The sequence below is a fragment of the Gossypium arboreum genome, chromosome 5 (assembly GCF_025698485.1).
Source record: "Gossypium arboreum isolate Shixiya-1 chromosome 5, ASM2569848v2, whole genome shotgun sequence".
In the NCBI taxonomy this organism is placed as follows: Eukaryota; Viridiplantae; Streptophyta; class Magnoliopsida; order Malvales; family Malvaceae; genus Gossypium; species Gossypium arboreum.
This window is the reverse complement of record NC_069074.1, coordinates 820,303-922,077: the sequence shown is the minus strand read 5'-3', so window position 1 is coordinate 922,077 and position 101,775 is coordinate 820,303. Positions and strand designations below refer to the sequence as shown.

The 101,775-nt window shown below is 33.3% G+C and overlaps 8 protein-coding genes and 1 long non-coding RNA gene across 11 annotated transcripts; 3 read left to right on the top strand and 6 right to left on the bottom strand.

Moving 5' to 3' along the window:
• Nucleotides 1–5,652: 5,652 nt before the first annotated feature.
• Nucleotides 5,653–7,444, bottom strand: LOC108485500 (protein IQ-domain 26-like). Its single transcript, XM_017789352.2, has 3 exons — nucleotides 6,876–7,444; nucleotides 6,576–6,779; nucleotides 5,653–6,497 (listed from the first exon to the last, which is right to left on the bottom strand). Exons 1-3 carry the CDS (start codon nucleotides 7,239–7,241, stop codon nucleotides 5,832–5,834), a joined length of 1,236 nt encoding a protein of 411 aa, XP_017644841.1. The 5' UTR covers nucleotides 7,242–7,444; the 3' UTR covers nucleotides 5,653–5,831.
• A 14,964-nt stretch (nucleotides 7,445–22,408) lies between these two features.
• Nucleotides 22,409–24,443, bottom strand: LOC108485461 (protein DETOXIFICATION 52-like). Its single transcript, XM_017789300.2, has one exon. The coding sequence runs from the start codon at nucleotides 24,150–24,152 to the stop codon at nucleotides 22,539–22,541; it is 1,614 nt and encodes a 537-aa protein (XP_017644789.1). The 5' UTR covers nucleotides 24,153–24,443; the 3' UTR covers nucleotides 22,409–22,538.
• A 4,756-nt stretch (nucleotides 24,444–29,199) lies between these two features.
• On the bottom strand, nucleotides 29,200–32,715 carry LOC108485010 (receptor-like protein kinase 5). Its single transcript, XM_017788880.2, has 2 exons — nucleotides 29,931–32,715; nucleotides 29,200–29,840 (listed from the first exon to the last, which is right to left on the bottom strand). Exons 1-2 carry the CDS (start codon nucleotides 32,527–32,529, stop codon nucleotides 29,422–29,424), a joined length of 3,018 nt encoding a protein of 1,005 aa, XP_017644369.1. The 5' UTR covers nucleotides 32,530–32,715; the 3' UTR covers nucleotides 29,200–29,421.
• Nucleotides 32,716–34,279: 1,564 nt separating this feature from the next.
• On the bottom strand, nucleotides 34,280–38,497 carry LOC108484215 (uncharacterized). Its single transcript, XR_001871213.2, has 2 exons — nucleotides 37,505–38,497; nucleotides 34,280–34,772 (listed from the first exon to the last, which is right to left on the bottom strand). It is a non-coding gene; the product is annotated as an uncharacterized LOC108484215 (long non-coding RNA).
• A 2,435-nt stretch (nucleotides 38,498–40,932) lies between these two features.
• On the top strand, nucleotides 40,933–46,950 carry LOC108484214 (uncharacterized). The gene is made up of 14 exons (XM_017787920.2): nucleotides 40,933–41,475; nucleotides 42,610–42,665; nucleotides 42,785–42,959; nucleotides 43,226–43,327; nucleotides 43,540–43,611; nucleotides 43,769–43,885; nucleotides 44,029–44,106; nucleotides 44,861–44,923; nucleotides 45,007–45,103; nucleotides 45,226–45,304; nucleotides 45,374–45,585; nucleotides 45,999–46,144; nucleotides 46,363–46,485; nucleotides 46,569–46,950. Exons 1-14 carry the CDS (start codon nucleotides 41,389–41,391, stop codon nucleotides 46,719–46,721), a joined length of 1,560 nt encoding a protein of 519 aa, XP_017643409.1. The 5' UTR covers nucleotides 40,933–41,388; the 3' UTR covers nucleotides 46,722–46,950.
• Nucleotides 46,951–48,112: 1,162 nt separating this feature from the next.
• On the top strand, nucleotides 48,113–50,930 carry LOC108484281 (uncharacterized protein C3F10.06c). 3 transcript variants are annotated; one of them, XM_017788013.2, is made up of 7 exons: nucleotides 48,113–48,584; nucleotides 48,682–48,837; nucleotides 48,959–49,604; nucleotides 49,864–49,967; nucleotides 50,053–50,161; nucleotides 50,257–50,316; nucleotides 50,551–50,930. In XM_017788013.2, the coding sequence occupies exons 1-7, from the start codon at nucleotides 48,519–48,521 to the stop codon at nucleotides 50,712–50,714; spliced, it is 1,305 nt and encodes a 434-aa protein (XP_017643502.1). In that variant the 5' UTR covers nucleotides 48,113–48,518; the 3' UTR covers nucleotides 50,715–50,930. The 3 variants fall into 3 exon arrangements, with proteins under 3 accessions (XP_017643502.1, XP_017643501.1, XP_052884386.1); XM_017788012.2 differs by having other exon boundaries at nucleotides 48,677–48,837; XM_053028426.1 differs by having other exon boundaries at nucleotides 48,677–48,837; nucleotides 50,048–50,161; nucleotides 50,551–50,687.
• An 89-nt stretch (nucleotides 50,931–51,019) lies between these two features.
• Nucleotides 51,020–57,338, bottom strand: LOC108484017 (cell division cycle protein 27 homolog B-like). Its single transcript, XM_017787620.2, has 16 exons — nucleotides 57,116–57,338; nucleotides 56,468–56,540; nucleotides 56,228–56,337; nucleotides 56,091–56,137; nucleotides 55,629–55,726; nucleotides 55,147–55,460; nucleotides 54,830–54,985; nucleotides 54,141–54,357; nucleotides 53,640–53,866; nucleotides 53,489–53,554; nucleotides 53,044–53,163; nucleotides 52,807–52,883; nucleotides 52,451–52,570; nucleotides 52,135–52,354; nucleotides 51,760–52,041; nucleotides 51,020–51,548 (listed from the first exon to the last, which is right to left on the bottom strand). The coding sequence occupies exons 1-16, from the start codon at nucleotides 57,218–57,220 to the stop codon at nucleotides 51,498–51,500; spliced, it is 2,283 nt and encodes a 760-aa protein (XP_017643109.1). The 5' UTR covers nucleotides 57,221–57,338; the 3' UTR covers nucleotides 51,020–51,497.
• Nucleotides 57,339–60,034: 2,696 nt separating this feature from the next.
• Nucleotides 60,035–64,801, bottom strand: LOC108485662 (protein unc-13 homolog). Its single transcript, XM_017789514.2, has 5 exons — nucleotides 63,928–64,801; nucleotides 62,656–63,522; nucleotides 61,923–62,378; nucleotides 61,549–61,738; nucleotides 60,035–61,435 (listed from the first exon to the last, which is right to left on the bottom strand). Exons 1-5 carry the CDS (start codon nucleotides 64,423–64,425, stop codon nucleotides 60,501–60,503), a joined length of 2,946 nt encoding a protein of 981 aa, XP_017645003.1. The 5' UTR covers nucleotides 64,426–64,801; the 3' UTR covers nucleotides 60,035–60,500.
• A 7,461-nt stretch (nucleotides 64,802–72,262) lies between these two features.
• LOC108485011 (uncharacterized) lies at nucleotides 72,263–73,009 on the top strand. The gene is made up of 2 exons (XM_017788881.1): nucleotides 72,263–72,406; nucleotides 72,497–73,009. Exons 1-2 carry the CDS (start codon nucleotides 72,263–72,265, stop codon nucleotides 73,007–73,009), a joined length of 657 nt encoding a protein of 218 aa, XP_017644370.1.
• Nucleotides 73,010–101,775: the final 28,766 nt, after the last annotated feature.

Here is a 101,775-nt window from a genome sequence, read left to right as displayed (position 1 = left end):
AGATAAGCAAAGCTAGAAGTGCTTGTTTGTAATTGAAAATAAAACCTTCATTCACAATTCATGTTAGTTCTCCATTGAAGACTTTGGAGGCATGCCTGACAGCTCTAGAAATTCTCCAGAATTATCATGTTGGACGTAGGGTTACAAATAAAGCTTTAATCCGAGACCTAGATTTGAACTTTAATGATATCTTATGATCTTAGCCATCGATCTATATGTCTAATAATTAATAAATGAGATTGAATTAATAAAATAACATAATAGTAGTAGCACCTGCATCAATTACACTTCCATTACATGTTCTACTGTCAATTATTACTTTTTCATTTGCAAACTTGATTTATGGAAACTATAGTGTTACCATTTTTCTAGTCATTTATCTTGGTGAATGGTGCCTGCTTCTGATGGCTCATCGATGGACTTGAACAAGGGAGAAAAGGTTTTGTCCTTATCTAAAATCTCATTTTCCAGAAAAATAAAACTTCGTTTAGTCATTTAATTGTGTGAGGTTCATTTTATTGAAGTTCTAGGATATTGAAATCTTTGACATTCAAATCCAATTTATCAAAGCTTTTATTGTAGTGTGAATATTAATCTGCAATGATGAGGAAAAAAGTTTTGATGCTACCGTGTATACAAGGAGAAGTGGATAAAGTTACGTTTAATTTATGTTCTGAGGCAGATAAAAAATCTAGTACTATGTGCATGTATGAATGCCTTGGTCTCTAGGTTGGATTAATGTCTAATGAGCAGCATGCATGGAGTATGAGTCACTCTTGATGATAAATTTGAATTTATTGGCAATCGTTTCAGGTTCTACCGTCTTTATCAGAATACCGGTTGTTCTATTTTCTTTTGTTATTAACCTTGTGGCATTGTCTTTTATCAACCTGGTGCGAATAGAATGAATTGTTTCTTTCAGTACAGTGAATGGAGACGCTACTTGGTTTGCAAGGTTTGATATTTTTTGTTCGTGTAGTTGCGAGATCTTCATATCTGCCTACATTAGTCTTAATTACTGATTTTTATGTATGCCTCGTTGAACATATTGGAAACTTTCTGCTGTTTATTTTAAATCTTCACTTGTTCTGTGCAGGATAATGGATATATTAACTTTGATGTAGACATATATAGGTTATCTAGTTTTGTTATGTTACACGAGAATGATCTATGGACCTATTGTAGATTGTTCCTGCTTGAACTCCGCTTGGTGGCATCTGTTTGTTGTCTGGAAACCACTTTACATCTCCTCCCCCGACTCGCCTTACTCCCATATCTTTCAATGTCTTGTAGTTCACTGATTAGCCCGTAGTCTACATAAATCACCATTGCTGTCACAGAACCTGCATGGTGTATTCATATAATGTAGGCAGCAAGGGATTACCCTTGTACTTTTTTTGTTTGCTTCAGATGAAAAGTTATAGGTTGCTTTGGAGAACCTGTCAGAGTGGATGAACGTGAAGCTGGGTAGGGTAGTAAAGTTTCATGGGAGGCATTGTGTCTCCATATTGCAGGAGAGTGTGGAAAGGGGCATAGGTTTCAGGGCAGGGTTAGCTTGAAAGCTAGCAACATGTGGCCAGCACGTGAGGGTATAGAGGTGGTGAGCTATTTTGGCTGGGAAGGAAATAAACACTTGAGAAAGTCAGAGAGAAAGGAAGTTCAAATAGATTTGTATTTATAGAAAACGATTGAATTAACAGCATTCCATGCCTTCTTTTTCATTTTTTAAAGTTCTTCTAATACCTGGACTGCTTTTTTTCCCTTCACGCGGCTGGCTTCCTTGCTATAAGTTGATGATTAAAAGAGAGAACCATTAAAAAAATTAATGTGCTTCATCACTTTATATTATTCGGAGCCTAAGTCTAATGAGGTAAACAAGCTGCTCAAGCAATATGATTATTATCATATGGCAAAAACAGGGAAATGGTTATCAATCTTTGATGATTCTTAACACATTCGCATAATGATTTTTTGGTCCTGCAATTTTATAAAAAAATATTTTAGCTTTTCATTTAATTTTTCATCTTTTAATTTTAAATTTATATTTCTTTATCAAATCACCTAAAATGGATGAAAATTTTAATATTTGTTAACTTTGTTGATGTGGCTTACATGTGAATTGTTGGGTGGATGGCATTTTAATATTTAATTAATTCTTTTAAAATATTAAAAATATAAAAATATATTTTATATTTTTTGAATTTTGAATTTTTAAAATTTAAAAATTAATTAAGTGATGACATGTTATTTATGTGACAGTCTTACATGTGGATTTTTTGGTGGATGGCATTTTAATATTTAATTAATTCTTTTAAAATATTAAAATATAAAAATATTTTTTGAATTTTTGAATTTTTAAAATTTAAAAATTAATTAAGTGATGACATGTTATCCATGTGACAATCTATGTGTATGTTATGGTAATTAAGTTAAAAGCATTAACTTTTTCATCCATTTTGAGTAATTTAACAAGAAAATAAATTTAAAAAATAAAAAAAAACATAAAATTAAATAAACAGCTAAAATAATTTTTTATAAAATTAAAAACTAAATAAATTATTATACCAAATATATCTAGTTTCCTTGAATGGGTCGATAAAGTGAAAATTGGATTGCTTCTTCTGATGGGTTCAATAACACAAAAGATCAGGCTCTTGTCCTTTTCCTTTTTTTACATTAAAGGTCTCTTACAAGAGCCTAGCCCAGCGACTGCTCTTAAGTCTTAATCTTAGATGTAAAATCATTATCATGGATGCAACAATCAGAAAGGTTGGAGTCATTTTTTTGGGTTCAATATCAAAATGGTTTTGAGTCATTAGTCGTTGTTGGCCAACTACGTATGGTTTTGTTTACTGATAGGCCGAAGTTGTCACCAGAGATTTTCAAAGCTTTTGGCAGACTTTTTTTTTTTTTGTCCAAAAAAAATCCCGGCAATGAACTGAAAAAATGTTAATCTACACCCAAAACTATCCCATCTTCAAATTCTTCTTACCAACGCGCTCTCCCAAATATACTCAAATATTCTTGACTCCATAAAACACTGCCCAACTATCTAAACTGTCCCCCCTTTTTTTTAATTTTATTTTTAAAATATTTTCATTTAATTTCCAACCCAACTACCCTAATCATTCATCGATTAAACCCAATTAAACTAACAAAAACCAACAAATTTCGATATTAATTAAAATTTAAGTAAGAACCATCTTTAATGGTAAAGTGTAAAGGCCAACAAAAAAACAGTTACTTTTTTTTTAAAATAAGAAAATCACTGATTGAAAAATTAAAAGTTATTAATTCTCTTTGCTTTTAAAAATGCTTAATTTTAAAAATATCCTCCAAATTATACCGGTTTTCTCGAAATGATAGTTAAACTTTTCTTTTATCTACTTAAACTTAATTTCTGTTTACTTCAAAAGTTAAGATCAGGGCTGCTTGTTTTTTTGAATTTGGAGAGAAAATTTAAAAATATTAAATGTAGTAAAAGAAGTAAAAGGTAAAATTTTTTACTTAACTCAAGAAAAAACTTTTGTATTTGACTAAACTAAAATAAAAATTAGGAATATATATAAAAAATTTTAAATAAATAATCAATATATAATTAAAAATATTATATTAGTATTAATTAAAATAATTATATTAATATTAAAATAATATTAATAGTAGATGATTGTTTACATAAAGTAGTGATGTTCCTTTATCACATCCAGTCTTTCACAAGCTCCAATTCTCCTATATTTAAAAAATACTAAATAATGGATGGTAAATTTGCAAGACGCAGGGTGGAATTTATCTCTCATCATCATCCATCGAAGAAAAAACAAAAATCGGTAGAATTAATGTTTGTTTCATACTCTTATGTCTTTGGATTTTTTTTATAATGTGTTTGGTTTTTTAGTTTGCATGGGATTGTTTTCACAGATTTTCAGAGGAGGGATGATGGGGGAGGGGAAGAGGGAGAGGGACGAGGGTGGCGTGAGGGAGGGAGTCAAGAGGGGACGGTGGAGGAGAAGGAGAGGGAGGGAAGAGGGTACGGGGGTGGGTGAAGGAAATTTTTTTCTTTATTTTTGGAATTGCTTGATATGAGTAATTATGTGATATTGCTTATGTGGCAATTGGTGATTGAGCTACGTTAACATTTTTTTTTTGTTGAATGAGGGAGTAGTGATATAGTTAAATGAGTCGGCAATTTTTTTTTTTACCTTTTACTTTTTTTTATTACATTTTTTTTTTCTTTTTCTTTTCAAATTCTAGTAGTGTTAATTTTCTGGGATAAAATGGATAAAAGGAAGCTAAGTTTGAGTACCACATTTGATAAAAAAAAAAAAAAACTAAGTATGATTTCGGGAACATGGTATAATTTAGGGGTATTTTTTTAATCAAGCCTTGGCCACGTGTAAAACAATGGTTGGATAGTTTAAACCATTTTAGCTTGACTTTTACTTGCTTCTTAATTTTATTATATGATTGACTCCTGAGTACAATTATTGCTTTAATTATTCAAATCCAGCACTGATAAATCTTTTCAACACATTGATTGAAGTACTTTTTCATTTAATTAAAATAACAGAGGATAAAAATGTGTAAATTAAATAATCTTGAATACTGTTATAAATGGGAAAATGGTGCATTAAAGTCGTTTCCATTTTCCTTTTACAATATTTATTTCATGTTGAAATGGAATTTTGTAGATGCTTGAAATTGGAATTTACTATATATTCATATAAAAGTTTAGAATATTTTTATAATTAAAATTTTGATTTTTTATTTCACAAGTGAATTATAATGTAATTATAAATTAAATTAATATGAGAAGTGACATAAAATTATATATCTACGTCTAAAAATTGAAGAACCCAAAATTTAAATATCTATAAAAGGAGAGTGGATTGCCATAAAATCAGCAATGAAAGGGAATCCAAACTATCTCATATATCATAAGCAAACAAAAAGCAAGAGCAAAATAGAGTTGCATTCTTACACATAATTCCAAAATGAAAAAAATAAGAAAGGAAGGAGCGAATATTGTACTGCAAATACCCATTTTTTTCAAATTGAAATCAACAATACCCCCAACATTTTTATTTAAAAAATTATTCTAACTTTTGAATTTTTTTTCAAATTCGAAATCCCTTGTTTTTTTCGGCATTAATATTCTACGTATCATTAGATTCAAGAAAAAAAAATTTTAAAAATAAAAAACATCCTTACATCAAATCGACCAGATAGTCCAAATTCTGTCCCCCTTATTCTTCTACGTTCTCGTCAAAGTTTGTACTCAATTTTTAAAAACAATAATGTTGAAATATGCCATTCCTCCTTCTATTATTAAGAAATTTTCTTTGTATTTTTATTTTATGGATTTTAAAATTTAAATTTAATTTTTAGTATTACTAATTTTTTAGTTAAAATTGTTAATATGATATTTTGAATTAATAAAAGAAAACTTCACTTAATAGTAATATAACTAAAAAATAATGCTATAATGAACCTGAATTTGATAAAATAATTTTAATATGAACCTGAATTTGATAAAATAATTTTAAGAGTGTTAACATTTAAAACCTGAAAAGTAGGACTAAATTCTAAAATTATCTAGAGTATAGGGCCTTATTTCATATTTTAACCAAAAAAATCATTACCTCCAACAATCAATTTAGTACATCAAAACCCAAATCATTTTATTTGTTTACAAAAAAAAAAAAAAAAAAACTGAGATTCCATTTCATTGACAGGAAAAGAAGGCAAAATTCCTTCACATATACCATTGACATTTTGAATGTAAATTCTACACCTTTTTTTTTCTAAATTTCTTGTTTCATTTTTTTTCATAATCACCACCTTCTAATCTGCAAATGGTTTCTCTCAGAATCTTTACCAAATTCTAAGGACCTATCAAGCTTCCCCATTACTGCATTCTTGAAATGAATAGCTTCTTGAGCTCGTGAACATGATCTCTGCATCTTTACCCCACTTAAACTACTTCTGGATTCCATCATTTCATTGAGGGAAAGCCGCTTTTTCGGGCCTGGTTCCGGTCTTTGTTTTGGAGCACTATGCGACCTCAATTTAGCCTTGAATGATTGTGTATTAGCCATATAATTAGGAGAATCCCCACAGGGTCTGAAAAAGTTGTGACCCGACACACTCTTGGCCGGTGTAGCCGGAGCGCAAGAATTGATGAACCGAGGCGTACTGTGAGCTGTGGAGAACCTGCATTCATCTCCACTAAATCCCCAGTCAATGTCCTGATAATGCCGACTATCTGGTATTGATAATCGGGCTGGACATCGACACGGAAGTGGTGAAGGCAGTGTTTGGTAGGTATGGTCATCGATGAAATCTGATATACTGGTGTTGGTTCTTCGAGATCTTGCTTTAGGCTTGATACCTGTATCGACTTCCACAATTTTGGGACTTTCATCGATGTCGAGAGAAGCCGATAATCGTCTGCTATGGATCGAAACGGTGTGTTCACTTCTTGTATCATCAAATCTCTCCTACAAGATGGGTTTTTGAATCAATTATGGAAATCAAAAGAAAATGGAAGTAGCCGAATTAAAAGGGGAATATTTTACCATGGATTTTCGTGCTCGGATGTCAAATCTAATAGCGTCATTGTTAATGATTGCACGAGCTTTCTGGGATTTAATTGTAGCTTGTGCTCTCATCAATGCCTGCATGCTATGAAATGTAGCTGAAGCTTGTTTCCTCACTAAATATCCTCTAACAAGTGCCTGAATTTTCACCAATCCTTTCAAAGCTCGTAATGCTTTTCGAGCCTGTTTTCAACCCAAAATTTCATGATTAAAAAAATGAAAGCTATGAATTTGACTCAAGTTTAAATAAATTAAGAAATAAAAACTCTACTTACTTACCAGATAACCTCTAAAAACTGTTTGAATCTTGACAGCAGCCCACTTCTCATGTACACCACCAAACATGGTCCCTCTACCATGACTAGTCAGTCTCACCACCGCCACTGCAGCCTGCGCGGCGGCTACTGCTGCATCCGCAGCAGCAGCAGTGGCGGCAGCCACAGCAATGGCGTGCTTGTTCTGCTCCCTCTCTGTTTCATTATAGCACGATCTTAACCACGCAACCTTTTCTGGGGAAATGCTTGAATCACCCACTGAATGTTCAATGCTGCCGTTTTTCTTGTCTTTCCCGTCTCTGGGATTGAAGCTGTTTTTGCTGTTCTTTATCCCAAACAAGCTCTTCAGCCACCTTGAAGCTCTCCCCATTTTTTTCCAGGCACTGCAACTCCGAGAGTAAGATTGTAAAAAGAGAGTTCAAAAGAGGTTTTAATTTAAAAGTGAAATCTGAAAATGCCCCATTTTTTATTTTATAGGAAAGCTAACAAACTAGAAAAGCTGATAAAGCTCACAATTATAGGAGCTTTTTCCATGTTGCAAAAAGTGTTGAATACTATTTAACTATGGTTTTTAAAGGAACGTCAATATTTGAGAAAGAAAGGAAAAAAAATTTGGAAATTTTGATAAGTAGAATTCATTTATTTATTTTATTCTAATTTGCTTTCCTTTAATCTTCAATTATTATATCAAAATTCACTAAGTTATGCAATTTTATGTTATTTATTTTGATACCTTTTAATTTTAAAATGATAATTATTAAATTCATTAATTAAAATATATAGTTTTTATGAGTGCTACGTGGAAATGGATAAATTTGATATATATATATTGTTTTTAGGAAATAATTAGGGTTTTAGATCGCATTTTAGATATTTACAAAAATAATTCGATTTTGAAGAGGCAAATAGAAAATGCGTTCGGCTAAACGCGCTTTCCTACCAATTCAAATGAAAACGCATACTGTAACGACCCAAAATCCGTGGGCACCAGAAAAGTTTGTTATCGGGCCTCCGTCTTAGTGAAATAAGTTCGAAAATAATTATTAAAAATATTTATGAGTCTAGTAGTGTGTTTAATTAGGTTTTAATTAAGTAAATTTAGCTTAATTTAGAATAATTAGTAAAAAGATTAAATTGAATAAGGGTAAAAGTTTAATTATAGATTAAAGAAAAATTAGAAGGACTTAAGAGGAAATTAAACCATTTCCTATAGCTGAGCGGTTTAACGTGGAAAATATCAAACATTTTATTGATTAAAAAAAAATATATATTTATTTAATAATTAAGTATATTATATTATATTATATTATATTATTATATATATAAAAGAAACAAATAAGTTAAAAGAAAAGGAAATGAAAACGAAAACAGAGAAGAAACAGAGGAGAAAGAAGAAAGAAAAGGGGAAATAGGGTTTATGAAGCTTGGAGTTAATTGGTAAGCTCAATCAAGTCCTTTTCTCATAATTTTGATATTTTAGAAGTCTTAAAACAAGTTTTTGATGAAATTAAGTTGTTAGTTTGGAAGTTCTTAGGTTTTTAAACAAAGTTCATGTTGAATAAAATGATGAAATAGGGGTTTAATTGAATGAAATTCAAGTTAGAATAGATATAAGGATTGAATTGCAAAGTAAGCTATAAGTTTTGTGTTTTAGGGACTAAATTGAGGAAAATTCGAAATTAAGAAAATATGTTGAAAATTTAATAGTTAAATTTGAGTTTAAATGAAATTTGAATAGGAATAAGGTGTGAATTGGTGTTATAAATTTGGTTATTAACATTTTACATCAAAACAGTTTTGGAAAGTAGCAATGGTCTGACTTTGAAAATTCACTAAAAATTTTATAAATTGAACTAGAGGATGAACAAAATATGGAATTAAAGCTTATTGAGTCTAGTTTCTTATAGTAGAAACAGTGTAAGCAATTAATTGATGAATCAAGAGATATTTGAAATTTTGTAATACTGGTTCGGGGTGATTTTGAGATGCCCTGTTTTAACTTTGGAAAATCATTAAAAATTGTACAAAAATTATTATGGAGTGTAATTTATATATGTGAACTCCTTAATGAATCTAGTTTCAAAATAAATAAACAAGAACCTTATTCGAGTTCTGTACAATGAGATAATTTATTTTTAGTAGAGAGAGGTCAGAACTGTCAAATGAAATAACAGGGGAGTACTTAACGAATAAACTGTACTAAATGGCTAGAGCAAAAATTCTGGAAATTTTATGTTAGAAGATATATGAGTCTAGTTTTAAGGAAAATTTACGGATATTAATTTGGAGTTTCGTAGCTCAAGATATAAACAATTTAGTAACAATGACTCAAGTAGACAGCTTAATGGTGAAATTATATATATATACATTAAAAATGGTTAAATTTGCATGTTTAGGCTCATGAATTAAATTGAATCATGTTGTATTGATGATTATAAATTATTATTTTCGTAGCCAACAAAGAACCTGAAGCATCAACATCGAAAGGAAAGGAGAAAGTCATCCAGGACTAAAACGGGAGAATTACGGTGTGTATTACTATAATTCGAATTTTAATTATTATTGATTGCTGAAATTTTAATTGTTATGTATGGTAAATAAGACTTGAGGTAAGTATGTGAAATTGAAATTAGAAAAAGTAAAATAATACCCTATTAACTCATCGGACTAGATTCGATACAAATGGCATGCCATTGGATTTGTGATGTGATGAAGAGATTGTAGTTCGCCGAGAAGATGTTTCATTATTATATACTTGGTTTATCTGAATAGGCATTTAATGCCTTATTGGTGTGTTTGAGAGGATATATTATACCGGTGTGTTATGGAGGATTTACAATATTCCGTGTGTTTGGGTTGGATATTCGGTGTGTTTGGGTGGAAATCCATGATCTGTCATAGTCCGAGCTTTGTTAATAGGGTAAATAATTGAAATGAAATTTTGAAAATGAGATTATTTGTTAATAGGGTAAATAATTGAAATGAAATTTTGAAAATGAGATTATTTGTTAATAGGGTAAATAATTGATGTTTGTAATTTATTAATGTTAAATAGTCTTGGATTATAGTAATACCACTGAGTATATCCATACTCAGCGTACGGTTGTTTCCGTGCGCAAGTTAGTAGAAGTCAAGTGTCCCGGCTCAGCATCCAGAACAATCCCGACTCCAACACAAACTTGGTGATGTATATTTTTCTTTTGGGTAAAGGTGGCATGTACATAGGTGTTATTTAGTCACTTGAATATGTATATTACTTTGGGTAGTGAAGGATGAATTATAAAATTTAGATGGTTAAATGAAATGGTAAGGAAAGTACATGATATTTTGATACATGAACATCAAGTTGTTAAATGAATGAAGTTTTTAATCAATTTTGAATGATGCTATAATAGTTATTAAATTAAAATTTTGTTAATAATATAAATATTAGTATATGAATGTGAAATATTGGTGTTGGTTGTTTTGGTTTGAATTTGCGGGAGGTTTAGGTAAAATAAGCGAAATCTTGCGAAATTTTTATAAAAATTTTGGAATACTCGAACAAGTCCCGTTCTACTTTTAATACGCGTTTGAACTTCGAGAGTTCAAGATAGGGACTTAATTATTATATTATACTATGAAAGTTATATTAATTGTAAATTATTCGTAAGTTGTCTGATATGTCCGGTAATGCCTCATAACCTCGTTCCGGTAACGGTTTGGGGTTAGGGGGTGTTACACATACTGCTGGAAGAGCTTTCGTTTAAGGGTAACTTTTCCCAATGGTAAAAAAGTCTAACAGCAAAAAGTTTTCCAATGGCTAATTTATTTGCTATATAAACCCAAACCAGTTTCCTCCTTTTGCATTCAAATCTCATTATCCTAATTCTCTCAATTCATTCATTCTCTAAATTCTCTCGACTTTCTAGTTTTCAATTTTTAATTCAATTTCTCTCAAAATCCTATTGCTTTAATTTTATATTTTGTAATTTCTTCATTTTTAATTGATTTTTATAATGATAATTTCGCTTATTCGTTTCGATGACAAACACATTCCGTCCAACTGTAAATGGTAAGAAAAATATTATTAATTTTTTAAATTTTAATTAAATTCATTATTAATTTTTTAACATTATTAATTTTATATTTTTTTAATGTTTTATATAATCAGGCTGAAGATCGGGTTTTAAAAATGTACATACACAATTTAACTGCAAGGGCACCACATGTTATTGAACAACAAATGCAAGAGGCTGGATTCTTACACATGTCTCGTGTGCTCAGGAGACTAAATTGGATCTCACACTTATCAGTGCTTTGGTAGAAAGATGGAGACTCGAGACACAGACATTCTATCTTTCATGCGGTGATTGTACAATAGCACTTGAGGGCATAGTTTTACAACTCGGTTTATTAGTGGATGGGCCAATCGTTATGGGGATCATGGTCGTTGGCAATTGAGTACAATTTGCGAGCAACCATTAGCCAATGTACCAGACAAGTTTTTTGGAACCCGGATAGAGATGAAATAGTAAGAAGACAATTTCAATTAAATCGACAATTCCGCGAGTGCCGTTGAAAGAGAATAATATGTCCGAGTAGTCATTCTGAGGTTAACCGAGAATCTTCTAATGCCCGATAAATCTTGAAATCTTGTACATTTAAGGCGGCTGTTACAACTTGTTGACTTGAAAGAAGCGGGGCGACTTAGTTGAGGATTAGCTGTGTTGACCACATTGTGTCGAGAGATGTGCCAAGTGATGCAACCACAAAAATTAAAATTGATGGTTGCATACTCCTTTTGCAATCATGGGCATGGTACCGACTACCATTTTTACATCCTCGAGTAAACGCCCCTTATTATTTCCCACTCGTAATAAAGTAAAATTCATTTGATAATATAGCTATCATAATATTTTTTTCATTATTTTATTTTTGAAATAACATGTTATTTAAATAGGTGGAATAATGATGTGAGTCATGTGGGTATAGTGGACGAGCTCGAAGATATTTGACTACTATTAGATCAAAGATCGGAAGTCGATGTTAGTTTTTGAATTTTTAATTATATAATGATAAAAAAATTTATAATTTTGTACTATAGATTGAATGGATATCATACACTAATCCGAGAATTTAAGAATACATCCTAACCAAATTTTTGACCAATCGCAATATTTGGCATATCAAGGTGCCATTAATAGTTTTCGTGATGGTGGAGATTTATGAATTCGATTGAGTGATGCGCCAGTTCAGATTTAGGCAAAGTATTCTGTCGTTACCCAGGATATCGAAGAATTGCATAAGGTTGACTTTTTGGGATAGAACTGACAAAGATTGAGTGAAATGCCACAACAAATATATCTACATTTGGGAGCATATGTATGATTTCATACCTATGCGCAAACAAATTCTCGCACTGAAATTGGCGACCTTTTTGAATTACATGACATGGTTTAGACATCATGGTAAGCCATATCTACTGCCAGAAGAGGAAACGATTAGACAACATTGTCATAGGAGGCCAAGACGACCTCACATGAGTCCTAGGTCGGGAGTACGTGCCTCTATGGAGCCATCATCAGCTCCAACTCTACACATGGCACCGATGGTTGAACCACCTTCCAGTCAGTATGGTTCATATTATTTTTGTACTTTCACTAACCCCGTTTTTTGTACACAAACACCAAATTATACACCACCGTACCATGTGTCAACATCTTCTATAGGTGTATTTTTTGCATCACCTCCATCCTCAGCACCATTTGAAGCGCCAATGCCACCAACAACATCGATGTATCCTCTATATCTGAAAATTCCAACATTTTATCCGCAATTGGGTTATATGACACCATACACTTATCCACCGGTAGTGTCACAAACACCTCTGCGTCATTGTTCTACGAATGTGGGTTATCTTTGCAACCACTTATTACTTGAACGGGTGATATACAATGACAACCTAGGACAGCATGGCAATCAAGCACGAAGAAATGAGGAGAAGATGAAGATGGAGGTCGAGGTCGAGGTAAAGATAAAGAAGATGAGGAATTGAAGCCCCGACTACAAAGAAATCCTCCTCGCAACTGGCACCCATTAAGTTGTTGTACACATTCGACCCGACGACACGGATGATTTTTTAAAAAAATTTCTGTCATGTAAATCACCATTTACTTATTTTTCTAAATATCACAAAAATTGACCTAAAACGTAATTATTTTTTCAAAACTGGCATATACTTCAAATTTACCTGTATGGAAATACCAAAATTTAACTTTAAAAGAATTAATAATTATCCATTGGATCACAAGTAAAATTTGAAAAAAAAATAAAATATGAGGACTAGATTCACAATTTATACATATAAAATGAAATAATATTAAATTTTAACCGCTTTGAAATGACGACGAAATGTGTTTGATGTTTCAAATTCAAAATAAGGTATTAAAGGGGAATAAAAAAAAAAAAAAAAAAGACTGATGGGCTCGTGAGAAACAGCATTAGATGACAAAAGCATGCCGCTGAAAGATTCAGAGCGTCTTAAAAAAAAAAAAAGTATTATATTATTATTTTTATTAAAAATATTACTTAATTAAGATTAATCAGAAATTTAAAAAGGAGTAATTGCAGTAACGATCAAAAGGACATATATGTAATAAAATAATCACCCGCTGTTGAGATCTCTGGTCATTTTAGATATAAAATAAAATTTGAATAAATGTAAACAGCTATAAATATAACAATAAATCGATAAAATCATATAAAAATAGTTATTGTTTTAAATTTATATAAATATCTCAAGTTTGGGCTGCATTGAATTTTAATATTTATATTAAATTGGTAAATCTTAAGATTTACAACATATTTGCAGGCCCGCTGTAAATATATGATAAATATTTAAAATGTTAGAGCTTTCCTAAATGAAATGAAAGAATAAAGGAAGCTTTATATATATTGTTATTGAAATATAGTAACATTAATTTTGTTGGTAATGCAAAATAGAATTACTATTTATTTATACTATTTTTGAATGAATAAAATAATAAAATAAAAAATGATAAAATGAAAAGAATGAGACTTTATTATAAATTTGTTTTATTTATTTTAAGTAAATATCAAGATTTGGATCATATAATAAACCGAAGAAGATAGGGTCATACATTGTGGTTATAAGGTGTATTGTTTTACTAGATCCCGATTCTGAGTTTCTCTTGGTCACAGGCTCAGAGTCACAGCACAATGTACATTACTTTGCTTCTTTTTGATATTGCAGTACGACGATGGTGTGTTGTTCAGAAAGAAAAGGAAACATCAGGCCGAGGCTCAGGTCTGAGTCAAGCTCAGCAGCTTGAAAAAGAATGATATCTCTCTCACCCTTAAAAAAGAAAGTATAGAAGAAGAATTTCCCAGCTGTGGCTCAATCACCCCTCTCAAAAATGCTTACCATCTATATGTCTGTATAGCCATAGCTATACCTGCCTATGGCCGGTCGTACAGCTCCCCTCCCTTCCCTTTTCTGAACACTCCACAAATGATATGTCACTGTATCCCCTTAAAGTACATCTCTCATTCTCTCTCACGCTCACCCACCGGTCATGTAATGTAATCAAGCGCACATCTTTCTATATTTACTTCTTTATTCTCCCTGTTACTTCCACTATCTCCTCACTTCTGTCCTTTCCCTCATCCTTTCCTTTCTTATTTATTTATTTATTTATTTCGGGTTTCGAGATTATCAACTCTCCCTCTCTCTCCGTATTGCTGCCGAAAGCAGGAAAAAAAACATATCAGAATGGAATTCTACAATTTCCATTTTTGAAGCTTAAAATATGAAAATTTCACCCAGCTTTTTTAATTTTATTTACAAATTGGTGAAATAAATTTTGGTTGTAAATTCAGAAAAATGGAAATAAAATATCTTTTATTAAATTAAATCACCCTTCCCATAATCTTAGTTTAATGGCAGTGGCAGAGCCTTTTTCAAAGTGGTCTGCACCAGACTGTGACCCCAGTAGCTTAAAGATGGTATAATAAAGTTCATTCTACTGTTTATGTACTTTTTAAACCACTGCTCTCTGTCATTCCAAAATTAATGAAAATGTATAAAAATATAAATATTATTTTCTCTTTATGAAATTGTAATTATAATCAAATAATTTTCACAGGTCCATGTTGTGAAAAGATTTCAGACACCACCAAATAGATTAGAAATTGCGGGATTTGAGAAAAAGTTCAACTTCAATTATTTTAGTTTAAAACCCAATAAATCTCGAAATCAATACTTAGATACAAGTTTATCAGTAAAAGTGGCTTTCAAATATAAATTATGACATATTTGCAAAAGTATAACACTTCTGGCATAATCTTTAATTTCTTTTGTTATTAGGCAAGAAATGAAAAGAATCCATAAGTTCTCAGAACTTTTAACAATCCATAAAATGCTTGATGAAAGTGATATTTGATTATTTTGTCTTTAATAAATGATGGGCTCAATCAATGGCAGATGCCATCTTTTTGGGAGAAATAAACTGGAAAATGGGCTTAGCCTAGAATTCAAGCTTAAACAGTTTGTCCATGGCTCGATGTGGGAGCAGACTTTGCAGTCCAAGTTGGGTCATTTTGGTCGACTATAAGGCCATCAACTTTAACCCATTTTTGCAAATTTTGGTATTTGCGTCTTTGTAACTTCGATTTTTAAAAATTTGGGTCTTTCTATAACTTTGGACCAGAATAGTATTGTTGTTAATTTCTCTTTTTTATTTTTAATGGTTGTTTTCCGATAACTAGATTCAACGGCTCTATTTATTCTCAGGTAATTTGATAAAACAATGAAACTTCGGGTGAAGGGAGAGGGCTACGCAAGGGCCCTGGCACTCCTAAATTTAAAAAAAAAAATCTCATAAATTTTATAAATTTATAAATTAATATATGATAAAATTATAGCTTAACTCTCAAAAAGTTAAAACTGTAAAAATATAAGCAAATGTAATGCTGAAATTTTATTTTAATTTCCAAAAAAGTATAGAATAAAATCCCGACCCACAAAAAATGAAGCTTAACAGTTTGAAAAAATTCTGAAAAGCAATTAATTACAAGTTTCAATGCTTTTCTTCTTCAAAATTTTAATCAGTCATTAAAGCTAAATTGAATTGTAGGAGATATTAGACAAGGATGAGAGTAAAATAAAATTGTTGTCTCTAAACGTGAGACTCTTTAATGGTTTTTAGGATGATACCAATAGTGTAGAATGAGTCCTAAATATCTTAAAAATAATATTACTCAGGTCCAAAGTTATACAAAAGACCCTGAGTTCTATTGCTTTCAGGGACACCCTAAACTAAACTGGTCCCTAATATATATATATATATATATCATCCCTCAAACACTGATTGTTGTGTCGCCCACAAGATCAGCAACAAGATTCCAATACATACCTTCCATTAATTCGACCTAACTAAAGAGCATATATCATACATGCTCTACATATCCCCTAGCTTTATCACCTTTTTTGATTTAACAATATATTCTTTATTCTAAATCCAAGTTGCACCCAAAATAAATACCATGATAAACACACAACACTGGCACATGTTTGCATGCTTCTGTTTGATGAACGTATACCAGCTGATAAATATATATATATATATATTTATAGTCATCCCATTTTAAAGTGGACCCAACTTGTAATGGAAGCCTGACATGCCGACTATGCTCTAGAAAACTTGAAAGCAATAGTGATAATACTAGAAAAGTTGGAGTACATATAATGTATCATGTGAGAAGGAGGTTTAGACTGATGGTGAAGGGGACATTTCATGGCAAGTTGTGGAATAAATATAACATTATAGTTGAACAAATCATGGAAAACCAAACCCTACTAAATGCAAAGCCAAATGCTGCTGCTGAGGAAGAATATTCATATGTGTTCTTTTTCTTTTTTTCTTGTGTGTTGTGTTGCCAATTGTTGCTTACAAGGAGGACAAAAGGCCAACCTCCTAACCCGCTTTTGCCCTAATATAGCTTAGCGCTGCAATGCTCTCGTTTCAAGTTTGTCCTAAATATAGCAGGTACAAAAATAAAGGTTCATACATATGGAGAGACAGCCATGATGGGTTTGGTTGGTAGGGGGTGATATTGGAGGGGCCTTTGGAGCCCTTGAAAGAGTATGGCATGAGAGAGAGAGAGAGAGAGAGAGAGAGATTTAGATAAGGCCAGGGGACAAAGAGAGAGATGTATGATATTGAAGGAAAAATGGAAAATGGAGTGGTTGCCAAAAAGAGTAGCCATGTGAGAAGCATGATGGTCTAGAATCATGTTGTCCCTCTTTCGAACACTTGATCTTTTATTTTACTACTAGAAAAGGAATGGCAACCATGACCCCCCCCCCTCACCCCCTTTTTTTTTCTCTCTTAATATAACTGATATATAGGCCATCAATGGTGGGACTTGACTGGACTGCTATATATGTAAATATCTACCTACGCCAACTGTTGCTTGTTGATCTAAAACCAAGAGAAGCTTAGCTATCTATATCTAGCTACTTTTGTTCAACTAGGAAAACATGATTTAATTCATTTGCCAATGGTTGCATACAAGCTAAATATGTCACTGTTATGAATGGTTCTATAAAATAGTAGTAGTACATTTTTTCCTTATAAAATACGTGTTGTACCGAGTAGTCCTTTGAAAGTGCTTCTTAAATGAGTGGTGTACGAGAACAAGCAAGAGTTGAAGTAGAAGGTACATATTTCTTAACATATGCTAAAAAAAAAGAGAACAGACAGTGGGGGGGGGGGTGACTTTGAGAAAGGCGAGACACTGAAATTGAGAGAAAAAAAAATCTTTTTTACTTTATGGAGATGACACATCCTTTTCATTTCGGCGTGTTGAACACTCCCTCCCTCCCTGCAGGCAAATGGCATGTAATAATATCATTTTTTTTTAAATGCTTTTGCACCAACCAAGATTCTAATCCCTGAAAAAGTTCACTTTCCCAGACAGGATCTCCTCAAATGCCAATTTCTTATCAGTCATTAGGACTACAGCAGCAATTTTGTTACAGATCTTAAACCATAATGAAGTTTGAAAGCATAAGCCTGATGATAAATAAACTAGAGTCTGTGGAGCTATATAGGACCATAAATAAACCTATTCTTCATGTTCATTATATTTTATATTGAAACAAATTTAAGGATATTCAGCTGCAGGAATTATGGTCATATATCTGGTGCAAAAGGCAGCAGCTAGCTTGTTGATTTGGACTGGAAGGTCGTGGTTTATGTTAAGGATATTTGGTTGGGCCAGCTAATTAAGCATACTCTATCTCTCACCTCACTCTCTCTATATATAGACTGAACAAAGTAAAAATGGCATATCCAGTACACAAATGGTAGTATTCGATTTTGAAGGGAGATATTGTATTTCTTAAATGACAGTCAAAGAAATAATAACTTTAAAAGATTAAGAGTAGAACATGCTTAGAAATTGGGGTTTTATTTTTGAGAAAGTTACAATAATTGATCCATTTTGAACTTTCTGCAAAAATGTCCTTTACATCTATTTTTTGGTCTTTGTTGTTATTCTTTTAATATATATAAACATTATACAACATCCATGTTTTAAACATTATACCATATGTATGTTATCTGTGCTTTTCAAAATTTCTTTTACATACTTGTACTCAATATATTTATCTAACACGTATTAGAATATAAATACAATATATCTATACTTAAACCAACCATTACATATTCTCATTAATAAAATGTTTAGTAGCATTGTAAATGAATTATCGTCCATTGTTGTTTTTAATAAATGTACAATTTTGGATTAGATAAAATTTAAAGGTTTCTCTTACTTAATCAAATTATGAAATAATTTTAAAATTACCTATAATTTAAGGTTCAACTTTTATCCCATACATTTTCCACCACAAATAGGAAGCTAAGTAGTGGAAATCAATATCCCATTAAAACATGCATGGCGCTGAGGAATTTGAATTAATGATAGTGGATTTGATGGGGATGGACCCCCATATCAAAGAAAACACAAACATTGTACTGCCCTAACCTTGCCCCTTCCTTTGGGGTTAATTATATCCAAACAAATGGATATCAAATATATCCATATAAAACATCTTTTGCTTTCACATGTAGAAGAGATGAAAAGACAGGGCCTGGGGGATGAGCTTTCTGCTCCTCATCCTAATGGCAACAGCAAAGAATGAAATAAAAAGTATAATATTAAATTTAGTTCTTAATATTTATATTTTTTCAATTTATATTTATATTTTTTATTTTAAATTTAACTTAAAAAGAGTTAAATAGTTTTTGTAATCAAACTTCGACTAAACCATAAATCTTTTAACAATATTGACGTACCAACCTATGTGATAATTTACGTATACTTCACACTAATATGAAACTTTTTGTCTTATATATGAGGGTAAAGTTAAAGAATTTTATTATGGAGTTAAATTTTAAAAAAATTATATAAATTAATGCATAATACTTAGATAAATCAATATATAATATGGTGAAATATACAAATATTATTACAAAACTATTAAAATAGTAATTAAATAAACCTAAGGTTTAATCACATAAAAATTGCATAAAGGGAACCATATAATTAATGTTAAATCAATAGCAATTTATACAAACTAAATGTTTTAATTGAAAGAAAAACCTTTAATTTAATTACTTTTGGCTATCGGTATATTTATTTTCCGTCAAAACTTGACTATAATCTTTTACATTATCTAAAATTATTGGATTTTTATGCATTGAATTGAAAACAAAAATGTGATTAAGGGATAAAATATAATTCTTTTTACAAAAATAAAAGTTATTTAAGTGTTTTTGTACTATGAGAATGTAATATGTAAAACACAAGATAACAATAATTTCATTGGGAACAATAAATTTGAAATAAAAATATTAATTTTAATATATGTATATATTTTCAAGAAATACAAAATTATGAGGACAAACAATTAAGGATTTGAATTAATGTTGTCTAAAAAATATTATTCAAACAAGATATTAGTATTCACATATAAAATTAATATTTCAAAATCATTTTATCAATAAAAACGTAATTTTGTATAAAAATCTTAACCTATCACAATTAAAGCTACAATCTTAATTTTAGAGATTAATTAACAAAACTCAAGGAAAAAGGTTATTATCAAACTAGAGAAGCTCACATGAAATTATTAAAATGTTAATTTCTTATTTTGTAAAAATGATGAAAAGTGTATGCGAGAGAATAAGAGAAAATTAAAGAAAAAATTAATGTTAAAAGAAAATTTTAAAAAGATTTTTAATTTTAATGAATATTTTAAATTATGAGGTCATTTAGTTAATTCACCACATAGATTATTCTTTTTATAAATTATTTGTTCTCTAAATTTTTTTAGTCAATTGACCACTTGACCTTATTTTTATGTTATGCCAAAATATTATATAACATAGTCAAAAATTATAAAAACAAAAAAATAAAAATAAATAAAGTACATGTGAATTATTATATTTAAAATTTTAACATTGTAATTAATATGTATTACAAAATTAATAGTTTAATTTTTATTAAAAAGTTAAATTTAATTATTTTAAAAAATAGATTCTAAATTTAACTAAAATTGAATTAATAACAATATAGAAATATTAATAGTTAAATTTGTCAAAAACAAAATAAATGGGGTGATTGATGTGAAATATTAAGAACTGATACCCCCTCGTGCAATCTCTGCATCCAGAAATTAAAAACAGCAGCTTTGATTTTAGCCCACTTCCAACTACCAGACAACCCTCTCTTTTGTTTTTCATTGGAATTTGGTGCTTCTTTTCTGAGGGAAAAAGGAACACTCTTTCTAAATTGTTGTAGTCATTTCTTTGTTCCCCAAATATTAAATTTAATAGTAATATAATTTTGCTTTTTCCCTTTTCTAATAAAAATTCAATAAAGTGGCATTGCAAGTTGACCCTTTAATCTCAAATCTGCTTTTGACATGAACTTGATTTGTTGATAATGATTACTAAATCATAATAATTTGTTTTTGATATGTGATTAAATTATAAATTACCTTTTTATGTCGGTGAGTAACTTAAATATTTTCGAATAAATTCTAAGTTTATTTAATTTAAATTTTATTATATTTTAAGCATTAAGTTATTAATAATATAATTATAAATTAAGGTGTTGTATTATATTATTATTTCAAACAAAAAAATTTAGATTGAATTGTATAGCTAACTCTTTACTTTTTCTTTTAATAGTTAAATTATTTTTGTTTTATTTTCTTTTTAATAGCTTTAGCTCTTAAACAAAACAAAATTATTATATAACACTAAATTAAACCCAATATCATTCAAATTAGTTACACAAATAAATGTCTATCATTGTCAACTTTGGTGAATCCATGATTAGGTATATAACAAATAATATCATAATTATTTAAAATTAAGTGATTAAAATATATTAAAGTGGTTAAAAGTATATCGAACTAAAAATGTCAAAAGATTGTATCTTTCAAATGACAAACATATTACATTGACGAGTCATTATATATACAGTAACCTCACCTTTTTGAAATAAATGCCATTTCTCTTTCACCCAACGGTCTTGCCCACCAAAAAGTTAAAGATCGAAATTGACGAGGCCAAATATAAAACTACAACACATACTCAATTCCTCTGACAAAAAGAAATCATATTTGATAGTGCATAAATTTGCACATTAACACCAATAAATTCGATTTTTTTCATTGACGGTCCATCACCGGCAGCCAGCACAGCACGGTGGTTTGGTTTGGAAAGCCTCCAAATTAAATGCATGATGAAACAGATGGTATTGGCTGCTAAGATAATGGACAAAACAAATGATGTTAGCATAGGGTTTCTGGAATAAAAACCCAAACTGAATTTTAACCCTTTCTTTGTTTTGGCATGCTTTATTTATTTGGGGGGGTTGTAATCCATGCATTCATCCTAACAAAAAAAACCTTGCCATGTGTCGTTTGTTGGGATGATTCTGTCGTCTGCTCTTACATGAGGCTCACCAAGCCCAAACCCCTATCTTTGTCTCAATCTTTGAGACATTTACAATGTATATTCATTCAGCTCACGAGTTGTTTGGTTTTTAACCCTTCCACACTTTCAAAATATCTATACACTATCTCAAATAAGAGACACCAACTAAAGCATTTTCTGGTCTCTACAGTACGTGTCATTCGAAACAAAAATTTCATTTTGTAGTCTTTAGTTTGCTTAATTCAACATCTACCCTAAATTTAGATTTAATTGTCTTATCCTATGATAAATTTACAATCCTTTTGCTTCACATTGGTTTTACGTCACGAAGGCAAGCATATTAAAATAGACAAATGAATTTTTTAGTATATGTTATCTTTAAAATAATTTGTAATATGTATTGCTTCTAATTATTTTTCATTTTTGAAATATTAAGAGGAGAAAATCCTTGGGAAATGTAAGCCACACAAAATACTGTATCCTTTTTTTTTTTAGGAAAAAAGAACTTTTTAACTCAATTAAGTTGTTCCACCTCCTCACAAAAATATATATAAAATAATTCTCAAAATAAACAAATGAAAGTGAAAAAGGAAAAAAAGAAGAAAAGGTTACATATTAGACTCTAATATTATTACTAATTAAACTTGGGTTATTTAAGCAGCCGAAGTCACCATAATGCATATCAACGGCTGATGTTCGTCGCCCTTATTATTATCATCACAATTATCAGGCAGCCTGGTATCTACACACGTCAGCATCTGGGCCCTCCTAGCTTGAAGGTCCCAGTCAGTGGATCCCACCACAAACAACATTAGCAAAGCACAACACACTTGCGCCGAAAATAGGCCTAACCAAAGCCCAGGGAACCCGACTCCGAGATAGAATCCGAGCCCAATTGCCACTGGCATACCCACCAGATAGAATGCACCCAGGTTCACATTGGCTGCGGTGGAAGGACGGGCACTCCCTCTTAGGACCCCACATCCTACCGTTTGCGGGCAATTCCCAAGCTCGCATAGCCCTAGGATGGGAAGGGCGATGGATGTGAGTCGTAGGATCTCGGAATCAGAGGTAAACATATGGGCCCACTTATCCCGCATCCCCGATGCAAATGTAGAAGCTGATAGGCCCATCATGGCGGATACAAGCACCGCCACCACAGCTGATAATCTCGCTTTGTAAGGACGGTTCGCACCTAGTTCGTTACCAACACGGGTCGAAACCGCGAAACCCAGTGAAGATGGGAAAACGTATATCAACGATGTCGTTTGGATCAATATCCCCATTGAAGCGACCGGTGCCTTTGGGTTCCCCAAAAGCCCACACAAAATGATCATAATCTCATACCACCACCACTCCAAACACACCGAGAAGCAGCTCGGCGCGGCTAGCTTGAGCAGCTGCTTCCAGCCTGTTAAACACTCCAAACTCGGCTTCTCCCATGTGGGCTCGTGGAGGCCCGAAGCCCAAATGTAAACAACCAAGCAGATGAGAACGAACAGGTTAGAGATGGAAGCGGAGGCAGCAACACCGGCGACACCGAAGTTGAAGCGGGAAACGAGTAACAAGTTGATGGGTAAATGGAAGACGGTGGCGATGAGGGTTGCTAAAGTAAGGGGGAAAGTGATACCTTGAGCACGAAGGTAAATGCGAATTGGGTGAATGAAAGAGTTGGTGAAAAGGTCGGGGAGGGAAAAAAGCAAGTATCTCTGGCCGATGTGGGTGATATCAGGATCTTGGTGAAAATAAACCAAAATGTTGAACATGTTTGTCCAAAGAAAGGATATTATTATGGAAGTGCATAAGAGGAAAATAACGTAGCTGTGAAGGGTTAAAGATAAAAGTTTAGGTCTTTGAGAACCAAAGGCTTGGGAACAGAGTGGTTCCATACCTAAAGCAAGTCCAGAAAGAACCGAGTAGCCCGTGATGTTTGCAAAAGCTATAGCTAAAGAGCCAGCAGCAAGTTGGATATCTCCGAGATGGCCAAGGAAGAACATGGAAATGATGGAGCGAGAATAGAGAATGAGACCGGTTAGAGCTATGGGGAAAGCCAGATTGAAAAGTGATTTAACTTCTGCACTGATCTCTGAGACTGAAGGGTATACATATCCATTTCCTTGATGTTGTTGCAGTTGTTGCTTTTCAGTATCTTTTATGGAGTTGGAGAGTGGTAGAACATTGAAATAAAGGTGGGCTTGAGATGATTTATCGGTTGATGAAGTAGATGATACGTTTGGGAGGGTAGCGGTGGTGGTTTGATTACACATGACGACGACGGCGCTGATGAGATAAGCAAGAAGAGGAAGAAAGGGGAATCAAAGATGAAGCAACTCCTGTTTGTTGTTTTTCGCTTTAACTCACTAAAGACACTCTCGTAGAAGCTCTCTATCTCTCTCTCTACTTTTCCTTTCGCTTTCTCTTAACTTTGTATGGATACTAAGCTTCGCTTCAAAGATAGGAAGATAGAATAGAATGGTTTGATTTTCAACTGAGATAGCTAGGTATATTAATAGATGAGCTGAGGTCGTGTTTTCTTTCTATTTTCTTTTCTCTTTTTTGTCCTCGAGGGTTATCACTCACTCACTTGTAATAAAATACAATAAATCACTTCAATTTTAAATTTGTTTATTTTTATTTTTCTTTGTAAATCATGGTATAATCCAACAGATTAAATTCCAAAGTTATGGTACATAAATAAGTTGCTAATAATTAAAAAAATATATTTATTAATCTCATTTCCAATAAAGAACGTTTTTAGTTGAATTTTTAATGGTTAAACAGTTCTAAATTTTTATTCATGGTAAGTTTTTAAAAAATACGTCAGAAGTTGTCAGATTGGCTCAATTTCCAAGAAGTAAATGGCGTTTTTACGAGAGTTTGTTGTTCTGGTTTTATTGTTGTTCGTATGAATGGCGTCATCCTCCAGCCGTCGGCAGTTCTCCGATCTGCTCTGTTTCACTTCCGGTAACATGGTAAAGATAATGTGTACGTAAAATTTTTTAGAATTACGCTGTTCTCGTCTTCTTAGTATTTACCCTTGCATGTTAATTCAACTCCCTGTTAACAGTCAAAATACCTATACTAAATATTTGTATTTCCCATGTAGCATTTATATCCATATGTTACCAAGAAGAAAACTAGAATCAAATTAATTAGAGTATTAATTACTTTGATCCACGAATTTAAACGCATCCCAGAGTCATTTACAGTGCGGTACGCTTGCATTTACAACTTGAATTTAATTTAAAAAAGATAAAAATTAAAGCAAGGAAAACAAAAACAACAGAAGGTGAGTAAATAAAACAATGGGAAAAAGAAGAGGAGTACAAAAAACAACAGAGAAGGTAATGACACGTGACAGGACACACGTGCAGTTAGAGACTTGGCAATGCTGGGTTTCTGGCAGAGTCCTTAAAAGGGGCCGTGGAACAGAGACAGACTGAGCAGGCTAAGCTACGAGAGACGACGAACAAAATGGAAGACCAAGACGAAAACTGAAACTAAAACAGAGCCGTGGGAAAAGGCTCTCTCAGTCTCAGTCTCAGGCTCTGTTAATTAATTACTTAGAGTTGGCATTTTCATTTATCCTTTTTATTATTATTATTGGACTACTGTAATCTATCTGCCAAAAATTTGGACCCAGCTCGCGTGCATGCATGCATGCATCAAAGCCGTTCCCCCTTCTATGCTCACCTAAAGACTTATCCCTAAACTAATCTCGGTTTTTTACTGCCAAAAAGCAGACCCAGAAATTTAAAAGATGTAATTATCATGTGTGGGGGAAGTTGGGGGTAACCTAACCTAAACTTTACTGTGAGTCACGTTTTTAATTAATGTAAGGGATAGGGGTTATAATCATGGGTGGCGGTAATAACAGGGTTTTCATTTCACATGTAAGATAAAAAAAGGCAAATGGGGTGGATAGATAGGTAAAGTACAGAGGCAATCATCGACATCGTTGGGATTTTACCAAACAGATGGTAGAAAGGAGACATATCTTTTATTTTTCAATTTTTTTTACAAATAAATTTTACTTCCTTAAATTTGTGTTTTCACATTCTCTCTCTTTCTTTGTCTATGTTGAGTTGGGCTTATAAATGAGTGTTGTTGTCGTTTTGTCTAGCGAAAAACAGGGGAACGGAGCCAGCCAGCCAAGCTTTGTAGTGAATATGACCCACAAAATTTTGGCAGCCTCCACCCTCAGTCTGAATCTGACACTCGCTGTCGACCCCCTGCACCACTGTTTGTGTTTCTATTACGGGAGCTAGCGTCTATGTGCTGTGTTGTGCTGTTGCCGTGCCGTTTTTGTGGGCTCCCTGCTCCCCTTCTCCGTATTAACGTTTTTAGTCTTTTTCTCCCAACTCTTGATGCTCTTTCTTTTGGACCATCTTCTCCACTTGAGTTAAAAGCTAACACCATTCCTACCTCAATGCTATTATTTAAATATGTAATCAATCGAATAATAAGGTTTATAAAATCAGACTTCAAGACATTAATTTATCAATAAAATCAATTAGTCCGTTGTAATTAAATAAATTATTAGAAAATAATTCAACTAGTTTATAGCGATTTTCAAATCAATCAATCTAATAACTTTCTTTGAATTAATATCCGGTTCAATCTATCCAATTCAAGCAAGGTTGCCAGACACCAACTTCAATTAACAAATTACCAAATGAATATAATTTTAACACAAAAAATCATATATTATAAGGGCTATATAAGTAAATTAATTTAACTTATAAATAAAATAAAAAGATGTTTTTATATAAAAAAAAATTAATATTTTTATTTCTTTCACCTATTATATCATTGTATACCATGAGACTAGCATATTATTAAACAAATGGTGCCACCATAAATATCAAACATTCAAGCAACTTGACTTTTAGTGTATATTTTATAATTAGATTTAAAAGACCCCCTAATATGCATGTGAAACTTTTGAAATAGTGAATTCTAATCACGGGAACAAATAACTTGAACCCTGTTTATATCCACAAATTATGTATTTGTTTGGCAGATTCAGTTTTATTTCTTTCAATAATAAATACACTAAATCATTGATCATCAGTTAACACGAAACGTAGTATTTTGCAATCATTGAATTAAGGGCTCCTTGGGAAAAAAAGAAAGAAGAAGATTAGGGTAATGATGGGGCATCGAGAGGTAGGCAAGATCGGCATTTAACTTCTATCCATGCAGTTGTTAACAAGTGGGCCGGGAAGGGCATCTTTCCAGGGCTAATGGGCTATTATATTATGAGATTGGAGATTGTTATATTCTTTTTAGGATTAACCGTTAAGGCCACTAAACTTTTTTCTTTTTGGTTCCTTAACTTTAAAAAAATCATAAAATAGTCATTAAATTATTAGAATCTTTTTATTCAAGTCACTAGATTATTAAAATATTTATTGTATGGCCTTTTTTGTTTGCACTACCTGTGCCAATTGAAAGTTCTCCTTCCCCTCTCTTCTACATTTTATTTTTTTTCATGAAATAGTTTTGAATGCTACAAATATACGAATTAAGATCCAAACAAATTTCTTTTTTGATTTTCGGCAATGACCGTCAAATTGATTTAGATCTAAGGTATGTTCTTCTACTTATCAATGAGTATTAATCTACTGTATTGATCTTCTACTTATCAATGACTATTAATCTACTATATTGATTGTCGAATTGTCGATTGGAGCTCGCTAGTTGAATTTAAAAAAAAAAATACATTCATCAACCTAGTAACTTAAATGAAAACTTTAGAATAGTTTAGTGGTTATTTTGTAACTTTTTAAAGTTAAATGATGAAAATATAAACTTACTAATAATTTAATGACATTGGACGTAATTTCTCCCGTTTTACTAAATTTAAGAGGAAAAAAATAATAATTACTTTTAAACACGCTATACCATGTAATATATATTTTTCAGTGTAGCATAATAATCTTCACTATTTAAGTATTTTACTAAAAGAGATTATGTTTTTTGGTGAGTTAAAATAACAGGGAAAAGCCCGAATAATCAACGCGACCAGCGTGACTCTAACCTAAACCACACAAGAGACGGTGAACATCTTTGACTCGTCAAGCCATCACATGAGTTCTAAATTGACTTTCGCTTAACCTTCCAACCTCTTATTTAGAATAAAAATCTAATTTAGATTCAATATTTTTATTTAATTATTTAATTTTCAATGTCTGTAATATTAATCACATCAGTAATTTTTATTTATTTATTTTATGAATGCTACCCAAATCAATTTAACAGAATTCAATTGGACTTCCTCAAAAGATTAGAGAAATTAGAATTTTAAAATTAAAAATAAAAAGAATTAAATTTCAGATGCACAATGAATTCAGCATTATTAAACCATATATTATATTGACCTGTTTCACTACATAGTTTCATGTAAAAATATCATTTAAAGTTGTATATATGATATTCGCATAATGATGTTTTTGGTACTTTATCATTATTGGACCTTTTGAGACAATTATAGATCTTGGGAAGAAATTTTGATTGGTCAATAAAATATATTTTACAAAAAAAGTTATTTTAATTTTTATTTATTTTTGGTCTCTTTTAGTATTTGAATTTATATTTTTATCAAATTACTCTAAAATGGATAGAAAAGTAAATGTTTACTAACTTTATTAAAATGTCATACACGTGGATTCTTATATGGATGACATACCAACATTTAATTAATTTTTAAAATTTTAAAATATAAAAAATAATTCTTATATTTTAATGATTTTAATTTTTAAAATATTTATTTTTATTTTTGAATATTTAAAAATAAAAATTAAATTAAATGTTAGCATGTTATTCAAGTGTGGTTAGAAAATATTAATTTTTCTATCTATTTTGAGGTGATTTGACAAGAAATATAAATTTAAAAATTTAAAAAAAATAAAGGACTAAAATGAATTTTTTATAAAATTAGAGGATGAGTACGTGATTTAATAAGTTAAATGTTACAAGTTTAACTTCACAGATTTTAATCTATCCAAAAGAAGTGATATAAAAAGGAAAAGAAAAAGGAAGAGTCCAAAAAAGACTTAGTCCGTGTGGTTATTTATTCTTATTCGGAGTGGACTAATGTATGGTTGTTGTCGCCCCAAAAAAGTGGGTCTTTGGTTTATGGTCAAGAAAGTTCTATCCAATTAATTGCCATACTAGAGCAAGTCGGGAAAACGAGGTGTCTGTTTTTCTTGGTAACAAATAGTGAAATGGCTAAGGCTAAGGCTAAGGCTAAGGCTGATATTGGGACCAGTGTTCATCTAAAATAGTTAATATTCTATAACTATTAGCAAATTTAGATGAAATATTTTCTTCAACTCAATTATACACATACCAAGACCAAGTTAATTTAAAATAGTTGAAGTCCTTATAACTATTAGTACAAATCAGACAAGTTTTATACAATTCCTACTGCTATTATTTATATTTCTAGAAATCTTTAAATTTAAAAAAATATGACTTTAAGCATATTTAAATTCTTGATTGTTGCAATAATAATAATGCCAATGGATAAAGTCATACTGAGTAAACATTATTGGGACAGAAGGTCGGTCCATCTTTCAACTTTTGAAGCAAAACAGCCTTATCAAACTCCTTTTCAGCGCTCTTACTTTGATAATCAAGAGGATGAGCGCTTTGGACTAAAATTTGCAGAACATCTCTCATGGAAGGTCTTAACGGAGGCAATGTTCTTGTACAACAGAGACCGAGTTTGAAGACATTGCACATTTGGTTCAAGTGACAAGCTTTTTTGATATCTTCAGCTAATGCATCAACTATCGAGTTGCCTTGTTCATAGTAACGTTGAGCCCATTCTGCAAGTGGTCTGTTTTCATCCCCGTGATCCGGTTTTCGTCCTGTTGTCAGCTCCAAAAGGATGACTCCGAAGCTATAAACATCGACCTTCTCGTTGATTCTCCGTGTATGAGCATATTCTACAGTTCAAGTCGAAATAAATGATAATGTATATTTAACTAGAAATCAAGCTAGTGGAATTGGATGCAATATTGAAGGCTAAAACTCACCAGGAGCAATGTAGCCAATCGAACCAGCCACCGCAGACATTGTTGTTGGTTTTCCTTTGATCAACATCTTAGCTAGACCAAAATCAGCAACTTTGGCATTGAATTCAGAATCTAACAGGATGTTGCTTGACTTCACATCTCGATGAATAATGGGTGGGGAGCAATCGTGGTGCATATAGCAGAGTCCTTGGGCAGCCCCGATCGCGATTCGGAATCGCTTAGGCCAATCCAAGATGATACCCGATGTTCGGTGCTTATTCAACCATAGGTCAAGGCTCCCGTTCTCCATGTACTCGTAAACAAGAAGTTTCGAGTCCTTACTTGACATGCAACACATCAGTTTCACTATGTTCAAATGCTTAATTCTGCTCAGTGTCATAACTTCAGCTTGAAATTCCTTCTCCAATTCCCTCTCAAGCTTTATCTTATTCCGAATCTTCTTAACGGCAACGAAATCACCATTGCCAGTTATATCAACACGGTATACTTCTCCTGATCCCCCATCTCCAATCTTGTTTTTTTGGCCTTCCAATCCTGACAAAATGCTTTTTATCGTGAAAGTCACCATTTGGAATGCGGTGAGCTCCCATTCCGGATCCAAGACGCGATTTCTCTTCCAACAGAATTTAGAGAGGAAGAATGAAACTGACAAACACAGTACAAGAACTGCTGTACTCGAAATCCAAATAAGAATTCGAGGATAACTCAAGTTCGGGTTTTTTTGTGAACCACAAATGCGGAGGTTTACATTTGCAGTACCTGCACAGAGACCAGGATTGTTTAGGAAGCTGTTGGAGTACGCACCATTTTCGAACTCTTTTGGGATGTTCCCCACGAGATGATTGGAAGAAAGGTTAATGAAACTAGACTTTAGTTGACCAAGTTGAGGAGGAATTTGGCCTGAAAATTCGTTTTTAGACAGATCCAATAAGTTTAGGCTCGGTAGAAAACCAATGGCCTCTGGAATTTGTCCCGAAAGTTGGTTTTGGCTAAGGTTTAGAGTAGCGAGTGAGTTCCATGAGATTATATCAGATGGAAGGGAACCATGAAGTTGGTTTCGGTCAAGCAAAAGAACTTGTACAGATGAAAGGGCAGTTAATTCTCCAGGAATTGTACCACTGAAGAAGTTGTTACTGGCATTAAATACGGAAAGGTTCCTCCACAGCTTCACATCAACAGGTATTTCTCCAAAAAACCGGTTGTTACTCATCTCGAGTCTGGAGAGATTATCCGACACTTTTCGGGGAAGCTCACCAGTGAACATGTTGTCACTTATCATTAACTTTGATAAGTTCAACGATGTCCATAGTCCACTGGGAATGCTCCCAGTAAGACCATTCCGGCGGACATCAACCATTACTAAGCTATCACAGTTACCGAGTGAGGTTGGCAATTGTCCCGTAAGATTGTTGTCAAACGCTACAACTCCCAGCAACTTACCTCCATCGCATAAATGCTTAGGCAACAGCCCTGTCAGCCTGTTAGAACAAACCTCAAATCTCTCAAGCATCGAGTATCGGCCGAGATCTTGAGGTAGAGTGCCTGACAATCTATTGCCAAACAATCTAACGTCTGTTAACGTGGAGATTTGGCCGAGGCCTTCAGGAATTTCGCCTGAAAGTTGATTGTAAAACAGAACTAAAATGGATAACTTTTCTAGCTTCCCGACATCACTCGGTATTCTTCCAGTCAGGCTGTTTTGAGAAAGATCAATTACTGTCAGATTGGAAGCTCGAATCACTTGAGGAATCTCTCCGAATAGCGTATTGTTGAAAAGGTATACCGCCTTCAAATTCTTCAACAAGAACAATGCTTTTGGGATTTCTCCCGTTAGTGCATTTTTAGATAAATCCAATACCTCGAGAGCTTTCATATCTCCAATTATCTCAGGGATTTCACCAATTAAATTTGTTCCAGACATCCATAAAGTCTTCAGCATCGTCAAGTTAGTGAAACTTGAAGGAAACTTAGACGGCATGAATTCTGAATTATCTGCTAATTCCAAAATTTCAAGCTTGGATAAGTTGCTAATTTCTAGCGGGAGAGGACCACTGAACTGGTTCTTAACAAGCAGAAGGGTCCTTAGCTCTTGCAACGATCCAATGGCGGCAGGAACTTCGCCTGAAAAATTATTTACCATAAGATTCAAGTACTGGAGCCGGCCTAGTGTGTTGATGTCATGAGGAATGGGGCCAACGAAATAGTTTTGAGAGAGGTCCAAATACTCAAGTTTGGAACAGTTGTAGAGAGTTTTTGGAAATTCACCTATGATGTAGTTATAATTGAGATCAAGGGATGCAAGGTTCTGAAGGCCACAAATGAGAGACGGGATTGCACCGTTGATGGTCTTGTTGGGAAGGCCTAACTCAGTGACTGAGTTGTTAATGCAAGTGATTTCAGGCCAGCTGCAATGGTTAGTGGAGTTTGCTGAGAGGGTCCAGTGGCTGATGGACGATGGGTTTTGCCAATATTGCTTTAGTTGGATTAAGATAGCTTGTTCTTGAGCAGCATGCAGCTGGGAACTTGCATGGCAGACAAGGAGAATAAGGACGAGGGCATTGAAATGAATTTTGAGGAAACCGGCTGTTGGCTTTGACATTTGGAACTTTGGGAAGTGTGAATGAGACCCACACTGTAAGGACTATGTTGTCAAAGGTTAAGTGAAATATGGGTAGTAATAATGATACATGTAAGAATGAATCTTTAAGGTCTATGCTTCCAAATATTCAGGGAATGAATATTTATATACTCATTGGAGTGATCAAAGGGGTTAAGCATTATGGCCAACTTTTCTTTTAGAAAAATGATATCTTAGACTCAATTATACCACTTCAATAAAAATAATGTGTTTCTCGTTAAAGATACAATTCTCAACTAGACTTGTTCATAGGTTGAGTTACTCGACTAAACTTAAAGGTCTGTTCGAAATTTGGGAGAGTTTAGATAAAAATATTAGACCCGAAAAATGGATTAAGACAAAAAAATTTATGCCTGTTTAAAATATAGGTTGGGTTCATACTTGAACATTTAAGGCTTGAGCTTGGCTCGACCTATTAATAAAATAAATCTACACTAAATATATAATACTACTCTAATATAAATATTAAAATAATATAAAATAAATATTTTTTTAAAAAATAATATGGGCAAACCTAAAATGAGTTTGGGTTAGTCTTTTACAAATATGGATGAGTTTGAGAAAAATTTAGACTCACATTTTGAGCCAAACTAAGCTTAAATAAATATAAAATATATTAATATCAAGCTTAAGTTAAACTCGATTCGACTCGGCTCATAAGCAATTCTAGCCTCAACCCCACGTGCAAGTCGTGGAAAAAAGCATGTAGAAAAACGGACAAAGGCATCACTTTTCTATTACCATCTGACCCTTCCAATACGTTTGTTTGTTTCCACGAAAACAACCACCATTTCTATCAATTATCCAAAATTTTCTTTTTCACAAAAGAAAGGTAGAGCAAGTTACTTTTTTTTAAGTTTGTTTGGGATGAATACCCCGATGACGTGTTTTAGATAAAAAAAAACTTTTGAGGGTATGTATATTTGATATAACTATATATGCATAATAAAGATGGGGAGAGCTAAAAGGTAGATTAAAAATTTTGGAAGGAAAAATCCCATCAATGGTGTAATAATGTACATAGATATATGATTATTATTGTAGGTTAATGACTAGTAGCATAATAGTTCTATCTCCAAAACATTCCTATCCTATCCATTTTTAGTCTTTTATATTAGTGTTCTTACTTTTCTTATGCAAATGTTCAAAGTGCCACATCAGTTGGAAAATGGTATAGTGGTAGTTAAATGGAAGAGTCATAAGTCATGACTAAATATTTCTTTAAAGAGGTAGGGAAAACACTGATGCTAGCCTTGGGGACGGGAGTGGACAGAAAGAGAGAAAGGACCCCCCAAAAAAAAAAAAGTAAAGAATATTACTTTTTGGATGAGGATCAACACAAATTATTGCCGAAGACTTTGACGAGAAGACTTTATTTTCATTAAAAAAAGTAGTCTCCATTCCGAGCAGATCAGTACATCATAAACGTAGGATCGATCGGATTTTTTTTAAATTGCAGAGTTTGACATCATATCAATGGAGAACAGACTCTGGAGCTGGTTTCAAAGCTCAGTCAAAGAACATTTTCATGGCCTCTATGGTCTATGGGTCCTGCTAGGGTAGGCTGCTACCAAGTTTAATTTAACATTCCACTCCTAATTAATTTATTGAACACTTTCTAGGCCACCATTCTTAGTGGAATGGTCTTGTGTTTTGTTTAAATCTTCACTCAAGATAATGCAATCAATAAATAATTGAATAATCACCACAATTTCAGTTGAATAGTCCTCTGCTAGTGTAACACTCTTCGACCGATCCAATCATCAAGTCCAAATTACACGATGTTACAGTTGTTACCGGAACAACTACAGACAATTAAAATTCACATTAAAATATAAAAAAATGCAAACACAATCATTACAGATCATAAGTTCATTATGCAAATTTTCTCAGGGTCTTATTTGAGCTTACAAATGCTCTAAAGTTAACCCAGAACCGTATTAGGACCAAACTGCAACATTTTCAAAATTTCAATACGACATCGCGATGTGAAGTTACTCGTTGCAATGTGACTGTCTAGTTTGCCTCATTATTACGACAGGGTTCCTTGTCACGCCGTGGTCCAAATCCCAAATCTTCATTGCGACGATCATCACTTAACGTTTTGACATGGACTTTGTTTTCAGCACAAAATAGACCTTTTGGTACCTATTTCAATCAACCAAACCATTTCATACAATTTGGTGCCTTTGTGCACCTTCAACCTGCATAAAATAAAGTTCAATCACATGTCAAATATATGCCATTTTTCCAAATTTATACATTCAATTCAACAAATCCACAATTTGACACCAAAACAAACAATTCAACTAGATCAAGTTCAATCAAATTAACCATGCCATATAGTCTTTCAATATCATCATTAATCATACCACTTCATCAACAAAATTGGCTTTCAAATGCCACATTTAGATCTTTAAAACCTTTACTATTGCATATATGAACATTAGTTTTCCAAAATCAAGCATTAATCAAGTTTAAACAACTATCTAGCCAAAGTGAAGTGTGAGCTTCGAGTTGATCTGATCGACGAGTTCCGCAAACCAACAATTTACAAAAAAGGGAAAATCAACTAGGTAAGCATTTCGAATGCTTAATAAATTTATAGGTATTAAAACGAATAACATACTTTGATTTTTAATCAAACATAACCATCTAATTAACTTGTTACAATTTTTTTGACATAGCATTTCACAACGATAAGTTGAGTCGTCACGTAATCGAGTCATATAGCAGTTCAACATCAATATGCTATTCAATTTAGTACAATTCACAACTCAATTCCATTTACGATATCAAAACATTAAATTTCCATTTTGAACATTAAACTTGTAACATTTAATTCACGGGTAACTACATCACACCAGAAAGCACCGTAGTGCTAAACATAGAGCACTAAAATGCTAAGCAGAAAGTATTGAAATGCTGATCAGAGAGCACTTAAGTGTTGAACAGAGAACACCGAAGTGCTAAACCCGTACACGCACACAAATAATCATATTGGCATGTCAACCGTATCCTAATCGTTTACTAAATTTACGCGGACATTAATACTATATTCGTAACATTCAAATCACTGTAGTGCCATCATATACATATTCTTCCATCATAGAACATTTTGTATCCATTCAGACACATATAACACGTAGTATCATTTCTTTACAATTTAGACAATGTCTCACCTTTTTGTATTAAATCGTAATCAATTCAAAATTACAATGCACACAAACAAATTCATAATTCAAACATATTTAAATTATTATATATAATCACGTCATATGAACTTATCTGGAAAAAATAACAATAACAAAATGTTAGACACTAATCTACAATTTTCTCTTTCATCAAATATCTTCCGGTTGGTTCAATTTTCAATTTATATGATAATTCATTTTAATTTATCAATTCGAATATTTTTAACGTTCTATTTTATGCATATCACAGTTCAATTTCAATTTTCAAATGTTCCTTAAATTCAATTTTCAAATGTTCCTTAAACTTTTTCATTTTATTCAATTTAGTCCCTAAAATCGAAGTTGTTATAACTTTTAAATTTGAGCTTCGATTTCGAAACTGATCTCAATTTCAGCCTTCTACAGCCCTCTATTATCTATATTTACAAAAAATTAATATCAATTTTGAAATATTTACACTTAGTTCCTACATTAAAAAACTAACCATTAAAATTTACAAATTAGTCAATTTTTTCATTTCTAAGTTTAAAATCTAACAATTTAATACCAAAAGCTTCACGATTTAATAATGGCAACTTTTAAAAACTTTAAAAATTTTACAAATTGGTACACGGGCTAGTTAAATTAAGCTCTCAAGGCCTAATTACATAAAAATTACAAGAAAAGGATTTGAAATCTTACCAAATATGAAGGCCTAATGTTGAAAGCATGAAACCCCTATTTTTCTTTCTTAGTTCGTGAGGTTGGAGAAGAAGATGAATAAAAATGTCTTTATTTTATTTTCTTTTCTTATTTATACTTAGATTAATATATAATAAATCATAATTAACTTAATTAACCTTAATTAACTTAGGCTAATGATGATTAACATATTTTGATGGGTGAAAGTTGTCATCTACCACCATTTGGTGGTTTAAGAAAGGTTCAATTGCTCGATTGGTTATTCGATTAATTAAAAATCCATAATGGTTAACTTTTATCACTTTTACAATTTAGTCTTTATACCTTAATTAACTATCCAATTGACAAAATAAATGGACCAAACTTTAACTAAACTTTATACTAACCTCGACTCGATCATTGAAAATGAAATTCCAAAACCACTGATTTTCAGGCTGTTACAGCTAGGCTGCTGCACACTTAATCTTTCTACTATATTTAATTAGATGCTAATAGATTGATGGGGAATAAAAGAGTTTTCTATCATGTAACATGTTCAATAACATTGCCCTGCCTGTATGAGTCTTGCTCTCTTATTCCCCAACTCCTAAACATTGTTTTTTCTCTTGCTTGGGAACAAAATGAAGCCTAGTGAGGCAAACATAAATGCTAGTTCCACTCAAAATATGGATGTTCTTAGCTATTCATACAAGTATTTCAGGTTGAGAACAAATAGAGTCTAATAGCATGAAGAACATTCATCATTCACATTCTACCTAGCAGAAGATACTATTCAAGTCATTTATGATGAATGAACGGAGCACATATAAGTTTCTAACGCCATTCAAATGCATTGCCTGCACCATAGCTTTCATTAATGGTAGCAGAAAAATACACAAGGTTGCAAGTTAGTTTATGGAAGACAATAACTAATAGGCCATCAAAATCATGTCAACCAAACTGAATATTTTATGAAGTGCAACAAACAATGAGACTGCATATTTTAATTTACCATGAAATTGCATATTGACTTTTATAGAGTACTAGAAATTTATCAAACATATAAGTATTTAGCAGTTTACCGGTTCTAAGGTGAGCCTGTACAGAGGCAAAATCAGAGCTTGAGTTCTCATATTCCTTCCTCAATGAGCCATAAGCAACAAATAAAGCTGTTGAACTACAAAGCAAGTCCCATGATCTGACATTCCTTTAAACAAATCCCCAAATCCTTAACAAAATGGTTGACGAAAAAGCCTGGTTCGAAATCCATCATTAAAATCCGGTTCCCTTACAAATCCAACGATTTTGAGCTCAGCTGCCCCGTCGATATCGCATCCAAAAACCCGGCCACATTGTGCGCTACTTTGTCGGCTTAAATAATTCCTTTTACTAATCCGACCATGGCTGACGCTATGCCTTCCCCACTGAATCCCATGTGATTAAATTTCCCAATAAGGGTAAAGAGGGGATCTAAATGGCGGACGGCAACTTCGTCTGTCTCTACCAAATCCCTAGAGAAACCCCCTTGCCCCATACACTTTGGAGAAATTTCAGGCAAAGTTGAAACTGTTGAACTTCTTTTTTAGTTAAATTAGAGTTTCATTAGTGAAAAGATGAGGACATACAGTGAAACTGTTGAACCCTATTTCATAAAAAGGAAAAAATTCAAATTAAAATTCAATCGAAAGCGAGACATACCAAATAGAGTATTGAAAATTGAAAGAGGAGACTATACTATGTTGCTCTACTTGAATTTTAAAATATTTTTTCTGCATTTCACTTATTATTTCAAATAAAATTATGATTAAAAAGTAGCTTAAAATTTTAACCAAAAAAAAAAAGTTCAAAAAAATTTCTCCAGGTTGAATTCGATTCCAAAGAAAAGAGTGATTAGGATATTTTGCTTTTAAAGAGAAATGAATAGGCATCCAAGTGGCTTAAGATATCTTAATTTGAGAAATAAATTAAAAACGCCCTTATTTTGGAATTAATAATTTTAAACTGCCCTAGGAAAGAAAAAAAATCTCAGTTGCCGTAACGGTGGCAGTTTTGCGCATCTGGACTTTTCATTCACAGCCTAACAACCCAAGAAGGTTCTGTTTATAACAAGACTCGATATGATAGGTTGGATGTAATTATATGAAAATAATTTACACATATATATTTTTAAATTTATAATATGAATTATTAATTTATTAAATTTAAATATATTTAAATATATATATATTTTTTAATTTTAATAATGATAGGATAAAGTACAGAATATGAAAAATGAATTTCCTCGGAATTTCGGTGGTCACTGTGTGTGGACCATTTTACGCATTTTCTCAATTTGCTGAATTGCTTGAATTTTCGTATGATTTTAGTACAGATAATATAAATTAAAGTTTGTGTCTTGCAGAGTTTGTACAATGGTTAGGTTTTAATTCTTTTAAATCATAAAATATATGTATTATTATTAATGTAAAAGGATATGGATTTAAATGCTACTGAATCAGATTGTTCTCTTATTTATTAGTTGGAAAAATATATAAATAGTTTTAAATATTATATAAAAAGATAAAATTCAAATTTATAATAAAATTATTAAAAACAGTTAATTAACCACAATTATAAATTATATAAATTTAAGAAAATATCATTTTTTAACACTTGAAATTGTTTGATATTAGTCGGTAGGAGTAAATAAAATCCGATTTGATTCGAAAAATTTCATAAAATTTTCAAATTTTGAATTAAATAGTTCGAGTTATTTGAATAAACTCGAATAAAAAATTAAATTTTTCGGTTTAACTCGAATATGAATTACACAATTCAAGTTATCTGAAAATCTGAATAAAAAAAGATAAAACTACGCAATTTTGATAAATGTTTACCTTTTTTAAAGTTAAAAGTCAAAACCATTAAGTTAAAAAGCAATACTACATTGTTTTGATAAATATTTACTCATTAAGTTAAAAGGTAAAATTATTATATTGTTTATGTAGTTAAATAATTTTATACTTCGCTTACTAATTAAATAATCGATTCATATAAATATAATATTGAGTATAAATAATAAAATTAATTAACTTGACTCGACTTAACACAAAACTTTTTAATTTAATTCGACTTACCTCGACCCAACTCGATTTAATTAAATACTCACCTCATTGGTAATTACAGATAGTCTCTGCAATCTAAAAACATGTGGATCATGATTGAGGTAATCGGGGATGGACAATTGTTTGCATTAAAATATACGAAAGCAGTGGCGCACAAAAAGGGAAAAGTTGAAATACCATGGATCTTTCAAACAACAAAGCTGGCATCGCAATGTTGGATAAAAGTTATGCGCACCATTGTTCAACCTCACTTTTTTGGAAAGCAAACACAAAATACTTTACTATATAAATAAATATTTGAATTATTAGTAAAATTAATTCAATTTTAAATAGTTATAAAATAATTATTAAATTATTTAAAAAATTATTCAAATTATTAGGTGGTTATGTTTTTTTTCAATTTAACTGAGGAACTCTAAGCATTGATTTCTCAATGAGGCAATAAATAGATTGATTTCAAATTGTTAAAATTATTTGATATCTGAATTTTAAAATTAAACAAACAAACAATTAGAAAAATTAAAAATATTAGAATGAATGAGATTGAAACTATTCTAAAAGAAATAATAAAATATTTATTGCAAAGGAGAAAACAATAAAGGAGTTGGAAAAAAATCATAGAAACTAATCTAAAAATATAGTTGGCTAAGATAAAAACAAATCCCTAAAAATATGAACAGTTATGAAACGTAACTCTTTTTTTTTTAATAAACTTATAAACATTTATATATAATTTATTAAAGATTGATGTAGACTATAAATTTCAAAACTGTTTCATACTCAAAACAATAGTCAAACTCTCCACCATTAATTTTATCCTTTTTGTCATAATACCTAACATCCATAAATTGAGAAAAACTAAATTTAAACATAATCAAATACTATAACTACAATAACTTTTGAAAAATGATGGGAATTCATTCCCGCGTTTAGTGTCGGTTGATGTATTTTTCTTTGGGACAAATCGGTTGATGTATTTAAGAATTAGATTATTGGACTGAGTAATGTAAATTTTGATTATGTTATAAATTTACTCATAAAATATATATTATTTTTAATATTTAATGTATTTTTAAAAAACCCAAAAAATTAGTTTACACTAATCAATATTTGAACAACTAATTTTCTTTTTTACTGATTCAACTTATGGGAAAACTACTGCTTTACTGTTCCAAGCTTGACCTACCAATTTTTTTTTACTGTTCACATCTTTATTATTGAATAAAACAACCAAATTAACCTAATAGTATCATCTATAATTCTAACTTCATTTTATTTTAATATACAACTAATTAAAACATAAAACAAATATTTTCAGAAACTTCCAATATACACAACAAACACATCTAACGGTCTCTCCCTCTTTTTTCTCATTAGATTTTATTTTTAATTTTGTTTGTTTGTGTTTTTATTTTTCCAATCTGTCGGTCTGTTTTGTAATTTTTCCTTAAAAAAAGGGAAGAAAAGTACAGATGTGCGTGGTCAATTGCCTTTCTTTCTTTCCCAGCTAAAATTGAATTCCAAAAGTTTCTTTTTAAAAAAATTACGCAGGCCACTTCTCCTTCATCATCATCATCGTCGTCGTCGTCTTCCTTTTCTTCTGATCTTTTCCTTTCTCTCAGAAACCCAGGACACGCCCTTCATTCAAACACGGGGAGAGAGAGAGAGGGAGAGAGAGGGAGAGAGAAGAAAGAGACGAAAGCTTCCATTGCTAAATTCTAGGGCTTAATTTTCTTTTTTCTCGTGTTTGTGTGTGTTTGGTTGATCAATTGATTGATTTTTCTGTTTGGCTAGTAAGATAACCCTTTCCGTCGAAGAGGATCGCAGAGAGGGAAGAGGAACACAATAAATTAGACGGTAGAATGTCAGCATTGCACTCTGCCGATTCGTTTCTCTTATCTCTCAGCAGAGCATTTTGTAGTCCTCTTGCTGTTTTTATTCAAATCCAGGTGTGTTTTAATATTTTCTGGTTTAGATCCATTTACTTTATTGTGTTCCGCTTCCGCGCGGAGTTCATAATTATCTGTAAATAGAGCCAAACAATGTATGTATTCGTCTTTTTCGTTGTTTGGAGAGATTTAACGTATGGAAATAAGCTGAATGGCTTTCTTGAACTCGTTTCAGTTTTTCTAAACTTTATTTTGTGTCTTTTCTCAGAAATTAATGGATATCGGACTACTTCTTAACTTTTTGTCACCTTTATAGTTAGCTTATTATTATTATGTTTTAAAAAAAAAAATTTCTCCATGCAACCTTAAAGACCTATTCTTTAAAGAAGCTATAACTTTTTTTTTTAAGCGGAAATGGAGTTTTTTCATTATCATTTGGTCTAGATAGCTAAGTTTAGAGCCAAAAAAGGCCTTTTCTTAATTACACACACACAAAAAGAAAAGGAAAAAGGAAGAAAGAAAAAAAATACTGCTGTTACGTAGTGGAGATGAAAGTTCTGATATGTAGTCACAAAGATGACTGTTATTATGATAGTGAGCAATGTATCTTCAATTTCGTTGTAATGGTTATGAAGTTTGTAGATGTAAATTCCTTAATTTTGCTTCATGTCCATTGGAAGGTATCGAGGTGGTAAGGTTTTAATATTAAGCTTTGAGTTGATCTTTGTTATAGTATTAAAATAAAATGGAACAGAAGGCTCCTTCTCTAAATACCATTTTTCCATAATGGGAGCTTTTGTTTAGTTTATTGATTTATTTGAGTTGTTGGAGGGAAGGCTGGTATGTCAATTAATTGAACAAAGGTTGCCTCATTGGAAAGCAGATGAAGTCAGCTCCAAACTAATGGATTATCAAAAGAAAAACTATGGAAACATGCTTACATTTTTACATTCATTACCAATTGCAATTTTTGGATGAACTATACAATGTTTGACCAATACATGTTATCCATTCAACTAGCTGATATTCTTTTGCTTTTGACTTATGGCTTCCTTCTTTTACTACTTTAGAATTACTTCACTGATCTATTTATGAATGTATTATTTTATTAACTAATCATCACCTTTCTCTCTCACTCTCTGCCTGTTAGAATTAAAAAAGGTCAACAATCTTAATGTTTTGTATATAATATAGGGATGTGTAATCTGCTTGACTCTTGCTATTGGGTGGGCTTTTGCTGCCTATGTCAGGTACATGGCTTTAAAGCTGAGTATTTAAACAGCAGGATGACATGACTGTTCCATGCTGTCAGCATTACCTTGAACTCTCAGTATATTTATATATACCTGCATTTTTTGGCTCTTCACAGGAAAAGAGAGATCAATCGAATAGAAGATGGCATAAAAGGCGGCAATAGCTTTGCTTTTCTATGCCATGATATTAATGAACTTGAGCACTCTAATCAGGTCAATCTACCACGGGTTTCGGTTGTGATGCCTTTAAAGGGTTTTGGAGAGCATAATCTACACAATTGGAAGAGTCAGGTGAGTATTTTATGTTAGGAATTCTAACCAACTCTTGTGGTGTCTTCTCTGGGTTTCTAAAGAAGTGTGCATTTATCTTTTCCTTTCCCACATTTGCTCAATAGAAAAATGGAATTTTGATTAAATTTCCTTTAATGAGTGTTAGGCATATCCCACCTGTTCTATTTTATATTTTAACATTACTCAACCAGAGTTGATTATTTTAAAATGTTAATATTTGCAATAAGTATTTTTCTGAAATTTCTACTTAATACTGATGGAGGCAGATCACATCTCTTTATGGTGGTCCAATTGAGTTCCTTTTTGTGGTTGAAAGTACTGAAGACCCCGCTTACCATGCTGTATCTCAGTTAATAACAGAATTTAAGGTATACCACCAATTTACTTTATTGTACATTCTGATAATATTATCTGACAATAAAATCCAATAGGATTGTTAATTACTGATAATCCTTTATTCCAAAACTTCCAAAAATGCTTCCACTTTGTTTCATGCAAGTGTTTGAGGGCTTCATTTGAGCTCCTTCACTGTGGCTTCAGCACTTGCTTTCCTGATTTCACTGCATGTTTCTCTAACCAGGGTGATGTGGATGCAAGAGTCATTGTAGCTGGTTTATCAACAACCTGTAGTCAGAAAATACATAACCAGCTGGTATGTAAGAACTTTTCCAGATTGTTGAACTGATTTTGCAAATGACCGGGCCTCATACATTTTAATTAATATTATTTAACATTAGTCCTTGTTCCCTCTGATAGAAGTGTTTTCCATACATGCTTAGCAATATACATATTTGGTATATTTTGTGAAGGTTGGGGTGGAGAATATGCATAAAGATTCCAAGTACGTATTATTTTTGGATGATGATGTTAGGTTCCACCCAGGATCAATTGGTGTCCTCACTACTGAAATGGAAAAGAATCCTGAGGTATGTTTGTATTCATCCATGTACCTTCAGTCAAAATAATAAGATTTTTAACCTTTACATGAGTGCTTATTATGGTTATGGTGCATAGAGTGTAAACTACTGATTTTGTTCTGAGGTTCTCATTTTATTGGCAATATATGCAGATATTTATTCAAACTGGATACCCTCTCGATTTACCATCTGGAACTTTAGGGAGTTACTGCATCTACGAATACCATATGGTATGGTGCCATCTATACTTAGTCTTCTTCCTGGGATATTTGCAGACACCTGACTGCATTATTATTATTATTTGGATCACTGGCATTGTTTTAATCTAAGAGAGCAGGGGAAAACCTGTTATCAGAACAAGAGTACAGCCAAAATAAAAGATATTAGGACTCTGCCATAAGCCCTTTGCTAATGGTTGAATTATTACATAAATTCTGATCAATGCATCAGTCAGGCACTCTAATATCTCATTTATTTATGACTCCCTGTTTTATTCATGTCCTACTGCCCAATCTGCCATCATGCAGTTATATGGTGCAACCTTTGATTACTAGATAAGCATTATGCTAGCTAAACAACCTTGTTCCCCTACTAAAAGATTAAACACACATAAATCAACAGGAAAACACTTACTGAAATCCTAAAGCAGCAGCAAGTTGGCGAATATCTGCTTCATGTTTAACTTACTCCATAGCCCAAAGTTCAAACAAGACTTGAGCACTATACATATAGATGGTTGGTGCATAGGGGCAGTGTTGCCTCATCTGTTTATATCATGTGAATTTGGCCAAGATGTGAAGCCAAATCCCCCCCCCCCCAAAAACACACAGCAAAAAAACAAACAAATGATAAGTGGAAAAACTTTTGCTTTTATGCGTAACTATGGTCTAGCAGTTGATATTGCATGTGCTATTTTAATCTTTCTCAAATAAGTTGACTATTGTATTCTTTAGTTCATGTACTCATTGCATGTCTCTTCTACAGCCATGCTCAATGGGATTTGCTACTGGTGGGAAAACATTTTTTCTTTGGGGAGGGTGCATGATGGCAAGTAGCTCTTCCTATCCTTCTCAGTGCTTCCTGTGCCAATTCGAAAAAATTATTTCTGATTCTTCTAGATTGTTTTTCAGATGCATGCTGATGATTTTAGACATGATAACTATGGTGTGGTCTCGGGACTTCGAGATGGTGGATACTCTGATGATATGACTCTAGCTGCTATAGCTGGTACTATAGCCTCTACTAAATCTTTTACCAATAAGAAATTCAATATTTCTGTTGATATTAGAATAGCAGCTTTGTACATTGACTTGCAACCTTCTCACTGCTCATGTATTGTGTCTTCTCAGGGGCCCAGAAGAGGCTTATTACATCTCCTCCAGTTGCTGTTTTCCCTCATCCTATTGCAAGTGATCTTACTTTCTCAAGGTTTGTGGTTGTTACCATTAAGCTTTTCTATTATATTCATATCCATGTTGACTTTGACCTCTTGAGTAGGTACTGGAATTACTTGAGGAAGCAAACATTTGTTTTGGAATCATATATAAGCACGGTTAATTGGCTAATGAATAGAGCACTGTTTTTAACCCACTTCTATCTGTCATGGGGATTTGTTGCGCCGTACTTCATGGCTATGGTTCATGTTGCAGCAGCACTACAAATCTATATAAAAGGTTATTCATATGGCGAGACAACCTGTACTTCTGGTGGTGAGCACACTCTTTTTCCTTTTTAGGTAGGTTGTAGCGTTAATAGTTCAGATGAATCCAATGCTTCAGGTCCTTACCTGGATGGCAATAATAGTTTTGGAAGTGTTTGTATAATAAGTGTTTACTTTTTGTCTGCCTGAGACGGTACTGACTTATTCAGATAATTTACAAGTTCCCCTTGGCCATCTACGTATTGGACTATTAGTAATTTAGACATACTTGTATATCAGGGTTGCATAACTCTTTAGCCTTCTGCAACTAGAAATGCTAGCAGTAACCTCATAACGTGATAGAAATTTTGTTGCAGTTTATTTGGTAAAGCATCCAGTTTAACAAAATGGAAGCTAGAGAAGTATACTATGGTATTAAAGTTGAATTTAGAGCCTGGTACTAACCGAACTGTGTTTGCACAGGATTGTTACTAGCGATTTGGCTAGCTATATGTACCTTCACGGAGCTACTTTCTATGTGGAACTTAACAAGGATTGAAGTTCAACTATGCAACATTTTATCTCCAGAGGCACCTAAGCTCTCACTTGATTATTACAACTGGAGCATGGTAAACACCTGTATCATCTCATTAATATCTGTAATGGCAATGAGTTGTTAGACTTCCGTTCCTCTCCCCAAAAAAAAAAAAAAGAACTGTATATATTTTCAGAGTGATGAAGAAAACTTTGAACACATTGCTTTGTCATTATTTAAGCTAGACATTGGATATCAGAGATACTTACGTGCATGTGATAATATAAATCAAATTGTTTTGTGATTGTGCAGATTTTTGTTGCAATGCTGGTTGATAATTTTCTATACCCGATCTCTGCATTCTGGTCGCATTTCTCTCAAACTATAAATTGGTCTGGTATTCGATATAACTTGAAGAATGGAAAGATACACAAGGTATGCGAGTTGTGGCTTAGCTATTCATAACAAGCTTTTCATTTACTTGTTCAAAGCTTTAGCAGTATTTGGCTACTCTGTAGATTGAAAGGAACAAAGACAAGGGTCCAGAGTTCACGGACCTTGGAGGGAAGCATTTATATGGAAAGAAAGCAGCCACTCCCAAAGCCTCGCTCCTAGGCTCGTTGGGGAGAAGTTTGGCTCACTGGCATCAACCAAAAAAATATGATGTCTAAGACTCCAATGATAGGTAACAGAGGCTTGATTATTCGGTTATTCCCTTATTTGACTGACTTTTAGTGGTTAGGATTGTATTTTCTTTTCTCCCATTTTTTGTTCTCCAATTCAATCGATTTTTTCGTAATTTATCAACCCATCTCTGGGCTGGCCTTGTAATTTGAATTCATTTCATCCTGTAATTTTATAAATCTTTTTTATACACCGTTAATATTCAAATGTCAGAAACATTAGTGTTTGTAATTCACACAGTTCTCTTCTAATCCCCACTCTGTTGAGTTGCCATTCTCTAACTCTTCTAATTTATCAGTCCTGTCATATACCGCGGTCGTTTGCCGCATCACCCCCTCCACCCCCGAAAAAAAAAATCATTATTTTAATTAATTATTATTTATTCGTAGTATAGTTGAATCAAAATCACAACTCAACTTGACACCAATTCTATTAACGAATCATTATGTATTTTAAATAACTTAATATTATTATGAGTGTTTTTGTATTTTTCTTATTTAAAAAAATACAAAAAAAGAATTGCAAATGTTAAGCTCTGGATAGGAATGACAAAAAAATCTGAATTTGACGGCTTTGACCAAACCCATTAGGATTAGATTTTTTTTTTTGAAAATTGGATTTGGAGTGGGTCAAGTGAAATTAGAAAAAAATAGTCGGTTAGAATTGAGTTTGAAATAAATTCACCCGACTCAAGATATTTACAAAATATCCCTAATATATGTATATATATTAAATTTTTCTTTTAATAAATAAATATATTGAGTTTTAAGTCAAAACTAAAAAAAATCACATTTGCTTCAAAATAAAAACTAAAACAAATTAAAATTGTAATTTATTTGCTTAAAAAAATATATTAAGTTTTTATTTTCTTAAGAATTGTGTTGGGGGTAGGGTGAATTGGTAAAGTTCTAGGCTAGGATGCAAAAACTTGCTCCATCTCGCCTAGTTGCTATTCCTAGTTGTAAAATCTTTTTTTTACCACTTCAACCAAAGGTTAATTTTAATATTTTTATACATTTTAAATTTTATTACACAATTTATTTCACCAACATTTTTGCATATATTGATAATTATATGTATTGTTATTATCAATTTCAAATCTTACTTTCATTATTTATTATATATTATTTTTAAATGCGTATTCTAAATACATATTTTTCAAACTACAAAATTTCTAGTTCTGTTTTATTTATTTGATGTTTAAAATTTTGTATATTAAATATTTATAAATGTTAACATTTATAAATTTATCGATAGTTTTGGTGATTGCTCTCAGTCGGCCCAATCAAAGCGGTCCAAATTACTTTGCCTTTGGGCTTGGCTTCGCCATTGCTGTAACGAACCCTAAATCGTTTCATATTATATTCAGTTTTTCAGGTGGCATCACTTCACCACTAGCATTGCATCTCCGAAAGTACAATAAAACACATGTAATGTAAACGTAATAACGAAATCTTGTTCTGTCTGAACTCTGAAAACCCCAAACCCTAAAGAGCCCCAAAACCTCAAACACAAAAACATTCGAGGAAAAAAAAAGGAAACTAAAGTAAACAGAACCTCCATAACAATGGAAAACGAAACAAAGCTAAGCATATACAGAGCAGCAAGGACGATAAAACGTAAAGACAACACTCTCTACAACGCACTTAGATCAATTTACGAGGATTCAATCTTTGTGGGTGAAATCTCCCAGTTATGGCCTCAACTCCCTCTCGTTGCTAACCTCCGTTGCGGTCTCTGGTATAATCCCAAATTTCACTCCACTTGTTACTTTAAATCCACCGATGGTCATACCAATAATTGGTCTTTCAATACTTCTCGTCTTAACTTCCACATCGCCCTTCTCGCTGGTAAATTTCCTCTCTTTTTCCCTTTTTTTTCTGGTTTTCTTTTTGAAATAGAATTTGAAATGATTTTTTTTTTTGGGTTTTTTTATTGGTAGGACAGAAGGGAGGGTGTATTATAGTTGATTCGACACGGAGGGGGAAACGGTTTCCTGATAGTATGTCGAAAACTATACCTATTTGGACTTGTGTTTTGAATCGCTCCATTTTTAATTTTTTAAACAAGTTGTCTAATGCTGATGCTTCATTGGTGAAGCAGGTGAGAAATGCTGATGTTCTTTGTTCATTGTTTCTTAATTTTGCCCAATTTTCATGATTGGTAGTTTTCTGGTGGAAGAAATTTCTTGTTCTTGTCTTCTAACTTGCTTTATTCTCTGCAGGATTCAAATACAGGGTGTAACTCTCATGATTGGGATTGTTCATTGCATCTTCCCCTTTGGGTTTCTGAAACTGAGAAGGCAGCAATTGAGGACCGATTAGAAGGATGGACCAAAGACCTGGAAACAAGCGGAGCTGATATTGTGATCCTTGCATCGTGCTTGAAGAAGCCTTTGCGTCCTCTATGGATTTCTCAGAAAACTGTCATCTGGATAAATGAAGTACCGGATTATGATTCTTGGGATTTCACACCTATAATTCTTGTTTCTGCATCTTCCACAAGCGGAGTAACTCAACATAGGACTACCTCAGAGTTTAGTTGGAATTATATACCTGGAGCTGGGGATGATGAAGAAAGTTGGGCTAGGGGCTTGTCTCCTAATCTCTTTTGGAATCATGCCTATGATCTTATTAGCACTGGACCTGATGTATGTAACCAGAAGGTTGCTGATATAGTTGAGAAGGACAGAGTATATCGTGCTCGAAGAGGGCAAGATGCCCCTCAGATCACTGTCAAACCCTCAATCTCTGAGAGATCACCTTGTTTGGACCCTGATCTTTCAAACATTACGATTAGCCCTTCTGATGAAGAATGTGGAATATTTTGGCTAGGATCTACTAATCTTGCTCTTGGCTCCTCTCAAATCGGTATGATGTATTAGCAAATTACGCTCGTGATTGCTAATTTAATTTAGTTATAAAATTTTTGCTAATTTTCCTTGGAGGTTCGGAGCATGTCTGATGGATGTTATCTGCTATAAAATCCCACATAATTAAACCTGTAGGACTAAATTGATCGTGACACAAGTTAGAATGTATTAGTATATATTTCAGTGACAATACAGCAGTAAGCCCTTTGTGTGATAATTTCATGTGCCTTATACTTTGTTTTGCTCATGTGGTACAGCGGCTGAACGTTCATCTAACATTGACTGTGTATTGAATTGTGATCAATGGCCAATCTCTGTCCATCATCAAGAGGCCGAAGCGTATTTGCATCTTCCTATTGTGGTGTGTATGCCGGAACATTAGCTTGTTAATTATCATTTTTTGTACATTTCCTGCTTACTTTTTCCCTCCTTTTTTTACTGACCAGAGCTCGAAGATGGACCGGTTTTCTTTGTTTAATAACCTTCCTTCTGCGGTTAACTTTGCAAAATCAAATCTTACAAAAGGGAGAACACTTCTTATATGTTGTCACGACGGTAAATGTCACATGCCATTTTCCTAATATAACTACTGTTTTTCTTCTGAACCATCTTCAGGTTTTTAATAGCATTGAATCTGCATCTGTTATCAGGGGAAGATATTAGTGTATGCGTTTGTCTGGCTATCTTGATATCATTATTTAATGATGAAGGTATGCAATCTTATAACTAGCTTCCACATGACCATATGTTTACCAAATTAGATTCAGTCAATCTTTTTGCTTGCTTATGCTTGATGCCTAAGAAAATAGATAAAATTAATTGATGAAATCTCTTCTCCCTGAAACCAAAACTAATTACTTTCCGTGCAACAAGGCTTGTTGTTAGCATCATTCCTTTGCTGACTCCTTGGATAGTTTCTCAAGTTTCTTGCACCCCTCTGTTAGGATCTTTTGATGATGGCAAATCCTTCAGTGAGACTGGTATCACAAAATGTGAGATGCGGCGACGACTTGTATATGTTTGTAAATTTGCAATAAAGGCCCGGCCATCCAGAGGAAATCTCAAGCAAGTTTTCAGTTTTCTTAATAGTGAAGTTGCCGAAGTTTAAATTATTTTAGTCACCTCTCTTTACATGTTAACAGTGAAATGGTGCTGACTGGCGGAATTATTATTGAAATGTAGCGTTCAGGAGAGAAAATCTTAAGTGAAAACTGAATTTTAAACTGCTGTTTAGTTTTAATTTGTATTTTTAAAATTCCATGTATATTTATAATTTAACCAATTTTTTAGATTTAGCAATAAAATTCCATTGATTATGTTCTTATGATTTTGAGTCTATTTGATATCAAACATTATGTTGCTTGAGAATATAATTAGTATAAATACTTGAAAATGAATGAAAAATGAAAGAACTTACGCAACATAAGTTATGAAATACCACTTCAAATCGAATAACAATGCTGTCTATGAATCTGAATCCACCGGCTCAAGTGAGGTGACAAAGCAGAAAATGTGGTGATGGGACTGTAATTAAAACGAAGTTATGAGCCATGTTGCCTCAATGTATTGTTTAAGCAAATTACAGTTTAAACAAGTACAAGCTATTAAACTAATGGTACAAGCCCCTGTTCTTAACCATGGGATACAAAGTGTGGCAGCTTTCACTAGTTTTGTTAATCAAGCCCTCGGTTAGCATGTGAATCACCCACAAAAATGGGGTCACTTTCACAAGATCTGCCCTATCAGGTCTGATTGCCAAATAAATTGGCTTTTAAAGATTGTTTACCATTTTATTCAGCACCGATCGAAAGCACAAGCAGGGCCAAACTCTCTTGGAAAACACGTTTTCAGCCAGAAATTTTACAGGAGATTTCCTTGAAACTCAGCGGATTTACAGGTTATCATCTAATTCGTCCGGTACATGTAACTTCTCAATGGCAGCCTGTTTAGGTAGTCAAAAGAGGGTAAGGTCTAAATCACAAATTGGCATATCCCAAATAGAACCGACATTAGCCCTTCACTATGCATACAGTTCTATCAAGTTTACAGCTTTAAGAGACTCGAACCGTTACTGTGGAAATTTTCACTATGGTTCCTCATTTGTAACTGTAGCGTATTATAAAGGAAAGAAAAGACCAAATAAAAGTCAATACCTTAATTGTAGCAACATCAGTTGCAGATGGTTTCAAATCCAAAGCAATACCGAAATGAAGCATGGCCTTTTCGTGCATGTTACGCCGCTTATAGATTTTACCCATCAAAGCATACACGCTGCTCTCACGAGGGGCATACTCTTTAAGTTCCTCCAGCACCTCTAAAGCATCATCAAATCTCTCTAAGCTCATCAGTATATTAGCCTTTTGATACATGGGAAGAGGGTTTTTTCTGTCTGCCAGTATTGCCCTGTCCATTATCTTGATAGCATCCTCACTTTTCTGTAAAATGATTGTGAAAACAGTTCAAAGAACTCCTAAAGGTGATATTGTTCATGTCAAGATATAACAAAACAGTATGGACAGTAGCCTAACCTTTAAGGCATGAAGAGCAGTTCCAAGATAGGACATTATAACAGAAGAACGTGGATTTATTTGGAAAGCCATTCCAAAGTGATGCTCTGAAAACTCAAACTTCTCTTGGCGAAGATAGATCATTCCTAGACCATACCAGGCATTATAATGCCTTGAATCAATACGAAGTGCATTCTGGTAGCACTTGATTCCATTCTCAAAATCCTCTAAGGCAACATACCTGAAGATAGTAATGTGATGGTAGAACTTTCAACAAACAAATGAAATTGTTACTAGCAAGTTTAACAATGGAAGAAAATGGACCATGGAAACTTACTCGTGACCACAAAGGGTGTGTGCATATGCAAATTTTGAATTCAGTTGCACAGCTCGTTGGAAATTTTTCAGAGCAGTTTCGTGGTCTTTCTGCAAGCTGTAGCAGTTTCCCATGGCACACCTGCAATTTAATTCACAAATATAAACAATAGAAGAACAATAACAACTGTTTATAAGAACTCACAAAACAGCAACCTCTAAACCCTCAAAAATTGCTAAAAAACACACACCTAGCAGGTATTAAACAAGGCAGGCAGGTAGTATTTAATCTCAGGCAAATAACAAGCTTTGAGAAACTTAGGATAGTGAAATTGGTAAGATTTACAAGTTACTTAACAAAAAGTTCTATAAATCTACCATGACTGAGGAGCTAAACGGTCAGTTGATATCAGTTCTTGGGCTAAGTAACTCAACTTCATATCTTCCTTTAAATGCTGCAAGAAAAATAAAAACAGCCATCAGCAAAGAAAGTTTGAATGACAAAACTTTACTTCCTCTAAAACCTTCATGAGCGGAGTCAGATAGAGGGCATTCTGAGTTTTAAAACAACAATATTTCAAGCAATACAAATTTTAAGGGATCAAGGGAACTCACATATAGAACAGTGGAATAAACATCCATTCCTTCCAAACTGTAAGGAGACACCCGACGGGCAAGACAGAATGCTCGGTCAGCTTCTAAATAATCTACCAATTCGAAATGTGCTTTTCCAATCTGCATTAGAAAATTTTTGGAAAAAGAAAATTGTAGACCATGAGATGAGTTGGTACTCATTCTTTCTCACTCGCACACGCACACATGCATGCAACTTTCAAGCACACCCTAAGTCCTTCAGTTAACCAACCAAAATTGGTAAAATTATTTCAAACCAACATGTAATAAAACGTGAAAAATATAAATGAAAAAAAATACAGAATGCTGGACTCTTTTTATGACCTCATTATTAAAAATATGCAAAGTAAGACTGCTTGTTCAACCTGGTATGAGACAATTGGACATAAGAGAGGAAGAAAACAGTGTATTGCACCAGAAGTATTACCTGGGACAGCACCCAGCTTGTACTATAATGCCTGTGTGGAAGTCTCAGATAGGTATCTAAAGCATCCTGTGGGCAGAAGAATTATCAAGAGCATTGAACATAGCACAAAGATATGAATTCAACTTTTTCTTTAAGATAATCATAGAATTACCTGACACCTGTACAAGCAAGAAAGTCTGTAGCCTTCCCCAAGGGTTCTTAAAATGCCTAATACTTCTGAAGTACCACTTATGACTTTAGAGCCACTGATAACAACCCCACCAACCAGTACAGTTGCCCCATCTTGGTCAAGAGATCTCACATCACCAGAAGGAAATGAACTAGAAGTTGTTGATGCCATATTTGAACGAGCATCATCAAACGCCTCATTCCTTATCCCTAAATAACATCAGAATTCAAAGTTTCTAAGCATCAAAGCAGTTAGAAACAAATCCTTAATCAGAAGAGAAACTAAACTTTCAACTCAGTTCAATCAAATAACTGTCACAATTAGGCTTCCAGAATGGTACATGAAACAAACTTTATTCCATCGTGCCCATCAGTCATGAATCAACAAATAACAACAGCAAACAGAAATATTTATGAAAGAACTTATAAAAAAAGTTAAAGTGCACATATCAGAGAACTAGTGATGAATAATAAGATTTATAACCTTCTTCAATATTTTCATTTGCCCGTGATTGTCCCTTACGAAGCGTCACAGTACGAAGAGCAACAGAACTCAACTTAGAACTTCCGAGGTACTTAGAAGAACTATTAGTCCCATTTCCAGCTACAGATGTGGTATTTGCATTTGTGTTGGCCCCAGAATCTCCAGCGAGTCTTGTACTTCGACGGGGACCAGAATCAGAGAATAGCCTCCCAGAAATCTGACATTAAAAAGGATCAAAGAACAGCTCCAAGTGTTTTCTTTTTTTGGTTTAAGGAAGGGGGGGGGGGGGGAGCTTCATACTATACAGCACATAAGCACTAGGATAATAATACAAAAATACCAGTTGCACTAACAGGTCACTGATGTATCATACTACCACAAGTAATTAGATAGAACATCTGACACATCTTTGAATGGTTCCATGTATCAATCAAATACAAACAATGCCATCCAACCCAACCACTTCCGGAAGAGAACCATATTTCACAGCCAACTAGCATGATACTGTTGATCTACATATAGAACGGACTGCATGCGTGAATGTGCTCTATAACTCAAACCTAAATAGTTCTTCTTTCTGGTTAAAAACATTCAAAGCAGGTAGAACAATATACATGATGATTAAGAACTATGAAAACCAAGGCATACAGAGTTACAATTTCACCAACAAACTTTACAACCACTTTTACCTTTCGTAGTTTTCCTTCATCAACAAACTTCCTTCGAGGTGCTTGAATGGTAGTGTTCACAACTGACCTTGGAGAACCATCAGTATTACCCGTGTTGAGGTTAGAACCATTAGGCTGCACATTTCTACACAAAGGTGGAGGAGCAACAGTTGACAACTACAAGATACAGACGAATTCAGGTTGGTTGCCCATAATCAGACAGGAAAAGATCAAACTAAATACCCTCAATTCATACACCTTAAATTAAGTACCAAAGTAATCAAAACATAGAACTCCACATAAAATTGTGACTCAATATGTCGCATTTCATATCTTACCTGCGAAGCCATTGGAGAAGGAGTATTATAAAATGACGTATTTGAAGGACCACCGTTTTGGGGCTGAGCAACAGCTCCACTAGACACAGCTGCTGCATGATAATTACCAGGAATATCCCTATAGTTATTGCCTTGTGTGTGTTTGAATTGCCTAGAATAGACGTCTTCAGAAGCAAAATTCCTCGACGAAACCAAATTATAATCCTCACTGGAAATATGCAAATTTGGGCTAGCTGCCCCATGATGCATGTACTGCTTTTGAATACAAAGAGCAGCTGCTTCACCAAAAACTGCAGTTGCTTCTTCAGCAGCACCTAAAATAATCAAACACAAAAGAACATAACTTAAATATCAATGAACATATGAGACCAAGTACTAAATGATGCTAGAACAGGATCACATGGAGAGATAAAGAGAAATATTGAGTGAATAAAAAATCAAGCCAATCTAAAACAATCTGCAGAGCCCTTTAAGTGACAAACCTAATATGCTCAACTCCTCATATGCAGCCCAAAGTAAAGGATCTATAGATAAAGCCAGCCTAAAATGATGAATGGCACTTTTCTTTCTATCTGTGTACCTGAAAAAGAGACAATGCCAAATTTAAGAAATTCGGAGATCAAAACTGTTACAAAATTGAAAGATAATCCCCACCATTTAAGTTATTAAAAAAAGGACAAGTCTAAGCATTGAAGATTAGATTCCTTCATAACAGACGATCAAATTGAGATTGTGTATCTCTATATCCACTGAGAAATGAGTTAAGCAACAATATATAAAAACAAAAAAGAAGAGATGGCCTTCAACGCAAAACCATGCACATCCTTTCCATTTTATCAAGCCATTCTATGATAAAATTCTAGGCAAATTTCAGAGAACAATTGCAATTTTTTTCTCCCTAAATTTGGCTATAGCACAGTTAAAGATGAAATAACTCAGCCAACCTGTAAATAAGGCCAAGAAGATAATGACCAGCTGCACCATTTGGGATCTACAAAAAAAGCAGAAGGAATTAACTAGATATTGCCATCACAATAATAATGTGAAAGCTGCAAAACTAAGGCGTACTATCATCCAATACCTCTCCACCAGGCTCATTAGAATGACATAAAGCTGTTTCAGCTTCACTAAGTAGATCCATGTGAAAGCATGATATTGCAAACAAGTAGCGGGATTGAGCAGTTTTTGTTCCTTCACATAGCGAAAAAAACTTTATTGATTAACAACAGGATAACAAGCAAGTCAGGATAATGTAGAAAAAAGGCTAGGATTAAATACACCAAAACAACTTCAAACATCTATAACAAGGTGATATGCATACCCTTTAGAATATGATACGCAGAGTAGGCTTGATTGTTCTGCAAGTAGCAAGCAGCTAGCAGCTGCAAGTTCACCTATAGATAAGCCAAACGATTATATTTTAGTTAGCTAATACAGTAAAAGAACCCCCACTTGAAATTATAAGAAATCAATGCAATTTAAAACGTTAATGTCATTAATTTATCAAGTTCCACTACCCAAAACCGATACTCTCAACCGAAACAAAGAAGAAGCATTGAAGCCCAAATCAAAATTAATGCATCTTTGAATGGTTTCCGAAGTCAAATAAGAATTTGAAAAATAAACCAAATCAGAGACTAAAGCTAATACCGTGAACTAAAAACTAAAAGCACTATAATTCAAAGGGGAAAAGGAAGGAAATTTAAAAATATATTAATCAATAACGAGTGATAGAATCAACGCGCACGGTCGATCTGGAAAATCCAACAAACAGTTCTGTTTTTTTTTTTCCTTTTTTGCAACCGATTTTAGAAACCCGGACGAGTTAAAGTTCTTACTAGAAAGACCAGAAAAGATTCCTCCAGCTTCTTCTTCTTTAATTTTATTTTTACCAACGAAGGAAAATTTTGAAAAAAAAAAAGAAAGAAAGGAAAAAGGATCAACTTTTTTTGGTGAGTGAGTGAGTTACCTCGGAAGGGAACTCAGCGCAGAGGCGTTCACAAAGGAAGATAGCGTTTTTGAACATGAAATGGCGGAGACTGTTCTGAATACGTTCTGTGAGTATCGCTTCCATGGCTGGTAACAAAAAATAATAGAACCAAAAGGAAATATTGAAAGAAAGAAAGAAAGAGGGGTACTGGTTTTCTTTTTGGGGGTCTTATTTGCTTTAGGTTTCAAAATTGAGGGTGGCACGTGTTTCCTTCTCTTTCAAATTCAGCTCTCACGTGACATTGTTTTGGGGAATTATCGGCTGCTACACATTCATATTTCATACTTATTCCGGTTCGAAAGTTGGTAACAACATTTTCAGGTTAATATACCATTTGATACCTTACTTTGGTTTTAATGTTCAATTTAATTTTAGTGTTTATTTTTTTAATTAAGTACTTATATTTTTTTACAAGTGTACACGTGTTAAATGTTCCTTAAATGATATGATACAGTTTAGTTTAGATACTAAACTCAAATACTAAATTAAAATTAAACTTAAATACCAAATTAATATTCAAACTAAATAAATATATTAAATACCAAGCAATTTGGAAGTTCGGAATTTCTGTTTTTCCTCCCTTTCTTTTCTTTATCTCTTCTTCTTCTCCCTCCATTTCTCTTTTCTCAAAAGTCCTTCTTCAAGACCTTCTACTCTTCCAATAAGCTTCTCTTTGCCAAAAAAAAAAAAAAAGAGTTAGCACTAAAATACATTTCATGGATAATAGGGTTATTAATCTTTAACAGGAAGCAACACTACATCTTAGAGTATCGGTACAAAGCATTGCATTTTCATATAATGTTTCATTGGTTTTTTTTCATTTTCTTTCTTCAACTCAATTGCTTTGTTCTTTCCGTCTTGGTTCTGACTAGATGATGGTTTAATATGATCAGCTTGGATACAAATTCCAAGCTTGTTGGGTACCACTCTTTGAACCATCCTCAAAGGAAAACCTGAAGCATGGACAAGAGATGAGAATGAAGGTGAGTTTTGGTTCCATGGAAATAGGGAAATTTTGGAAGGAAAATAGTTTTGTTGGGAGGAAAAGGAAACTCTTAAACACCAAGCTAATATAATATATATATATAAGTAAGATTATTATTCTATTTAGTTTGGCTGTCTGGGTTTCCGGTGGGTGGCACTGGCATGGCCTTTGCTTTAGCTTGCAAACTGTGATTTGGCAGACCAAATTTGAATAAGGTTGAGATAAAAACTGGATGTTTACTTGCACAGACATAACATAACCAGTGTTGCTTTAGGCCGTTGAATTATTGCTTATAAAATATTTGGAATATTGCAATGGCAATGCCCATATATGATGTATTCAAATACGTTATAGAACATGTAATTTAAAGAAAAGATGATGATGATGATAAAAGAAAATAGATTAGGAAAGAAGCATTTTGAAAAGCTTGTCAAAGACCTAAAGGTTTGCATATTTCTTTATGCTTTTTACGCTTATTTTTCTCGTTAAAGAAGACGACTATGAGTGTGTAATTTACTCATTTGCTTCCGTTTCTCTTCATGTCTCTCCTTAAACATGGTAGTCTTGAGAGAAAGCTCAGCTCGGTATAGCACACAGATACAATAGAGCAAAGGTGAAGTTCAATGTCAATCGAGTTGACAATATGATTTATTCAAGCAATTTTCCTTCTTGATACTATTGACAATATGGTACAAAGCAAGCTATTTTTTATTGATAATCTTCATGTCATGTTCCATTATAGAGTTTTTCTGTTGAAAATGCGATGCTTAATTTGTATGGATGCACTAAGGTGCAGTGCATTGTTAACATGGCTTTCTGTTTAAGATTAATCATTCTATTATCCATATTAAAAGTATTTTAATGCTCAAACTTTTTTTATTTTGGCAAAGAGAAGATGTTGAGGAAGGTTTTGGCCTTTGAGAAAAAGAGAAATGGAGGAAAAATAGAAAAGAAAAAAAAGTTAGACTAAAAGGGAAGGAAAGACAAAATAATAATAATAATAAATAAAATGTTGTTAACAGTCACCTCCGCATTTAACAATAACATAATTTAAATATTTTAAATTATTTCTTAAATTTTAAATATTTTAATTAAATCTCTAAATTATTAAAGTTCTATAAATTAAATCTTTCATTATTTAAATAATTAATTTAACTATCACATGAAACTTTAAATCTTATCTAACATAATTTAAAATAAAACTTTTAAAAAAATGAGTATTATAAAATAGATGTTTTAAAAATCTTAATGTTACATAAACTTTTAGTGCTTTAAAATTATATAATGTTAATAATTTAAAAATATAATTACGATGTTTTGAAATTTAAAATTAGTCCTCCAACGAACTAAACCTTATTTAAATCACGAGTGATTTGCATGGTCATAATACGTCAATGTGATATTTTTCTTATCTAGTAAAAGATCCTTTAAAATCACCATAGTGAAGCGAAAGCTAAGAGATTTCAACCTACCTATGAAAAAAGGAATAGTCAAAACTTTTTACTGAAATAAAAAAGAGAAGAAAAAAAAAAGCAAAACCGAATTATATATCCAGCGATCGCTTGGATTTAGAACAAAATAATTACATAATGATATATATTTAAACTTTTAGCTTAAAATTGGTAAAAACAATGTTTGAAATTGATACTGATGATGACAGATGTGTGCAATAAGCGAAAATCGATTGATCATTTTGAAGAAGACGGGACACCCGTACACAAATTCAAGATATGCTAATAGTAGCTTGAATTGTTGCTATACACGCCTATATAGTAACGACAATGAGAAGATACAGAGATATTTTTAAAACTGATTTTAGAGGTGGTACATTTGTTTGTATGTCTTTGCCATTACCATAATATATAGAACCAGAAAGATTTGCCTCACTTTAACAAGGGAATATTCAATCTAGCTCCGAGTAAATTGGGGGCAAAAGTCATTTTATTTGACAAGCAATACTATTTTCCATACCAACTCACTGATGCAGAACATAAAGCTTTCAATATTTTCCAAACCTTTCTATACAAATATCCTGCAAGAACCCCACACTCACTGTTTTTCCACTAAATGCCTTCTAATGTTTCATCTCAATTCCATGTGAAGCAGATGATGATGATGATGGAAAACCCAGAATCTTCATCCTTACCAGGCATCAGAATTATATTCTTTTCACAAGTTCTCCCTACACTGGGTTAAGGTCTTAAACCAATAGAATCCAAGCAAGAGAACTACGGGAGTCAGAGTTTCCTAAGGGGTATAACTTGCTCGAGATGTAATGCCTATGGCTTGACAAACTTGGAAAGCTATATCAATTACCTCAAGCAGTGTATGCCTAAGAAGTGCATCATTTCACTCTTCTTTTCACCAGTAAAAGAGCTGTTAGAGTTTCTTGGGCAAGTTGTAAGTTTTCTTAAGGAACTTAGCTGCAGTCTCATCACTTCGATAACACAAAACACGCAAGAGTGTGTTAGGCTCTGTTGGATTCCATTGGCCGGTAGTTGGTGGCAACGGAAGCTTGGATTTAGCAGAACTGCCATAAGTCTCTAGGGTCATATATTGGAATTGTTCAATTAGGCTGTCAGTATCAGTATGAAATAGTGGGAGGATGGCATTAACAGTGGTCGAAAACTTCTGTATTAAATCAGCTGGAAGTCCATCGCCATTGGACCAAAATAAATCACACAAGGACTTGAAATCATCAGCTATTGTTTCATAATCTTGCAAATGGAAAGCACGAGGGGGGCCTCCAGCGAGTAAAACCAGCAAGAGACCATCAAAAGAAGCTTTCATTACTTCAGTAATAACTCGTGTTCTGACTCTGTAATGCACGGTTAATGAGATAACCTCCAAATACTGCTCAAGCTCCTGAAGAAAAGGTTCAATCCTAGAGGACGAAACTTCCCCAACATACAAGCCATCCCAAAGGACATGACTTAGATCATGGAAAACAATCTTATATGCAGTTATCTCACACAATTGTTTTATCCCTTCCACACAAGCAGTAGTTGAAAGTTCAAATGCTTTCCCCATCCCATCAGCAATATTGTCCATATGAGCTGATTCGGAATTTCTAACATGGGAAATTGCCCTTTTTGCCAAAACAACCAACTCCATTCGAAAATGCTGCAGAGTATTAATACGACAGCACAGCTGGGATATCCCCAAGGAGCCATTGCTATTTGTTGTTCCAACCTGAGATTTCCTACCCTGTGCTATTTGAAACTTCTCTTTTCTCTTAAAAACACCAACAAACTTTGAGCGTGTTGAACATCTGGTCAAAACAGGCATTGAGGGAACAAAAGTATTTTGGGACCCTGTAGATAATAAGATAGTGTATTTTCCTTTTAGTTTTACACAAAAATTGATTACTTCAGAAGAAATGGAAAGGGCAATATGCATTGGCTTCCCTAGGCTACATGATACGTACCACAGCCAGACTTTGCCTTTGATATATAATGTAGAATACATCTGTCAATACCAGTGGTTAAATCGGGAAGCAATACAGCATGCATAGATATTGGCAACAAAAAGAATGCTTCTAATGCTTCATCTACAATTCGTAAAACTTCAACAGCAGAGGGAGCAAAATTCTCTTTATTTGTTCGTGGATCCCATACCTATAAGGAGACAAGAAATAGACATGCATAGAAGTGAATGGTCCATATTAGCAACAAAGATTAGATCCAAACTACTTACGGAAAAGGATTAATATCCTGTTCCACTTAAATGACAAAACACAAATATTTCAGATCACCCAAACCACCATCAAGGTATTATAGGAAAGGAATAAAAGCCTTATACCTCTCGTTGCAGATTCCTGTCAACCCATTCCTTCAGTCTGTCTAATCTAGTCGTTATCCATGATTTCACTAGATTGGAAATCACGGATTCAGCCTCATAAGGAGGCATCTCCCTTATAATCGACTTTCCACCATCTTCACTATCCACTGAATTTTCAACTGCAATTTGCACCAGATCTTTCTCCAATTTGTCAGCAGCTCTCAACACTTGTAGTATATCTGGTGTCAAATCACCAATGCCAGAAACAAACTGCTTCAGCTCATTTCCATAGCAGGAATGAAGAGTGGCCACAGCTACACCAGCTGCAAAAGGATGCCATCTCTTTAATAGAGGACTAAAAATTGCCTTTTCACTAAAAGCCAGTGTACTGACACCCTGTGCGAGGATGGAAAGGAAAGGAAACTGGTTTTGTTGGTTCTTAGAAGAACGTTTGCTGGACTTCACCTTCTCCATTATCTGTTTAAATAGAATCAACACACAACCTTGGATCATCTTTCAGACAGAAATATAACAGGAAAACTAGGTCAAAATATTTCAGAAAGAGACAAAGATCCTGGTTTAGCAAGAAGGAAAGTACTCATATTAAGATGCCTGCAAAAGTTGCAAATAACAAAAACCTATCAATCATACAGAAAGCGGTGAATTATTCTCATGATGTAAAACTATAGGAGCCTTCTTATCTTGTACTGCTCATTCTATGAAGGGACTTTATGCTAAAATATTGAAAACTTGCCTGAACAAAAGCCACGTGCAATGATGATCTTATGTAATTATCAACTCTCTCACGAGCCAAGTCAATTTCCTTTCTTTTCCTATGATACTCGTGAGAGATATCTTCTACCATTATCTTTGCTGATAGAACCGCCATAGAAACAACACATTCCATTGTCTCAGTGTTATCACTGTGAAAATAATTGTGGTAGGCAAGTAGCCTTTTCTCAGCCCAGCCTAGAATTGTGCCCAAAGTAGAGCTTATTATCTTTGAATAATCAGGATCTGTCATTGCCTTTGCATCCTTTTCAACTTCCATTAACAGATTATTAGCAGCAAACAACAGATCGCTTTCCACTTGGCCAGTTACCACATATCGGTTAAACAATATCCACAAGAAACAAAGATCATGCAGCATCTGGTTCATTCCAAGGACTACCCATGTCTTCTTCACAAGTTCCAGAACCTCATCGACCTCTTCAATAACAGAGATTTCATCATTAACATCAAAACAAGCCTCTAAAAGCATTCGGTATATTCTGAGATTCAACGGGAATCCATCTGCCCAGTGGCTGGTCTCAGAAACAGACCCATCAAAGGTTCTACAAGCAAGAGACAAAGCAATGCTCCGAAGAGCTTGCATCGATTCGTTGTTTTTGCCGGTCTCCAAAGGTTTCTCCAAGGCCCCACGAATGATCTGTCGCAGTTGCTGTGCAGCAGTATCGGTTTTATCTAGGGGCAAGAGAGGATGTAAAAGGAGTCCAGCTTCAAGAAGCTTCAAATTCCTCCTCTGCCAAGCGTCATATTCCCATTGATTCGGAAAATCCGAAGGCTTGAGTTGCTGCAACATCTCAACTGGCAACACTATTGACTCTATCCGTTTTCCAAGCTGATATATCATACATATCCAAAAACAAAAAGTTAAATAATGATTGCAATACTATATATAACTTGTCTAGCAAACATAATCATACAAAAATCATATTCCATAAACATTTCCAAATTCCAATAATCACCAATTGAATTATATATCACATTTGTATACCCTACTCATAATTACAGCATAAATTATCAAACTGAACTTTGAAAAAAAGTAAAAGCGTCTGATTAATTCAACTTAACACAAAATATTTCTGTCGCATTAAACAGTTCTGTTTTTTTCCCTTTCCATTTAACTTTAAAAATAAAATAAAGACAAAAGACGACAAAAAAAAAAGAGGCCGTTGCTTTTGTGAATGAAATTAAAAGAAAAAAAAAGGCAACCACACAATTCTTTTCTTTTTTTGGAACAAACCTGAGAAGCAGCAACTCTCAAGAGAGCTCTTCTAACCCTGGAATCGATTTGCTCTGAAACTCTCATCTGAACCCTCAACATCTCCCCAATAGTAACCGCTTTTTTGACTCGTTCCGAGTCCGACTCACCACTCACATGCCTCTTCCGAGACGATTTCAATCCTAAAGCCTTTTTCACATTACTCGCCGCCGTCGAAGACAAAGACCTCTGTAACGACGCCGTCGACGTCAACTCCGGCGCCCTTCCCGAATTTTTCTCGGAATGCGATATGAAAGTCAATGGCTTCACGCCGGAACTCCGACAGGCTCCGACCAGAATCTCGTAAGCTGTCTCTCGGAGCTCCGAATCTGATAAATTCGTTGCCAACTCAGTGAGTGGACAGGTCAGCGTCTCAGTGAAGTAGTTAGGCATCGCCACGGCCGTTTTTGTGGTTACTTGGTAATGATGGTTGTGTAGTTTGGGTTGGCAAGAAGTTCTATCCCTTAGTCTACTCGACATGTTAAAGATTTCTGGGTAATAAAAGATATATTTATTAAAGACAATAAATTAAAACCAGCTTAAAGATGAAGGTTTTACAGTGAGGTTACTTTTACTATGAGATTCCTTTTGAAGGAAAAGAAAAGTTGGGATAGTGAAAATTCTTGCTTGATGTTAAAGTAAACAAAATAAAAATTCTGGAAATATATCATCAAAGAGAAAATGTATAATTTTAAAAGGAAATGGATTGAGTTTTGAACAATGAAAAGATTTGGATTTTGTTTCCTTAGAGATTAGAGAGCGCAGAATTTGATGGTAAGAAAAAATGAAAAGGAAAAGATGGTAGTGGTATTTCTCTGATGGCAGCCGAGCCGAGTCAGGAGAGCGTGCGGGAGACAGTTATAGTTTTAAATTTTTTTTAAATTGGAGATAAATTAATTGCTGGCATTTCCTTCTCTCTCTTTTTTCTTGGTAAATATTTATCTATTAATAAATGTAATTATGTAAAAGAAAATTGCCTCCTTACTTCCACTTAATTTTCTTTATTACTTATTTTTATATGTATAAGATAAATTTGAAATAATTTTATTTTCACATTTAGTTATACATTTAAAATAATTTAAAACTATCAAATAAATTTTATTATTAAATATTTAATTTAAATATTTGTTAAGATCAAAATTTATTGTAAAAATTAAATATATGAATATTATTTTTATTTAATAGAGGTAAAATTGTAAATTATCATTATATTTTTACGAAAGTATTTAGTGAATTAAACGTGATAATTTTAATTAATATCATTTTATGTATACCAAACATTGTAGAGTAAATTCCTAAAATCACATTCCAATGAATTAAATTGATTGGAATCATAACACCGAAAGCATCAAACATTACATTAGTTTATGTATTATATGTAAGTGGTGGAATTAATTAATTTATTCTAATTTGGTTATTTTAATTCTTGAATTTTTAGATTTCAAAATTTTATTCATGATCAATTGATAGTCATTAAATTCATTAAGTTCTATCATTTTCAAAAATTGATGTGATAAACATATTATCTCGTGTGTACTATGTCAACTTGCTATTTCGATGCATTATTAAAAAAATAGATTTTTCAACTATTGTTTGTATTAAATTGGAATTTCAAAATTCGAAAAATAGAATGAGTAAAAACAGTATAATTAGAGAACAAAAACTAAATCTACAATTTTATGCATAATTCAAGACTAATAGAAGAAATTAACCAAACATATTTAGTTGTAATCTTTAGGTCATAATTAAAATATCAAAACTTGAAAATTATAAGGTCTAAAATTGATCAAATTAAAATAGAGGGCCTAATAGTGTAACAACTTAATTTTCAGTGGTGTCGAAAATAGTGATTCGAGATCACTAAATCCGATAAATAAGTTCAAAGATTTATTAAAATAATATATATGAGACAAGTATGACATTAGAAAAATTTTTGAATTAGTGAATTCTATGAACTAAAAGAAATTATTGGGCAAATGGGTCACAAACGAGGTATCGAGACCTCAAATTTATAAACCGAGTCATAAATATTTCTAGAAATATTTATGGAGTGTTATGGAGTTAGTATTAAAGTTTTGTTAGGAAATTTTAACGTTTTGATAGTTAATTAATTAAAAAGGACTAAATTGTAAAATGTGCAAAGTTCATTTAAATGATTAAATTGTTTAAAAAATAAATAGGAAGGATTTAAAGATTAACTTGGCCTAAAGTTAAATAGGTTGGATGGCACGGACAAGAAAATTAGCAAAGGAACAATGTGAACAAGGGGCAAAATTAGAAATTTTGTAAAATTAAACTTAAAAATTGAAATTTCATGAGAATTCTAGACAATTTCTCCTTCAAAACATCAGAAAAACACCATAGGAGAACCTTGAAGATGGTTTTTCATATTTTTACACCACGTGAGTTCAATTCTTACTTTTTCTTTGAAATTTTTATGTTTTTGTGACACTTACAATTAGTTCCAACTAATGAATTCATTTGTTTTTGATTCCATGAGTGATTTTAAAGTTACTATGAATGAGTGATGGAATTTTATGATGAATTATCATGGATTTGAAGCTTAATTTCATTATATGATGATTTTATTAGGTGATTTTAATAGAAAATGATTATTAGGACCTAATTGTGAAAAAAGTTATGAATTAGGGTTTGGTGTTGAAATTCTATGTATCAAAGGCTGTATAGTAGCTTAAAATAATTATATAAAGTGTTAATTGAGAAAAATTAGCTCAATTGATAGGCAAACTAAGCAGGGACTAAATTGTAAAATTTGTAAATTTTGGGGTAAATGTGTAATTTATAAAATTGAAGGGAATAAATTGTGAAGTGAAATGAGAATGAAATATGTGTGTTAATGAATGAATAATTTTATATCATAGACCAAGAAATCGAAGATAAACGAGGAAAAAAAGAGTAGTAGAATAGTCTCAGAATTTTTACAAGTTTTGCAAATTAACCAAGTAAGTTCATATGGTTGAATTTTATGATCTAATGTATAAATTAGAGATTATATAATGTATTATTTCATATATCTGTTATGAGATTATGATTATTGTGATAAAATGAAAATCGAAACCAAAGTTTAAATTGAGTAGAACATTGGATTCAATACAATTGTTCAATGACAAGTGTAGTGACAAGTGATGAATTGACAGATAAAATCATGGTATAACCATGACAAAGCGAAAATGTAAGACCATAAGCTGGGCTATGGCATTTCAGTGAAAAGTCTATAACTGAACTATGACACAGTGAATGTAAGACCATGGTTGGACCATGGCAGTAAGTGTACATGTATAAGACCATAATTGGGTTATGGCATCATAAGTGCAAGACCATAGCAAGGCCATGGCAATAATTGTGAAAGACCATGTGGGATTGTGATATCAAATAAACGATGTACTCAAATCCGTAAGATATTCTCTAATTTGGCAAGGTTTGGTAAGTGTTACATGAAGTAATATGATAGAACTTTAATAGACATTGAGAATGAGCTCAATTGGCGAATTCATCATTTGTCATTGTGAGTGACAGAAAATGTTAGTGAAATGTTAGATAAATGATTTATTAAAGTATGATCGGTAAGATTTATTTTTCTAAGCCTATGAACTTACTAAGCTTCTACAAGCTTACTCGTGTGTATATTGTTCTTTGTAGATTAACGTAAGATTGGAGGATCGGATCAACACATCAGGCCACACTATCCAGATTTTCTCTGGTAGATTTTGCAAAGTACCTTACGGTTTATATGGCATGTATAGGATTAAAAAAGAGTTATATTTGAGATATGAGTGTGAAAGTCTTATATATATAAATGTGTATGTGCATGTGCATGTGCATATATATTTAGTAGTAGTTTTTAGTATTCGATGGATAGAATTAATATAGTATGTTTATGCAATTTGAGTAATGTGGTTATAAATTATGCTTAAAATATGTTTAAAATATGAATTATTGACTTGAATTGGTTGATTGGTTTAGATATATTGGTGTGTACAAGTGTTATCTGCAGGTAAATTTTGAAAATGGTAAGAAAAGTGGCCTTGGAATGGCCTATTTTCGTCCACACCGGCGTGTGTCTTGACCGTGTGGGACACACGACTTGGCACATGGGCATGTGGTTTGGCCGTGTGTCCCCTGCATCTTAAATTTGAGAAACAGAATGCTTAGAATTGAGCACACGGGAAGAGACACGGGTATGTGTCTCAGATGTTTTACAAGTCAGAGAGTTACACGGGTTAGGGACATGCCTGTGTGACCTATGTCACTTAGCCGTGTGAGCCAAACGGCCTACCCACACGGGCGTATGACCCCTGTACATAAGAAAAATTTTAGAATTTTGTGAAAAATTCTCTGAGTCTCCAATTTAGTCCCGACTTGATTCTATTGTGTATTTTGGGCCTTGAGGGTCCATTTAAGAGACATTAGAATTAATTTCAGAAAATGAACAGTAATTGTCATAAATTATGTTTAAATGTTCTGTAAACTCCAGTAATGCTCCGTAACTTTGTTCCAGCAACAGATGCGAGTTAGATGTATTACATTTATTGGTATTAGAGCTTCAATTTAGTCGATTCTCGGAATGAAAGTGACGTGTAAAGTGTCTAGAAATAAATGACATATAAATATGTAATAGTGTGATGTATATGATCCAATCTAATCCTTATTTTTCTTATAGATTGTAAAGATGTCAGTTACACCTAAACGTGCTGAACATGTAACAGCCTAATTTTCAGTGGTATCGGGAATAGAGATTTGAGATCACTAAATCCGACGGGTGAGTTGAAAATTTAATAAATTAATACCTATGAGTCAAATGTGAATATAAAAGCATTTTTGAATTAGTGAATTTGGTGATTTAAAAGAATTAATTAGGTAAATTGAGTCGAGAATGAGGTATCGAGACCTCGACTTCATAAATCGAGCCATAAATATTTTTAGAAATATTTATGGAGTGTTGGTGAGGTAGTAATAAAATTTAGTCAGAAAATTTTGACGTTTGGGTGGTTAATTAAATAAAAAGGACTAAATTGAAAAGGGTGTAAAAGTTGCTAAAAGGATTAAATAGCTCAATTATCAAATGAGGAAGGACCTAAAGTGAAAATAAGCCCAAAGGAGATATTTTGGGCGGCAATAGCTGAGAAAAATCAGGAAATGGGTGAAATAAGGGCAAAATTAGAAAATTGACAAAATTGGCTAAATAAAAATGGGACTAAATTGGAATATCTAGAATTCTCTTCATTTCTCTTCATATTCATCAGCTGAAAAATAGCCATGGAGGAGGTTTCAAGCTGGTTTTCATACTCTAGCTTCATGTAAGTTTAATTCTTGCTTTTTCCTTGAAATTTTTATGTTTTTGGACTTTTACAATTGGGTCCAACTTACTATTTCATTAGTTTTTGATTCCATGTCTAATTTTTAAGTTTTATGGATGAGTGCTGGAAGTATATGATGATTTGGCATGGAATTAGAGCTTTAAATTGTTTATATTCGATTTTATTGAAAGAATTGAATAGAAAGTGAATGTTTGGGACCTAATTGTAAAAGAGTTTGAAGTTAGAGTTTTATGTGGAAATTCTGAATTTCAATAGTTATGAAATAACTTATAATGTCTATAAAAAGTATTAATTGAGAAAATTATCTTAATTGAAGGGTTAATTGAGCAAGGACTTAATTGTATGAATTGTGAAATTTGGGGTAAAATGGAAATCAATATTTTGCACTAAAACTGTTTTGGGCAGCAGCAGTAGTTTAACTTTGAAAAATCACCAAAAATTGTAGAAATCGAATTAGAGGATGAATAAAAAATGAAATTAAAGCTTAGTCTAGTTTCTTATAAAAGAAATTATGTAAGCGATAGAATTGTAAATCATGAGATACAATAACTTTTGTGAGACAAGGTCAGAATGATTTCGAGTTCCCCTGTTCTGAATTTAGAAAATCGTAAAAAATTGGACAAAAATAATTAGAGGCTTAAATTTATATGTTTAGAATCCTGAATGAGTATTTTTAAGAGAAACAAACGAGGACATCATTCGAATCTTGTACGAGAAGATAATTAATTTTTAGTGAAGAAGGGTCTGAAGCATCGACAATGAGAACAAGGAGACTTCAATGAATAAACTGTATTAATTGGCTCAACTAAAATTATGAAATTTTATGGTAAGAATACATATGAGTCTAGTTTCGGGAAAATTTATGGATCTTAATTTGGAGTTCTTTAGCTCAAGATAAAAATAATTTAGTGACTATGACACGGATGGACACTTGAATATTCACATAAGTAGATAGTGAAAATTATGGATAATGTTACCTACAAGTGTGTTGTTTATACTAAGGATGTGGATGGAGAGGAGGAGGAGGAAAATATACAAAAATATATGAACGACTCGTGTATAAATTGATCACATGCCCGATTACAATCGATAAGTGTTGGATTAGAAATGATATAATGTTTTATTTGGTATATTTATTATGAAATTATGATTATCGTTATAATACAAAAATTGAACTTGTGAGTTTATATGGCTAAATTTTAGTGATTATTTGTTAATTTTATGAATTTCATGATGTGTTATTTCATATGTATTGATGATAAAATCGTGAATAATGTAAAAGCATGAAAATTGAATAAATGACCAAATTGAGCATTTCAGTTCAGTGACAAGATGAATTGAAGGAAAAGACCATGGTTGGACCATGGCAACAAGTGATAAGTGATAGCTTCGGCTACACTTATCTGATCAATGACAAATGACAAGTGAAAAGTGGTAGCTTCAGCTACCTAATCAGTGAAAAGTGGTAGCTTCTGCTACCTGATCAGTGAAAAGTGGTAGTTCTGGCTACCTGATCAGTGAAAAGTGGTAGCTCCGGCTACCTGATCATTGAAAAACGGTAGCTCTGGCTACCTGATCAGTGAATAGTGGTAGCTTCGGCTACAAGTGACAAGTGATTTCCGTATAAGACCATATCTGGGATATGGCATCGGTGTGATATATGCTACTGTATAAGACCATATCTGGGATATGGCATCAGTGAGATATGTGATTCGTGTAAGACCATAGCTAGGCTATGGCATCGATATATGAATGTGTGTAAGACCATAGCCGGGCTATGGCATCATTATGTGAAGATGTGTAAGACCATAGTTGAACTATGGCATCGAGAAAATGAAGTACTCAATTCCTAAGACGTTCACTAATTTGACAAAGTTTGGCAAGTGTTACATGGAATTATGTGATACAAGTAAGTACGAATTGATAAGATACGAGTATAGAACTTGGTTGATAAATGAATTCATTTGTGATTATATAATTGTTCATCTTGAATGTATTGTCCATATGTTTTGATAATTCAAATGGTTTAATAAATAAAATTCCGATATGGAATAAATTGAACACGAGACAAATAATTATGAAATTGAACTCGGAATTCATGAAAATGACGGTTATTGATATATGGAGACATGAGACATTGACATATGAATATGGAAAATGTTTGATAAATGTGTTTATTCATAATTATAGAATTATATACCTCATGTGTACTATTTGCATAAAGATGATATTTCAAATACTTTGGTTATTTAAGCTTAAATATGAAATAATCAAATCAAGATAAGTTGTTATGAAAATATATTTAGATTACGAGATATGGCTGATATATGTTGTATGATTATATAACGTGAAATTGTGTATATATATGAGAAATTGAATGAGAATTAAGCCCATACACGTTTCTTGTTATTTATATGAAGTGTACGACTGACAAGGGTGATGAAGTTATAAACAGAGAGTTACACGGGTTAAAAACACAAGCGTGTGACTCTCTAAAGTGTGAAAATTTTCTAAGTGTTGCAAAAGTTTCGTATGTTTACGGTTTGGTCCCGAACCACCCTGAATGTATGTTTTGGGCCCCGTAGGCCCATATAAGGGACGTTAAACATATGTATGAAAGTTTTTAATTTAGAAAAAATTTTATGGCTGATTTTTGTACATGATTGATCATATTAAGTTTGGTAATGCCTCGTACCCTATTCTAGGCTCGGAATACGGGTAGGGGGTGTTACAAAACAAGAAGAAGTTAACAGTAGAGTGTAGACTTCTGAACAAGGGACAAGTAGTAACGTCCTAATTTCTTTGATGCAAGAGCAAGAACTTAAAAATATGATTTATGGAATTATGAATCAGTGATATAATGAGACGATGTAAGAAAAGAATTAGGCTCAGCAACCTCCTCCCCCTACTGCACTATCAGTAACACCCCGGTTGCTCCTCTACTTCCTCCAACAACTGAATCTAGTAAGCAAGCTCCAATGGAAAAACTTAGAAAGTTTGAGGCTAAAGAATTTTGGGAAAGATCAGATGATGATCCAGTTAAAGCTGAATATTGGCTTCAAAATTTAATAAGAGTTTTTAAACAAATGGAATGTTCTCCAGATGATTATTTAAGATGCACGGTTTCTTTATTAAAAGAAGAAGCATATAATTGGTGGGAGACTATAAAAGCTGTAGTGCCAGAAGAGAAATTTTCTTGAGAATTTTTCTAGAGAGAATTTAAAAATAAGTATGTGAGAAAAAGTAATTTGGATAAGAAGAAGAGGAAATTCCTCGATTTACGCCAACGAAACCAGTCTGTAGCTGAGTATGAAAGGGAGTTTGTATACCTTAGCAAATATGCTCGAGATATTGTGCCCACTGAAGAGGAAATGTGTATTAGATTCGAGGAAGGGCTAAATGATGAGACTAGAATGTTGATTGGAGGTATAGTAATCCAGGAATTTTTTGTTTTATCAGATCGAGCCCAGAAAATGGAAGAAGTGTATAACAGGAAGATGCAACGGGAAAGAAGATTCAAAGAATCTTATAAGAGGAGCTCTTCCAAATCATTCTCGACATTTCCAGCTAAAAGGTTTAGAGATGATTCGGGTCGAACTTCCTTAAATCCAGAACGATCGAACAGAAACAGAGCAACTCAGCAAGAATTTGGGGTAACTATTAAACCTGCAGCTAGTGTTAGTAGTGTACAGAATGTTTCTAGGTCTAAATGCAAGTATTGTTGAAGATTTGTAATGTCCCCCTACCCGAGACCGTCGCCGGAGTCGAGCAGGAGACATTACAAAACTTATCTTAGCACTTAAACAGTTTTCGTAGTAAACTATCCATCTGTGTCACGGTCGCAAAAAAAATCATATCTTGAGTTATGAAACTTGAAATCTAATTCCGTAAATTTTCCCTGAAACTAGACTCGTATATCTACTTACTAATTTTTTTATAGAATTTTTGGTCAGGCCAATTAGTACAGTTTATTAGAAAAAGTCTCCCCTGTTTCAGGGTTCAGCTACTCTGACCCTTGTGCACTACGAATCAAATTTCTTCCTATACAGAAATCCAATGACTATACCATTTGTTTCAATTAAAAATATACTCAATAAGGAATCCATAAAAATAAATTTTGAGCCCTAATTCTTAATACACAATTTATGGTGAATTTCTAAAATCAGAACAGGGAATCTAGAAATTGTTCTAACCCTGTTTCACCAAAACGTAAATATCTCATAAAATACAACTCTTTTACCTATTTTATTTCTTCCATATAAAAATAGATTCATTAAGCTTCAATTTCAAATTTTATTCATTATCTAATTCACTTTATACTATTTTTGGTATATTTTCAAAGTTGGACTACCGCTACTGTCCAAATCTGTTTTAGTATAAAATATTGATAACTAAGTTTATAACATCTTCATTTCTTCTCTCTACAATATTTACCAACACTTCCTCTTATTACTCTTCACTAACATATCAAAACATACCATACTTAAGGTTTTGGTAACATTTACAAAACATAGCAAAATATCACTTAACAACTTATATACTTTCAAAATGACCAAAAGACATCCTATGTAATATCCCATTTTCCAAAAAGATAGAAACTTCACCAATTTGAGTTTGGGAATCGGCTTGTATGCTGAGTCCTTATACTTTCAGATACCTAACTGCGCAGACGAAATAAACCGTACGCTGAGAATACTCTCAGTGGTATTTCTATAAACAATAGCTTAATCAACTTTAAAACATGGTAATTCAAACACATTATTACTATTATTCAATATCAATCAGTACTTTAATAACCTTTACTTTATTTACCCTTATTAACATAACTCGGACACTGACGGATACACGGATCCAACCCACACTTTGGGATAAGCACATAGTGCTTCATCGGAATAAATCCGGAACTTTAACATTATAGTACACAAAGTACTTCATCGGAACAAATCCGAAACTTTAACAGTAGTAGACACATAGTCTCTCATTGACTCAATGTCGGAATATCCCAATACTTCCAATTCCTATGACATGTTAACTATATCCGACTAGCCCGACACTTTTAATAGGGTATTCAAAATCACATTCATTTCAATATGGTAAAAATACTTACCTCATTCACGTTTTCATATAATATAAATATCAAATATAGCAATAACGATTAAGCTCGGTTTATAGAAATACAAACCACTATTTATCGAATTTAATCGATATCTTCATTCACTTTCTCTTTTCCCTTCTTTGATGACGTACCCGGTGCTACGTTTGCTACTAACAATCATACAATTAAAAATCATCAATATATTAATTCATAAAACACATTTTCATTTTCTACCAAACTTTTACAAAAATTCCAATTTCGTCATTTTTCCATTACTAATCTTTTTTTCTTTAACTTAAGCTTCATATTCTCTTTTAATCAACTCATTAACAATTTCTAACTCATAAAATACATTATAAAACATAAATTTTGAGCTCTATTCAACTTAGTCCCTATTTAAACCTAACTTAGAAATTCCTTTAACTAATCACTTCTAACTTCAATTTCTATCAATTTAACCCATAAAACCTCAATTTATTCAACTAAATCAATATCTAAAATTCTCTATTTTTCTTCATTTTAACCTCATACATGTAGAACTTTGAATTAGGCATCCATAAACATAAAAATCATAAGAAAATGAGCTAAAACAACTTACCAATCAAACTTTAGGGCCTTAATCCTCAAATTTCCCTTTTTATTTATTTATTTCTTTCTTCTTTCTTTCACGTTTGCTCTCTGTTAGTCTTTCTATCTTCTTTTCTATTTTATCAATTTTACTTATTATACTATTATTAACCTATAATAAATATAAAACTAACATGTGTAATAGCTATAACATAAAATATCTTATAGCTATTACACATATATACCAACTATTACACACGTTATTCAATATTAACACACACATGGCACTTAGGGTCTAATTACTAGATTAGTCCCTTTTACTTCTTTAATAAATAATTAAACTTTTATTCCTTATGCAATTTAGCCCTTTAAACTAAATTCAAGCTACTTCACTTAATTAAACACTAAATAACCATTCAACTATAATTCATAAATATTTCTAATAAATATTCATGAATAAATTTCACGAAACAAGATTTAAGACTCAATTTCCGATACCGTAACTTTCGGTTCATTACAATTCTCTCCCTTAATAAATTTCGTCCTCGAAATTTACGAAAAAGATGGGGTATTGAGATCTCATCGTTTCTTCCGGTTCCCACGTAGCTTCTTCAACACTGTGACTTCGCCATAGCACTTTTACTAAAGGAATACATTTATTACGTAATTCTTTTACCTCTCGTGCTAGAATCTCAACTGGTTCTTCTTCATACGATAAGTCAGGTCGAATCTCTACATTCTCGGTCGTAATAACATGTGAAGGATCCGATCGATATCTTCTTAGCATAGAAACATGGAAGACATCGTGCATTTTCTGTAGTTCAGGAGGTAAGGCCAATCGATACGCTACTGGTCCAATTCTCTCAATAACTTCGTAAGGCCCAATAAAACGAGGACTTAATTTTCCTTTTTGACCAAATCTTAGAATTTTCTTCCAAGGTGAAACCTTTAAAAATACTTTATCCCCGACTGAGTATTCAATATCCCGTCGTTTCAAATCTGCATACGATTTCTGTCTATCAAAAGCAATTTTCAATCTTTCCCGAATTTTCTTAACTGTACTTTCCGTTTCTTGAACCAATTCAGGTCCAATCATCTTCTTCTCATTCAGTTCTGTCCAACATACGGGTGATTGACATCTTCATCCATACAAAGCCTCATACGGTGCCATCTGTATACTTGACTGGAAACTATTATTATACACAAATTCGGCTAATGACAAATAATATTCACAGTTAGACTCAAAATCAATCATACAGGCTCGAAGCATATCTTCTAAAATTTGTATTACCCGTTCAAATTGACCATCAGTCTGTGGATGAAAAGCTGTACTAAAGTGAAGTCGAGTACCGAAAGATTCATGTAATTGCTTCCAAAACCTTGACGTAAACCTTGGATCTCTGTCAGAAATTATTAATTTTGGAATACCATGTAATCTAATGATTTCCCGAACATAAACCTCAGCAAGTTTCTTTAACGACCAATCGGTTTTCACAGCTAAGAAATGAGCTGACTTCGTAAGTCGATCAACTATTACCCAAATAGCATTCTTTTTACTTGTAGACATCGGTAATCCCGTCACAAAGTCCATCGTTATTCGGTCCCATTTCCATTCAGGAATATTGATGGGTTGAAGTAATTCCGATGGAACTTGATGTTCTGCCTTCACTCGTTGACAAGTCAAACACTTTGCCACATATTCAGTTATATCCTTTTTCATTCCCGACCACCAATACAATTCACACAAATCACGATACATTTTCATACCTCCAAGATGAAATGCAAATGGACTATTATGAGCTTCTCGAAGAATTAACTCTTTCAACTCAGAATTATTCGGAATGCAAAGTCAATTCTGAAATCTTAGACAACCATTTCATCAATGCTAAAATTTTCTATTGTACCATTCCGAATCATCTCTCTTTTATTTAACAACTTATCATCTTCTAACTGTGCTGATCTGATTCGATCAAACATTACTGGCTTTATTCTTAATTCAGTCAAAAGGATTCCAACTTCAGTGATACTAAGTTGTGCAAACATTGCTCGTAATTCAATCGCAGCTTTTCTACTCAGTGCGTCGGCTACTACATTAGCCTTCCCTGAATGATAGTCTATGACACAATTATAGTCTTTTAGAAGCTCTATCCAACGCCTTTGTCTCAGATTCAATTCTTTTTGTGAAAGTAGATACTTCAAACTTTTATGATCCGTATAAACATAGCACTTTTCACCATAAAGATAGTGCCTCCAAATCTTCAAGGCAAAAATTACAGCTGCTAATTCTAAATCATGAGTTGGATAGTTACGTTCATGCGGTTTCAGTTGCAGTGAAGCATAAGCAATGACTTTTCTGTTCTGCATCAGTACACATCCCAGTCCACTCAATGAAGCATCACTGTACACTACAAAATCTCTTTCAGATTCTGGTAAAGTCAACATCGGTGCCTCTGTTAACATTCGTTTTAATGCTTCAAAACTTTTCTGACATTGCTCATTCCAAACAAATGGAATATTCTTCTGTAGTAGCTTGGTCATCGGTAAGGCTATCTTTGAAAATCCGTTGTGAATCTTGAAAGTAACCACCAATCCGAGAAAACTTCGTACCTCGATACATTCTTAGGAACTTTCTCTTGAATAACCGCTTCAATCTTCTTTGGATCCACTCGATTCCATCCACGATACGACATGACCAAGAAACACAACTTCTGATAACCAGAATTCACACTTGCTCAATTTTCCGTACAATTGCTTTTTTCGTAGTATTTGCAAAACAATCTAGAGATGTTGCTCATGATCTTTTTCTGACTTGGAATACACCAAAATATCGTCGATAAAAACTACTACGAACTGATCCAAGTATGGCTGAAAAATCCTATTCATAAGATCCATAAAAGCAGCAGGGGCATTTGTCAGTCCAAATGGCATCACTAAAAATTCATAATGCTCATACCTCGTAAGGAATACCGTCTTCAATTTGTCACACTCTTTTACTTTCAACTGATAGTATCACGAGCTCAGATCAATCTTTGAAAATATGGAAGCTCCTTTCAGTTGATCAAACAAATCATCTATTCGAGGAAGTGGATACTTGTTCTTGACAGTCACTTTGTTGAGTTGTCGAAAATCAATGCACAACCGCATCGACCCATCTTTCTTCTTAACAAATAACATTGGACTCCCCATGGTGATGTACTAGGTCGTATAAAACCTCTGTCCAATAAGTCTTGCAACTGTACTTTTAATTCCTTTAGCTGAGTAGGTGCCATAAGGTACGGAGGTATCGATACCGGATCTGTACCTGGGTAGACTTCAATCACAAATTCTATCTCTCGATTAGGGGGAATCTAGGTAATTCCTCAGGGAATACATCAGAAAATTCATATACAGTCCAAATTTTACTACACTGACTTTCAACTGAATCCGAATTAATCACATATGCTAAGAAAGCATTACAACCTCGATGAAGAAGCTTGCTAGCTTTAATGGCCGAAACAATACGAATTGATCCACTAGTCCGAATACCATTTACTTCAATTCTATCTTCACTTTCATTCGAACAATAAACTTCTTCTTATAATGATCTAAAATCACTCCATGTTCTGATAACCAGTCCATTCCCAAAATAACATCAAAGTTGCCAAATGGCATAATCAACAGATCAACAGGGAATATTCTATCTTGAATCATTAACGAACATCTTCGACATATATGGTTCACTAAAGTAGTTTGTCCCAGTGGACCAGGCACTTCTATCATAACTTTAGACAATTCAGACTCTAATTTTTTTGTCTCAACTACTTTCGTATTAACATATGAATGTGATGACCCATGGTCTATTAAAGCATAAACGGGTGCTGAATTCAATAAGAATATACCTGTCACCACATCGTGAGCATCTTTCTCTTCTCGAGTCCTCACAACATACGCTCGAGCTGAAACTCTAGCTTCAGATTGTTGTGTAGCACTCTCACTAGTTCTTCTAGTACCACCTCTAGCAAACGAACTACTTGGCCGATCCCGACCTCTGGAAGCAAATTCAGATCTTTGCACTCACCGCGGTGTTGTTCCGGATATCTTTGGGCAATCTTTAATAAAGTGATCGGTAGCTCCACAATGGAAACAACCTCCAGTCAACTTTCTACACTCCTCTTTGTGTCGGTTTCCACAATGCTCACATATTGGATACTGCCAGTAGACACAGTAGTCTGTCTTTTCTGACCTCGATTACTCCTTTCCGATCGAGAACTAAATCTCTAATTACCTCGTGATTCCTTTGACCGCTTAGGCTGCGGACTTGAACTAACCATTCCGGGACATTTTTTAGTCGAACGAGCAACTTCAGACTTTTTATCCCTTCTGAGAATTTGTTCAATCATCTTAGCTCTTTCCATTAAATCCGCAAACTCAGTGATTCTAAGAGGCATCAACTGTAGTCTAAATTCATCACGTAATCCTCTTAAAATCCTTTTACATCGGTCGGCTTCAGTCGGTACAAACTCAGTGGCATATCTGCTCAATCTCAGAAATTCTCTTTCATAATCCACTATGAGCATCTCACCTTGTTTCAGTGTTAAGAACTCATGTCTTTTGTCCTCTATGTACATTTCTCCCAAATACTTCTTTTAAAACTCTTTTTGAAAGAAGTCCCAACTTATCTATTCTTCAAGTACATTCTGAATTACTGATTCCCACCATACGAAAGCTTCATCTTGCAGTAATGAGACAACACACACTAAGCTTTCTTGTGGTGTACATTCAAGTTGCTTCAGAACTCTCTTTGTAGTCTTTAACCAATTTTCAGCAATAGTCGAATCAATTCTCTTCGCACCCAAAAATTCTGTAGCTCCATATTTTCTCATTTCTTTAATTGGAGCTCTTCGGGTAATAGGGATAGAGGACGTAGCAGGCATAGTTCTTACCGCTTTTTGAAGGGCATCGGCGATTATTCTAAAGACTTCAGTATTATCACTTCCAACATTCGATTGATTTCCTACTGGATTCACACTTGGAGTTGCAGACTCCGATTCATTCACATTATACGGTTCATCATCCTCACTATACATCTCTTGATCAGTATCCTCAATGCTTTTATCAGACATTCTTAATGGTATAAAACAAAAAATATTCAATAAACATATCAGCATCCAATCCCAACTCAAATTTGACTCAGTAATGGCATGTACCTCTAGATTCACATTGACATTCGATTTAGTCCTAGAACCGACTAAACCTAATTAACTCGATACCAATCAAGCTTGTAACGTCCCCTACCGAGACCGTCACGAGTCGAGCGGAGACATTACAAAACTTATCTTAGCACTTAAACAGTTTTCGTAGTAAACTATCCATCTGCGTCACGGTCGCTAAAAAAATCATATCTCGAGTTACGAAACTTGAAATCTAATTCCGTAAATTTTCCCTGAAACTAGACTCATATATATACTTACTAATTTTTTTCTAGAATTTTTGGTCAGGGTACAGTTTATTAGAAAAAGTCTCCCCTATTTTAGGGTTCTGCTACTCTGACCCTTGTGCACTACGAATCAAATTTCTTCCAGTACAGAAATCCAATGACTATGCCATTTGTTTCAGTTAAAAATAGCCTCAATAAGGAATCCATAAAAATAAAGTTTGAGCCCTAATTCTTAATACACAATTTATGGTGAATTTCTAAAGTCAGAACAGGGAATCTAGAAATTGTTCTAACCCTGTTTCACCAAAACGTAAATATCTCATAAAATACAACTCTTTTACCTATTTTATTTCTTCCATGTAAAATTAGATTCATTAAGCTTCAATTAAAAATTTTATTCATTATCTAATTCACTTTATACTATTTTTGGTATATTTTCAAAGTTGGACTACCGCTACTGTCCAAATCTGTTTTAGTATAAAATGTTGATAACTAAGTTTATAACATCTTCATTTCTTCTCTCTAGAATATTTACCAACACTTCCTCTTATTACTCTTCACTAACATATCAAAACATACCATATTTAAGGTTTTGGTAACATTTACAAAACATGCCAAAATATCACTTAACAACTTAGATACTTTCAAAATGACCAAAAGACATCCTAGGTAATATCCCATTTTCCAAAAAGATAGAAACTTCACCAATTTGAGTTTGGGGATCGGCTTGTATGCTGAGTCCTTATACTTTCGTACCTAACCTGCGCATAGAAACAAACCGTACGTTGAGAATACTCTCAGTGGTATTTCTATAAACAATAGCTTAATCAACTTTAAAACATGGTAATTCAAACACATTATTGCTATTATTCAATATCAATCAGTACTTTAATAACCTTTACTTTATTTACCCTTATTAACATAACTCGGACATCGACGGATACACGGATCCAACCCACACTCCGGGATAAGCACATAGTGCTTCATCGAATAAATCTGAACTTTAACATTATAGTACACAAAGTACTTCATCGGAACAAATCCAAAACTTTAATAAAGAGTGGACATATAGTGTCTCATCGACTCAATGTCGAATATCCCAATACTTCCAATTCCTATGACATGTCAACTATATCCCACTAGCGACATGTTAATAGGGTATTCAAAATCACATTCATTTCAATATGGTAAAAATACTTACCTCATTCACATTTTCATACAATATAAATATCAAATATAACAATAACGATTAAGCTCGGTTTATAGAAATACAAACAACTATTACACATATATACCGACTATTACACACGTTATTCAATATTAACACACACATGGCACTTAGGGTCTAATTACTAGATTAGTCCCTTTTACTTCTTTAATCTATAATTAAACTTTTATTCCTTATGCAATTTAGCCCTTTAAACTAAATTCAAGCTACTTCACTTAATTAAACACTAAATAACCATTCAATTATAATTCATAAATATTTCTAATAAATATTCATGAATAAATTTCACGGAAATAGTACTTAAGACTCAATTTTCGATACCGTAACTTTCGGTTAATTACAAGATTTCACTCTGGTGAATGTAGAGTTAAGATAGGGGCTTGTTATAAATGTGGGGCTACTGATCATTTTATTCGGGATTGTCCTCAACTGTTATAAGAAGAAGGAGAACAAAAAGAAAAGCAATCAACCATTTCTCAAAAAGGTAAACGCTCGGGTTAAAGTAGTGCTACGGGGATTACTCGTTCAGGTATGAGAGATTCTAGTGCTCGGTCAAAAGCTAGAGCACCTGCACGTACATATGTCATTCGAGTGAGAGAGGAAGCTCCAGCTCCAAATGTCATAGCTGGTACTTTTTATTTGTTTAATGATTCTATGTATGCATTAATTAACCTTAGGTCTACACATTTATATAGTTGTACTGCATTAGCATCAGAAAAGGAATTGTGTGTTGGACTTACTGATTATGATGTGCAAGTTGAGACTAAATTGGAGACTCGAAGAATTTTTCGTAAAATTCTAAAATTTTTCTTATGTAACAACAAATTCCTGAAAGGGTAACAACATGAAATCAACAAAGAAATCACAGCTTTTTTATTTTCAGTGAAAAATTTCGACTTATTAAGTTAATTATCACACTTTGTCCTAATGGATTAGTGACTTGTAAAACATTAAGGTGCAGTTTTCACACGGCCAAGACACACGCCCGTGTTTTAGGCCGTGTGTGTAACACCCCTCGCCCGTATCCCTTGCCGGAACAGGGTTCGAGGTGTTGCCCGACTTAAACTCAGTCAATCACACAAAAACAGTGCCGAAAAATTTTAATCAATTTAAAACTTTTCTTTTCACATGCAATTTGTCCTATATATGGGCTTACGAGGCCCAAAACATCACTAGCCATGTAACAGCCTAATTTTCAGTGGTGTCGGATCAGTGATTCGAGATCACTAAATTCGAAAAATAAGTAGGAAATATTATTAATTTAGTGAGTATAAGTTAAATGTGAAGTTAGGAAAAATTTTGAAATAGTGAAATGTACAAAAATACATATATTAAAATAATTAGAATTGAAAACGAGGTATCGAGACCTCAGGAATTTTAAATCGAGCCATAAATATTTTTATAAATATTTATGGAGTGTTAATAAGTTAGTATTAAAGTTTAGTCAAGAAATTTTAAAATCTTGATAGCTAATTGAACAAAAGGACTAAATTGTATCAAATGTAAAATTGTGGGAAATGATTAAATAGCTTAAATGATAAAAGAAAGAGGGTTTAAAAGGAAAATAGACCCAAGGTCTATTTGGGCTGGACGGCAAGAGCATGAAATCACCAAGAGAATAAGGGCAAAATTGCAAAATTGCAAAATTTACTTAATAAAGCTAGGACTAAAGTGGAATTATCTAGATTTCTCTTTATTTTTCTGCATTATCATCAGCAAAAACACCATGGAAGAGTTCCCTTAAGCTAGTTTTTCATATTTTTACTGCAAGTAAGTTCAATTCTTGATTATTTTTTTGAAATTTTTGTGTTTTTGTGACTTTTACAACTAGGTCCATTTGTTGAATTCATTAGTTCTTGATTCTATGAAAGAAATTGAAAGTTTCTATGAATATGTGCTCGAAGTATATGATGATTTGATATAGAATTAGAGCTTTAAATTGTTTATATGCTGATTTTATTGAAAGAATTGAATAGAAAGTGAATGTTTGGGACCTAAATTGTAAAAGAGTTTGAAGTTAGAGTTTTATGTAGAAATTCTGAATTTCAATAGTTTTGAAATAACTTATAATGTCTAGGAAAAGTATTAATTGAGAAAATTAGTTTAATTGAGGGGTTAATTAAGTAAGGATTGAATTGTATTAACTGTGAAATTTGGGGCAAAATGAAAATCAACATTTTGCACTAAAACAGTTTTGGACAGCAGCAATAGTCTAACTTTGAAAAATCTCCAAAAATTGTAGAAATTTAATTAGAGGATGAATAAAATATTAAATTAAAGCTTATTGAGTCTAGTTTCTTATAGAAGAAACGGTGTAAGTAATGGAATTGTAAATCATGAGATATAATAAGTTTTGTGAGACAATGTCAGAATGATTTTGGGTTCCCCTGTTCTAACTTTGGAAAATCATCAAAAATTGGAGAAAAATAATTAAGGGATTAAATTTATATGTTTAAAATCCTTAAAGAGTCTATTTTCAATAGAAAAATCAGGAACATCATCCGAATCTCGTACGATGAGATAATTAATTCTTAGTGAAGAAGGGTCGGAACTGTCAGACAGCAGAACAGGGGCAACTTTAAAGAATAAACTGTGCTTATTGGCTAAACCAAAAATTCTGAAAATTTTATGGTCATAAGATAAGTAAGTGTAGTTTCAGGGAAAATTAGCGGATCTTAATTTCAAGTTCTGTATCTTAAGATATAAATAATTTAGTGACTATGACGCAAATGGACAGTTTTGAATATACATATTTGATAATGTTACTTGTTGTATGTTATATAAATTAAGGATGTGGAATGGAGAGGAGGAGGAGGAAAATATGTATGAATATTCAGCTAGCATGGCTAATTTGTATGTTTTAGGCTCATGGACTAAATTGAATAAAAGTAAAATTTTATGGGTAATTTTGTAAAAAAATGTTAGAAATGACCAATTTGCATGAAATGAATTATTTTATTATTTAAATTACAAAATTGAATGAAATTATTAATTTAGCTCAATATCATGGAACAACATGTTTTAAGGATTAAATTGAAAAGTGTTGAAATTGTGAAAAATTCTGACATTTCATAGAATTCATAGGCTGTTATCAATTTGTGTGAGAATAACGGCTGGAAATAAGGATTAAATTGCAATAATTTTATTTTATTTTAACCTAAGGATGAAATCATCATTAATTAAAAGTTTATGGGTAAAATGATAATTTTGTTTAGAGCATTAGTTGAATGTATTATAACATGAAATAAATGAAAACGACGATCAAATTTCTTTATAAAGATCCGGATGACTTGAATACGAGACTTGAACGTGGAAAAGAAAAGATATCGGATTAATGAAATATCTGATAAATGAATCGGTAACTCTGGTAATGCTCCGTAACTCTATTCCGGTGACGGATTCGGGTTAGGGGCGTTACATTTATTGGTATCAGAGCTAAGGTTTAGTCAATTCTCGAACCAAACGTAGCATATGTGAAGTCTAGAAATACATGTCATTATATAACTTGTAATAAGATAATTTAATATCTTCCAACTCTGATGAGATTTATTTTACTTAAAGATAGAGATACTTTCCCAACCGAGCTAATTACAATAATGTTGAAAGCAATACTCAAATATGTGAGTAAAAGTAGATTATGATGAGTCGGAACTCATAAAGGTATGAATAAATGTTATATTTAAATTTATGTGTATAGTAAGTAAAATTTTAAGGTAAGTATCAATATTGAATTAAATTTGTTTGGATATATGTGATTGATGTGGAAATAGAATTTTGGATATATGTTATATTTGAAAATTTTATTGATTGGGAATGTGATTAATTGAAATGTGTATTGATTGGAAACTGGAAAGAGAATTGAATACGCTATTAACTGTACCGGACTGAGTCGGATATAGTTGGCATGCCATAGGATTTTGAGAAGGGATTTGGAGATGAGATTTGGATATGCTAATGTTTATATCCTTCGGATTTATCCGAAGAGGCACTTTGTGCTATTCTGGTATGTTTTGGATGGATTATATTTTGCTGGTGTGTTTGGGAGGATTATATGATACTGGTGTGTTTTGGAGGATTATACTGGTGTGTTTTGGTTGGACATTTTGGTGTGTTTGGATGGAATCCGTGTATTCGCCAAAGTCCGAGTCTTGTTAATAGGGGTAAATATGAATATTAAGTGAAATTGAAATGAGAATTGAATTCCCTATTAACTTGTCGGACTAGTCGGATATAATTGGCATGCCATAGGAACTGGAAGTGTACAGGATTTGTCGGCTTTACTGATCAGGCACTTTATGTGTCGTATTTTAGGCACTTATGTGTCGTATTCTGATCAGGTACTATGTACCGTTTTAGGCACAATGTGCCTTACTGGTGTGTTTGGTTGGATCCGTGTATCTGTCTGAGTCCGAGTTATGTTAATAGGGTTGAGTAAATGAAATGAGAAAATCGAATGAATTTGATCGATTAAACTATAGAAAGTGTGAAAAAGTGGAATTATGAAAAGAAATGTGAATTGTGAATTGAAATAGAGATATGAGATTGAAAGCTTGAACCAAAGGTTCATGAATTGATTAAAGATAATATAGATGATATATGATGTCATTTGATGAAAGACTATTGCCGAGATATGAAATTAAAGGATAATTAACACATATGACTTATAATGTTACATGTTTGATGTCTATTATTTATTATAGTGTTTATAATTTGAATTATGGTAATACCACGAGTACAAACATACTCAACGTACGATTATATTACTATAATTAAAATTATTTATTATTAAATGTTAAATTTAAATTATGTATATGGTAAGAGAAGTATGAATTAGTGATATTGAGATATTTGAAATGTGTTTATGATGAGAAGGAACTTACAAATGTAAGAATAGAAGTTCATGATATGTATGTGACAATGTACGAAATGAGATAATCAAAAGTTGAGAAATGATGAAACGTGAATGAAATGAAAGTTTATATTGTGATAAACTTATCTATATTTGTGTGGCATTCATATGATATTATGTGTCTGACTTGTTTGGTTAAGTAAATGCTATGAGTAAATTTACTCAAAATTCATGGAATGTATGTTTAAGTACACTAGTTTGTAATGGATAATTGAAAAGTTCGTGTAACATAATCATGTATGTTAATTTGTTTGAAGTGAATTATGTAATTGTGATGATATGATGTTGATGATAAACACTAAGTTATATGTGTGTATTTATGAGAACTCAGTTAGAGGCTTTACGACCTCACCCTCTTACCAATGTAGTATTTTATAATGTAAAATTTACAAAAAAAAAATGTTGAATAAGTTCACAAATGTGAAACTCATGAGTACAGTAATGGAATAATTAATAATGTAGACGGAGTTGAAAATAGTTTGACAAGTGAATACAGTTTAAAAAAAAAGATATCAAATTATTCTAAAGATCATTCAGATTACGTAATATCACGGTTAAAAAAAAAGTTAACCTCGGCTAGTCGACTTATTCAGATACAATGTCTGAAGTATGTGTTTGCTGAAATTTTTCCCGAATTGGTTTTCGTTAGTGAATGGAATGATGCGGGGTTCATGATGTGTAATTAGTAAAAAAATGATAATTGAGTAGTAAAGATGTCTGTGTGTGATAGTTACAGTTGAAACGAATATGATCATCTTTTCTGGGTATTCTATATATTCTTTTATCCTCAGAGATATGTGTGTGTGGTTGTTTAGTCCCTGGTGGAGTTATGATGTTTTGAGAATGCTAGTTAATTATGATGTTAGACGAAAGCGCTATTGGTCTGGTCGGTTTATGATCGTCATTTCTTCATCTTCTTGGAATTCTATTTTAATATGTTGGAAATGAAGTTAATGGTAAAAATTTATGTGAGACTATTCTTATGTTTCTACTGATTATGATTTTGTTTTATACATGCGGGAAATATATTATCTCTGTTATGATGGAAGTTCAGAGTCGGTAAGCAGTGTTTTTCTTCTGGCTTTCTTTGAGAAATTATCAAGATCTTTATTATCTTCTTGTGAGTTAGATGTACTAGTGATTGCACGAGCTGTAACACTCCTTACCCGAGACTGTTGCCAGAATCGAGCACGAGGCATTACTAAACTTATTCTATCCCTTAAATAGGTTTAAATTATTTATTTAAGCATTTCGGAATGTGCTGCCATTCTGCGTCGTAGTCGCCTAAAAATTCATATCTTGAGTTCCGAAACTCGAAATTAAGATCCGTAAATTTTTCCTGAAACTAGACTCATATATCTATCTACTAATTTTTTTCATAGATTTTTGACTTGGCCAATTAGTACAGTTTATTAGTTAAAGTTTCCCCTGTTTCAAAACTCGACTGCACTAACCTCTTGTTACTACGAACCATGTTTCTTCCTGTAAAAATTCATATCACTAAGCCGTTTGTTTCTCTTAAAACTAGACTCAACAAGGATTATAACCATATAAAGTATACCTTCTAATTAGTTTTGTACAATTTATGGTGAATTTCCAAAGTTGAAACAGGGTTCCAGAAATCGCTCTGACCCTGTTTCACTAAAACTCAGATATATCATGAAATATAATACCTTTACCTATTTTTCTTATTCCATAAGAAAATAGACATAATAAGCTTTAATTTCATATATTATTCATCTTCAAACTATGTTTATACAATTTTAGTGATTTTTCAAAGTTACGTCATTGCTGTTACTTGAATCTGTTTTTAGGTTACTTTCACATTTTCATAATTTTCATGTGATAATCACCATTCAATCATACATATTAATAAACATGCATATCATCGGCCATTTTATTAGCTAATCACTAGCAAGTATTTACACATCATTCATTGTTCATATTATACCAAAAGTGGCTAAGTTTCTATACATGCCATACACAAAACAAAACGTCTAATTATACCGAGTTATTTCTTTGATAGTGTGATCGGCCTCCGACGTTTCCTTCGATCCCGAGTGGCTAGATAAGTACTATAAGAAGAAGAAAATAAAGAGATTAAGCACTAGGCTTAGTAAGCTTACAAGCAAATAAATCACAACATTCAACATAATGGATAATTATGCATAATATCATCTAACATCATAAATTTCTTTACTTCTCAATTTCTATCTTCTTCTTTATTCCTTACCTTCTTTCTTACGACCTTTCCTTTTCATAAGTATAATCTACGTTTCCTTTGCTGTTAATTCACTGTAATTTAACTCGTATCCTGACCCGTTGAACCACTCGGAATACTAAGGATACTAGGGTCGTTCTGTCTATCAATATCTCGCCAATGCCATGTCTTTGACATGGACTTACATGAATTATTCTGTCTCCAATGCCATATATAATATGGACTTACATGGCTCAATCCTGTCTCCAAAGCCATATTTCTAATATGGACTTACATGGCTCATTTCCTTCATCTGTCAACCCTAATATCCTAACATTCCTAGGGTTCAACCGGCTTTCTAACACTTTTCCTCTGTCACTTCACCTTAAATTCGACTTTAAATATTTTCATAACATAAATATATAAATGCTGAAATTGACAATAATAATGTAAAATAAAAGAATATTGCATTTATTTCTGTAAACTTACCTCGATACAAAATGTGACTAAACTTTACAATTTAGTCCTTTACTTTTCTTTTCCCGATCTACTCTCGAATTTCGCTCTTCTTGATCTATAATAGCAAATTTAGCTTATTTAATATCAACATTTATCAAAACAACCCTTTACTCAAACTTTGGAAAAATTACATTTTGCCCCTAAACTTTCACATATTTGCACTTTTGCCCCAAGGCTCGTAAATTAAACTTCATCCTATTTTCTTATGTTTTATGACATGCTGATCATTTTTCCTTCTATGGCAACATCAAATTCACACACTAACATGTACTTATGACTATTAGGTATTTTTACCGATTAAGCCTTTTACTCGTTTTCACTTAAAACCAAGTAGCACAAGTTGTCTAACATAATTTAAAACCTCATATTCCATCATAAAACATCAAAATACACAAATTTCACCTATGGGTATTTTTCCAAATTTGATTCCTGTGAAAAATAAAATAGAATAAAATAAATAAAAATAAAGAACACATAAATTTTACGTGGAAACCCTTTCGGGAAAAAAACCACGGGCAGAGGAGAAGAAAATTCACTATGTCGAAAAATTTTTACTCTAATACAAGAGGAATAGACTATGTCTATTTATAGGCTTGCAAAGCCATATTCTAGTAGGATTGAAACACCTTATCCTAATCAATATAAAATAGATGGAGTTTAATAAGGTTTAAAAACCTTATTCTAAAATAAAATAAAAGAAGTCTAGTTCTATATGGATTTTACTTTTATTTTATTTTCCATCGTATTTTATTTAAATAAGAATTTGGGTCACTTAATTCTAACAATCTCCACCTTGACACAAATTCTCAATGAACAAGTTCTCTATCGCGAACTTTCAATAAACAAGTTCTTCACCTCTTCCAAAAAACCCCTTAAGGGTTTAACTTCAACAATGAACACCAACCAAGTCTAAGCAATGCTCAAACTTGGTTATAGGAAGTGACTTAGTCATCATATCTGCAGGATTTTCATAAGTGCTAATTTTGCTCACAACAATATCACCACGAGCAATAATATCACGAACAAAATGATACCGAATATCAATGTGTTTTGTTCTCTCATGAAACATTTGATCTTTTGTAAGAAAGATGGCACTGATCGTCACAAAATATGTGCTGATTTGAAGGTCTTCATTGAGTTCACTAAATAGTCCCTTCAACCAAATAGCTTCTTTACAAGCCTCATTAATCGCCATGTACTCGGCTTCGTTGGTAGACAAAGCGATCGTAGTTTGCAAAGTGGCTTTCCAACTAATTGCACAACCTCCGATTGTAAAGACGTAACCTGTGAGAGATCTTCTTCTATCAAGGTCTCCAGCAAAATCAGCATCAACATACCCTATAACTCCATCTTTAGTTCTTCCAAACTGTAAGCAAACATTAGTAGTGCCTCGTAAGTATCTTAAAATCCATCGAAGCGCTTTCCGGTGTTCTTTACCGAGATTCGCCATGTATCTGCTAACTGCACTGACTGCATATGATAAATCTGGACGTGAACAAACCATAGCATACATGAGAGATCCTACTGCACTAGAGTATGGAACATGTGACATGTACTCAATCTCATTATTTGATTGAGGAGATAAGGCCGATGAAAGTCTGAAATGGGTCGCTAAAGGAGTACTAACGAGCTTAGCACTCTGCATATTGAAACCGCAAAGAACTTTCTCAATGTACCCTTCCGACTTAGGTACAATTTACTTGCTTTTCTATCTCGAGAATCTCCATACCAAGTATCTTCTTTGCTGGTCCTAAATCTTTCATCTCAAATTCTTCACTTAGTTGGGCTTTAACCTTTCTTATCTCTCTTTATCTTTTCTTGCTATCAACATGTCATCAACATAAAGAAGTAGATACACAAAAGAACCATCACATTTTTCTTAAAGTAGACACAACTGTCAAAACTACTTCTTTTGTAATCATGAGAAGTTATAAAGGAATCAAACCTCTTGTACCCTTGTCTTGGTGACTGTTTCAAACCGTAAAGGGACTTTTTCAACAAGCAAACATAGTCCTCTTTTTCGAGACTATAAAACCCTCTGGTTGTTGCATGTAAATATCTTCCTCAAGTTCTCCATGCAAAATGCGTTTTACATCTAACCGCTCAAGCTCCAAATCATGCATGGCAACAATACCAAGCAAAGCTCGAATCGAACTATGCTTAACAACCGGAGAGAACACATGTGAAGTCCACTCGGAATTTGATCTGTAACCCTTTGCAACAAGCCTTGCTTTATATCCGGGTTCTTCAACTCCGGAGTCCCTTCTTTCTTTTAAACACCCATTTACAACGAATGACCTTTTTACCTTTAGGAAGTTTTACAAGATCCCATGTTCTGTTTTTGTGGAGTGATTCCATCTCCTCTTGCATAGCAAACATCCACTTTTCGAGTCTTCACACTAATCGCCTCGAGAATAATTAAATGGCTCTTGATTCGCATCTATATCTTCACCACATTTAAAGCATAAGCAACTAGATCAACCTCGGCATACTTCTTTGGAGGTTTAATTTCTCTTCTTATCCTGTTTTTGGCGATAGAGTATTGCGGTGAAGAAGCAACTCTATTCTCAATTTTTGTCTTGGCTTGAGGAGTTGATTACGTATTAATCTGATGCTCCACCGCTTTTGGTTTTCTTTATTGGAAGAGTCTTTAAGAGATAAGTTAGGTAGCATAGTAGTTTCATCAAAACAACATCTCGCTAATCACAACTTTTCTATTTTCAGGACACCATAACTTATAGCCTTTTACACCACTTTATAACCAAGAAAACGCATTTAATGGATCTCGGTTCCAATTTTCCATTATCAACATGAGCATACGCAGGACACCCAAAAATCTTTAAATCGAATAATTAGCGGGATTACGGACCATACCTCTTGTGGAGTCTTTTTCTCAATGGCAACGGATGGAGATCGGTTGATCAAAAACATGCGATGAGGTCATACGCCCAAAATGACTTCGGTAAGTTGGCATTTGACAACATACATCGAACCTTCTCCATGATCGTTCTGTTCATTCGTTCGCATCGCCGTTTTCTTTGTGGAGTATGACGAATGTCAAGTGTCTCATGATCCTTCCGACTTGCACAATCTATTAAACTCATCGAGCGAACTCTAAGCCATTATCTCATGCGGAGGTATTTTATCATTTTCCGTCTGCTTTTCAATCATAATTTTCCAAGACTTAAATGTGGAAAACACATCGCTTTTCGCTTGGGAAGAACGCCCAAAATTTTTCGGAAAAATCATCAATAAAGGTTAGCATATAATTAGCTCCACCTCTCGAAGGCACTCTGACGGCCCCACAGATCGAATGGATATACTCCAACGTTTCCTTCGTGTTATGGATTCCTCTAGTGAATCGAACTCTCTTTGCTTCCCAAAACACAAGTGCTCACAGAAATTCAGTTTGCAAATTCCTTGCCCATTAAGAAGTCCTCTTTTGCTTAATTCTGCCATGCCATTCTCACTCATATGCCCTAGGCGCATATGCCAAAGTTTAGTAATATCATCATCTGACAAGGAAGAGGAAGCAACAATGCATCACCGATGTGAAGAGAACCACATAAAACATATAACTTGGCAATCTTTCTTTGCCCTTTCATCACAACAAGGGACCCTTTGGAAATCTTTAAAACCCCACTTTCAGCTGTGTATTTGTACCCTTTTGAATCAAGAGTACTCAACGAAATTAAATTTCTTTTCAATTCTGGAACATGCCGACGTCACTAAGTGTTCGATAACTCCATCAAACATCTTAACTTTAATTGTTCCAACACCGCGATTTTACATGAAGCATTATTTCCCATCAAAACAACACCTTCAGATCTTGTTTCATAAGTTGTAAACCAATCCCGATTGGGACTCATGTGGAAGGTGCAACTGAATCAAGTATCCACTCGCCACTTTAGAATCATTGATGAAGCAACTAGAAGTTCACCATCATTTGTAGTCTTCTACAACATTAGCTTCACCGAATTTTCATTTGTTTTCCTTTTGATTCGACCTCCTTTTAATCTTATTTTGTAGCTTATAGCACTTTCAGTTTAATGTGCCCTTTCTTCTTGCGAAGTTGCAAGTTTTACCTCTGTTTGAAGATTTCGATCTACCCTTAGATTTACCACGAGGATTCCGTTCTGTGTTCTACCACGATCATCATCAACATTCGGTCTTGTCTCCCACGAACAATGAGACCCTCTCCCGAGAGTTGGGTTTAACCACAAGATGCTTCATCTTATCATACGAGGTTAAAGAATCATAAACCTCATCAAGCTGTGAGAGACTCATGGCTATATAAAATCGTGTCTCTAAAGGTTGAATAAGACGGGCAACGAACAAAGTAGAATCAACCCTAGATCTTCCTTATCATCTTGAACCTCCATGGCCTCCAAGTTTGAGAGAATTTCTTTAAACAACATTAAGTGTTCGTGTCTGACGCACCTTCCTCCAAACGATGAGCATAAAGACGCCGCTTCATATGCAACTTGCTTGTTAGAGTTTTCGACATACATATTTGTTCTAGCCTCTTCCATAATGCGTGGCAGTTTTCTCTTTCATCACATCCTGCAAAATTTCGTTGGACAAATGCGATGTAATTGTGTTAATGCCTTCGATCCTTACGCTTCTTCTCTTCATCTGTTAATGTCGAAGGCATCTTATCTATCCTAGCGGGGCATCCTCTAGATCTATCTGCAAGAAGCGCTTGCATCTTAATTTGCCACAACGCAAATCGGTGTTGCGATCCAACAAGTGAATTTCATACTTCAAAGACGCCATTACGTTGATCGAGATGAATAACCGGATGCTCGATACCAATTTGTGAAAAATAAAATAGAATAAAATAAATAAAAATAAAGAACACATAAATTTTACGTGAAACCCTTTCGGAAAAAAACCACAGGCAGAGGAGAAGAAAATTCACTATGTCGAAAATTTTTACTCTAATACAAGAGGAATAGACTATGTCTATTTATAGGCTTGCAAAGCCATATTCTAGTAGGATTGAAACACCTTATCCTAATCAATATAAAATAGATGGAGTTTAATAAGGTTTAAAACCTTATTCTAAAATAAAATAAAAGAAGTCTAGTTCTATATGGATTTTACTTTTATTTTATTTTCCATCGTATTTTATTTAAATAAGAATTTGGGTCACTTAATTCTAATAATTCCTAACTTAAACTATTGCTAGCATAAGCTTTATCGAGCTACCGGGACTTCAAAACGTAAAGATCATTAAAAGCGGGCTTGGAATCACTTACTATGAAGCTTGAAAGTTGAAGAAACCCCACTATGGAGAGAGGTAAGGTTCTCATTGGTAACTTGAAGAAGATGATACAATTTTATCATCTTTTTACCTTTTATTAATGTTAATAACCAAATGACCAAAATGCCCTCCTTACTAAACTTTCAAAAATTCCTTCCATGTCCTAATTTTGTCCATGAACTTAAAATTGGTCAAATTACCATTTAAGATCTCCTAATTAATATTCCAAAATAATTTCATACTAAAACTTCTAGAATGCAAGTTTTGCAAATTATTTGATTTAGTCCCTAACCTCAATTTAAGCACTTTATGCATAGAATTTTATCACGAAATTTTCACACAATCTGTAATCATACCATGAACCTCAAAATAATAATAATTTTTTTTACCACTGAATTTGTGGTTTCGCAACCTTTGTTCGTTTAGGCCCTATTTCGAATGTTACATTTCTCCCCCTTTAGGGATTTTCGTCCGAAAATCTTACTCGTGAAGAGATATGGGTACTGTTTCCCATAGCCTCTTGGGTTCCCATGTAGCCTCGTCTACCCCATGTCTATTCCATAGTACTTTCACAAGTACAATACTTTTGTTCCTTAATTGCTTTACCTCTCGAGCTAGAATCTTTACCGGTTCTTCACCGTAAGTCATGTCTGGCTGAATCTCAACCTCTGTTTGAGAAATCACATGTGACGGATCTGAACGATAACGACGTAGCATAGACACATGAAATACATTATGAATCTTCTCTAACTCAATCGGTAAAGCTAACCGATATGCTAATGGTCCGACTCTCTCAATCACTTCAAACGGTCCAATAAAGCGTGGACTTAGTTTGCCTTTCTTGCCAAATCGAGAACTTTCTTCCACGGGATACTTTCACAAAACTTTGTCACCAACTTGATATTCGATCTCTTTTCTTTTAAATCGCAGACGACTTACGCTCGTCGAAGTCGCTTTTAAACAATTTCGATAACTTTCACTTTTTCTTCCGTTTCTTTAACTAGATCAACCCGTAAATCGGCTTTCTTTAAGCTCATCCAATATAAAGGTGTGCGGCATTTACGTCCATACAAAGCTTCATAAGGTGCCATCTTCAAACTTGATGATAACTATTATTGTAGGCAAACTCTACCAATGGTAAGTATTTTCCCAACTACCTTGAAATTCTAATACACAACATCTAAGCATATCTTCAAGTACCGAATAACTCTCTCTCGTGACCATCGATGCGAGGGTGAAAACCGTACTAAAACTCAACCGTACCTAAAGCCTCTTGTAACTTCTTCCGAACCGTGAAGTAAATCTTGGATCTCATCGAAATGATCGATAATGGCACTCCATGTAGTCTAACTATCTCGAAATGTATAACTTCGGCCAACTTGTCAAGTGAATAATCCATACGGATTGGGATAAAATGAGCCGACTTAGTTAGCTTATCAATCACAACCCATATTGCATCTTTCTTTTTCAAGTGTTAACGGCAATCTGTCACAAAAATCCATAGTAACTCTGTCCCATTTCCATTAGGAACTAGCACAAAGTTGCAATAATCCCGAGGGTACCGATGTTCGGCCTTTACCGTTGACAAATCAAGCATCTAGAAACAAACTCGAAATATCTCTTTTCATTCCTACCCACCAATACAATTTCTTCAAATCATTATACATTTTTGTCTTGCTGGATGAATAGATAAAGAAGCGCTATGTGCTTCCTGTAAAATTTTTGAATAAGCTCATCATTTTTTGGTACACAAATTCGTCTCTAAACATCAAACAACCATCGAACCAATCCGAAATCGATTCTATGCGACTCACATTGAACTCTTTTAGCTTGTAACTCATTATCATCTTTCGAGCTTCACAAATCTCTTCAAGAAATACCGGTTTAGCTCTAAATTCAGCTAAAATAGAACCATCATCGACATGGCTAAATTGGTATTCAAAGCTCGCAATGTAAATAAAAGTTTCGCTTAAGCGCCAAGAACTACATTTGCCTTACGGGTGATAATCAATCACTAACTCATAATCTTTAAGCAATTCCAACCATCTTCTTTGCCTCAAATTCAAATCTTTTGAGTCATCAAGTATTTCAAGCTTTTATGATCGGTAAATATCCAGCACCTTTCACCATACAAATAATGTCTCCAAATCTTCAATGCAAATACAATAGCAGCTAGCTCTAAATCATGTGTCGGATAATTTTTCTCATGTGCCTTCAATTGTCTAGAGGCATAAGCAATTACCTTTCCTTCTGCATGAGTACACAACCGAGCCCATTCAAGGATGCATCATGTAAATCACAAATTCTTTACCGGTTAAATTTGTACTAAGATAGGAGCTTCCGTCAACAATGCCTTTAACTTGTCAAAACTTTGTTGGCACTTCTCAGTCCATTCAAACTTAACATCCTTCCGTAGCAGTCTAAATCAGCGGGTAGCTATCATGGAAAATCCTCCACAAATCGTCTATAATATCCGGCAAGACCAAGAAAACTTCTAACTTCTGATACATTTCTAGGAGGCTTCCAATCAACAATGGTTGAAATCTTACTCGTATCAACCTTAATACCTTCACCGAGACAATATGTCCAAGAAAACCAACTTTCGTAACGTAACTCACTTTTCTTTGAACTTGGCATACAATTGATTATCTCTCAGAATTTGTAAAACTGTTCTCAAATGCTCTGCATGCTCAGTCTCATCATGAGAATAAATCAAAATATCATCAATGAACACAACTACAAACTTATCTAAGTATGGTCTAAAAATTCGGTTCATTAAGTCCATAAAAATGGCAGGAGCATTAGTCAAGTCAAATGGCATCACAAGAAACTCATAATTACCATACCTAGTCCGGAAAGCAGTCTTCAGGACATCTGACTCTTTAACTCGCAACTGATAGTATCCGGATCTCAAATCTATCTTGGAAAACACAGTAGCTCCCTTCAATTGATCAAACAAATCATCAATTCTAGGCAATGGATACTTGTTCTTTACTGTTACCTTGTTAAGTTGCCGATAATCTATGCACAATCTCATCGATCCGTCTTTTTTTTTCACAAATAGCACTGGTGCACCCCATGGTGAACTACTGGGTCTTACAAAGCCTTTATCTGTTAATTCCTGCAACTGAGCTTTCAATTCTTTCAATTCCAATAGAGCCATTCTATAAGGAGCAATAGAAATGGGCGTGGTACCTGGAATCAACTCAATACCAAACTCAACTTCTCTAACAGGAGGCAAACCTGGTAGTTCTTCCGGAAACACATCGGGAAACTCACATACCACAGGCACTGATTCAATTTTCAATTCTGAATCTTTAGTGTTCAACACAAAAGCAAGATAAGCTTCATACCCTTTTCTCAAGTATTTACGGCGGACATAACGAAATTATAGGAAATGAACTATCGACTCTTACGAATTAACCGAAGAATTTCACCATTTTCACACTTCAACTCAATGAATTTCTTTCCACAATTCACTATCACATCATGTGTAGTCAACCAATCCATACCAAGAATCACATCAAACTCATCAAATGGCAATAGTATGAGATCGGCCGGAAAACAGTAGCCTCTAATCATTAAAGGACAATTTCTACATACCTTATCTACTAATACATGCTTGCCTAATGGATTTGATACTTTAATCACAAATTCTGTAGATTCTATAGGCATACTTATACTAGGCATCAATTTCATACAAACATAAGAATGAGTTGAACCTGGATCAATCAGAGTAATGACATTAATATCATGTAGAGAAAATATACCTGTAATCACATCGGGGGAGGATGCCTCTTCGCGTGCACGAATAGCATAAGTCCTTGCAGGGGCTCTAACATCTGGTCTCACAGCCGAATCTCTAGAGGTACCTCTGTTACTTGCTCCTACTCCGGTTGCCTCGGTGATCTGCCTCTAGTAGGAGCATTTCCGGATCTAGCACTCTGTGTTACCTCTCGGCTAGCCACTTCTGGACATTCTCGTACAAAATGATCTAGAGCACCACATTTATAGCAAACATTTTCGCCTGCCCGACAAGGACCATAATGAAGTCTACCACACCGTGGACACCCTGATCTACCCTGTCTGACATTACCTACACTCGTAGTCGAGGTGGTCTGAGCCTTCGGATCCTTAAATCTGCTACCTCTATTCTGACTAGATTGCCCTGCCGAAAAGCTAGATCTGGTAGAAAACTCTTTGGGCCTCTTGGATGTAGCCTGAAATGATCTGCTCATCTGTCTCTTCTTTGTATCTTGTGTCTCTGTCTCAACTTTGCCTTTTCTTTTAATAGCTCCTCGCCTTACAGGCTCTCTCAACTAAAATAACAAACTCTTTTATTTCTAGGACACCCACCGACGATCGGATATCATCATTTAACCCATCCTCGGACCTTTTACAGGATAGCCTCTGTGGACACACATTCTTGAGCATATTCTTGAGCACGACAAATTCACGCTCATAATCGGTCACCGTCATATTGCCATGTTTCAATTCCAGGAATTCCTTTCTCTTCTGGTCAATAAACCTCTGACTGATGTACTTTTTACGAAATTCTTCCTGAAAGAAATCCCAAGTGACCCTCTCTTTCGGTACAACTGATACAAGTGTCTTCCACCAGTAGTAGGCTGAGTCTCTAAGAAGTGATACTACACATTTCATACATTCCTCGGGTGTACAAGATAATTCGTCAAAGACTCTGATAGTATTTTCTAACCAAAATTCGCTCTTCTCGCATCATCATCTTTTGTTGCTCGGAACTCTTCTGCCCCTTGTTTCCTGATTCTATCAACTGGTGGTTTTTCTCTTACCACTGTACCTGTGACTGGGGAAGCTTGAGCTACATGGGTAGCCTGAGAATCATGAGGGGGTGGAGGTCTAACTGCCGGATTCATACGAACGAACTCGGCAAACAAATCATTTAAAGCTCGGAAGAGAGCTTCTCGAGTCACTCCTCCCTGATCAACTATTACTGGCCTATTCTCGGATGGCGCTGCCCTTACGTGGAAGCAAAGCATTACTTTCTACATCATCATCACCGGCTCGCTTGGATCCATTACTATAAAACAAAATATTTAAAAAAATCGTCAGGAGTCGTCACACTATCAAAATACAAGTATGGCATGTATAGCTAGACTTTTTCTCACACTAACTGTTCCGAGAACCGACTAAACCTGCTCTGATACCAATAAATGTAACACTCCTTACCCGAGACTGTTGCCAGAATCGAGCACGAGGCATTACTAAACTTATTCTATCCCTTAAATAGGTTTAAATTATTTATTTAAGCATTTCGGAATGTGCTGCCATTCTGCGTCGTAGTCGCCTAAAAATTCATATCTTGAGTTTCGAAACTCAAAATTAAGATCCGTAAATTTTTCCTGAAACTAGACTCATATATCTATCTACTAATTTTTTTCATAGATTTTTTACTTGGCCAATTAGTACAGTTTATTAGTTAAAGTTTCCCCTGTTTCAAAACTCGACTGCACTAACCTCTTGTTACTACGAACCATGTTTCTTCCTGTAAAAAATTCATATCACTAAGCCGTTTGTTTCTCTTAAAACTAGACTCAACAAGGATTATAACCATATAAAGTATACCTTCTAATTAGTTTTGTACAATTTATGGTGAATTTCCAAAGTTGAAACAGGGGTTCCAGAAATCGCTCTGACCCTGTTTCACTAAAACTCAGATATATCATGAAATATAATACCTTTACCTATTTTTCTTATTCCATAAGAAAATAGACATAATAAGATTTAATTTCATATATTATTCATCTTCAAACTATGTTTATACAATTTTTAGTGATTTTTCAAAGTTACGTCATTGCTGTTACTTAAATCTGTTTTTAGGTTACTTTCACATTTTCATAATTTTCATGTGATAATCACCATTCAATCATACATATTAATAAACATGCATATCATCGGCCATTTTATTAGCTAATCACTAGCAAGTATTTACACATCATTCATTGTTCATATTATACCAAAAGTGGCTAAGTTTCTATACATGCCATACACAAAACAAAACGTCTAATTATACCGAGTTATTTCTTTGATAGTGTGATCGGCCTCCGACGTTTCCTTCGATCCCGAGTGGCTAGATAAGTACTATAAGAAGAAGAAAATAAAGAGATTAAGCACTAGGCTTAGTAAGCTTACAAGCAAATAAATCACAACATTCAACATAATGGATAATTATGCATAATATCATCTAACATCATAAATTTCTTTACTTCTCAATTTCTATCTTCTTTTTATTCCCTTACCTTCTTTCTTACGACCTTTCCTTTTCATAAGTATAATCTCGTTTCCTTTGCTGTTAATTCACTGTAATTTAACTCGTATCTTGACCCGTTGAACCACTCGGAATACTAAGGATACTAGGGTCGTTCTTGTCTATCAATATCCTGCCAATGCCATGTCTTTGACATGGACTTACATGAATTATTCCTGTCTCCAATGCCATATATAATATGGACTTACATGGCTCAATCCTGTCTCCAAAGCCATATTTCTAATATGGACTTACATGGCTCATTTCTTACATCTGTCAACCCTAATATCCTAACATTCCTAGGGTTCAACCGGCTTTCTAACACTTTTCCTCTGTCACTTCACCTTAAATTCGACTTTAAATATTTTCATAACATAAATATATAAATGCTGAAATTGACAATAATAATGTAAAATAAAAGAATATTGCATTTATTTACTGTAAACTTACCTCGATACAAAATGTGACTAAACTTTACAATTTAGTCCTTTACTTTTCTTTTCCCGACCTACTCTCAATTTCGCTCTTCTTGATCTATAATAGCAAATTTAGCTTATTTAATATCAACATTTATCAAAACAACCCTTTACTCAAACTTTGGAAAAATTACATTTTGCCCCTAAACTTTCACATATTTGCACTTTTGCCCCAAGGCTCGTAAATTAAACTTCATCCTATTTTCTTATGTTTTATGACATGCTGATCATTTTTCCTTCTATGGCAACATCAAATTCACACACTAACATGTACTTATGACTATTAGGTATTTTTACCGATTAAGCCTTTTACTCGTTTTCACTTAAAACCAAGTAGCACAAGTTGTCTAACATAATTTAAAACCTCATATTCCATCATAAAACATCAAAATACACAAATTTAACCTATGGGTATTTTTCCAAATTTGATTCCTAACTTAAATTATTGCTAGCATAAGCTTTATCGAGCTAGGGACTTCAAAACGTAAAGATCATTAAAATGGGGCTTGGAATCACTTACTATGAAGCT

Bases quoted from the DNA above. Each gene is read 5' to 3' on its own strand.
- LOC108484281 (XM_017788012.2), top strand. From the start codon at position 48,302: ATGGAAAACGAAACAAAGCTAAGCATATACAGAGCAGCAAGGACGATA. The intron at 50,162-50,256 runs GTAAATGTCACA...ATCTGTTATCAG, and splicing joins TCTTATATGTTGTCACGACG to GGGAAGATATTAGTGTATGC. The intron at 50,317-50,550 runs GTATGCAATCTT...CCCCTCTGTTAG, and splicing joins ATCATTATTTAATGATGAAG to GATCTTTTGATGATGGCAAA.
- LOC108484017 (XM_017787620.2), bottom strand. From the start codon at position 57,220: ATGGAAGCGATACTCACAGAACGTATTCAGAACAGTCTCCGCCATTTC. The intron at 52,571-52,806 runs GTAGATTTATAG...ATTAAATTGCAG, and splicing joins CGTTTAGCTCCTCAGTCATG to GTGTGCCATGGGAAACTGCT. The intron at 52,042-52,134 runs GTTAGGCTACTG...ATCATTTTACAG, and splicing joins CTGCTCTTCATGCCTTAAAG to AAAAGTGAGGATGCTATCAA.
- LOC108485662 (XM_017789514.2), bottom strand. From the start codon at position 64,425: ATGTCGAGTAGACTAAGGGATAGAACTTCTTGCCAACCCAAACTACAC. The intron at 62,379-62,655 runs GCAAGTTTTCAA...CTATTTAAACAG, and splicing joins TGCACGTGGCTTTTGTTCAG to ATAATGGAGAAGGTGAAGTC. The intron at 61,739-61,922 runs GTATAAGGCTTT...GTCTCCTTATAG, and splicing joins ACAGGAATCTGCAACGAGAG to GTATGGGATCCACGAACAAA.
- LOC108485011 (XM_017788881.1), top strand. From the start codon at position 72,263: ATGGAAAAACTTAGAAAGTTTGAGGCTAAAGAATTTTGGGAAAGATCA. The intron at 72,407-72,496 runs GTTTCTTTATTA...GAATTTTTCTAG, and splicing joins ATGATTATTTAAGATGCACG to AGAGAATTTAAAAATAAGTA.
- LOC108485461 (XM_017789300.2), bottom strand. From the start codon at position 24,152: ATGTGTAATCAAACCACCACCGCTACCCTCCCAAACGTATCATCTACT.
- LOC108485010 (XM_017788880.2), bottom strand. From the start codon at position 32,529: ATGTCAAAGCCAACAGCCGGTTTCCTCAAAATTCATTTCAATGCCCTC. The intron at 29,841-29,930 runs GTGAGTTTTAGC...CTTGAACTGTAG, and splicing joins GATTGGCTACATTGCTCCTG to AATATGCTCATACACGGAGA.
- LOC108484214 (XM_017787920.2), top strand. From the start codon at position 41,389: ATGTCAGCATTGCACTCTGCCGATTCGTTTCTCTTATCTCTCAGCAGA. The intron at 42,666-42,784 runs GTACATGGCTTT...GGCTCTTCACAG, and splicing joins GCTTTTGCTGCCTATGTCAG to GAAAAGAGAGATCAATCGAA. The intron at 45,104-45,225 runs GTACTATAGCCT...GTGTCTTCTCAG, and splicing joins GACTCTAGCTGCTATAGCTG to GGGCCCAGAAGAGGCTTATT.
- LOC108485500 (XM_017789352.2), bottom strand. From the start codon at position 7,241: ATGGGGAGAGCTTCAAGGTGGCTGAAGAGCTTGTTTGGGATAAAGAAC. The intron at 6,780-6,875 runs GTAAGTAAGTAG...GGTTGAAAACAG, and splicing joins CAGTTTTTAGAGGTTATCTG to GCTCGAAAAGCATTACGAGC. The intron at 6,498-6,575 runs GTAAAATATTCC...CCCATCTTGTAG, and splicing joins TCCGAGCACGAAAATCCATG to GAGAGATTTGATGATACAAG.